The 111,482-nt window shown below is 36.7% G+C and overlaps 1 protein-coding gene across 1 annotated transcript; it reads left to right on the top strand.

Moving 5' to 3' along the window:
- The first annotated feature begins 1,361 nt into the window (after nucleotides 1-1,361).
- LOC149794468 (uncharacterized) lies at nucleotides 1,362-78,382 on the top strand. The gene is made up of 5 exons (XM_089969118.1): nucleotides 1,362-3,499; nucleotides 32,355-32,606; nucleotides 50,262-51,454; nucleotides 62,859-63,083; nucleotides 75,857-78,382. The coding sequence occupies exons 1-5, from the start codon at nucleotides 1,547-1,549 to the stop codon at nucleotides 77,820-77,822; spliced, it is 5,589 nt and encodes a 1,862-aa protein (XP_089825244.1). The 5' UTR covers nucleotides 1,362-1,546; the 3' UTR covers nucleotides 77,823-78,382.
- Nucleotides 78,383-111,482: the final 33,100 nt, after the last annotated feature.

Raw genomic sequence — 111,482 nt, 5'->3', positions numbered from 1 at the left:
TTCCTAACATTTCCTTCTGTTTTAGCAGATCCTAACTCAACAGTGTCAAGTTGAGGTTCAGATGAAAATACTTTAAGGAAGGGTTCACGTCATTGAAAATTTTAATATAATCGGTCATTTCTTTGTATCCAGTTTTATATATCTGGTACCAAGAACACTAGTATTTCTCTCTTTGAGGTAGATTAATTGTTTCGTCTCAATATATTATAGGGGTTGCCCTGAGGAGTGAGTGCCATGAACAGTGTTTAAATTTGTTGTATTTTTTAATAGACAATAAGTGGTAACCTATTCCTTATTGAATCGGGAATGAGGAATAAATAACCAACTCGGTGTCGGAATGTTTGAATCGGGATTCAGTAAGTGGTTACTTATTCCTTATTGAATTGGTAACTGGTTACTTATTCCTTATTGAATTGGTAACTGGTTACTTATCCCTTCTTGAATTGGTAACTGGTTACTTATTCCTTATTGAATCGGGAAAAGGAATAAGTAACCAACTTGATTTTTGTAATAATGAGAGTGTAAAATCGCCATTTAGTCAGTGTGTATATTAACATAAAATAAACTTTTAATTATTTTCTGATCTTTGATTGATTTAAATTTCTCAAACGCTTACACATGTAAACATAAAAGTTACTAGCTCGTAATGAAAAAAAATCAATTTACAGAAATATTTATAAAGTAATATCTATATATATATGTGTCGAAAATGTATTTACAGCCCAGCTTAGAAACAATTTCCTTTCTCAGTTTATATATAGTCCACACACGAATTGTCCACATACTCAGAATTCGGTCAATATTAGGCCGATAAATAAGCCCCTCACCCCTGATGATTTATCGGACTAGGTCAATATTAATTAGTGCTGTTCCAAACCTATCTTGTACCACATTGATTACAAATGTAATATTTCATCGCTTCTGACTGAAAATAAATACAAAATGATATATAAAGATATACCGTATCACGTTGTATGAAGTCAACACTGAAGAAGATCCAAATCAACCCGTTGTCATTACATGTAACATCTAACAATTTATTCCTTGTAGATTAGATTAAAATTTATGTCGTGTTTTATAAACACTATTATTTTGCTTAATTGTTTACAGATGAGATCACATGAACGCAGGATTAGGTCCACCTATAATTAGATGCAGTATTAGTATTCAAAAGCATAGTAACAAAGATGTGACATAACGAAAACTCCTCGGGATCATTGAAACTCCTGAAACACTCCATGACTGACGTTACAATGCATACAAAATAAATCAGAATGGAGGGTATTAGGGACACTGTGTACGTTGTACTCAGTACAGTATATTTCTATACACGACAATATGATTGGTGGATAGCAGAGGTTAGAGTGCGAAGGCTAAGATAGGTCAGTTCGGTTTCATACAAGGAAGTAAAAAGATAGTAAGTAAAGTTGGTAGCCATTACGCATTTATATATACCTCACGTTAGAGCGTAGAACTAAACTTGATTACTGGATTGCAGGAAGGAAATCATATCAGAATATCACCGTTCTAGTAAGTTACATGAAGCATGGCAGAAGAATTGTTAAGTACAACAAATGAAGAACCAACGTGTCCTATTTGTATCGGAAGGCTCAAGGTACCTCGGACTCTAACGTGTTTACACACGTTCTGTCAGCATTGTTTGTCTTCTTACATTGTAACCTCTGATTACACAGTGGGAGATAAGCCTTGTTTTAACTGTCCTGTGTGCCGTAGACCCACGTATCCTCCTGTTACTGAAGGTAAGGATCCGAAGGAATGGGCGAGTCTCTTTCCCCAAAATGCAGCATTACTTGCCTTACTTGGAGAGGAGAAAGTGCAAGTAGACTATCTGTGTGATCCTTGTTCGTCCGAAGAACATTCCATTATAGCGATGGGGTTTTGTGTTGAATGCAAGGAATACTTGTGTGAAAGTTGTATAAACTCCCACAAGAGAGTAAGGGCAGTAAAATCTCACAGGGTTTTGACCATTGATGACATTTCAAAAACTCCTGATGTCATCATGAGTTTGAATTTATCTTCCAGCTGTGCTATGCATAATGACAAAGAAATAGAATACTTTTGCAGGGATCATAAAACTGTTTGCTGTGTTAAATGCTCTGTCATTGATCACAGAAGCTGTAGTGAAATGGTGGATTTGAAAACCAACGCCAAATCAGCCCTTAACGAGGATCCACGAGACATTATTGAAATATTAACTCGAACTGAGGCATATTTAATAAACCATATACAAGCGAACAAAAGTAATATAAAGCTATTAGAGACCCAAACAAGTGAAATTCTTTGTACCATCAAAAATGCTCGCGAACAAGTTAACAAACTTTTTGATGTTATAGAAAAGGACGTTGAACAGAAGGTGAGACAAATATACAAGGAAGAGTCCATAAAGCGCAACGATCTCAATCACCAGTACCAGTCACTACTGGCCGCTGTCCAGGACTCTCGCCAGTTGCTGGACGGTATCCTCCGATTGGGGAATGAGACCCAGGTGTTCCTTACCGCACAGCAAATCAAAACGCATCTGATCAATTATAGGGAACAAATAGTGAAGAAATACATGGATATAGAGTCAATGGATATCACACTCACCCTCCATAACAATTTGAAGACACTGATGTCCCTTGCTGATGATCAGCTTGCTACTGTCCAAACCAAGGTCAATGTAGTCAGACTTTGTTTGGATGGGATCTTCAGAACACCGACATTAGATTCAGTCATAGAGATAAAGTGTCCCAACGGTGGATCTACACCATGGTACAGAGGTTCAGTGTGGTTGCCCAATGGTTCCATACTGTTCAGTGACTATATGAATAATAAGTGTTGTCTGTACAGCCCTGAGCACACACACATATCAGACTACACACTGAAAGGTCCATGTGATGTGTGTTTGATAGGAAATGTTGAAGTAGCTGTAACTATAGCTAGGGAGAAGAAGATCCAGTTCCTGACCTGCACTGCCCCACTCACACCAACCCGCAGCTTTACTACCAGGTATTACTGTGATGGGATTGCTGCTCTTAGCGGGGACAAGTTGGTAATCTCTGGATTTAACAATCCTGGTAATGGAAACTACTACTGGAGTATCCTGACCACACAGGGAAAGGAAGAGTACTATCACGAGATTGACCAGAAGGGAGGATCATATACCTATCTAGCTGTCAACGAGTCCAAGACACGTCTCTACATGTCATGTTATGACACCAATACCGTGTATTGCTTTGGACTGGATGGACAGTTACACTTCGTCTACAAGAGTGAGAATTTAATTAGACCCATGAGTATAGGCATCGACAGAGACGATAATGTATATGTGGCAGGGTATGAATCAAATAACATTCACCAGCTTCTGCCGGATGGTAATCTTATCCAGATCATTAAAACCGGAATATCTGAAAATCCTTGGAAATTGACCTTCAATAAAAGTGGTAATAGATTCCTCCTTAACATCAATAGTGACATGAAACACAAGTGTCATATTTTTGTCTTAAAATAATTCTGACTACATATATTTATTCTCGATGTATTATGTCCAGAATTTCCAGCAATTCCTATAACGGTTATAAATCGCTATAAAATGAATATATATTTTGGAATCAGATATTATGATAATCTGTAATTTAGTCACAAAACCCTATAATATCACTATATATTTTCCTGCAAATCGTAATGCAAATAAAGGAGAAAAAGGATATGATGATTCATTATGATACTGCACTCAATATAAAAGTGGTGGTAATGGATCATGAAGGTTTACATTATTTTATTGCATTATGTTATTAATATCGGTTAATTTGTGTGTAATTTTAGCACATCATTATCCATATATCTTATGATTTTTTCATAAAATCCCCATTTTTGCCAATGAATATTTAAGCCCGAACGCTCTTCAAAATGCCTATGAGTTTGGAAAATATGTCTAGGAGACCAGTATCCAAATTTTCATTACTTTATAATTTCGTATGAAATTGTCAATTAAATAATGACCACACTTACAGCTATGTCTTTTTACTATTGGATCAAATAAATAACATAAAATAAACTGGACAAGATCTCATTATATTGTTCATTAATAAAATATAAACCCTAAATTTATTCAGTTTTTTATTGAGGCACCAAAAGTGGATTGTAGAGTAACATGTAATTGACCCATCTCTCTCTCTCTCTCTCTCTCTCTCTCTCTCCACTAATCATCCAAATAGTATTTCACAGACATGAGTGTGTCTAATCTATGTATCAGTCTATCTATGTATCTCCTGACATACTTTCTGACCTACCTATCTTCCTATCTAACCTACCTACCTTTTTTACCAACTGTCTGTTTGTTTACGGTTACAATATCGTACTTGTGTAGAAGGCTGAACACGTGACAACAAAAGGGAAGGCAAATCAAGAGAAACAACGACAACGATACTGACAATATCAATTACTGATAGAGATATTTCTGGGGCAAAATCGGTGGAAAAATAAACCCCTTTCAGTAACCGACAAATGAATTGATAACTCTTGTCTCATGCAAGATCTGAAATTACTAAAATTCCAAAAGAAAGTTTGGAATTTTTAAAAATGAAATTGATATTAACACCAACCAACCAATCTACTGTTAGAGTTTTAAGAGTGTACCATACAAAAACGGCAAAATGAACAACAAGGATATACCTGTATCTAAAGTTTAGGTAGAAATTGTAGTTTTTGAGGTCCTGACCCAAAGATATTTAGAATAAATGTTTGAGAATTTGGGTAAATGCATAGAACCGGGCCCAAATTAAAATGCATCTACTCCGCGAAATTTCGCGATGATAATTATTTTAAATAATAATACATATTATATTGCCTGAACAGTGCATACGAAGACTTACTATTACCAGAAACGGTTAAAAAAAAAAGAACAACTACAACTCCATAGTAAAATCGGTTAGAGGACTAGTCTTATATTTAAATTACCAGTTGTTGTAAACGTCTTTTTCTAATCACCGTAATATGTTCTAAGGCAGCTTTTTGTAAAACACGCGAATTCCTGCCCTTGACCATTTTGACAACGTTGTTCAATGGGAGTGTTTGTGGGCGCATTGTTTTTTCTAGAAATATACGCATTTATGTTCTCTCGGTAGAAAAGCATCTTTTTTACGTTCTGAAAGGCAGAAAATGGGGTCTAACCTCGTAAATCCAAGCATAATTCGTTCCTGTATGCTGTTGATGCTTCACGCGTGTTTAGATCAATGAATCGTGTGTTTTTGAGCTTCTAACCAGAAAATGTATTCTTCAAAAAATAATGAATTAGATATTTTGGCGATCTTGATTCAGTTGAAATTTAAATACCAATTAAATCCATTTAATTGAAACCAGGATAACCAACACAACCAAACGCTACTGGAGAGGTGAATCAATCTTCCGATACAGTCCCACACAAACACACTTCAATCGATGTGTCTGTCCGTCGCGTCTTTGTGTGATTACGAATGAAAAAGGACATTTTAACTTTTATTTGTTCAAATAAAAACATAAAACGAGTTAAAAAAAATTTCCTTTAAGTTAGCTCATCTTGGTTAAGAGCGGGCGAGTTTATAGTTCCTAACCTGGGTCTGTGTTGGTCTGACTTCCATTCCGATGGGTGGGTGTCTTTAGCAGGTTTTGCATGAAATTTATTCACATAAATATTCTTTATTTGTAACACGGTTTTGCTTTACTTCGCCATCCATATAAATTAATATACAAACCTTCATTTAAATGCATAACCATGTTTTATGTTCTTACTCATACATTGAAATAAAACACATAAAATATTTTATTTTAAAAACTAAACATAATAAAAATATTTCAAAAGCTATTAGACTGGAACTGTGATACAACCAAAACTTTTCTTTAGCTCCCTGGAAGTGCTATCAAACTGACTGAATCCGACTATGTATATGTTGGACAGAGTACGACAAACTGACAATATGTGACCATGTATATGTTGGACAGAGTACGACAAACTGACTAAATTTGGCCATGTATATATTGGACAGAGTACGACAAACTGACTGAGTGTGACCATGTATATGTTGGACAGAGTACGACAAACTGACTAAATTTGGTCATTTATATGTTGGACAGAGTAGGACAATCTGACTGAATGTTCCCATGTATATGTTGGACAGAGTACGACAAACTAAATTGGACGAGTATCTTTCCCCAACATGCATCTCTACTCACCATCCTTGGAGAAGAGAAAATGAAAACAGACTATTTTTGTGACCCTTGTTCAGCTTATGAACGTTCAATCATAGCGATAGGGTTTCGTGTTGAATGGAGGGAACACTTGTACAAAAATTACATAAGTTCCCGTACGAGGGCATACGCAGGGAAATCGCAAGATTTTGGCTACTGATGAACTTTCAAAAACTAACGATAACGTATAAATTTGGATGTTTCTTCTTCCCAGTGTGCCATATATATTGCCATATTTATTCCCAAAACATATGCAAGCAAACAAAATCAGTATAAATAAATTAGATACCAACACAAGTGAGTTTGCTTCCGCGATCAATAATTAACTGGAACAAGTTAGCACACTTCTAGATCTTATAGAACAAGATGTTGAGCATAAGTGGAGACAAATTTACCAGCAAATCTGTCATCAAGTGGAACGATCAGCATTAACAGTGTCTGTTACTGCTGGTCGCTGTCCAGGGTACACGCCAGTTGGTGTATACTATTGCCAGATTGGGAAATGAGACCCAGTCGTTCCTTGCCGCACAACAAATCAAAACTAAGATGGTCAACTACAGGGAATAAGTATTGAAGACATACAAGATTGTTGAGTCAAATGAGATCACATTGACCCTCTATGACAGTCTGAACGCTTTCATTTCCCTTGATGGAGAAAGATAACATTATATCCCTGGAATGTGTTTGGTAAAAAAAAAAGCCGTGATCGTGCCCAAAGATGAAAATCCAGTTTCTGACGTGCGCTGCTCTAATCACACTAACACACAGCTTCGCTATCAGATATTGGTGTGATGCGATTGCTGGTCTTAACGGGAAAAAACGCTGTCAGACTTGGGGTACAACCATCCTAGTAACTGAAACTACTACTAGATTATCCAGCAGCAGGGAGGGCGAATCCTACAAAATTTAGAAGGTTCCAAATGTCGAAATAAGGTCTCCAAAAAAGGGTTTTCAACCGGAAATAACGTCAGCTACGTTTCAGGAGGAACCCTTGGAGATAAACCTCCTTGGGGGTCCTCCTGAGTTAGTTTAAATACGGTTTCTGGTTGAAAAACCCATTAATGGCGCTTCGATTTACCAAATGAAGCAATTCGTTGTCGTCGCCCTCCCTGCTGCTATGAATTAAATTTTTTATCTAACCCGATTCGATACCCTGTTCTAGGATCGTGTAAGTTTATTGTTATAAACCCATGCGGGGTTATTTTAGCACGACTAAAGAAATTTTTTAATTTATTTATCTCCATATCGCCGCTACACCAGGTCTGATGATTATTTCGTAACGTGTGAGTATCAACTCCGTTAAAGACAGTAAGAATATTACAGTTATCACTGATCACTTTAGGAATTTGTGTATATCGCTGGGTTACATAAATCACATCTGTGTTTTTGTGTCTGCCTCTGGAAAATATCCTGGCAGGATTTGATTGTTTATCCAACATTACATCGTCGTAAACAACTAAATTGTTAACTGACCCGTCAATATCATCAATACTTGGCACTTCATTAATGTCAGTTATAAATTCAACAACATCATCGCCGTTTTCATTTAACAATTTTGCGCTTTCATTAAAATCTTTTATTACATCATAGCATCGTTGATCGTCTACAGATGGAGCTACCAAATATAATTTATTCCACTTCATCCACTTCATTATTAAATTAAGTAACAACTGCGTCTTACCACTCCCAGATGGTCCTATAATAATCATACGAACATAATTTGGTAACGCTGCGTGATGCTTAACTGGTTCTCGTTTCCTTGTAGCAGAAAATCAGTGATCTCCATTAGAATAATGTCAAATAAATATGGATTTATATTGTGTGAAATGCAGGGCGCGCACACCACCAAGTGATCTAACAACCATTACAACAAAAATAATAGATCTGCGGTTACCGGCAAATGTGAACGATGCGGTACAAAGAAATTTAAATTTAGTTCCACTGGCAAGTCAGTGCAGTCAGATGAAAAACCAAAACCAAAGCCAAAGTCAAAGTCAAAACCAAAACCAAAGTCAAAATCAAAATCAAAACCAAAGCCAAAACCAAAGCCAAAGTGAAGTAAAAAAAAAAGTAACACGGGAGTGACATCGCAGCAAAATTAATAAAACTACAAGGGACTCCGTGGGCTAAATACCCAGGAGAAAAACATCTTCCAGGATATAATTACTGCGGCCCAGGAACCCGCCTTGATATCAGATTTGATGACCAAGATCAACCAAAACCAGGTGAGTATCCGATAAACGCTATTGATAAGGCGTGTCGTGCTCATGATGTAGCTTATAAAAGTAAAAATCTATAAGATAGACATCTCGCAGATGTGAAATTAATTCATGCGTTAAATTCCATCACTGATAAATCTCTCAAGGAAAAATTAGCTAGTTGGTTAATAAAATCCGCAATGAAAGGTAAATTAGCGTTACATGCTGGTAATTAATTATAATGGAGTCGATTTATTATTCCCCAAGAGGATACTGGAGGGATAGCGCAGCAATTCGTAAACTCGCTGAAGCAGCAAAAGTTACGCGCGATACTGCTAAAAAGTGGTTATCCAAACAGGCAGTATGGCAAATTTACCACCCACCGCCTAAACAAATTCATTTTGCTCATTTTGATGTTAGTGTTCCTAATGAAGTTCACCAAGCTGATATATTATTTCTACCACATACTATTATTAAAATCCGAAGACGTCAAATAACATATAAATGCGCGTTAACTGTAGTTGATGTTGCAAGTAGATACAAAGATGCAGAACCGTTAACGACTAAAACAGCATCTGAGGTTGCTTCTGCTTTTGAACGAATTTATCAACGAGGTGGTCTACGATGACCACAGGTGTTACAAGTTGATCCTGGCAAAGAATTTCAGGGTGCAGTATCATCGCTGATGAAGCAACATAATGTCACCGTCAGACGAGGGCATACTGCAATTCATCGTGATCAGGCAATTGTTGAGCGATTTAATCGAACTCTTGCTGAGCGGTTATTTGGATATCAATACGCCAAGGAATTCATTCAGGACAAGAGATCACGCAAATGGGTTGCGAGATTACCAGGTGTGATAGCTGCATTAAATAATGAAATTACTCGAACAACCAACATGAAACCTATTAACGCAATTACCAAAAAAAAATATACCCGTACAGCGACGTGATTCTTCAACACAGCCGATACTGGGTGATGTCACTGTGAGATATTTATATGAACCAGGTGAACTTGAAGGTAGTAACAAAAGGAGCGACTGATCCTATCTGGAGCATCACAATACACAAGATATCTAACATAACTAGATCTACTGGTAGACCAGCAATCTACAGGCTGGATTCAACACGTGAACAATTACAAGTAATTCCCGAAGACACACAATTACCGCCCAAATCACTTAACTAGCACCCCTACGTCGATTACACTCGAGACAGGTCAGCATCACATTTTCGCGTGTATGACCAAGACGATTGTTTTTTCTATCTACGGTGAATTGTCTTGAATTATTACTCAAATACTGCCACAACATTATACAATTACAGTTCACACAATGATTATTCTGCTGTTGTTTCAGTGTCAAGATAAATTCAACATCAAGGTCAAAATCAGGATTAATTTTTGTCACTCTGTTTGTAACCAGCTAATTTTTTTCTTATTATATCATTGTTGTTTTCATTATTAATTTCATCAGCCATTGACTCATCTGAAACAATCCTTCGCAGTTGAGATATTCTTCTGACTCTGGATACAGCCAAGTAAACTAAGTTTGACCACTCGATACGATCATCAATGATCCAAACAACTGTATTAGAGATAGTCAGTCCTTGAGAAGAATGTATCGTCATTGCGTATCCTAGCGTCCACGGGGATTTATCAGCGCGCAGTGCATCTTCGACAACATTGATATCACCTGCAACAACATCATTTAATACGAGATTTTGTTTTTCGGTCTGTCCTGGTATATCAACGTCAATATTCTGTAACCGCGTATCAGTTGGTCGATAACACAACGGCACTGGCAACGTTGGAAACTTTTCTCGTTGTAACTGAAACAACCGCTGTTGAAGTGTATCTCTATCTTTCTACTTGCCACTGTCAAATCATTTGGTCTCCACGTTTTCCAAAAGTCGCTCATTGAAGTCTCTGAAATTATTTCATGCATTATTTCACATTGAATTTTATTCGGTTGTAGTCTGATTAATTTCTTAAACTCGTTTAATTCTGCATCAAGCGCTCTATAATCATCAGTTATCTCCTCGTAATAATCAACAAAATCTTTTAACCACAAATGTGGAGATGGTCCAACAAAAGGTGGTGGCTGACCGTGATCACCACACATTATCACAGCTGTATTTTTTCTTAATAGCCAATCGAGAAATGTTTTTAATGTTTCTAACGGTACCGTACATATTTCGTCCCAAATCATAATCCTTGGAATATATTTCTCTCTCATTCGATCAGGAGTCCATGCGTCGCCCTTGTATCTGAAAAAGTGTGATTAGTGTATGAGTTAACCCCTCGTTGTTTCATCTCTCGCGCAAGTCTGTGTGTAGGTGTTAACACGATCATATCCGAATTCCGAAATAATTCAATCGCTCGAGTCGTCTTACCAGACCCTCCCGGCCCATTGAGATAAACAGTCTTGTGTCTGGATACTGAATCATACACAGATGGCGCGCTCGACATTTCCAATAATTCTGATTTATAATAACTATCGTTAATCTCAACATCTGCGGACTCACAATAATCATATATCATTTCTTCTTAGATTCTCCACGAACTCCATGATTCACCATCAGTTGTAAAACGAGTTACCGAATTCAGGTATTTCTTGTTGATGTAAAATGAGTCCGTTGCAACTCTAACTGCAGTGTCAGGGAATCTATTTATCATCGATAGCAAATTTATAGAAACATAAGAGAGCATTGAAGATCTTAAATGAGTATACTGAGGTGACTCGCCATCAGTATAACTTACAATCGTATCCAGTCGAGTTCCATCAGATAAATAAGCTTTTTCTCGACTTACAAATATACCTCTCGCAGCTGCATCAGCGACCACAAATTTATACTGGGCGGGATCCATAATCAGTCTTGCATAATGTCGTTTATGATCATATGCACCGCCTTGAGTAAATTTACCAATTATTCTTCTTCGAGGTTGGCGATTAATGTATCGTAATCATCACTTTCGCAATCAACCAGTTCAGGTGTTGGTAACCAAACTTCAGTCTGTGCCTGATATGATATAATTGCCTCACTGATCGTCAACGATACCAGTATTTTACAATCAAGCATATATCGTAACAACACTATTGGTTCCCAGCGCTTTTCACTAAAATGCCGACCAAACCAAACATAACAAATAACATGAAGACCCTTGGCGTATTCAAATGACACTACACGAGTGAATCCTGTTAGGTCAAAATCGGGTAATGGTCCATTAATGGCCACTCGCGTCATCGAGTTTGTGGGGTGTCCAAATCTTTTAAAGTATCCAGAACACTCTCCCATCCCGAGAAAACTTCCTGATAACACGCAACCATATCAACTGATATCATTTCCTTGCAATTATACTTGGCATTCGACAATCCGCCGTGCCCGTATTCGCAACAACTTAATTGTACATCTTCAAGAAACTCACTTCGGGGTGGCTTCCAGGAAATTTTTTTCTCTGGCAGCATGGGCTACAACTGATGGTACAGTGAAACAATTAGTTAATAATCGGTCAGTATCTTTTGAGTATCTCTGAGCAAGTTTTCTAATTGTTTCATGAAGAGATTCTTTACGGTATATTTCACCGTTAACTCGTACAAACTGATCATATATTTCATTATCTGAACTCGAAAATAACCACACTGATACAGGGTCGTTTTCACCTATCTGTTTAATAAAATCAAACATGTTTCTCTCAGAGTTCCTCCCCTCGAAATTTTCCGAGGACGGGTAAAATCTTACAGTTCGATCCCGTGGAAATATTGTGACTGCACTGGTCCAAGCGCTAGCGTTATGATCAATGATATTTATTGGAGCTCCGTTCCAACTATATTTTGATTTGTATAATACTTCCCCTGTTATCGTTGCTACGGTTATGGGGAATCTTAAAGCTTTTTCTACTCGACAACATCGTTTATTGTAGCTCCTGTATCCTTAACCGATTCAGCCCATTTGTTTATTTTTTCACGTCGTAACGCCGTTAGACCGTTTCCGCGCATCGCATTTGTGAAATGTTCTGTTACTCGTTCAGCTACACAATTCAGCTTTGAAAATTTTATTGGGCCAAGATCATTAATGTTGGGTTTTTTTATCGGATAGATTCCGTAAATGACCGCGGTCACAGGATACGCTCGAGCGTAATATGGTTTATCAATCCCAGTCAGCATTCCTGGTTTGGAATCTTTACTTAACAGAGCAGTTTTTCCATTAGCAAGGACAGGGTCACGTTTGTCACGAATAATCCACGTATCGGAATCTGCTTGCACAATAAACTTTATTCTGAAATGGTATTTCTGATTGAGGTAATCGATAATTGTTTTCGCTCGTGCGTCACTCATTGTAGCGTCCTTGACATCATCGTCGCGTATAATTTTGAATGTGGACCACACGTAAGATGCTCCATCATTACGAAATTCTATTTTGGCATCTCTGATAATATCAAACAGACTAGTCAGGGCTTGCCTCCGCGAATCAGGGGTTAGTCTGTCAAGATCAAGTCTAGAAGCTTTCCGGGGCTTGATTGCAGATAATCTCTCAAACTCCTCGATATTATATTTAAGACAAACATTTAAATAAGAAAGGAATTCTGCGGAGAACATTTACAAAGCATTCGGAATGGGGGTTTAGGACCAATACCGTGTCTGCGATGTGATATTGGAGTCAGGGGTAAAACACAGTTGTGTGCGAGTTGCGCGGGAAAAGATAACGTGAACTTAAGCGATATTATAACAAAGAAATTAATAATGATGCGCTGAAATGTGAGCGCGATTATATAACTAAGTTCTCAGACAAATATAAATTAGACAAATGACATTATTATATAAAATGAACCAGGAATTTGTCCCACACCCCATTATCAAGAATTTCGAAGCGTCACGTAATGGTGAAATTAGAAATTGCAGGTTGAAAAAATCAGTTGGTTTTGTTACTAATACTGGCTATCTCCAATTTAGTGCTGGGAAGAAAAAATATCTCTGTCATCGTTTTGTATTTGAAGTTTATAACGGAGAGATCGAAGATGGTCTTGTGATTGATCACATCAACAATATTAAAACCGATGATTCTTTATCCAATCTGAGAATTGTCACGCAGAGCGAGAATTGTGAACTTGGAGAAACTGGCTGTAGCAATAAGAGAGCCAAGGCAATTTTATCCATAAATCTAAAGACAAACGAAGAAAAAATATTTCATTCAACGTATGCAGCTAGCTAGTATTTTGATATTTGTGTACCTTCAATAGGAAAAGTCGTAGAAAATATAACCAAATCCCCTCTTTCTAAAAACTATAATCAAAAGATTGTTTTTCATTATTGTTAGATTGTGTACTTCAATCCAAGGGTTTTTATATAAATTTCAGCGTTATTTAAGGGAGATAACTCCGTTAAGCATATGTCATGCAATTAGTTCCCTCCCCTTGACTTTCAGAAGATTGCGTAACACATGTCATTATCCTCTGCGGGTATTGTCCTGAAAAGTAGAACTAATTTCAAGTATTATTTTGCAACAACCAAAAAAGTCAAATGATACGTTATACAGTTAATTGTAACGAATCGTCTATTGTATGCACACTAAAGCGGGAAAACGGTTCTCCGTGTTACCTGTACGATTACAATACGGAAGTAAACATCTCCAATTACTTACCTTGACAAAGTCAAGGTGACAAAGTCAAGGTAACAAAGTCAAGGATTTTATCAATAACGGCAGGCGTAATCGTTATTTACAATTTATTTCACAAACAATATACTTGTTTTACTGAATTCGTTTGGTTTCTTGGTTCATCTGCATTTTTTCTGCGATTATATTTAAGATAAGAAATACGAAAAACCACGCCCACCGTGTGAGCTATTCTTGAATTTCCAAGTATCAGTCGGTTTATATACTATAGGATCCGTATTAAAACCGGGGGTTTTCGTTATCACCACGCGCGGTGTCATTTTTCACCTCACGAGGTTGATTTTGGGGAGGGTGTGCAAGATCTGTTGAGCGTAGAATACAATAACCCCCGTATATGTCTGTGCTGTCCCTATATGTATTTTTCTGATCCTGCTAGGATGTCATAAGGCACCCTAGAGGGTTACATAGGTTGTGCTCTGTCCTTCGCAAACACACCGTCTTGGGCCTCTAGACCGTTGTTTGACGGGTAAGGGGTTCACGCAGGGGGTTGTGTTTGCGCACCTGGAGCTTGGTAGGATGTCAATGGCACCCTAGAGGCTCACGGGATGTATCATCGTTAGTGTAAACAAAAACACACCATTCTGGACTTGCTAGGATGTTATAAGACAACTTAGAAGTTCACATAAATGGTGTACAATTTTTTTTCCTTTAAAATATATAATTATATAAACAATGAATTAAGAAAATATCAATGGTGTAATTTCTGCTATTAAAAAATTAGAAGAAAACGGAATCAACATATCTTATGAATTAAATCCTGAAAAAATCATGTCTGATTTTGAAACATTGTATGAGGCTAAATTGGAAGGTCGGTATATTTTGCCTGCTCAGTACAGATTTATAAAGAAAATCCAAACTGCTATGTATAAATCACTGGCTGCAGCAGAAGAAGCACAAATAAATGAATTTGTTTCGTTGTCTCGTGCAATTGAAAAAATTAGATCAGCATTGTCTGAAGAATAAGAATCAAAAAAATTAATTAATACTCGTGTAAGACAATTGAGAAAAATTATGTCAGATTGTGAAGCGATCGAGAGTTAGATCCCTTGATTTCTTGGAAGTGAAGTCAAGTACGTGGAAATGAAATCGAAAGTAAAAAAAGTTACCTGCATTAATCTGATACAGATAATATTTTTTTTACTTGTATCAATCTGATAAGTTATTTTTTTTACTTGTATCAATCTGATGAGTTATTTTCACTTGTATCAATCTGACCTGCATCTGATGAGTTAAATAATATTTCCTTAAGCCGATCAAATTTAATGCAGGAATGCGCGTCTTTTAAAATCTGTTCACATGTGATCATACAAATACGTTTTTGCCGCAGTTCATCTAACTGTCCCTGCGTTAATAAAAAGTCTTCATTACCGAATACATCAATAACTAAATCAACTGTGCTGAGCGGGGACTGCATAAACACCTCTTTGATGTAGTTTTCAAGTGCTTGCTTGTCGTGTATGAAAACTTTCATATGGTGGTACATTATATAATACTCGTTTGATTAATTAGAAATCAGGGTCTGTCAGGAAAAAATAAATGTTGCAGATATATTTTTTTTTACTGAATTCGCATGATTTTGACTAGTAAACATCCCTTGAGAATTAGCAAATCGGACGATTTTTATGATTTTGACAAGCTAAGTACCCTGCAGAATTAGCAAATCGGATGATTTTCGTGATTTTTACTAGCTAAGTACCCTTCAAAATTAGCAAATCAGTCGATGTGCAGTAAAAAATAAATTTCGTATAATATTTTTATTCACTTGCAGATTTCAATAAAATATTATATTATCTTCTTTGCTTTATACTGAATTCGCATAATTTTGACTAGTAAACATCCCTTCAGAATTAGCAAATCGGTCGATATTTATGATTTTGACTAGCTAAGTACCCTGCAGAATTAGCAAATCGGACGATTTTCATGATTTTGACTAGTTAATTACCCTTCAGAATTAGCAAATAGGACGATTTTCATGATTTCGACTAGCTAAGTACCCTTCCGAATTAGCAAATCGGACGATTTTCATGATTTTGACTAGTTAATTACCCTTCAGAATTGAGAAATTTGACAGTTTTTCAGTAAAAAATAAATTTCTTATAATTCTGAGCGACAGTAAAAAAATATCCACCTTGACTGTGAGGAGAATTTCTTTTTTTTCTTGAATGAGATTTTTAGGATAGAAATCCTTGGGATAAAAGTTTTAAGACAAAATCCTTAGGATGAGATCCTTACGATCTTACAAGTAGATTAATATGTAGTGTTTCATGCCTTAAGTCCAGAAGGTGGCCAGATTGGTCTGTTAGTTTGAAATTTATTCTTGATAACAGTGGATTATAACACTGCAAATAAACCTGATTGATCGGCTCATGCACAATCAGATATCGAGGTGGTTCTTTCGGGGTGAATGAATAAAGAACAAATCCTTGCTGGGCTTGATTTGATACTGTAGAGTCTGTGCTGTAGCTGCCACCAATGACATCACACACAAGATTGACCGCGACCACAGGGGTTATATTTACAATTTTTGGGGATACATGCCTTCCTGTCCCGTCTGATTCATTGTTGTGCCAGAGAATAGTTGCTCGTGGCAGTGTTTTTCTCCACGCAGCGAGTATATCGTCAAAGAACTCATCAATGATTTTGGTGGTGGATTTTTTAATTCATCCGCGTTATACCAAGGAAATTTAAAATTTGGCAGATCTGGGTCTCGTATTCTAAAGAAGGTTAAAAATTGTTGTTTATATTTATATTTGTCATCATCATACTCAACTATCGCCCGAATTAATCGCTGGTGAATAAAGTCCATATCGGATACAAGCTGATTTAATATCTCAATGTGTTTAATGATTTCGCTGCGTGAACTTGTTATATCGAAAAGATGCTCCTGGAAACTTTGTCGTAGTTGCTGCAGTTGTGTTTCATGCTCTTGATCAATTTCTTTAAAACCTTCAAGTATCAGATCCATTTTAATGCCCATATTTGTACTTCCTCTCCCCGGAAATTCAAGAGGAAACTCCCACCAAATATCATTCGAGGAATAATATTTAAAATCACTACGCGACGTTGCATATTTTAGGTTATCTAAAAGTGGTTGTTTATATTTTGTTTTAATTTCGTGATATGATTGCCTGTCCGTGACATAATCAGACTTTTCGGTTCTGGTGGTATCGGTGGTGCCTCTGGTGGAATTTCAGGCCATCCTAACACTGTTCTGATCAAACTCTGATATATATCCACAGCGTAGTCAGGGGTGCTTATTTCGATTGCAGAAAACAGGGTTGGTTCATGAACGGTTATTTTTATCTTGGATTCTTTTCCTGTGATACTTTTTATTCGCCGTTGTAATTCCTCATCGATTTCTTCGATTTGATAAGACCCGGTGGGTAACCCAATGACGTTCCAGTCGGGTGTACCATCTGGTCGGTTTTTATTTACAAACACAAATGAATTATTTGCTGGTAATCCACCGAACGATTTTGATCTAATATTGGGCCAACTGTGATATGCTCGTAATTGCGCTAGTGCGATTTCTTTCACGGGAATCGCAGTTGGAAAATTAATACTAAATTCAGGGTTAGTCGAACTTACCGTTATCATTGAAGTTCTCTTGGGATTTGTGTTTTCGACAATCTGTTGAAGTAATTCTGTCATTATTTATCTTTGTTGTTTTTAAATGGCGGGTGCAGTCTTCGTATATCTTAACCATTAACGCGAATTCGGAATCTGATATTGTTTCGTCGTTGAGGCTTGATTATATCAACGACGATAATTTTGAGTATGCTGCTGTTGTTGTGTTTAGTTGTATGACATAATCATGCAATTTTGTACTCGTGCATGAGGATATTTTTTTCGCGATTATATTAAAAACACCTGCGATGGCAGTTGATGAAAAGACGCATATTGTTACTGCGATTGCAGTTGTTACTGGTGTTAGCGCTGATAATACTACTCCGGTGGATGCAACTGACGCGGATACTGAGTATACTAACGCATCCAGGATGACTACTCGTCGTTTATATTTTTTTTACTTTTAGGTTATATTTGTCGATGAGGGTTTTTAACTCTGATTGCCATTCGCGTACTTGATCATATCTATATTGTTGCGCATCTAATGTTGTCGTTGATGCTGTTGTCCTTAACTCTGTTAACGGGGACATTCATTATCTTACGCAGTAACCAATAGAGGTGTTACAGCTACAAATTCCAAACACCACCAATAAGATGTTGCGTTTATTGTCTTATCGGCTGCTTCCAGTATAAACTCTTCTTCGGTTCCGCTATTTATTATTACAGTCACAACCCCGGAAAACCTGTCGGTGGAATGTTGCAAGGGATATGTTGTGAAAATCTCAAATTTTGCAGCACTGAACACAGAAAACCTATACACATCAGTGACTGTTGCGGTGTATTTGATAGTATTATTTTGTTTAGACCATGTTGCAAATCCAGATAATACCGTGTATACTATGTTGGTAAAATGCCCGGGATTAACTCCAGGTGGGATTTTAATAAAACTGCTTTTGTTAACGATATCAGGAATCCCACTTACGATATCTTGCTGTGTTTGTTCGATCGTGTCAATGTTGGTTTTGACATCTTGCTGTGTTTGTTTGATCGTGTCAATGTTGGTTTTGATATCAGAAAGATTTATGTCAACGGTGAGTGGATCACCAAAAAATTCCTCTGCGGTTTCATTAATTTTTTGAAAGTTTCTACGAAGTCTTGAAAACGCGTTTACGTGAACGTCGTATTCGGCCTGCAACGTGGATAATTTATTATCTACGGTGTCAACGTATTGTTTGTTTGAGGTATCTTCGGTGGATGTTGGATCTCTTAACACTGTTATCTTGTTTGCGTTCATGCTGAGTTCACCTGTCATTATGTCACCGGTATTTTTTAAGCGATTACCAACGCTTTTTGCAATTTCATTCCTGATAGTTGCAACGTTTTTTGCAATTTCATCTTTGATGGTTGTAAACGATATACTTGAGAGTCTGATTTTTCCGCTGTCAGTAAACACAGGAATGTTGTCCGTGGCAGCTCCAAGAACCCTGAGAACTATGTCATTCAATTTGATATTACTAGCTTTTAGCTTGCCATGTCGGTCCTGAAAAATAACAACCTCATCTGGGTCTATCCCGGATAACGATAAAAGATTGTCAATTTCATCTTTGGTCGCATATTTTGATAAATCTACATCACCGCGTTTTTTTTTATCTTTGCTTCGATGAGAGATCTTCCGTAAATATCTACCATTATTCTTTAAGGATTGTTTAAAATGTTAAATCGGCCCGCGGTATACTCGTGCACGACTTTATGAGGCGGTTTGGTTGGTTTTGATATCGCGTCAAGTACATTTAATACTTCACGACCACGTATTGGTGGATCGGTTAGTGTTTGTGTTGGTAGCGTTGAATAATAGACTGGAATGGGAGTACTTCGTGCGTATTTGAGGAATTCAACTGGCGGTGCTAACCCATACGAATCGAAATAGATAATTCCACGTGGATCGATCGCGTAAACAACACAGTGAGTTCCTGGACCATCGCTGTTATCGAGATTAAATCAAGTTGAGTTCCAGTTTTTGCTTGCCTCGCTTTATTGAAATGTTTTAATTGGGTTTTAGTCAACGATAACTTGTTTGGACCACCATTAGCAATTTCATCTTTTTTTAGTGTTATCGTGGCTCCACATGTGCTTGCGTTTTTTGATTGTAATTTCTTTACCTGACCAGAAGTCAAAGTGACATTAAATTGACTATATAACATTTTATAATTAACGCGATTGATCTAATTGTCTACACATTGTTTTAACAATGTTACATGTTTTCTACTGGTGCATCAAAGACTCTCATTCGGCCACCAACACTTTCAAGTAACATTGTCTTATCACTGAGTATAACAGCAATTGCTCTGTACTCAGCTACTTCAGCCACATTTCTATTCACTTGAGCTCTGAAATGCACATCAGCGACAGACTGTCTAGTTAAATCAAAATGCTCTAGTGAGAAGTAATAGATTGGATAATGTGCCATAAAATCCAATTGTGATATTTGCAAACCAGTATCGATATTTATATCACGCGCTAGATATTTCATCAAGCGATGATATACACGTGCAACATGATAATTAGCAAAATTTAATTGTATATTTTCAGATGGTTCTTGATGTCCGTTTATTCTTAAAGAAACGTCAGTAACACCAAGTTGATCAAATATCATATGACTCCGTAACTGTGAGTTTCTTCGTGTAATATCTTGAAGAGCAATGAAAATATGTCGCGGTGCAGAAACCCCCTGCTGTGATGCTACATGCCATGTAAACAAACCATTAACGGTACTCTGAATGCTATCTGTGGTTACTGTAAGCCATGACAACAACCTTTTACCACCTTGATCCATAAAAAAAAGCAGTCGTTGTTCTTCAGCAATTGTCGGAGTCATTACCGGCATCCACAACAAAAGTTTTTTCAGCACTACTTTACCAGCGTCGCCCATTGGTCGCCATAAGGCATCATTGTCATCATTTTTTCTAAAAAGCGCACCCGTATGTTTTGCTCCAAAAATTACCTTTTTGATATCTCTACAAAATCCAAATATATGCGACAGCGGAATGGCACAAGAAAAGTTTCTACGACCTGCGCTCAACATTTGTCTACGCGTATGAAAACCTAAATTAAATTCTGTATTAGCACCGTGAACCACCGACCACACATCAGCGTCGGCGTTGTTGGCAAAGTTTCTTGGTCGTCTAATATTGTACTGATCACTGTTAGGAAAATCAGAAGTGTCCTTGGCAAACATCATCGATGGACCAGCTGATTTTGTATAATCATCAGAATATCTTGCTAAACCTATTATTGTTGTAGCCACATCAACATTGTTCTCAATTGACTCAATTTTTTTCCGTCAATGAGATACGCAGCGCTTTCAAACAATGCCATAATTCCATTATTGACAAAACCGATTTTAACCTCATTCCCGTATACTGTATCATCTGTTTTTATAATTTCACCTTCTACTTCGATAAACGCTTCAGCGGGCAAGAAATATCTACTTGTGTCTTGAACCTGCAATTCAATTCGTCCTCGTTGATCTGGATGTTGTATGCCATAAGAATAATACTGAAAATCACGCACTGATTCATCCTTAAGTACTGGGGCATCCATGTCAAATCCTGGGTTGGATTGACGCTTAAACATTTTATTATAATTTGTTATCTTCTAAAACGAAGACCACTTCCTGACACCAGACTTGCATTTATTTGTTCAGCCCCTTGATTTATCAGCGCTGCTAGTTTTTTATTTGCAGCTTGATTTATTACTTTACTAACATCTGCAGGCATCACTTCAGTGCTTGGTAATTTCACCGGTGGTTTTGGTCTGCGTATTAATCGTGCTAGTCTGTCTTTGATTGCCAAGAGCGCTTTACTGGCAACGTTACCAACAGCACCAGTAGCTTTATCATGAATAACGTCAATAGCTTTCATTGATAATTGTTTTACGATCGGTATTGCTTTAGGAGCCATTCCCGCAAATAAACCTTGAACAACATCACCAAATCCATCTCCGTAAGTTATTTTGCATACTGGCAATCGTGAATTTACCACCCTGACCATAACTGACCTACGATGAGAATCGTGTACGGTCATTTTATATAATTATTTATTTATCTAACAACTAGTCACTGTGGTAGTCATCAACTCTCGGTAGATATCGATATCCATGATACCACCTTGAAATATCAGCTGCTTCATTAAATATTTCTGGTGAGTTATTCCCAGCTCGCTTTCCTCCTATGAGAACTTCTAGCCGTTGCGCATCATTGATGATATTGTTAGGACAGTCAATAAAACCACTTCCTAAACCAATGCCAGTAGCGCCGGTGTCAGGTTCATCTTCTTCTTCTGGATAATACAACTCTTTCTTCGCTTGTTGCTGGGGGGTAGGTTGTGTTGTTGTTTTTTTCTGTTGCTCGGGGGTAGGTTTTTTTTGTTGTTTTCTTTTTGTTGGGGGGTAGGTTGTGGTTGTGGTGGTCGTGCAAGATACCTATCTAATGCGTTAGAAAATTTAACAAATCTATCATCATCGTTTCTAACCTGATCAGCAAGATAGTGTGTACGAAATATCCACTTGTACCAGGTTTCACTTAGAGCATCATTGGCATACTCCTGGTTTAAAACTCTGCCTCGTTGAGGATAACTTCGCACAGCATACTCAGCTAAACCATCTACGGTTGGAACGAGTCTTATGGATTTAATAGCCTTTTCGGTAAATTTATCGCTTACATCAACCTTAGCCTTGGCTTGTTCTGTTTCTGTTTCTGATGTGTGATCTTTTATATCACCGACTTCAGTACGAACTTTGTCGACCCCTTCAAGTATTTCTTCACCGGATCGAGGTTGAGCTGCAGCTATATCAGTTGGAAGATCTCCTAAAATCGTTTTTGTTTGTTTAGTTCTCCTCGCAATTTTTTCAGCTTGCTCAGCGGTCTGTTTTAATATTGGAAGAATACCCTTTCTTCGTTCCTCTTCCTCCTTAATATCGTCCTTAGGATCTCCCAGTAAAGCTCTTTCAGTGACCGCAACAGCTTTTTCAGTAGCTGTTGTAATGAGTCTAAATAATTGTTCCGTGCCTGTAGCGTATTCAACTTGTGCTTCTTGCCGCGTTTGTAATTTTTGTCTTACAGAATCCCTCACAGGAAGAAATTTTTTGATTGCTTCTAATCGCTCTCGAGCTAGTCTAGCGGAATGTGCTTCTCTGATGTTGGCCATTATTGATAACATAAGTTTTTAATTCATAGCAGCAGGGAAGGCGACAACAACGAATTAAAGGTTTTTTTTAATCGAAGCGCCATTAAAGTTATTTTTTTTATAACCAGAAACCATATTTAGACAACTCAGGAGGACCTCCCAAGGAGGTTTATCTCCAAGGGATCCTCTTGAAACGTAGTTGACATTATTTCCGGTTGAAAACCGTTTTCTTGAGACCTTATTTCGACATTTGGAACCATCTAAATTTTGTAGGATTCGCCCTCCCTTCTGCTTATCCTGACCACACAGCACGTTCAAGGGTATTATCAAATGATTGACCAGAAGGGAGGAATTTTCACCAATCTGGATGTTAAAGAGTCCATGACACATGGATGGACATTTATTTTTAGTCTACTCAGTTAGAATCTAAATAAACCGCTTGCTAAATACGCTCACAGAGACGACAACGTTTTATGTGGTGGGTCGGTATTCCTTCACCAGCTTCTACCGGATAGTTATCATATCCACATTATTAATACCGGATTTCCTGAATTGCAATGGAAGTTAAACCTTGATAAAACGGGTGATATAATCCTTTTTATAAATAGCAGTAACATCATAGAAACATGTAACATTTTTATGTTACAAAAACTTTGCTCAAATATATATAATCTTGATTTGTCCAATCAGCATGTTTGGTCACTGATGATGAAAGATAAATATGCACGTTTATCAATAGATTAAATGAAAATCTGATTCTATGATTTGAATTTAGCCTGACACCCAAGATTTTTTTTTAAACTATAAAAATTTCATTATAATATCTAAGACAATATCTGATGTATCGGCAAATATTGTATGCAATCCAAATACTTTATAAATTGCATCCCTTCAGGAACTCAATGTGGACCATAGACAAATTAGTAGTCTACCTTAATCTATTTAATCATACAGAAATATAACTTGCAAATAATTGATGCTGTTTTGATTCTATGGTCTTAAACAAAGTAAGAGAGAAAGTAAAAGCATTAAGTTTTGTGAAATTCAACAGATAATTTATTTCTCTAGAATACAAAGTGAAAATTTTAAAAGTTTACAGTTTTTTTTTAAATACTTAAATCCCGAATAGTCCTAAACTATAGAGTGTCCCAAATTAATTCCAGTGGTATTACGAATTATTTCAATGTGGTGATGGCCAGGACTTTGAATGTGCTGATCTACCAATGGTCGTGATCTATCACACTAATTTAATCAAGAATATCCTTGAATGAATTCACAATAATTTCAAGATAGTGAATTAGTCCAAAAGTCAACGATGACTTTATAATCTAATGAATAATTAAACAAAATAATCCCTCCCACAACCAAAATTAATTCCACAAAGACTGATGTTACGATATAGATAGAATAAACAACCTCAGTTAAAATCCTAAGCTTTTTATCTTCACTCTTTTCTTGTTGTTCTTTTAAACAGCCTAAAAAGTAAAACTATGTATGTATGTATGTGTGTATGTATGTATGTATGTATGTATGTATGTATGTATGCGTGTGTGTGTGTGTGTGTGTGTGTGCGCGCGCGCGCGCGCGTGCGTATGTGTGCGCGTGCGCGTGCGTTCGTGCGTGCGTGCGTATGTATGTATTTTTTTACAATTATGTATGTATGTATGTATGTATGTATGTATGTATGTCTCTTTTGTGTGCATGGGCTTAGAACATGGTTCCATAGTCAGTTTCGTTTATTGGAAATAGTCCGTTCAACCGTGTTCAACCCCTTTTCCTATGATCTCACAACCTAATTTTAATCGGATACAAACAAAAACAGAACAAAGAGAATTGATATCAAATATTATTATTAAAGTTTATTTTCCATTTATTTTATCTCCGCACTTTTCCTTGTTATGTTGTATGTTTCTGGGAGTGACATACGTCCATCTGAATATCAATATTTTCGTTGTAACCTTAACTTCATCTCACTGGATGAAGGGATAGGGTGCCATACCTTGGGAGTCCGAGTAAGTTATAAATGTCAGCAAAGGATTTTGATCCTGGATGCATCACTCAGGTCAGGAGGTGCGCGCTCTATATGTCACTTTTTCATAGATATTATAGAATCTTCTTGCAACCTGAACTCCATCTACACCGATGGAGTAACGTAACAACTTTTGATACGATGTTTTAAGGGAATGAGCAAATGACAAGGAACATTTCAAACTCTGAAGAAAGCCACGGGATTAGAATGTCTTGTGGTATTGACTGAAGGGCAAGATCACATAATATAAACACACGCAGAAACCAAGACAAGTGAATTTGCTTCCACGATCAAGAATGAACGGGAACAATGAGCAGTTTGGATGAAGAGCATATTGAACAGATGTGTATCTAAAACAAATTGGGCATGCGTTTCGGCATCGTGAATGTTCACCATCGGTTTTCGCCAAAATACTCTTATCTGCATATTTCTTCTGTCCCATCGCAGCACCGCTGTTATTTCATCCACGAGAATCATATGTCACTACCAAATCAATTGTTCTGAACGTCATATGAAGGATTTCTGATTTATTTCACGAGGGGACGTTCAACAGGGAAAGCCAGATTTTGCATATATTAAACGTAACACTATGTTCTTCAGTTCCATTGTTGACACTTGTCATGATAGCGATTTTTATCCATCACTAAGGACTATAACCTCAGTTACTTGATTTTTGTATTGATTGGTTAATTGTATAATGGTACATCAACAAATGAGACGCTATATTAGAGTAAGGACTTTACGAGGGACACACACGATGGCCGACCCGACTGTATATGTGCAGGAGTCTGACCCGCACACTTCTGGTCTAGAATCTAACATGCCAACCATCAAACCACTGCTATTGAAGATAAACTTTGACACGTGAATATGCTCAATGTTACGTATATTTAATTTAATTGTTTATTTTTTATTTTTTTTATATATAAAATATTATTTCATTACATGCTATGTTAATGTAACATTGTATATCTTACTTGACCTTGGCCAAAACTGAACTCATTTCTACTTGACCTGGTTGACTTTTAAAAAAAAATTATTTCATTTTATATCAACAACTAATGCATAGCTAAATTATTCTCTATGTGTATGAGCTTAATATTAGGGTTATTATTCAGACAAATAAGTGAATTTTACAGGTCATTGTGTTTTAAGTAAACAAGGCTCATTAGATCATTCTGGGAGGTTATTTTCCATTAGGTCATTTTTTAAAATAGAAAATGCTAATTGTGACCTGAGGTCAAGTAGAGAACTATATAATCTTGTAAGTGTGAGGACTTGTCATTTGTACTTTACCACCTAGCAGTTTTAAGCTGTATTATGTTGTGACCAGTTTGGGCTGATTTTTGTTCTTCTTCAAATTATTGAATTCAAGTGATTGTTTTCTCTGGAAATACAAAAGTGCTCTGATATAATTATTAGATAAAGATATTCACTGGAATTCATAGCAAATTCAAACCTGGAATTATATTACTTGATTCAACAAAAGACTGTTAACACATCAGTACGTCATAAACTATAACAGACACGTCATCGCCTTCAGTTTTTGAGATCTTCGGAACTTATACTGAGTTTTATTCCGGACTTTATAGTATTAGGACTTGTGTCTGTAACTCTTAGATTATTCTGGGATTTAATTCGCAATACCGCAAGTTGCCTTTTCTCATTTTCACTTTGTATTCTAGAGAGATAAAATTATTTGTTAAATTTAACAAAGCTTGTTGTCTTTCACTCTTTTCTGTTACCTATTTTAAGAGCATAGACTCATAACACCAGGCATACGTGATGTCTGCAAATTTATTTAGGTGACGTGTTGAAGTATTTAAATGCTACGAAAGCAAAAGGTAAAATATGTGTCCTCATTATGCATGTACTTTTGCAAGACTTGAGATGAAGGTTCAACAATGTATAGCCACCTGTTTCAAACTTTTTGTTGTCTTACTCATTACATTCAGGGATTAGTAGCACTTATAACTGAAGCGCCAGCCTTTTCAATCAATCTGATTAAAATCAGATCTCCACTGTTACACATGAAGATCTGTCATCAATCGCTTAGGGGTCATGTTCTGATAATCTATGTTATTACTATAATCACTGATTATATCAGCTAATCAGATGAAGTAATATATCTTCTCGTTTGGAGAATGAGCAGTTTGGATGAGGAGCATGAATGTGTACCTAATGATACGATTCATTTTCAGAATTTTGAAGCTGCATTTCCATTGGTTAATTCAAATTTCACAAGAACATGACCCCTAAGCGGTCGTCGTCAGATCTCACGTAGTACAGCGTAGATCTGATTTTAATCTAATGCCGTTTTAATTAAATAAAGTACATCTATCCTCAATTTTTTAAAATTATTACTTCGCTGTTTATGTGCAGAAAAAGCCAAGTATTAAAAAGAAAATAAATAATATCAAGATAACAACACCTGGTACGAAATCCTTAAGTCACGTCTGGTACATTCCAAGGTAGGTACACTATAAATCAACTGCACATCATATTAAACCCATTCTGGTGTACTCAGAATTTAACTATGTCAATACAAAACCCTTATTAAAGACAATTTACAATTGGCTACACCCCACTCTACCCACCCACCCACCTCTCTCTCTCTCTCTCTCTCATACACGCATGCTCATACAAGTCAAAATATGGATGACAAAGAGATGGATATAAAGGAATGTACTGGTGAACTTTGATTATTGAACAGGTACAGATTACCAATGGAATTGTTGTGAAAAATACGATGATTTGTGCTGTTAATTTTTTCTCTTTTGCCCATCAGGTGCTGTATATTGAAATGCACAGTAGAACCCCAACTGTATGTTGTGTTATGTATATTTAATTTAATTATTTGCCTGTTAGTTTTTAAAAATGTTTTATTTCATTACATGCCATTGTAACGTAACCTTTCTTACTGGACTTGACCTTTTCCAAAATCGAGTTCATTTCTGCTTAACCTGACTGACCTTTTTAATTATTTGTCTGTTAGTTTTAAAAAAGAAATTCATTACATGCTATTGTAAGGTAACATTGTTTACTGGAATTGACCGTGTTCAAAACTGAATTCATTTCTGCTTAACCTGACTGGCATTTTTAAAAAATTGTTTTATTTCATGTATGCAAACAGCAAAAAATAGCTTCATTAGATTATATGTGTATGAGCTGATTGGCTGAATTATTATTCAAGTAAACAACTTTTTTAAATCTATTTTTAATCTGTCTCAGAGTAAGAACCATTAAGTTGAGTTAAGGTTATACTTGGATTGCTTGATATTTATCACGTGCCAATTGGTAACAAACTTCTATTTTTTTCCAGAAGACTGAACTCTTGACCCCCATCCGTGAATCTGTTTTGCGTTTTAGTTGGTCGTATAACTGACGTTTCTATAAAGGATTGACAATTGGGCTTAAAACACTTTACACGTTAAGTTGTGTCATGTTGTGTCCAGTTTCGGCTGAATTTTCTTTCTTCTTCAAATTAATTAATTCAAGTGATTATTTTCCCTGGAAATACAAAAGTGCTCTGATATAATTCTTGGACAAGGACAGTCAATGGAATTTATACTGATATCAAAACTGGAATAATATTCTCTGTGATACAAGAGACTGTTGACACATCTGCGCTTTGAAGGTTATTATAGACGTCATCGCCTTCCATCTTGGAATTCATCAGGATATGAACTGAGATTCACTTAGAACTTTTCATTGATAGGACTTCTGTTTATAATTCTTAGATTCATTTTGGATTTAATTCGCAATATCGTAAGTTCTTTTTTCTTACTTTCACTTTATATTCTAGGGAAATAAATTACATGTTAAATTTTATAAAGCTTGTTGTCTTCACTCTTTTCTGTTACTTATTTTTAGAGCATAGACTCGTAATAGTTGGAATTGATGCTTTTGATCTGATTTGAACCAAGCTTTTAATATATGCACATATCATCTGGATCTCAGACAAGCTTGATAAGGTATTGAGTTGATTGGATTGGCTGAGTTTGTGACTACTCTGTAGGCCAATTTCGGATCAGATTTCGATAAATCATGGAATATAAGCTATAATGATCCCGCAGAGAATCGATGACTTGCGAGATTCACTCATAAAAATTAGATGATCTTGTATCTGATTGGCTCAAATTGTCAAAACTGTAATTTTGTATACAGTTTTGAGTAAACGTGGAAATAAACTTGCACAGTGAGATTTGTTGTGTTCAAGATCTGTACATATCAATGAAAGTCATAACAGTTAACATAGTTGTCCATTGGTATTCAGTGCTATACGTTCGTCTTTCCTTTAAAATACTTGTTCTCTGTCTGATGGAAGCAGAGGAGGTAATCCATGATATGGATTCTTGAAAATTACAGGTTCGGATTAGATAGCGTTCTTCGTCTGGACGAGCACCCACCCACCCCCATCACTTCACCCCAAATATTTAATTTTCTTTGCGTTATATTCCATAAATTTAACTTTATTCTATTAAACGACTTTCACAGAAAGAGAGGGAGGGGTCATTAGAGACACAATATCCTATCGGTAGGGTAATGATGAGCGCAAAATCGCTGGTAAGTCGGTGTGCAAAATAAACTTTTAATTATTTGTAATCTTCATTTATGCTTTTCTTTCGTCTGCACAAGCGTACATACACTTCACTATGTACTAAAAGAGAAATTGAAATATACTGGCTGTTTTTCACAAAATATCTTTACAAAATAATATACACAAGGAACTAATTCTCTTCTCAGTTTGACATTTCATAAATTTTAGAAGGTTTTATTGCCTCTAACAGGTTAGTAAAAGAAAATTCACTCACGCATACGAGTAATAATCTTTAGACGATATATTTTTGAAACAAGCATTGTACAGATAATTAAATGATGCATTATTTGTCTATGTGTATTTTGCAGAAAATTATGCTCATATCGGCAAGGAATTAGAGAAAAGTTACACCATATCTCCATCACTACGTCAAATCTCGATATTTACAATTTTTCTTCATGTATGACCCAAAAGGTGAACAACACAATATTTAGCAATCTTAAATATATAATTTCTTTTCAAAATAACACTAGAATAACGTAAAAACAATGATGATCCTAACCGTCTCCCCCTTTGGACATCTTTCACACAACATACCTATAACGTTGTAAAAACTTATTCAACACAAGCATAGTTGACACCATTTGCTGCGCAAGCTATTAGACTCTAATATTAAAAACCAATAAAATTATGTAAAGTATTCTAAGTTTCCACATGCTCTAAATTGGGTCAGTAACAGCAAGAGTGTAATACGTAGAATGGAAATGTCATATTACATCGCCAGTGACTAAAAATAAATAAATCAATAAAATAATATATCAAGATGTACTGCATCAAGTTGTATGAAATCAACACTTTGAAGTAAATGAAAATAGCACGTTTTTATTATATGTAACATGTAGCAATTTATTCCTTATAAAATTAGACGTAAATTTTGGTCGTGTTTTGAAAACATTGCTATTTTGCTTAACTGTTTACAGATGAGATCACATGAACACAAGATTACGTACACATTTGAGTTAAAGTAGTCAAAAGCCTAGTTACAAAGATCTTTGAAACTCCTGAATTACACCATGATTGATGCTACAATGCAAAATAAATCAAAACGGAGGGGAGAGGGAGAGCACGGTGTATGTTGTACTAAGTATGGCTGATTGTCATTTCTGTATACGTCAATATGATTGGTGGATAGCAGAAGTTAATGCGAAGGCCAAAATAGGTCAATTCAGTTTAAGACAAGGAAGTATCAAAAATTGATCGGTAGCCATTAATCCTTCACGTATAAGAGTGTAGAACTGAACTGAAATATCGGAGTAGTAGAAACAAAGCATATTACCGTAGAACTTCAGCTAAGTGTTACATGAAGTATGGCAGAAGCAATGTCAAGTACTACAAATGAAGAACCAACCTATCCTATTTGCATCGGACGGCTCAAGGTACCTAAGCTCTGACGTGTTTACACACGTTCTGTCAGCACTCATTGGCTCTTACAGTGGAACCTCTGACCACACGGAGGGAGATAAGACTTGTATTGACTGTCTTGTGTGCCGTTGACCCAAATATCCACATGCTGCTGAAACCAAGACTAAGAATGAATGGGTGATTCTCTTTCCTCAAAATACAGCTGTACTCGCCTTACTAAGAGAATAGATAATAAAAGTAGACTGTTTGTACGACCCTTGTACGTCTGAAGAAGATTCAGTTATAGCGATGGGATTTTGTGTTGACTGTAGAGAATATTTGTGCGAAAGTTGTATCAGCTACCACAATATAATAAAACTAGCAAAATCTCACCGGGTTTTGATCATTGATGAAATCTGAAAAGCTCCTAACGTAATCATGAATTTGAATATATCTTCTACTTGCACAATACATAAAGACAAAGAAATAGAATACTTTTACAAAGATCACAAAATAGTTTTCTGTGGCAAATGCTATATCACTGATCATAGATGTTGTAATGAACTCTTGTATTTCAAAAGCAGAGCCAAAACAGCCCTTGATGAGGATCCACGAGAGATTATTGAAATATTAACACGAATTGATGAATATTTAATGAACCATATTGAAAACAAACAAAAGCAATATAAAGCGATTAGAGACCCAAACAAATGAAATTGTTTCCACCATCAACAATGCTCGTGAACAAGTTAACAAACTGTTAGATGTCATAGAAGATGAAGTTAGGCAGAAGGAGAGACAACTCTACAAGGAAGAATTCATAAAGCTGAACTATCTGAGTTGGCAGTGCCAGTCACAAGTGACCGCTGTCCAGGGGTCTCGCCAGTTGCTGTACGCTATCCTGCAATTGGGGAACGAGACCCAGGTGTTTTTTTCCGCACTTTTAATCAAGACGCAACTGACCAACTATAAGGAACAAATAGGGAAGAAAAAATATCTGGCTGTGGAGTCAATCGATATCTCTCTCACCCTCCATAGCACTTTGAGGACATTAATGTCCCTTGCTACGGATCAGCTTGCTACTGTTGAAACCAAGTTCAGTGTAGTCAGACTTTCTTTGCATGGGATCTTCAGAAAACCGACATTAGATTCTTTTATAGAGACAAAGCGTCCCAACAGTGAATCTACACTAAGGTACAGAATTAGTTCAGTGTGGTTACCCAATGGTTCCATGCTGCTCAGTGACTATATGAATAGCAAGTGTTGTCTGTTTAGTCCTGAACACTAACACATCTCAGACTGAGAGCTGTTAGATCTATGGGATGTGTGTTTGGTAGAAGATGTTGAAGTAGATGTGACTATACCTCTAGAGAAGACGATCCAGGTCCTGACATGCACTGCCGCAATCACACCAACCCGCAGTTTCCCCACCAGGTATTACTGTGATGGGATTGCTGCTCTTAACGGAGGCCAGTTAGTAATCTCTGGACATAACAATCATAGAAATAAAAATACTTTTGGAGTATCCTGACCACACAGGGGAAGGAAAAGTACTCTCACGAGACTGACCAGAAGGAAGGAACATTTGCCTACTTAGCTGTTAACTGGTCCAAGGCACGTATCTACATGTCATGTTATGACACCAATAACGTGTGCTGCTTCGGATTGGATGGACAGTTACACTTCGTCTACAAGAGTAAGAATTTCATTAGACCCATGTTTATAGGCGTCGAAAGAGACGATAATGTATATGTAGCAGGACTTGAATCAGATGACATTCACCAGCTTTTGGTAATCTCATCCACATCAATAAAACCGGAATACCTGCATGTCTTTGGAAACTGACATTTAATAAAATCGGTGATAGGATCCTCCTTACCAATGATAGTGACATGAAACACAAGTGTCAGATTTTTGTCTTAAAATAGTTCTGACTGCAGATATTTATTTCTTGATGTATTGTGTCCAGACCTTCCAGCAATCCCTATAATTTATATAAGTCGCTATATAATCCTTGGAGTCAGATATTTTGTTTCTTTTTAATTTTGTTCATATCCCTATAGTATCACTATACAGTTGAACCTTATTAATTAGGACTCCGTTTATCCGGAAACTTTGCTATCCGGACAAAGTTCAACATGATCGGAATTCTTAAAGGTTAATTTGCTCCGTTAATCCAAAAATCCTCTCTCTGGATCCTGAAATCAAAATATGGGAGCAACGTATAAAACTACTATAAACCTTGACTCGATAATCAGGAAATAATCTATCTTTCTAAAAATAAGAAAATTCGAAGAATAGTATATGAAAAAATAGGGAGACGGATAGCACATATTCACCTTCGCAAATTTGGAGGTTTGTTAATTTATCAATTTCTAGTGGCACGTTAAAGTTATAAACTGAACACGTCATCATGAGTGTGGAAAAGCTTCAAGTAGTGTGACCGTTTTGTAAACAACGACTGTATAAAAAATGTATGTAGTTTGCTATTCGCCGACGGTGGCTTTTAATAATTAAGTAAACACAGTGGGATCAAATCCTCCACACGTTTGACATAACATATGGCGAATAAATTAAGTCTTTTGGTTGTTTACCAATTATATATAACATTATCTAACAATCACAGTTTGATGATGGCAGTACAAATAATATTGATTGATTTAAGGTTAGGACAGTATACGGTATGAAAATGAAAATGTGCAAGTTTCAGTTTTTTGGAAAACTCATTAATCTGGACATATTCAGTGGAAAGTAATGTGTCCGGATTAACGATGTTCCACTGTATATTCGTGGGAGAAACACATATTATTGCAAATCGTAGCCCAGATGAAGGAGAAAAAGACATATAATGATTCATGATGACGGTATACTCAATACAACAGAAGTAGTAATATGTACCACAATAACCTCAGATATGTCACTTGGGCCACAAGGGGAAATCCTATGTTAAAATAGTCCATAGGCTAATATGCGATGAGGGGGAGGGGCTCTATAGCCTCAAAAGGGTTTATAGCCACGGAAGGGTTTATGGGTTCAAAGGGAAGGATAATGATAAAGGGCTTTAAATTTTAATTGTAAACATAGATAACCACACACACACACCACATATAGAAACAGCTAGGGTAATATTGGAATATTATCTCTCTTTTCTATAGATCTGAATGGTCCCGATAAGGTCCGTTTGAGTTTCTTCTACTTCTTCTTTAGCCACCATTTCTTCCACCGTGTCTTCCATGAGGACTTCTTTCTGGTGCATATCCTATCTTTCTGAATGGATCCAATCTGGATGATCCACTTATCTAAATTTCTAATGGATCCTCATCCAGTTGCTATTTTTGATACTTACAAGGATAGTCATAACAGGAGAGATCAAGGAATTATTAGACTTAGGGAATTCGCAGACTACAAAATGTGTAGGAAAGAATTTCAAGCTTGCTATCACCAGTAAGGATATACCTTTGACTATTTTGAATCTTCTATGTATTGGCGCAGCCTTAGCATGGATCACCTCAACAACAAAATGGTGGACAACCAATAAGAAATTAGAACGAGGGACAGACTGCCAACTACAAGTTCAAAGAATACAAATTTCCTGTATTGCTGCCAGACTATTATGATTTTGCCAGTCGACTGAAAACGTTTTAACAATGGCTTAATATTGGAATGATTACATACTCCCAACGTTTAGCTAGGATTTGAGACCTTAGACCGGACTGGGATAGGAAGTATAGTGTTTCAGTTGTGGTCTGACGATCCGTATGGAGCTATGTGTCTATAGAGATTCAGCTATCCTGGAACATACAAGAGGCTGTCCACTGTCCTTACCTTTATATGGCCTTTTCACTGACCACAATACGTTACGTTTGATACGATACCTTATAGAAGATAGTACTGTTGTCCAGGAAGAAAAAAAGGAAGACTTCCAAAACCAGGTATTCGTCTTCTTGGATGCTTTGGAAGAAAACATTCGTGGTTTGCCTTGGAGCTGAGGGAACGCATTTACCGAGAGCTTGTCAAGATACAAGTGAATCGGAAAGAACAGTTACATCATTTACGACACAGACGTTTCAACCACTGGTATGTAAATACCATAAAAAGCTGTTTACTTTGAAAAGATTCATATGGTCAGACATTAATCAACACTCACCTGCCTCCTTGAAAAGTTTGGATACCAACAGTTTTACCTACAATGTGACATAATTCCATGGAAGGAAATGCAGACAAGGTGAAAACAACCAGAGAAATAAAAACAAATTACAAGATGTATTGCCTTAAGACGAAACTGCGATGCGCGGTGGGCTAGTGACTGAAATAAAATTCCATAAAAAACCTTGTGGAAATTTAAATTATAGAAGTATCAAAATAAAATTATAAAATAAATATTTGCATCTGAGAAAACAATATATAGATATCAATTTAGAGGAAGTACTTCTTTTGTCTAACTGATGTATATTTTTACAATGGGTGACAAAACAAACACCAGGAAGGGGATTACACGAAACACCCAAATTCACCCAAATCTACCACAAAAGTTACCCAAATCTGTACCTAATATACCCTTCATTCACGTAATACAAGAAATATATGTTGTTTAGGTATCATATATTACTCAACAACATCAGAAAATCAGATACATTGCAGTAGGTCGTTGCTTGTTACGATTTTCTTTGCATAGCATGACATAGTTCGGTTGCTTGGTTGAATTTGGGGAGGGGGTTGGTGATTGGGGGGTAAAACAATCGTGTGTACAGGTGACATGTATAATATGTATACAATGTACCTGTAGTTAAATATTCATTTTCTAAAAATGTTTGTATTGACATTATAATTTTCAATAATTAGAATTTTTTCTGTTTTTTTAACATTGTATGATACGCAAATAATATCTTGTTTATATTGTTTATCACGGGTAGTGTGTGCATACATATAATAAATGAACTCTAATACAGCCTAATCGCACTTTGGGTATCACGTATTCGATGAAAATATCAGAAAAGATAAATAAAAAACTGCTGTTCTTTTTACCTAGATTAACCAAACACACAAGCAAATTTCTGTCACATTAACCTATATTTATAGATGTTGTGTTCCTCTGGTACTACCTGGAGGTGTGACTAGAGAGTATTATTTTGTAAAAACAAATGAAACACCAAACGTTTCATCAGCTTTTTTTACATATTTATTGTTAAAGCCACAAAAAATAAAAGTTACAAGACTATTGTCTCTTTTCCCTACCTACTCCTTTTTCAACGATTTCTTATAATAAAATAAACCCAGACAAATAGATTTCGTTTTCAATTACCAGATTTATTATTTGAGTGAGTTGCTCATCGCCAAATGCTAAATAGATGAGAACCTCTTAAGGTACTAGAAGTATGTATAAGGAGATAAGGAATACATTTTTGATTTTAGAAAATCTAAATATGATACCTGATATCAATTTTTTCTGATTTCGGCTGGACATTTACGAAATACCGTATCTTACGTAATATCAAGAACTAATATTAATTTACCATTTACCGACTTTTCGGATACAGTGTATATTTTGATAATATATGATATCTTTGTGTATTAGGTGCATCAAAGATATATTTGGGGTAGATGGTAGGTTTTATTTACATTTGGTGTAGATTTGGGTGGAATTGGTGAAGACTTTGGTGGATTTGTGTGAATTGAGTTAGATTTAGGTGGAATTAGGTGAGATTTGGGTTGATATGGGTGTGTCGTGTAACCATCAGGAAGGTAAGAAGCCGTTGCCTAGTAATAGGCGAACAGTTTGATAATAATTATTAGTATCAACCTCGTTGATTTGACTTTTTCTACTTTGGAGTAAAACCCCTTTTACAGTTACTATCAGTCAATGAAAGAATTAACAAATACTTGAGATTTTACCCCACACCACTTATTTAAAACAACGCAGATTACTTACGTTATGGTTTCTCAAGTGATTAAAAATGTCAACAGAGTAAGAGTTAGCGCACAATAATTTTCACTTGTCTGAATGCAAGAACTATTATGTTTTTTTTTTTAATACTCTTATTAATACAGTTAATTAATTTTCAAGTTCTGACAAATTTGGTGCTTTCTCCTTTTCACAAATCGAGCCACATCAGTTCTTGCGAGATCCAAAAGAAACAATAATCTTGTTCTTCTATAAATACCATTACGTTTGGATCAAAAACTTTAACGGGTTGGTTGGTGGACAGTACAACAAGCATAAAGAAAAGAAATATTTCTGCGTCAGATATTTACATGGAGTCATTTCTACTTCCTGTGCAAGGAGCAGAAAAAGAAGTGAAGATTATTAATACCCATTCAATCTAGCTCGCAACCCACGTAGCTCCGTTTATCTCTTCTTCAGCCATGACGGATTCCCTTTAGCATAATTTTAGCATCATTTAGAGCTGTACAAATATAGCAAAAATTAAAAATATGAGAAATTCAATTTTGATGAAGTACCCTATGACCTAGTTATCAGTTTTGTTTTTTTATTCACCAAATACTTATCGGTGAAATGGATTGTTGACAATATGCAGCGTTTTAAAGAAAGACTATGAGGGGCTTGAAATGATAACAATATGTAGGGTAAGATATGCTGCCATGAAAGTACTATACTTACAAAAAAAGATTGAAAATACATTCACAAATTCCTCTCTGTTACACAAAACAAATCACAAATATGAGCTTTACTTATCACTCCCCTTCATTGGTCCCATTATCTTTTGTTACCAGGTACGGTAATGTGGTAACGTCATATAAGTCATTCATAAAAAGCCAAAAGCATAGGAATTAAATGTTTAAGAAAAGGTGATAGAATCTAGCTTTATTAATACTCAACATTTATGGTCTTTTACTTTATTCTCCTTCCATATTATAGTTTCATATTCAAGTTAGTCAACAAAAGTGAATTTCTAAGAAAGAACTTAAGAGAGAGGGGATTATGAGGTATGACATGAAATCTGAATGGTCCGAAACGTCCTGTAAACTGTGGATAATGGTGTAATGGTAATGAATTTCTACAAAAAGAACAAAGAGATGGGATTAAGAAGTATGAAATGAAATCTAAAGTGAGGACAGTGGTATAATGGTGAATTTTAATAAATGTCCGAAATATCCATTGAAGTGGGGCGAAATTTCCTTGGTCGAAACATCCATGGGGCAAAACGTCCAGGTACCAGGTTTGGCGAAACATCCACTACCATGCACCAAAATGATTATTGAAGTGGGGCGAAACGTCCTGGGTCGAAAGGTCCTCGTACCAATATACTGATTATTTTTAAGTATAATGAACTCCTCTTTATGATGGTTTTGACGAAATGTCACAGGAAACATTCTAACACATGTACGATACATTATTTTTAATATTTGTCCTTTCTTAGCTACCTCGTAGGATTTGATTGTGCGATTTCATTATCATTTTGTATAAATGGTCTTAAAAAATACCTTTTTAACGTTAAATTCAGTATAAGGAACAAACTGACTTTTTATTTTTCCATGTACAAGGTAAGACTTTATGTGCATCTTTACTAAGTACCCTTTAAGAATATTTGGCATGAAATAAATCCATGTCAGATCCATTGGATCCATTTCATAATACAGCTTAGCTGTCGCTGACCGTCCAGAAGTGTGAATGAGCTAAATATGTTAAAAAAAGCAGTATGGAATGAAATTAATGAGTGGCTAACAAAGATGTTGCAGGAACGGGTACATCATGGCACAGTTTGATGGCTGTCAAAATATTGATAGGTGATCTCATTGAATCTACCTGATAAGAATGTTAGAATCAAAGTCGGAAATGCCATTGCAACCCTCATTGTAAGAAAATGGGCGATGTGACAAGCTGCAGTGTGATTGCATCTAGTTACAACCTACTTGTGAGAAAGCTTACAAGTAGCTTCCAGTAGGCTGGTGGTTCTTCCCAGATTTTATTGGTTCCTCCTCCTCCAAATATACTGGCCACCATATATAGCCTGTCATGTGCTAAAAATGACATGAAACACAAAAAATCAAACAAACAAAACAAAGATCCCATTTTTATTTGTGTTATTACAGTTTAGAAACGTCCATAACATTACTTTTTAACAATGCTGTTGTGATGTTCTTAAACAGTATGGTAAGATTGCTCACATATGTCAATATAGTGAATCAACAAAACAGAAAAGAAAGTAGTTTTATGTGCGCCTTTTCCATTCACATGGATACGCAGTTCTATACAGTTGACTCCACCACCCCACCTACCCCACCCCACACACAACAGTCTAACACACGCATGCCCAATCACGTAACCTAGGTAATCTCCCAGTGATCTTTAATCCCAATATAGTTCTGTTGTTGGTCGGTGCTTATTGCTGTACCTAAGCCTATTCTGAACAAGGATGTAAATACTTGTCACACCTGATGTCCATGATTTGAGGAATGGAAGAAGATAGAGTGATGTATGTATGTATGAAATGAATCCTTTATATAAACTGTTTCTTCAAGAGGAGGTTTAGAATAAAAGATATAAATTTATTGTCCCACCTGTGAGCATGATAATACACGACCAATAGAACCCCAGTGACCTTGATAACTTGACTTTAATGTATCTTTGACTGGTGTTATTTCCTATCCTTTGCTAAATTTGGGCACCAAAATCTAATTAATTTGTAATGGAAAAAATTAAATCCACCTCATAAAAGGTTTTAAAAAATTAGCTTAAAATAAACAAGTTTCTCCGTTGCCTCTGCATTTGACTCTGACTTATCTTCAGTAATATAAATGGTGAATATCTTTCAAAGCTGATGTTATCCAAAGGCACATAATGATAGATTTGCATCATAACATTGAGAACAACATTTTAGTTAAACAACAAAATACTGCGACGGTGACCTTGACCGTTCTTCCTATGGAGATCTTTTATTATTCAGTGCTAAATATCCTTGGCTATGGTAGATACTAGATAATAAAAAAATAAAACAACTGACTGGACACCATAAATGCAAATGATAGTTCTCATGTGACCTTGACCTTGAGGGTGACCTTGATGACTTAATATCTAGTGATATTTCTTCTCATCTTGTTGGCAAAGTTTGATAATAATCTACTGATCAAATATATAAGAGACATACCAAAATTACACACTTTAATCACAATTTTACACAGAACAGAAACACATTTTGACCAATATTTATTTCGTTTTGTGCAATTGTTGTCATGAAGCAAAACTAGTGATGCCAGCCCTGGACTCAAGCAATCCAAAACTCTGGTTTAATGTGGACAGCATTCCAGAATCAAGTCTAATGATGAAGAAGAATCCCCGATTCTCATTGGCCTTCCAGGCCAGTTGAAATCCGAATGACCACACTACTTCAATGGTTGCTATACCTTGTTTATTTAAACACCATTTTAGGTTGTTGATATAATTCATGTCAGCAACCCATGAGACAATTTAAGCAGCTACCAGAATGTCTATGAAAATATATCTAATATCTGGTATTAACAATTTTTTAAAGTTCAGTATAGATAACAAGGCTATGACCAAAGACTTCAAGATTGAAATCTTAACTGTATTAAATGCTTAGTTATATTTTAGTTATAACTGCAGAGATATTGGTACTTCAAATGGTAAAACGTTTTCTTGGTAGAAGAGCATACCAGAATTATCCAACACATATGCATAGTTTTATTCTTAACTCTCCTATACAAAGAGCTGATCTATGAGCTTAAGGCTGATCCCTGTGCCATCAGGTTTTAGACTTAGGCACGATTTTCCTGCAACTTAGGATGCTTTGGGTCATTTTTAATCTCCCACGGGTAACTTAGAACACAATGACCTACCTTTTTGCATCGATGATTGTGTTGCTTATGGTTCACCTTTTAAACTTTCTGTCTTGATTGTAATTCACCAGCATTAGACACCATATGTTCATGGAGCGTTTCTTGCATCTTTCTTACCCACCTTGGGGAAAATTCCAGTAACACTTTCTTACATTACTGACTTTGTGGTTTACAGGTTAACTCCAGCGTTAAAGTTTTTGTTTCCTGCAAAACATAAATTGTTGCTTATCAGAATATTTCCATCTTTCATAGGGAGCCACCAGAAATTGGGGAAATAGTTGACAGTGGTCTACTTTTCATCCATGAATAAGTACATATTGTCTTCCTTGATTATCTTATTCTTTGGGGATTAGAGCTGGATACCAGGAACCTTTTGCATCGTGTCATTGCTGAACATACTGCAATATGTACCACATCATACAGAAATTGTGTCATTGACCAACAATTTAATGTTCTGGGTCAGGAGCCTGGCACTTGCAAAACTTAATGTCTGTAAATAGCTAGAATGAATATATTTTTCTAGTTTCTTACAAAGTAGTATCTTATATCCAATGTACTATTTAAAAGAAGAAAAAAAACACTTTTGAGATACAAGAAAAATAAAATATTGCAGCCTAAAAGAAAATTGCCTCCCCCAAAGTATAGGTTTGTAGATGAATTTTCTATGTGTAAATAATTGTTGTATGAGGTGAAAATATCAAATGCTTACTCAAGAATTGATAAAACGTAAAATTCTAACAGAAAACAACTGTTCCTCTAAACATATTATATTTATTTGCAGTCATCGACATTAGCATACACTAGTTAATAATTAAAAATGACATGTTTAAGTTTGTTTACTTAATCTGAATTTTTTTTCCAAAAGTAGGATTTGGTCCAAATATATTTCAGAACATCCCATTTGGCCACCACATGTCAAGCATAATAAAATTATCATTAAAAATATACCAGTTATATTTGTATTATTCAAAACTCATTTCTGACAAATATAACTAGGGTAAAACTAAATTTTTAAAAAATTATTTTTTCATGAAAAATGAAAGCATGCTGAATATATCATTAAATTCGCATTAAATTACTATACATTCCTTATTGATGCAATCTACCGAATTACTGGTACAGTGGAAAAGTTATATACATGCCAACAGAAAAATACTGTGGTAAACTGATATATTGGTGATACAGCACACCTCAAGTAGCACGTAAAGACACATCCAAGCTGAAGTAAGTCGGTGACCTACTCTTCTTAAACTTATGACTTTGATATATACAGGTCAACTCTGATGAAAAATTATGTCTTCCTGGTTAAATGTTGTAAATGCCATCAGTAGAGGGGTTTGTGATTTTCTTGTGAGGAAGTTTTCAATGGAGTAAGCTAGACAGTTTGCGTACATAAAATATTGATAACGTTTTTGAAAAAATCATAGCCAGGAACGGTTAGAGTTTTTGGAAAAAGAATTACTACTTTTAAAAAAAATGGAATTTCAGTTTTATATAGTTTCAGAAAGAAATGATCCAAAAACACAGAGATAAATACCAAGGCAGAGGAAAATAAAACAAGAGAAATACAAATGCAATGATAGAGAAGAGAGACAATTGCTAAGACAGAAATAAGTGCAACAATGATTAAAAGAATTAGAAATGGCAGGTGGAAAGCACTCTTCCCCTTTACAAAGTTGCTTACCTAAGACCAAGACAGGCAACCAATACTTGTTGTCCATAATGTGCGTGTCTAGAAGATTTCCTGAGGAAATTCCTTTGAGGAATATTAAAACTAAAACTATAGTAAAAGCTTTGATAAAGATTTTTAATAGACTTTATTGGTCTTCCCAAAATCTGTCCAGTCTGATCAAGAGTCAAATGTTATGTCCGCAATTTTCCAGAAGGTTATGCATGAATTAGGTAACCAACAGTTTAAGTTTCTTGCCTATCACGCTGAAAGTGAAGGGGGTGTAGAGAGAGGAATAAACTATTTCAATCATATTAGTTGGATACATGAAAAGATCGAGCCGGTGTTAATTTACTGTTGTTTGCTGTTACGGAATCAGTTCAAGAATTATTAGGGTTTAGTCCATTGGAACTAATTTTTGGACACAATGTCCGAGGAACGACCATATATTATTAAATGAGATACCTCTTTGAACCGAAAATTCAGAGATTAATCTTTTTGATTATATCTCTGATTTCAAATATAAGTTGTCAAGGGCTTGTTTTCAAGCTACACAATCAAAACTGAGGCTAACGTTAAACCGAAATACAAAGGAAAAGAGTTTTCAACCTGCTGATGGAGTTCTGACTCTCTTGCTGATGTAATAATTGTCTTTAATGTTCCGATGCACAAGTAGTCTCGATATATCACAATGATATAATCTGGATTATCTTTGAATGAATTCACAAATATCCCAAATTAATGTTTTAGTGCAAAATGTGAACGAGCACCTCGTAAGTCCAATGAATAATTTAAATAAATGATTCCTCTCAAATTATATCTGAACACAACAGTAAATGAATACATTACTTACAACACACACATATAATAACTATATGAATAACTAGAGATAATGAATAATGTATTATCTTTAAAGTATTATACCTTGATATAATTTTGAAAATATTTAATATTCCATCAGAACTCAAATTATCTAATAAAATTTATGATATGCATAAAACTTACAATAATATAGTACTATACAAAGTCTACATTGTTTTTGCAGTAGATAAGTACAATTAAATGCAAAATAAAGGTTGAACGATGTTGAGTGTTGTTACTTTTTAGTGGTTGCAAGGCAGGGATGGAAAACAACTGACTCCAATCGTCTGCTTTATTAGGTCATCAATGAAATGTTTGCGCGGTCTACATAATTTTCCATCCTGATATAATATTTCCATCCTGGATATACTGTTTTGATGAGGTAGCTGGCGATCCCAGCAGGATTACATCATTGATCGTATGCCTTGGAGAAGAGAAATTTTCCGCCACTGGGGTCCTTTTCACTGTACTGATTTGCTAGTCTGTTCTGTGGAGAGTCATTCTCATGTTTAACGTCTGCGTTTCTCCAACATATTGGGAGCTGTATACCTTGCATGTGATGCGGTAGATCACATGTTATGTGTTGCATATTATAGTATGGCAGTGAATATGAAGCTTTTCACTTGTGGCTGTGCTCCTGGAAAATGTGTTTCCTTCATGTGTTGGTACGTCTTGCATTGTTTGTTTCCAAAAGCTTTGATTTTTACATCTTTTATTTGACCTGAGAGTGATTTCAAATTTGCACCGACTAGCACGTATCTCAAATTTTCAAGTCTGCGAAATGTTACTACTGGTTTGTGTGGAAAGATCAATTTAAGTGGTTTACTCGATTCAATGATTTACATGTGCTTGCGAACGATGCGGCCTACTTGTGGGTTCTCTGTGTGGCACGTGAGGATGAAGAGTGTTCGTTCCACGATTTCTTTTCCATGAATGTTAGGAGGTCAACATGGTTTGTTTTTTGGCTTTATGCATCGTTTCCACAATGATATCTTTGTTATAGCCCCGCTTCGTCATATGTTGGGTCAGTTCTCCGCACCTCTTATCGAAAGTTGTTTCATCAGTAGAAATTCTCCTGATCGTACGTAATTGACTTAAAGGATATTTCGGGTGCAGTGCCTTGGGTGGCAGCTGAATGAGAGTATGTAATGATGTTTGTCAGTCGGTTTGTCAGACATGTCTGTTAGTTTTTGTATCCAAAAGTTATGATCAGTGCTCGGAATGACGGCAGAGAATTTAATCTAATGATGGAAAGTATTGATCTGCATGATGAATTCGTCAAGATTTTCCATCCTGTCATTCCATTTCATTTCCACGTCATCAATGAAGCCTACCCACTGGTATGTTTTACGGCATACAAAGTCGAGAAGTTGGCCTTCTAATTTGCCCCTAAAGATATTTGCTTATGAGGGGACAATCTTAGCCTACATGGCTGTTCCGTTGCCATACACAATAAAATACATACAGTTCAATTATATAAAGTGATTTACAATTTTCTTTCATGTCAGTGTTATACTTTTTAGACCTCAATATTCAATATAAAGGAGAATATGAACCTGAGATAAGATGAACATCACTTTAGTTACGTATTGCATATGGGGATCTGACAGAAAGGCATCTACATAGAAGACTATTTAATAATAGGTCGTTCATCAATTTTTTCATACTTGATTGCTTTCTTAAAGATTTATTTTTATTTACAGCTCTCTAAAATATCAATTTTACAATTTCCCAACAATGCCATCTGAAGTGGTGTGTTTTGGGTTATTATCTTAATTTCTTTTAAATGTCCTGACTTTAATTTACTTTTATGACATTTTCAAGTATAAATATTGTTACTTGCAACATGTCTCTCTAACCTGCAAGTCAAACATCTGCGCGAGGGTGGCTTAAAGTCTATTGTTTTCCCTATTTTCAATGACATTTAGACAATGGTTGTAGTTACCTGAATGTTTCTTAAACTTGCAAATAATGCATTAATTTTCTCTAATCACCTAATGACCACACATAAAGAAACCAATTTCACACATAAGTGGTTTTTTCTCATTTCACATTTGTATGACTTATTAAGCCTTTTAGCCCGGTATTGTTATTTCACGCCATGCAATACAAAACACGATCCAAAATTCTAATAAAAAGAATTATCCCTCTCTCAAATTACTAAACACATACCTAAAATATATAGATAATTTGTTATGTTAAGTCCAGTTTACGAAACTAATCCATGCTGTGAGAGTCTCGAGAATGTTGCATATTATGGCATCCGCCCCTAGAAATTGGATAATTACTCTAGTTGAATAATTTCTTCCCATCACCGATTCCCCATACTCTCCAAACAATCACTTAAATCTAACAAAGCTATCAAAGGAGACAAAAATGAAAATGGCACATACCTTGTTTTTTTTACAATATGTAATTGGCAACAAAGAAAAACATAGTACACACTTTCATTCACTTTGGATACTTTTGGAACATATCCCTAAATAGGAACTGTGAAACAGGAGTTGAAATAACATTTCTTTTAAGTAGAGGTTCATCCATGGCAAAGTTTGGCTTCTATCTCTACAAAGTCTGCTGTTGTTGTTGATCTAGGGTTTAACGCACAAGATAGGCTATACATGGCGGCCAGTATAACTGGTAGAGGAAGAACCTTGGAAAACCAAGGGAAAAACCACCGACCCACGAGAAGCTACTGGCAGGCTTTCCCACGTACCCACGCTAGCCAAGCCTTGGACTCGAAGACACGCAGAGGTGAGATGGCAGTGATCCGGAACGGTGAGCTCTTTAGACCACTCGGCCACTCTACAAAGATTGCAACGCTTTGCAACGATTTAATACTGTCGGTATCCATACAGACCCTCCTACTTCACTGACTGCTTCTTTTGAAAGTCAAATATATCACTATGTACAAACTATAAAAGAACAGTGTGTGTGTGTGTATGTGTGTGTGATTTGGATTTTTAATGTAGCTTTAACAATTTTTCGGTGATATCGCTACGATGTCTGCAGTGGGACAGTATATAGTGATGTCAGAACTGGGGCATCATGACGCAGACGCGTTGCATGATGTCCCACCCAGTCACATTATCCTGATAACAGGCCGACCATGTCCTAACACTAGCCTCCTAATGCTGAGCGCCAAGCGAGGCAGATGTTACTACCATTTATATATGTCTTTGGTATGACTCGGCCGGGGATCGAACCCACGACTTCCCGCATCCGAGGCAGACGCTCTAACCACTAGGCCACCAGAGCGGTTTATGAAAGAACAGTCCATGTCAAAATGATTTTAGGGGCGAGCTGTAGGGTCCACGTATATTTCATGCTCATTGGTTGCCCCTTATTTAACAGATTCGTTTCGACGAAATTAATCAAGACTTCCTTGTTGGTAAAAAATCCCCAGAGATAAAATCTCAAAGACGGTCGATGTCGAAACTCGTTAAAGAGGGGATGTTTGGGTCTGTGTGTATACACTAGATTTAATCCTCTTACTGCATGTATTTTAAACACCCACCCCTATATATTTTATCACGCAATTTCTCGAAGTTGGCGTTAAGATTATTTTAATTAACTGTGATTACTGTTTGAACATATCCCTAAATAGGAACTGTGAAAGAGGGGTTGAATCAAACGTCTGTAAGTAGGGGTTCGCGGTTGGCAAAGTTGGGCTAAAACCTTTAGGAAAACTGCAACACTTTAATAATCTCAGGAACCACAAAGAGCCTCCTATTTCTCTGACCGCTCTCCACAAACTTCGTCAATACTCATTTTGGGAGTCAAATAAAGCTCAACATACAAATGATCCGTGTAAAAATCATATTAGTAGTGAACTGTAGGATATACATGGAGACTGAATAGATAATCTCCTTGTGGGCTTTGTTATATCTACCAGATATTGAGGTCCCGACGTCTCGAAATCGATTGGACAATTATTTTCTTCAACTTTTCCTACAGTTGGATAAGATCCCTAACAAGAAACTATCGTAGGGTGGTTGAAATCGAAATCCTCAAGATAGGGGTTCAATTTGTTCTAATTCTTGATATCACTATGCACCTTCTTTGTATAACCAGCACCTCTTTGGACCCGCCTATTTCTTTGATTAGTGTCTATGAATTCGCTAATACATGTTTTTTTATGGTCAAAAATAACTCTGGAGATATAATCTGAAAGATGAGTCCATGTTAACATCATTTAAGGAGGGGACATTTCATAGGTGGAATTGAAATGTATATTTATATAGCTATATCTCGCAATCGGCTCGACGAATTTCTTTTATAACGGTTCCTTCTATTTTAGCAGATTATTAACTAGAAAGTGTCAAATAAGGGTTCAGATGAAAATACTTTAAGGAAGGATTCATGTCGTTGAAAAAATATAATCGGTCATCTGTCTGTATTCAGCATTATATAGCTGGTAACAATAAGAACATTCGTATTTCCCTGCTTGAGGTAAACTAATTGTTTCGTCTTATCATATTATAGGGGTTGACGTTGGACACTTACTATGAATGCCCTGAAAAGCATTCAAATTTGTTGCATTTTTGAATAGTCAATAAGTAAATGGTAACATTTTTTAAATCGGGAATACGGAATAAATTGAATTGGTAATTTGTTTTATATTCCCTATTGAATGGGAAAAAGGAATAAGTAACCATTTTGATTTCTGCAATGCTGAGTATAAAATCACTGATGAGTCAGTGTGTACATTAAGAAAAAATAAATTTTTAATTAGCTTAGCGATAATCAAGGAACAATTTCCTTTAACACAATTTGACATTTCCTAAACTATAGTAGGTTTCATTGCCCCCAACAGCTTAGAAAACGATCTTTCACACATACATACACACAGAGGCACGAACATACTCCCACACATGAGTAGTAATGATGAGAGGAAATGTTTTCAAAACCATGCATGGACAGATAATAAAATTGTGCATTTATATATTCTCTTTATATATATATATATATATATATATATATATATATATATATATATATATATATATATATATATATATATATATATATATATATATATATATATATATATATATATATATATATATATATATATATATATATATATGTGTGTGTGTGTGTGTGTGTGTGTGTGTGTGTGTGCGTGCGTGCGTGCGTGTGTATATATATATGTGTGTGTATATGTATGAGAGAGTGAGTCCACACGCAAAGTGTCCACATACTTTGAACTGGGCCAGTATCAGTTAGTGCTGATCCAAAACAATCTTGTACCACGTAGAATGCAAATGCAATAATCTATCGCTTCTGACTGAAAGTAAATATATATATATATTTATAAATATGTCTTGCACCAAGTTGTATAAGGTCAATACTCTGAAGCAGATCAAAATCAATTCGTTTTAATTATATGTAACATATAACAACTTATTCCTTGAAGATTAGATGTAAATTTCGATCGTGCTTTGAAAACACTGTTTATGTTGCTTAATTGTTTACAGATGAGATTACATCAACGCAAGATCTGTTATGTTGCTTTGGGACAGGATTTGGAAGACACCGAAAGCAACTGCGCTAATAAGATATTTATTTATGAACGCAAATTAAATACCATTATAAACAAAAAGATCAGGAAAATTATCAGCTCCTACTATGGAACTATCAACAACGAGTAACTCAACGAAAAAAACTCAAACATGAATTTAACAAATGGAATTTCAAACAAACGTGAATTAAGTCATATCACCGATCAACAAAATAAAGGTCTTGACTGTATCTTTCATATAACGATATTGAAATGCATGTGAATTTGCTCAGATAGCAATGGTGAAAATAACAACGTGGAACACATACTATTTATAACTATCGTGGCGCCCATTTTGACGTCCGAGATGCAACTCCGGTTCCACTCGCTCTAGTCAATGGTCAGGGAAGCGCCCACGCACGGTCCGCTCCTCTCAGTCTGTTGAAGGATCCCTTGAGAGCCCTCAGATCAATCACAGACCCGATGGTCGCGAAGCCCTGGTCCCTCGCATCGAGAAAACCAGTACACTCTTCCAGACCAACGTCAACAGACACAGCGTAAACGTCACAAGAAACCACACAGTTCTTTGACTCCACATCAAACCATGTACAAGGCAGCTAAAATTATAACAACTAAACGGTGTAGTACATATGACACGGTTAAGTACTTCTACATGATATATGTTGCGCATGCGCGCACATGAATTCGTTACCCATTACATTAATCGTTTAAAGCATGCAGCGTATAATTAAATTCAATTTGTCTGTTCAGTTACAACAAATAGCTAACTCGAGCCAGACTATAGTATTTCTAATATGGCGTTGTATAACCTAGGTATTGACTCTCTGTAGAATTTAGAATAAATTCTAAAACATCTAAAGTATGAAACAATTCTGTCACATAAAACGAATAGTAATAAAGAATACTTAAATTTCATTACCTCTACAGCTGAAGATTTGCTCCCGTAAAGGTGTAAGCTTTCTGACAAGACTCGTTGTAATGTAATTTGGTTATAGAGAATTTGCTCTATATGTATACTAGCTGCGACAGATATGCACAGCTAGTTACTTAGGTTTTTCCCGCTGCAGGCAATTCGCACGTGCAGAATGATTTGAGGTTTGCTCAGTATTTCGAAATAATTAGAGCCGCAAAAATATACCACCCTCGGGCGACGCTGTACGCGGCAACGAAACCCGAGTACATTTTTGACAACATATACATATTGATATAACTCATACACAATTCTGTGACACTGCGTACGTTGTACTCATTACGGTAGATTTCTATACATGACAATATGATTGGTAGAGAGCATAGGTTAGAGAGCAAAGTCCAGTTTAATACAAGGAAGTAAAAAGATAGTAAGTAAAGTTGGTAGCCATTACGCATTTATATATACCTCACGTTAGAGCGTAGAACCGAACTTTATTATTGGATTACAGGAAGGAAATCATATCAGAACATCACCGTTCTAGTAAGTGTTACATGAAGTATGGCAGAAGAAATGTTAAGTACAATAAATGAAGAACCAGCGTGTCCTATTTGTATCGGAAGGCTCAAGGTACCTGGGACTCTAACGTGTTTACATACGTTCTGTTAGCATTGTTTGTCTTCTTACATTGTAACCTCTGATTACACAGTGGGAGATAAGCCTTGTTTTAACTGTCCTGTGTGCCGTAGACCCACGTATCCTCCTGTTACTGAAGGTAAGGATCCGAAGGAATGGGCGAGTCTCTTTCCCCAAAATGCAGCTTTACTTGCCTTACTTGGAGAGGAGAAAGTGCAAGTAGACTATTCGTGTGACCCTTGTTCGTCCGAAGAACATTCCATTATAGCGATGGGGTTTTGTGTTGAATGTAAGGAATACTTGTGTGAAAGTTGCATACATTTCCATAAGAGAGTAAGGGCTGTAAAATCGCACAGGGTTTTGACCATAGATCAACTTTCAAAAACTCCTGATGTCATCATGAATTTGAATTTATCTTCCAACTGTGCTATGCATAATGACAAAGAAATAGAATACTTTTGCAGGAATCATAAAACTGTTTGCTGTGTTAAATGTTCTATCACTGATCACAGAAGTTTTAGTGAAATGGTGGATTTGAAAACCAGCGCCAGTTCAGCCCTTGACGAGGATCTACGACATATTATTGAAATACTAACACGAATTGAAGAATATTTAATGAACCAGATGCAAACAAACAAAAGCAATATAAACCGATTAAAGACCCAAACAAATGAAATTGTTTTCACGATCAAGAATGCTCGAGAACAAGTTAACAAACTTTTCGATGTTATAGAAAAGGACGTTGATCGGAAGGGGAAACAAATCTACAAGGAAGAGTTCATCAAGTGGAAAGATCAGAATCAACAGTGCCAGTCACTACTGACTGCTGTCCATAGCTCTCACCAGCTGCTGGACGCTATCCTCCGATTGGGTAACGAGACCCAAGTGTTCCTTACCGCACGGCAAATCATGATGCAACTGACCAACTATAGGGAAGAAATAGTGGAGAAGTACATGGCTGTGGAATCAATGGAGATCACTATCACACTACATGACAATCTGAAGACCTTGATGTTCCTTGCTACTGTTGAAACCAAGGTGAATTTTGTCAAGTTTTCTTTGGATGGGATCTTCAGGACACCGACACTAGATTCAGTCATAGAGACAAAGTGTCCCAACAGTATAGTAGTTCAGTGTGGTTACCCAGTGGTTCCATACTGCTTAGTGACTATTGGCGTGACATTTGTTGTCTGTACAGTCCTGAGCACACACACCTCTCAGACTACACACTGAAAGGTCCATGGGATGTATGTTTTATAGGAGAAGATGAAGTAGCTGTGACCATGGCTGATCAGAAGAGAATCCAGTTCCTGACCTGCACTGCCCTAATCACACCAACCCACAGCTATACTACCAAGTATTACTGTAGTGGGATTGCTCCTCTTAGCGGGGATAAGCTGGTTATCTCAGGATACAACAATCACGGAAATAAAAACTACTACTGGAGTATCCTGACTACACAGGGAAAGGAAGAGTACTATCACGAGATGGACCAGAAGGGAAGAACATATACCTTCCTAGCTGTCAACGAGTCCAAGACACGTCTCTACATGTCATGTTGTAACGTCAGTACCGTGTACTGCTTTGGATTGGATGGACAGTTACATTTTGTCTACAAGAGTGAGAATTTAATTAGATCCATTGGTATAGGCGTTGCCAGAGAAGATAACGTATGTGTGACTGGGTATGAATCAGATAGCATTCACCAGCTTCTGCCGGATGGAGATCTTATCCAGATCACTAAAACCGGAATACCTGCAAGGCCTTGGAAACTGAGCTTCAATAAAACTGGTGATAAATTCCTCCTTACCAATAGAAGTGACATAAGAAACAAGTGTCAGATTTTTGTCTTAAAATATTTCTGACTGCACATATTTATTCTCGATGTATTTTGTCCAGACTTATCAGCAATCCCTATACCTTATATAAATCGCTATAAAATGACTATATATTTTGGAATCAGATATTATGATAATCTATAATTTGGTCACAAAACCCTATAATATCACTATATGTTTGTAGGAGAATGACATGTTTTCTTGCAAATCATAATGCAGATAAAGGAGAAAAGGGACATATGATGATTCATTATGATGATGCACTCAATACAACGAAGTATAGAAGTAGTAGTATGGATATATATGTTTACATTATTTAAATTCAATATGCTATTATTATTGGTTAATTTGTTTGCTTTTTTGGAACATCATTTTCCATATATGTCCTATGATCTCTCATAAGTTTCCTATTTCCTCTCTGAATATGTCAGACCGAATGCACTATAAAAAGTATATGAATCTAAAAAATATGGGTGGAAGGCCAATATCCAAATGTTGTTTACCTTAAAATGACATTTGTAGTTTTCGATTAGAGTAGGAATGTTACTACTAAAGATAACTTAAAACAAACTTGTAAAAGATCGCATTATATTGTAAGTTAATAAAGCCTGTATTATTCAGTTTTTCAATATAAAAAAAATATCAATTTACTTCAAAATGTTCATCTATTGAGGCACAAAAAGTTGATCGTATAGTAGCATGAACTTCTCTCTCTCCTAGTCGCCCAAACTTTATTTCACAGCAGTCTGTCTATATCTATCGACATACTTTCCGACCAATCTATCTCTGTCTTACCTACCTATCTACCTACCTGTCTATCTATATGTCTGTCTATCTGTTGATACCACGGTAGCAATCTCCTACTTGTGAAGAAGACTAAACACTTAACAGCAAAATCGAAGGCAAATCAAGAGAAACAAGTATTTTACAGTATCAATTGCTATTATAAATATTCTTGAAGCAGAATCTTACTAAAAGTTAATCCCTTTCAGTAAGTGACAAATTAATCAGTAATTATTGATTCTTGCAAGAAATCTAATTAATAAAATTCCAAAATGAAAGTTAGGATTTTTAAGACTAAAATTTACAGACTTTGATGATATGAAAGGAGTGGAAATTAAGATGTATTTAGTACTATAAATAGTTTTACGACAATCTCCATTCTCACCAACTCCACACTATTTAATTAGGTACTTGAAAACTATTAGACAGACATTTCCCATATGAGGAAAATAACAACTGGTTTATACCACCGACGAAACTCAGTCTAAAATCGATTGGAATGGTTATAAGTGATCTTCACACAATTTTCAATTTTTAATGAACTTGACTATAACAGAAATCTTGGTCGAATTCTTACCCAATTTGTAGATACATTCAATTACAAATTTTCATAAAAATTAGCAATATTTATTTGCCTGTACTTTTACTCTGTTTTGATTTGGGTGATGGCACGACCGATATGAACCTATTATAATTCCTAGCAACCGTTTTCAGTTTTACTGAATACGATGTGTTTGCAAAAGAAAAAGTATCTGCAAAAATCACATACAGTATTTCAGGTTTGGTAAGGCAATAGGACCTGCATACAAAATTACATACAGTAGTTCTACCTTGATACAGCCAGATGACCTGCATACAAATCACGTACAGTATTTCTACGTTGATGAGGATATGGGACCTGCATTAAAAACATACTGTGTTTCTTTTTGACAAGTCAGAGGGCCAGCATACAAATCACATTTAGTTTTCTGCTTTGATGAGGCCAGAAGACTGGAATGAATTCGTTTTTTTTTTCTTCCGGAAAAGGGTGGAATTATTATCAGGCAAGATATCATTAGTCAATATTTGCTAAAGGGTTTTAATTAATAGTATGGGTGGCAATGGATCCATCAACCAGCAGGGATTTGTCATAGCATAAATGTGGATGTTTATATTAAAAAAATGTAACCCACAACATAGAAGGGAGGCAATCAACTGTGATACACTCTATACAAATCAGAAGTTAATGTTCGTTGCACACACTCACACACACACACGAGTACGTGACTTTTTTAATGGATATTGGGTGAGTACTTTCAGAATTGAGCCTGTGTAACTTAGTTGGTCGAGAGCTGGATACGTAATTCAAAGTTCGCGGGTTCCATGCACTTAGTATATAAGTTCTTGACATGATACAACCAAAAATATGTTCAAATTGCCGTTATATCCAACCAATCAATCTACACTTAAAGCTTTATGTCCGTACCATGCCAAAACGACAATAAGAACAAAAAGTACAAACATGTATCTAAATTTTACATATAAATTGTAGGGCTTTTTTTATGTCCTGGCCCAAAGATACTTAGAATAAATTTGTTGTTATTTTGAGTAAATGCACAGAACCGGTCCCAGTTAAAATAGATGTATTCGGTGAAATTTCGTAATGATGAAATCGTTATAATAATAATATATATTATATTGCGTTAACAATGCTTACAAAAACGTGCTATTACCAGAACCGATGAACTACAAATTCATAGCGAAATCGGTTTTGAGGATTAGTTTTATATTTACATTACCGGCCGTTGTAAACATCTTTTTTAAAATGCCATAATATAGTCTAAGGCAGGTATTCTGTTTTTGTTAAACACGGGTATTCCCACCCTAACCCGTTTTGACCTTCACCCAGAATTTTAAGCCTCTTTGGGTAGATTCCTGAGGGTAAGATCTGTCTCATCAGAAACTGTCCGTCGGTCACGTGCATTTACCTCTCCATGCACGCAACCCATATGGTTATAGTGTGTGGATCTCGATAGTTTAGAACCTATTACAAATAAGCTTTGTTGCGGTAGGGGTGGGAGCACTCGTGCACAGTAAGCGATATGTGACTATAGAGTGGGGATCTCAGTATATTGAAAGTTATGACCCATGGTATAAGACAGTGGATGTGATGATGGGCACTGGGGTCCACTGGTATGCACTAATTTGTCCTTCATACCCATTACGTGTATATATGGTTAGAGAGTTGGGATCTCGGTATTTTCAAAGTTATAACCCAGGGCTAAGTCACTGCATGAAGTGATGTGCATCCGGGTCAAAGTTAATGGTATGTACTAATTTGTCCTTCTATACCCAGCAAATGTCTATGTAATTCAAGGACGGAAATCTCAATAAGTTCATATTATAACACAGGTGTTTTGTTATTTGGAATAAAGACAAAAGCCTGGGGCATCGTCCATAATCCATCGTCTCTACGTCTGACACTTGAGTTGTTGAGAATACATATCACTTCTCAAGGACGTGAGACATAAATCTATGAGTTGCTTGAAATGATTGTAATCACTCTTAACCCTGATAAATAATCCGATCTCCAGGCAATGACCAGTGAAAATAATGCCAGATCTTTAACATAATAATGATTGTTATCGTAACCCAGCGATTTAAGAGGAGAGATGGTAACAGGCAGGCCGAACGACGTAAGTCATACAGACAGGAAGGAGGGTAGTACTTCGATATCTCTAGCTCAGAAATATTCCGGTATCGACAAGTGCTGTTCCGAGATAACAGTTAGCTTTTTAGTGGCGCTGTGTCACCCTCATCTTAGTGGTATTCGGTAACACTAGCTCTAGGCGTTACACTTGCAACCTCCTAAACAGCTAACATCATATATATAAAAGCTTAGACAACGTTGTTCAGTGGGAGTGTTTTTGGGACTCAATGGGCGCTTTGCTGTTGTTTTTCACGAAATATACACATTTATGTTTTCTCGACAAGAAAGGACCATATTTACTTTCTGTAAAGCAGGAGATGGGGTCTAAGTCATGAATCCAAACATAATCCACTCCTGTATGCTTTGGTGCCTCACGCATGTTTAGATCAATTAAATATGTGCTTTTTGTGCATGTAACCAGCTATTTTGTTCTTCAAAATAATTATTTATATATTTTGTCAATCTTGGTTAAGCTGAAATTTAAATGCGAATTAATTCCTTTTAAATCAAACCAGGATGACCAGCACAATCAAACAGTACAATAGAGGTGAACCATTCTTGTGTGTTTACGCATGGAAAGAGCATTTTAATTTTTATTTGTTCTCATAAAAAACAATAATTAAAATGAGTTAAATTTCTCCCTTTATATTAGCTCATCTTGGTTAAGGACGAGAGAGTTTATAGTACCTACCCCGGGTCGCTGTTGGTCTGACTTCCATTAGTACGGGTGGGCGTCTTTAGTCGGTTTTTAATGAATTTTATGCATTTGTATATTCTTTATTTGTAACACTGTTTTCTTACTTCGCCATTCATATAAGTGAATACATAAACCTCGTTTAAAAGCATGCATTGTTTACATTTTTGTTCATATATTGAAATAAAATAAAACAAAACCTATAAAATATTTATAAAAAATAAAAGGACTAAAAAAATTTAAACACTAGCAATCCCAGAACTGTGATAAAATAAAACCTTTCTTGAGCTTTCCTACTCCCTAAAAGTGCTATCAAACTGACTAAATGCGACCATGTATATCTTGAACATAGCACGACAAACGGACTAAGTGCGAGCATGCATATCTTGGACATAGTACGAGCGATGGCGCTATTTATATCACACAGGGGCCTCGTGTGGCTGAGTGGTTTCAGGCTGTCACCTTTACAGATCACCGACATCTCACCTCTGTCCACGTGGGTTCGAGTCTCAGGCTCGGCTAGCGTGAAAAGGCATGTTATTAGCTTCCATTAGCCTATCATGTGTTGAAGTATGGCAGAAGTAAAGGCTGATACAAAAAAAGAAGAATCGACATGCCCTATTTGCATTACAAGACCGAATCAACCTTGGACTCTGACGTGTTTTGTCAGCACTGCTTGACCTCCTACATTGTTGACTCCATCTTCATTGTTGGGGATAAACTTAATGATCTGTGTGTCGTAGACCCACGTATCCCCCTGCTGCTGAAGACATAGATTGGACAAGCTTCTTTCCAAAAGTGCAGCCTTACTCACCATCCTATGAGAGGAGAAAGCGAAAGTAGAATATTTTGTAACTATTGTTCAGCTTATGAACGTTCAATCGTAGCGATAGGGTTTCGTGTTGGCTGTAGGGAATACTTATTGCACAAGCTCCCAGCTCCCATACAAGAGTAAAGGCGGTGAAATCTCAAAATTGTGACCAATTATGAACTTTTAAAATCTCACGATGACGTATAAATTTGAATGTTTCTTCTTCCAAATGAGCCATACATTTATTGCCATATTTATTACCAAAACATATGCAAGCAAACAAAAACAATATAAACAAATAAGAGACCAAGACATTTGAGTTTGATTCGCGATCAAGAATGAACGGGAACAAGTCAACGCACTTCTAGATGTTATAGAACAAGATGTCGAGCACAAGTGGAGACAAAGTTACCAGCAAATCTACCATCAAGTGGAACGATTAGAATCAGCAGTGTCAGTCATTGCTGGCCGCTGGCCAGGACACTCGCCAGTTGGTGTACACCATTTTGGTAAACGTAACCCAGGTGTTCCTTGCTGCACAAAATCCCAAAATAGTTGGTCAGCTACAGGCGATACGTTTTGAAGAATGGAGTCAAAGGATGTAACGCTGACCGAATATGTCAGTTTGAAAAATTTCACATCCCTTGATGAGGATCAGCTTGCGTGTCCAAACAGTGGATCTGTACGATATTATACAAGTTCACTGTGGTAGTCAAGTGGTTCTACATGTGTTGCTTGCTTGTATAGTCCTGAACATAAGCACATCTCTGACTACAAGTTAACATCAAATCCGTGGGATATGTGTTTGGTAAAAAAAAGCCGCGATCATGCCTAAAGATGAAGATCCAGGATCTGACCTGCGCTGCTCTAATCACACCAACCATCAGCTTCATCATCAGATATTGGTGTAATGAGATTGTCGGTATTAATGGTAAAAAGCTTTGTCATTTCCGAACAAAAACTACCCTAGTCACTATTACAAGAGTATCTTCACCTTGGAGGATAATGACGTGAATTATCACGAGACTGACCAGAACGGGGGGTGGGGTGGATTTTCACTAAATACCCGGCGTAGAGAGGGCCGCGGATATCATAGTAGGTAATCAATGGCAGATAAGCGAAAATCTAATAATTAACCTTTAAGTTTGATGGATTTGATCACTGCTTATTCACAAGTGAGAGCTAGTGGCATTTTCGGAAGGCGGACTTGTGTCATCGATGCTGCCCGATATGGTTTATCCAGGACTGTAAGCAGACTCGGACTCGACACACGTTGATTGTGACAAAGCTCCTTCAAATAAATCATATTCAGATCCGGATGCGGAAGGTCTGGGGTTTGAACCCCAGTCGAATCATACCAAAGACTTGTAAAAAGTGGTACAAGCAGCTTCATCGGTTGGCGCTCAGCATTAAGAGGTTAGTGATAGGACTGGTCAGACTGCTGTCAGGATAATGTGACTGGGTGGGACATGACGCCACATGCCTAAGGCATGACGCCTCAGTGCTAGGCATTAATATAAACTGCCTCACTGCAGACATTGTAGCGATGTGACTGAAAAATTATTCAAGGTACGTTAAAAATCCAAATCACACACACACATAGTGAATTCCCAGTATCATCTGTTTTAAAAGGATAACCACAGCGAATTCCTAGTATTATCTGTTTTGAAGGGATAACCACAGTGAATTTCTTGTATTGTCTGTTTTAAAGATATAACCCTAGGAGATTTCCAGTATTTATGTTTACAAGGGATAACCAAAGTTGAATTTCCATTATTGTCTGGTTTCAAGAGATAACCAGAATGGTTTCCTGTCATTGTTTGTTTTATAGGTGTAATTAATGAATTCCAAGTGATATCTGTTTTGAAAAGGATAACAACAATGGATTAACTGTGATGCTTGTTTCAAAGAAATAACCACCATAAATTTACAGTATTAAACATGATACAAATCTAATTTCCGTAACTGATTTTGATTCATCAGGTTTTGAGAAAATAGTTATTTTTAATATGGCTATCAATTCTACAGCAATAAATCTTTTGACAATAGATTTCAATATGTCCCTACACAAACCAAGGGTTAGTCATATTACCAATTTTAAATAGGCTTTAGGATTTAAATACATTGTAAATGGATGTTGATTTTTTTAAATACATTTTCAATATTCTGGATGAAAAAGGAATTGTTGTTTGTTTGCACCATTTTGAATTTAGCACTTGAAGCATTTCAATTAGAAAACTCAAAGAGCTATGATATTTTTATTAATGTGAGATGTTCTCTGAAGTAAAGGAAATTAAAGAATCTGGAGAAAGCCACTGAATTGGGATGGGTGACTGCACACCCATACAGCATGCATCAAACGTTTGGGTAAAACCAGATGCAGAGGTGTTCAGCAAGCAAAATATTGTTGAACCTGCATGTTTCTTCTCCTAGCCTCAAGTATTCAAAGAATTTAGATCTCAGATACTTGCACTCGACTCAGAATTATGTCATTTGATAGGCTAATATTAATTCGTGGACCATTCAGACATCAAAGCAGGAATGTAATCGTGAGGATGATAATCTTGAGGCCTTTTGTTTTTAAAGTGATCCACTGAATCTTCTACTCTGACAAACGTTTGTTTAATCTATTGAACAATAATTGTTACTGCTGTATTCCCAGTACATATTTCCTACATGTGTGCTTATTTCAGGCTAACTATCCAGGACAGCAACCAGGGACACCAGGAAGACCAGGCTACACACAGCAACAACAGGGAAGATACTACTGATGCCAAGATGTGGGCAGCTTTTTAATAGATTTACATAAATTTAAAGTCACAAATTCACACATGAAGAAACAATTATTCACCATTAAATAAAATTTTCTGGACATTTTGTTGCAACATCTTTACCATTCGCATAACGTAGATTTGACTCGTTACTTTGCTGGCAGCCATGTTGGAGGCATCATTGTCAACAAGGTTAAGATTTTAATGAAAGTATCATGTATGTATGTTTATGATAGCCACAACATGGAAGTGATTCCTATTGTCCTGGAGCTGTAAAATTAGTCAATGCTGTCCGTGCCATTTCTCGGTCCTTTAGGCAAGATTTGCTTTAGTGTCAGTCTGTACACAGCTCTAGTGTCCCATAAATAGGAATTGCCAAACAGGTATTGAATCTATCCTCACTAAATAGGGTTCACACATGGCAAAGTTTGGCTACATACATACAAAAGCTATGACACTTTATATCTGTCAGTAACCATGAAGAGCTTCCTATTTCTCTGACTGCTTTCCGCGAACTTCGTCAATACTTCTTTTGGGAGTCAAATATATCCCTACATACAAAGTATTAAATAACGATCCATGTCAGAATCATATTAGAAGTGAACTGTAGGGTCTATATATGGGCTGAATAGATAATGTCCTTGCCGGCTCTGTTTATATCAGCGATATAATGCGGTCCCGATTTCTCGAACTATTTTGGACGAATTTTCATTCAAGTTTTACTACTGTTGGAACATATCCCTAACAGTGAACTTTCATAGGGTGGATGAAATCAGTCCTCTAAGCAGGGGTTCAATTAGTTCAAGTACTTGATAGAATCGGATCACTATGCACCTTCTTTGCAAAGACGGCACCTGTCAGGACCAACCTTTTTGTTCTGGTTACTCTATACGAATTTCATCACGACATGTTTATCTTTTGTGATTGAAAATAACCCTTGAGATATAATCTGAAAGATGGGTCCATGTCAAAATCATTTAAGGAGGGTATAAGTGGAACTGAAATGCATATTTATATAGCAATCGGCTCGGCTAATTTTTTCCTAACATTTCCTTCTGTTTTAGCAGATCCGTGACTGGACAGTGAGCAGCAGAGCGGGTGAACAGCCTCTAACTGACTCACTCTCGAATCGCAAAAATAAGCCTTCCTGAAAATCTCAAAATAAATCGACAAAAGGATCGTGCCGGTGACTGGGGGGGGGGGGGGGGAGGGGGGCAAGAACGCGCCCTCGTTGCTGCTATCAATTTAAAAAAGTTATGTCAAATAATGTCAAACATTGGAGAATCCTATACTGCGAGACTAGCACGAGAACGACGAGAAGAATAAAAAAGTATATATCACTGATAGATGCTGTTAAGGAAAAGCTTCAAGCGCGACAAGAATCTCAAGCTGAATTTGCAGAAGGTACAGAACAATTATTTAAACCCGTTACAAAAGTTACTGAAAGAGTTGTAACGGTTACTGAAGGTCTTCTTCCGGCATTAAAACAAACTGCTGAGCAAACTGGAAAAAATTGCAAAAAGAACTAAACAAACAAAGAAGATTTTTCAAGATCTTCCAACTGAGATAGCTGCTGATCAACCTCCACTCGTCGATGAAGAAATATTTGAAGGTATTGGCAAATTTGTGATGAAATAAGTGATATAAAAGATCGTATACCAGAACCAGAAACAGAAACAGAACAAGCAAGGGCTAAAGTTGATATAAACAATAAATGTACCGAAAAAAATATTTACATCATAAAAGAAACTAAAGACATAGATAAATTAGCTGAGTTTGCCGTGAGAAGTTATGATATGCAAGAAAGAGTTTTAAAATCCGAGTATGCCGATGATGCTATAAGTAGTGATAACTGGTACAAATGGATATTTCGTATACACCATGGAGTTGATCAGGCTAGAAACAGTGATATTAGATATTAGACATATTACATTTGTTAACGTAATAGACACATATATTTTACGGATACAACAACCACAATTACAACTTTCTCTACCGCAGCAACAGAAAAAACAGCAACCTTCTCGATGAGAATCTCCAGAACAATTTTATGATGCACTTACTGGAAGTGGTTTTTCTATCTTGACTACACGAGGAAGTGGTCTTGTTACTTGTTCCAGCAATATCCTCATTGACGTCGAACGACTAAAAGTTATCATAGGAGGAAAACGAGCCGGGAATAATTCTCCAGAAATCATTAATGAAGCAGCTGATATCTGTCGGCGATTGTTCACAGGCGGTGTTATGGATATTAACATTTACCGGGAACTTATCGATGAACTTGATGATGACTACAGTGACTAATTGTCACCATGATTAGATAAATAGTAAATAAATAAGATGATCATACACGATGGTGAACGCAAACCTGTAATGATCAGAGCAGTAAACTCACGATTACCTGAATATGAATCATATTACGGAGAAGGACTTGGTGATATTGTTCAGGGATTATTCAGAGGGATGACTCCAAAGGCAGGACCGATAGCAAAAGAATTATCAATGAAAGCTATCGACGTTATTCGTGAAAAGGCTCCTGGTGCAGATGTTAGTACTGCTGATAAAGCTTTCACGGCAGTCAAGGACAGAATAGTACGACTATTACGAAGAAGGCAGACGGCACAACCAGTAAAATTGACATCCACTGAGGTTATGCCTGCGGATGTCAGTAAAATAATAAATCAAGCCGCAAATCAAAAACTAGCAGCCTTGATAAATCAAGATGTGTCGCCACTAACAGAAAAAGAAAAGGAAAAAAATATAACCGCAAGTCTGATAGCTGGAAGTGGTCTTCGTGCCCGACGCAGACGGTAAATATTCCACGACCACCCCATTTGGAAAAACGTATTATGATAAAATGTTTAAGCGCATTTCTGACCCAGCATTTGACGTAGATGCACCAGTTAGAAAAGATGAGTCTGTACGTGATTATCAGTATTATTCTAATGATGCGCGCACACCCAACGCACGAGGAAGAATTGAATTACAAGTTCAGGTGATCGAGTTGGTTTTGTTAATAATGGCATTATGGCGTTATTCAACAGAGCCACATACTCCATTGATGGAAAGGATATTGAATCATGTCTTGAGAATGTCGATGTTGCCACGACAATACTTGGTCTTGCAAGATCCTCTGACGACTACACAAGATCGGCTGTTCCATCAATGATGTTTGCAAAAGACACATCTGATCGCTCAGAAAACAAAAACTCAAGAATGAATGCAGCTGCAACCGACTTTGCATTAATGAATGAAGATTACAACATGGGGTTTGCCGCACGCCGAGGAATGTTAAACGACAATGAAGAATTTTCATGCGCAATTCCACTGACCCATATTTTGGGATTTTGCAGAAGTGTTAGAAAGGTTATATTTGGCGCCAATCACACTGTAGTACTTGTTAGAAAACCTACTGACGATGATGCAATATCTCATTCTGCTGGAGCTGATGATGGTAAGGTAACACTAACAAAACTGTCCATGTGGATGCCAGTAATGACTCCATCGATTACTGAAGAACAGCGATTATTCTTTCATGAACACAGGTGGTAAATCGATGCTATCATGGCTTACAATGTCCACAGATAGTTCTCCCGTTAACGCTGCTAGTTTGTTCACGTGGCAAATAACATCACAACAGGGAGTGTCAGCACCACGACATATATTTGTTGCGCTTCAGACCAACCGCAGAATAAACAGACAAGAAGGAAAACCAATGGTATTTGACCCATTTATAGTTTCTGAAGTTGCTTTGAGGATAAACGGACATCAAGAACCATCTGAAGAAATACTGCTGGATTTTGAGTATAATCATGTTGCACGTGCATATCATCGATTAGTATCATACATGTGACACATACAAAACATCGATACTGGTTTACAGATATCTCAGCGCGATTTTACAACACTGTATCCGATTTATTACTTCTCGTTGGAACATCTTGATTTATTCAGGAAATCTGTCGTCGATATACACTTTCGAACTCGCATAGCTCTAGTACCACCAGGAACAGCTGGTTCACCGGTTATGTCTGCTGGTGCTAGAGCAATCGCGATCATGCTCAGCGACAAAGTAAAGTTCCTGGAAGGTGTTGGTGATAGAATGAAAGTCGTTGATGCATCAGTGGAAAATATGTAACAATTTAAAAACACGAGTATTATCATAAATGTCATCATATCATCATGTTAGTGTCAGTCTGACTCCTGGTCAGATTAAGAAACGTCAAACTGCATCAGTAAGAAAAACAGGAAATACAATAACTCTAAAAAAAAAGTCAGATTAAGGTGGTCAAAACAAGTTATCGTTGACAGAACGCCAACTTAAACATCTTAATAAAGTCAAATAATCCAAGACTGGAATACGACTTGAACTTTCCACCGGAGCCATCTAAGATGCTGTTAAGATATTTCCACTTCTCGCGTCAATATCAGCATTGATAGCCGCTGAAACTTCAGCCGTTGAAAAAGCGGCCGCGTTAGGTGCTGTTGGAATCGCTGCTGCAATGGCATTAAAAAAAGCAACGGGACTGGGTTTAAGACTTCCAGGAACTCATCTTGGAAAAGGTTTGAGACTTCCAGGAACACTTCGTTAAAAACCAGCGGTGTTACACCTATGTCAAATTTTTATTTACTTGATGCTGAGAAAAAAATAAAAATAAAAAACTTTAGAGGCGTTTTTATGCGCGATCAGTTACCTCAACGACGAAAGAACACCGAGCATTATAAATTATCTTCGTTGATCTCATCAATCCTTAACGATATGACGATATCAGATTCTGAATTTGATACAATACTTAAGATCTACAATGAAGTCATCGATTTAGAAAACCGCCATTCTGGAAAATGGAAATTTAAATAATGACAGAACTACTTCAGCAGATAGCCACAAATACAACCCCAATGAAAACCACGATGATATCAGTAAATTCCACTAACCCTGAGTTCAGTATTAATTTTCCAACCGCGATTCCAGTAGCGGAGACAGCTCTGGCACAGTTGCGAGTGTACTACAGTTGGCCCAATATTAGATCAAGGTCATTCGGTGGATCAAATAATTCGCTGGTGTTTGCAAATAGAAAGAAGATGATGGAACACCCAATTGGCAAATTGTTGGAATACCCATAGGCAGTTGTCAGATCAAACAGATCAATGATGAATTTCAACGTAGAACAAAAACTATCACGAAAAAGAATCCAAGATACCCATAACAGTACACGAACCAACGCTATCGTCCGCAAACGAAATAAATTCACCTGATTACGTCGTTGATATATATATCAGTAATCGATCAGATCTGTGCTAGGATGGCCTGAAGTTGCTCCTGAATACCAAGGACTGCCAGAACCAAAAAAGTCTGATTTTAACAACAAAGAAATGAAATATATAAAGGAACCAGAATACAAAAAAAGATTTTTGGAAAACGAAGATAGTGGATTTCTACTATCCTGGTAATTATCTCCCAAATCCTCAAGAAGCGGTTAAAATATTTATACAAACCCAGACGGCTTTGACGTAATTATAAACGAAGAATATATCAATGAAATGTCAGAAAAAATTAAACATGAACTTTCACGCGTTCTTGGTAATTTAAAAAAATTATTTGTTAGTATTACACAATATTATTATGATGAATTAAAGCAACAAATCATCGAAAAAATACGTTTAAATCACATCATGGACGATATTAAGTTTATTAATTGGCGAATTCGTGAAGAAGTGTTAAAAATTAAAAAGGGGGATTGGGACGTCCATGATTTGAAAAAAAATATTTCCTGATCGTTATAAAATAACCTAACAACATTTGCCGACATTTGTGATACCATCACTTGCAACCAACGAACTGAAAAATCAATTAACGATCTAATCAACGAAAACTTTCCAAAAATACTCGAGTCATAGAGAAAAATAACGCCGCCACCAAGTATTCTCCGATGCAACAATAATCAACACGGTGAAGGCCGTCATATTTCTCCGGGAATTGTAAATATAACCTCACCGATCGCGGTCAGTCTTATTTGTGATGCAGTTGATGGAAGTTATCAGACAAACACTGATGTATCAAATCAAGCGCAGCAGGGATATATATTATATACGTTTACACCGCAAGTACCACCCGGATATCTGATTGTACAAGAACCGATCTATCTACAATGTCATAATCTGCTATTATAAGGAATAAATTTCAAACTAACTGGCCAGAGCAATAATTTATTGACCTTCGTGGAGACGTTTTGAGTCTAAATCTATATGTAAAATCTTAAAAATCTACGATTTTCGAGGATTTTTAATCTTCGAATGTCATCCCCCTTTGATAAAATCAAGGGAGCAGAGCAAACCTGAAAAATGCCACTGAAGAGTTATAGAGATCAAGGCACATTAAAAGCAGTATAAAAAAATTAATCTCCTCCTTTGATTTTTATCCCTAACAGAGTCCTTGATAAAATCAAGGGGGTCGATATTTTTTAACTGACAAATCGACTAAAATCAGTGACAAAAGGACTAATATCTGACATACTTTCACTTTCATTTCCAAGAATGATTATAACTTTCATTTTCATTGACAGTTTCTGACATAACTTTTCTTAATTGTCTTATGCGAGTATAGATTGTCTTTTTCGCCTTCGCCTCATATTCATGAGATAGTTCTAGTCTAATTTTTTCTATTGTGAGAGAGGGAGAGAGAGAAGGATGAATTCCCTCACTTCACTTTCTTTTACTGTAGCCAACGATTGAAACATCCCCCTTGATGTCGTTTTACAAATCTGTATTCTGATAGTAGTGTATATCCACCTTCATATTTACGTTCTTTTAATGTTTCAAAATCAGAACCAATTTTTTTCAGGATTTCGTTCATCAGATATATTTATGCCGTCTTTTTCTAATTTTTTAATAGCATAAATAATATTATTGCTATTTTCGTAATTCATTATATACTAAATATACGTTTGAAAGAAAAATATTTTACACGTTTATGTGAACAGCTAGGTTGCCATATGACATTCTAGCAAGTCCAAAAGGGTGTTTTTTTACACTAAGGACGACACAAGCCCATGCGAGACCTTAGATTGCCATATGACAGTGCAGCAGGCTCAGGGGCATGAAACACAAATCAGATTGTGAGTCCCTAGATTGTCAAACAACAGTCCAGCAGGCTCAGGAGGGCGTGTTTAGTAGAGGACGACACAATACATAAATTTTATCTAAGGAAAAAACATGTGAAACTCTAGATTGCCTTATGACATTCTAGCAGGATCAGGATGATATATTTACAGTAAGGACGGCACAGGATAGCACAATCTTCATCTGAAACCCTAGATTGCCAAATGACATTCTAGCAGGATCAGGTAGTTACAGTAAACCTTAATTCCTTAGATCTAAGGAGGACGGTACAGTACATATAGTATTTACAGTCAGGACGGCACAGGACGGCACAGTACATATAGTATTTACAGTAGGACAGCAAAACCTACACGGGAGACATTCTCTACACTCAACAAATTTTTGCACGCACCCCCAAAATCAATCCTGGGAGAGTGCAAAAAACACAACCACCACGTGTGATATGGTGATATGTTTGTTTGTTGAGTTTCGAGCAATCGGTAGAGGACCCCCAATAATAAAACGGGTTCTATAGTATATAAGGTAACCGATACCTGGAACTCCAGAAATAGCTCACGCGATGGGCGTTGCTTATTTGTTGTTTGTAAATTTATTTTTTCTTAATTATAGTCGCAATATATATATATATATATATATATATATATATATATATATATATATATATATATATATATATATATATATATATATATATATATATATATATATATGAAACAGGAAATCGAACGGATTCAGTAAAATGAGAATATTGCTTCTGAAAACAAAACATCATTTATCCTTAATAAAAGATTACATTTACCTTTACTGACAGTCCTTGATAAAAACAACGGAGATAACTGTCAGCGCTTCAAGTAGATACTTCCTTGAAATACAATGCCAACCGCTCTCTTAAGACCGTAGTCATTTACTTCGGTGTTTGTCGAATCAAAATTACAGTAATAGGTGTTTGATCAAATTTTTCGCTTTTCCAGCCATTAGATTATATGACTTTAGGAACACCTGACCCAAGAAATTCCCGTAAAGACAATTAACCATAAAAAAGATTTATTTACAAATGTCCTGCAATCTATCTTCCTTGATAATGTCAAGGATAAAATCAGGGACAGTGTCAAATGAACAACGATAACTCTATCAACCACATTACATATTCGCGGCAGAGTTATCTCCTTTGATTTTATCAAAGATATTGTTCGTATCGAATACAAACGGGAGGTATTCAAATGAAATCCATTGTTCATACTTGTGTGAAAAGGCCAAATTGATTTTTCATCTGCTACATATTCAACCCCCGGTGGATTGATACCAAAATACTTACCAGCCGCGGTCACTCACTGAAATATTATTTCTTTACGGGTCTCAGTATTTATGGATTTAACTGCCCTCCTTGAAAAAGATTTACATCTCCCAGAATTGCCACGTGCAGACTTCTCACTCTGTGTAATAGCTTGAAGGTTGTGTAAAGAGTTATTGAGTTTTTGTCCGTCAATATGATCGATCACAATACCGTTTTTGATCACCCCGTGAAAAGTCTCGTACCCAAACCTATGATTGTAATACCTCTTCCCCCCAGCGTTGAATCTAAGATAACCAATATTATCAACAGTGCCAACTGGCTTTCTCAGCTGAGTTTCTGATTACACCACCACGAGATGCTTCATAATTCTTGATGATGGGATGTCTGACAAATTCTTTTTGCTCCATTTTATATATAATATTATTTGTCTAAATTATAATTTGTCTTTACAAATCTATCTATATAACCTTCAGGGGTTCTTATAACTTTATCAAGAGCTGAGTCTTTGACGTTGTCCTTGACAGAGTCAACGTTCTTATTTTTTTATCAAAATATCGTTTTAGTTCTCTATATCTTTTACCACCACATTGCACACACAACTGCTTTTTTTCCTCTGACTCCAACACTACACCGTAAGCACGGTTTTGGACCAAGACTCCCCCTCTTCACACTGTGTAAATGTCCGCAGAATTCATTTACGCAAGATTTGTTACAGTGAGTTGAAGACCCTATTATCAACCACTTGCATTGATTCTTTATTTGAGTCATTGTATATATAATATTTTTTATTTCAATACTTGTCTAAAATATAATATGGAGAAGTTTGAGAAATTATCCACAATCGAACCCTGGGAAACTTCGTTTCCTGAATATAGATTCGATCTTGACAGAAGAGCCCAAGAATTTCGTGATGATGGGGCAGCTCACGTATGGTCGACATTCAAAATTACACGCAATGACAAAGTCATCGACAAAGGTGTCGACAAAGTCATCGATGCTACAATGAACGATGAGAGGGCGAAAAAGATTATTGATTATCTCAACGATCAAAGATAATTTTTCAGAATGAAGTTTATTGCGCTAGCAGAAACAGATTCCGCTGAGTGGATTAGCCGTGACAAACATGATCCTTTTTGTTTCATAATGGAAAAACCGCTGTGCTAAGTAAAAATTCCAAGCCAGGAATGTTGATTGGTATTGATAACCCATATTACGAACGAGCGTAACCTATGACAGCAGTTATTTATGGAATTTATCAACTAAATGATAAACAAAGCTGAATTGTGTAGCTGAACAAGTAATCGAACATTTTAAAAACTCGATGCGTTGAAATGGGTTAAAGGATATACGATGTGAAAATATAAACAAATGGGCTCAATTAGTTAAGGATACCGGAGCTACAATAAATGATGTCGCCGAGTTAGGAAGTAAAGTAAAATTTCCAATACAAGTAAAAACGATAACCGTAGAGATTTTATACGAATCAAAGAGTAAGTCGAAGGGAGTTCCAATTTAAATTGTTGATAATAATGCGCATGCGTGGACTAAAGATGTAACAATATTTCCACGAGATCGAACCGCAAGATTTTTATCAAGGAGATATGTTTGATTTTATTCACGAAATAAGTAAAAACGATCCTGTATCAGTATGGCTATTTAAGAGTTCCGATGATGAAAAATATGATCAATTTGTACGACCTAACGGCGAAATATATCGTAAAGAATCTCTCCACGAAGAAATCATAAATCTTGCGCAGAAAGTTTCATCGCAGAATATTGAGCAATTACTAAATAATTATTTCACCGTTCCGTCAGTTGCTGATCACTTTGCAAGAGAGAAAAATTCGTGGAAGCCAACACGATTTGAATTTCAAGAAGACGTGCAGCTGAGCTGCGGTCAATACGTACAAAGACTACAAAGATGTTATCTCGGTTGATATGGTCGCGTGTTATCCTGGAAGTTTTCTTGGTTACGGAGAGCGTTCTAGATATTTTAAAACATTTGGAAACCCCACAAACGAAATGACTAGAGTATTGATAAATGGACCACTACCTGATTTTGATCTAACTGGATTCACTCCTATTGTATCAATCGAGTTTGCTAAAGGTCTTCATCCGATCTGTTATATTTGGTTTGGTAGGCATTTTTCAGAAAAACGTTGGGCACCAATAGTTTTATTTGCGATATATGCTCGATGCAGCGATATTGATATCGTTGATTGTAAGTGAAGCAATTATATCATACCGTCCTCAGACCGAAGTTTGGTTACCACCACCTGATGATGATACAACCGCAAAGGATCTCGGTAGAATAATAATCAGTAAATTTACTCAAGGCGGGGCATACGATCATAAACGACATTATACACGATTAATTCTAGACGATGCTGAATATGATTTTATAATCGCCGATGCAACAAAGAGAGATATATTTGTAAGTCGAGAAAACGCTTACTTGTCTAACGGAACACAGTTAGGTACAATTATTGGTCATATTGATGATGTGTCACCTCAGTTTACTCATTTAAGATCCTCAATGCTCGCTTATGTTTCTATAAATTTATTATCGATGATAAATAGATTCCCTATCACCGCGGTGATTCGGATTCGTTTTATATCGAAAAAATTTACAGAATTACTGACTCAATTTACTGCTTATGATGCATCGTGGGGTAAATGGAAAAAAACCCCAATAAATGTTATATAATTTTTTTCAAAATATTTATTAAAAAAATAATGAGATATCAGAATTATCATCTGCACCGTCCGTGTATGAACCAGTATCCAGTCACAAGACTTTATCTAAACGGACCGGGAGGTTCTGATAAAACATCTCAAGGGATCGAATTATTTCGACAGAATTCGGATGATATGGTTGTTTTAACACCTACACACAGACTCGTAGAAGAAATGAGAGAACGAGAAGTAAAATCATGTGCTTATCTTAGCTCTTCTCGATGGAAGGGAAACGCATGGACTCCTGATCGAATGGGAGAGAAATATATTCCAAGGATCATCATTTGGATTGAGATATGTACAGTATCTTTAGATACATTAAAAATGTTTCTCTATTGGCTGTTGTTGAAAAATACAGATGTGATAACAACAGAATAATTATTGTACAAGTTGTAATTGTATAATGTTGTGGCGATATTAAAATAATGATCCAAGACAATTTACCGTGGATAGAAAAGATAGTAGTCTTGGTTATACACGCGAAAATGTGATGTTGACCTGTCTTGAGTGTAATCGACGTAGGGGTTCTATTTAAGTGATCGCGGTGTTAATTGTGTGTCTTCAGGAATTACTTGTAATTGTTCACGTGTAAATCCACGTTGAGGAGCAGTTGAATCTAGTCTGTAGATTGCGGATCTACCCGTGGATCTTACCAGATTGGAAATTGTATGTGTCGTATTACTCCAGATAGGATCAGTTGCTCTTTTTTTACCACTTCAGGTTCACCGGGTTCATATAAATATCTTACAGTCACATTATCCAGCACTGGTTGTTTTGAAAAATCACGTCGTTGTACGGATATATTTTTTGGGGGTAATTACATTAATAGGTTTCATGGCAGTTGTTCGAGTAATTTCATTATTTAATGCAGCTATCACACTTGGTAATCTTGCAACCCATTCGCGAGATCTTTTGTCTTGAATTATTTCCTTCTCATACTGATATCCAAACAATCTCTCAGCAAGCATTCGATTAAATCGTTCAATAATTGCCTGATCACGATGAATTGCAGTATGTCCTCGTCGTATTTTGACGTTATGTTGTTTCATCAATGATTATACTACGCACTGAAATTATTTGCCAGGATTAACTTGTAGCAGCTGTCGCCATCATAGACTACCAAGTCGATAAATTCGTTCAAACGCAGAAGCTACTTCAGTTGTTGTTTTAGTTAGTATAGTTAGTAGCGGCTCTGCTTCTTTATATCTACTTGCAACATCAACGACAGTTAACGCGTATTTGTATGTTACACAACGTCTTCCAATTTTGATAATATCGTGTGGTAAAAATAAAATATCAGAGTGATGAACTTCAATAGGAACGCTAAATCAAAATGTGCCTACTGTATTGTTTTAAGCGGTGGTAGATAAAATTTGCCATATTGCCTGTCGTGCTAACCATTTTTCAGCAGTAGAACGTTCGACACCTGCTGCTTAAGCGAGTTTACTACTTGCTGCTCTACCTTTGCAATATCCTCTTGGGCTATAATAAATCGACTCCATTATAATAATAATCGGTTGATTAATTATCAGCTCCCAATACAAGCTTACTTTTCATCGCAGATTTCACCAACCAATTATCTAATGATTCTTTGAAAGATTTATTTTTTGTGGAATTTAGCGCATAAATTAATTTTACATCTGCAATATGTCTATCTTGTAGGTTTTTACTTTTATGAGCTACATCATGAGCGTAACACGCTTGATCAATAGCATCTACTGGATATTGACCTGGTTTTGGCTGATCTTGATTATCAAGCCTGATATCAAGTCGAGTACCAGGACCACAGTAATTATATCGTGGAAGATGTTTTTCTCCTGGATATTTCGCCCATGGAGTTCCTGGCAACTTTGTTAACTGGGCGGCAATATCACCTCCTTTTTTTAAACTCCGCCTTTTGAAAAAAAATTTAAATTTCTTTGTACCACATCGTTCACACTTACCTGTAACTGCTGATCTGTTATTTTGTGTTGTAATAGTTGTTAGTCCGCTTGTGTAGGTACGCGACCTGCATTTTACACAATGTAAATCCATATTATTTATTATATTTCTACAACATGGATGTAATTGATTTTCGGCGACACGAAAGCAAGAGCCCGTCAGGCATCATCCAGCGCTACCAAATTCTATCCGAATGATCATAATAGGTCCATCTGGAAGTGGTAAAACGCAACTGCTGCTTAATTTGATAATGAGATGGCTCAAATGGGACAAGTTGTATTTAGTAACTCCGTCTGTAGATGACCAGCGATGCTACGATGTACTTAAAGACTTTAATGAAAACGCAAAGTTGTTGGATGAAAACGGTGATGATGTTATTGAATTTATTACTGACATTAATGAAACGCCATCTGTAGATGATATTGATGGATTTTTTTAATAATTTAGTTGTATACGACGATGCAATGCTGGATAAGCAATCAAATCCTGCTAGAATATTTTCACGCGGTAGACATAAAAACACAGATGTAATTTATGTTACACAGCGATATACACAAACACCAAAAATGACCAGAGATAACTGCAATATTTTAGCTGTATTTAATAGTGTTGATACACATACTTTGCGAAATATTCATCAGACTTGGTGCAGCGGAGATATGGACATAATTAAGTTTGAATTTTTTGTTAGTCAGGCTCAGTTATCCCCGCATGGATTTATAACAATAAACTTGCATGGGCCACGATCGCGTTACCGTATAGGTCTTGAGAAAATTTTTGGATAGTAGCAGCAACGAGGGCGCTGTGTTGCCCCCCCCCCCCGTCACCGCTGCGATCTTTTTTGCGACTTTTTTGTGATTTTCAGGAAGGCTTATTTTTGCGATTCGAGAGTGAGTCAATTAGAGGCTGTTCACCCTCTCTGCTGCTCAGTGTCAAATAGGGGTTCAGATGAAAATATTTTAAGGAAGGGTTCACGTCATTGAAAATTTTAATATAATGGGTCATTTCTTTGTATCCAGTTTTATTTATCTGGTACTATGAACACTCGTATTTCTCTCTTTGAGGTAGACTAATTGCTTCATCAAAATATATTATAGGGGATGCCCTATGGAGTGAATGCCATGAACAGTGTTTAAATCTGTCGCATGTTTGAATAGACAATAAGTAATTGGTAACATATTCCTGATTAAATCGGGAATAAGGAATACATAACCAACTCGATGTCAGAATGTGTGAATCTGGATTCAGTAATAGGTTACTTATTCTTTATTGAATTGGTAACTGGTTACTTATCCCTTCTTGAATTAGTAACTGGTTACTTATTCCTTATTGAATCGGGAATATCGACTAAGTAACCAACTTGATTTTTGTAATGAGTGTAAAATCGCCGATTAGTCAGTGTGTAATAATTTTGTAATAATTTTATTATCTCTGATTCATTTATATTTCTCAATTGCTTACACATGCAAACATACACAATACTTGTTCGTAATGAAAAAAAATCAATTTACAGAAATCTTTACAAAATGATATATATAAATATAGCTGTCGAAAATGTATTTACAGCCTAACAATTTCCTTTCTCAGTTTGAGAAATTTTAGCCGGTTTCTTTGATTCATACAGATTAGAAAAATACCTTTCACACACTTACATACACAGAGGCACATAAGTAGTAATCTTGAGAGGAAGTGTTTTCAAAACAATGCATGGTACAGATTATTAAATTGTGCATTATTTCTCCATGTATATTTTGCATAGAACTTAAAGTGATGCTCATATTGGCAAGGGATTAGAAATGCATTACACCTTTCGTCCATCACTTGAGAAGGATGGTTTACCAATTCTATTAATGATAATAGTTAAGTCTTGTTATTGACAAAAATGTTTTGATATATGACCTATACGCTCAGCAATACAATATCTTGCAAACTTCAGTCTGTTATTATTTTGAAAATAACATAAAAAGAGAACCTTAGAAACAATTATGGTCATACCCGCCAACCCCCTTCCCCTCCGCACTCATCAAAACACACACACACACACACACACATATATATATATATATATATATATATATATATATATATATATATATATATATATATATATATATATATATATATATATATATAATTGTCCATCAGAATTATGTAAATATTAGGCCGATGAATAAGCCCCTCATCCGTGATGATATTGGTATCATCGATCAGTATCAATCAGATCGGGGGTGGGGGGTTGGGGTTGATTTATCGGACTAGGTCAATATCAGTTAGTGCTGTTCCAAACCTATCTTGTACCACGTTGATTACAAATGTAATATTTCATCGCTTCTAACTGAAAATAAATACAAAATGATATATAAAGAGATACCGTATCAAGTCGCATGAAGTTAACGCTGAAGAAGATCAAGATCAACCCGTTGTTGTAACATGTAACATCTAACAATTTATTCCTTGTAGATTAGATGGATATTTGTGTTGTGTTTAATAAACACTATTTTGCTTCATTGTTTACAGATGAGATCACATGAACGCAGGATTAGGTCCACGTATAATTAAATGCAGTATTGGTATTCAAAAGACTAGTAAAAAAGGATGTAACGTAATCAAAACTCCTCGAGATCATTGAAACTCCCGAAACACCCCGTGACTGACGTTACAATGCGTTACAAAACAAATCAAAATGGAGGGTATTAGGGGAGCACTGCGTACGTTGTACTCATTGCGGTAGATTTCAATATACGACAATATGATTGGTGGATAGCAGAGGTTAGGGTGCGAAGGCCAAGATAGGTCACTTCGGTTTAATACAAGGAAGTTAAATGAGTACAGTTAGCAGCCATTACGCATTCATACATACCTTATGTTAGAGTGTAGAACTGAACTTAATTATTGGATTACAGGAAGGAAATCATATCAGAATATCACCAGTCTAGTAAGTGTTACATGAAGTATGGCAGAAGAAATGTTAAGTACAACAAATGAAGAACCAACGTGTCCTATTTGTATCGGAAGGCTCAAGGTACCTCGGACTCTAACGTGTTTACACACGTTCTGTCAGCATTGTTTGTCTTCTTACATTGTAACCTCTGATTACACAGTGGGAGATAAGCCTTGTTTTAACTGTCCTGTGTGCCGTAGACCCACGTATCCTCCTGTTGCTGAAGGTAAGGGTCCGAAGGAATGGGCGAGTCTCTTTCCCCAAAATACAGCTCTACTTGCCTTACTTGGAGAGGAGAAAGTGCAAGTAAACTATCTGTGTGACCCTTGTTCGTCTGAAGAAAATTCCGTTATAGCGATGGGGTGTTGTGTTGAATGTAAGGAATACTTGTGTGAAAGTTGCATAAATTTCCATAAGAGAGTAAGGGCTGTAAAATCGCACAGGGTTTTGACCATGGATGAACTTTCAAAAACTCCTGATGTCATCATGAATTTGAATTTATCTTCCAACTGTGCTATGCATAATGACAAAGAAATAGAATACTTTTGCAGGGATCATAAAACTGTTTGCTGTGTTAAATGCTCTATCATTGATCACAGAAGCTGTAATGAAATGGTGGATTTGAAAACTAACGCCAAATCAGCCCTTGACGAGGATCCACGAGACATTATTGAAATATTAACTCGAACCGATGAATATTTAATGAACCATATACAAGCAAACAAAAGTAATATAAAGCGATTAGAGACCCAAACAAGTGAAATTCTTTCTACCATCAAAAATGCTCGCGAACAAGTTAACAAACTTTTCGATATTATAGAAAAGGACGTTGAGCAGAAGGTGAGACAAATCTACAAGGAAGAGGCCATAAAGTGCAACGATCTGAATCACCAGTGCCAGTCACTACTGGCCGCTGTCCAGGACTCTCGCCAGTTGCTGGACGCTATCCTCCGATTGGGGAACGAGACCCAGGTGTTCCTTACCGCACAGCAAATCAAAACGCATCTGACCAATTATAGGGAACAAATAATGAAGAAGTACGTGAATACAGAGTCAATGGATATCACACTCACCCTCCATAACAATTTGAAGACACTGATGTCCCTTGCTGATGATCAGCTTGCTACTGTCCAAACCAAGGTCAATGTAGTCAGACTTTGTTTGGATGGAATCTTCAGAACACCGACATTAGATTCAGTCATAGAGATAAAGAGTCCCAGCGGTGGATTTACACCATGTTACAGAGGTTCAGTCTGGTTGCCCAATGGTTCCATACTGCTTAGTGACTGGGTGAATAGCACGTGTTGTCTGTACAGCCCTGAGCACACACTCCTCTCAGACTACACACTGCAAGATCTATGGGATGTGTGTTTGATAGGAAATGTTGAAGTAGCTGTAACTATACCTAGGGAGAAGAAGATCCAGTTCCTGACCTGCACTGCCCCACTCACACCAACCCGTAGCTTTACTACCAGGTATTACTGTGATGGGATTGCTGCTCTTAGCGGGGACAAGTTGGTAATCTCTGGATTTAACAATCCTGGTAATGGACACTACTACTGGAGTATCCTGACCACACAGGGAAAGGAAGAGTACTATCACGAGATTGACCAGAAGGGAGAACCATATACCTATCTAGCTGTCAACGAGTCAAAGACACGACTCTGTATGTCATGTTATGACACCAATACCGTGTATTGCTTTGGACTGGATGGACTGTTATACTTCGTCTACAAGAGTGAGAATTTAATGAGACCCGTGGGTATAGGCGTTGACAGAGACGATACTGTATATGTGGCAGGATATGCATCAAATAACATTCACCAGCTTCTGCCGAATGGTAATCTTATTCAGATCATTAAAACCGGAATACCAGAATGTCCTTGGAAATTGACCTTCAATAAAAGTGGTAATAAATTCCTCCTTACCAATTATGGTGACAAGAAAAACAAGTGTCAGATTTTTGTCTTTAAATAGTTCTGACTGCCGATATTTATTCTCGATATATTATGTCCAGAATTTCCGGCAATCCCTATAATTTATATAAATCGCTATAAAATGACCATATCTTTTAAAATAAGATATTATTTTAATCTTTAATTTGGTCACAAAACCCTATAATATCACTGTATGTTTTCTTGCAAATCGTAATGCAAATAACGGAGAAAAAGAACTTATGATGATTCATTATAATATTGCACTCAATACAAAAGTTGCGGTAATGGATCATGAAGGTTTACATTATTTTATTGCATTATGTTATTAATATCGGTTAATTTGTATGTAATTTTAGCACATCATTATCCATATATCTTAAGATTTTTTCATAAAATCCCCATTTTTGCCCCCGAATATTTCAGACCGAACGCTCTTTAAAATGCCTATGAGTTTGGAAAACATGGCTAGGAGACCAGTATCCAAATTTTGTTTACTTTATAATCCCGTATGCAATTGTCAATTAAATCATGACTAAGTTTACTGCTATGTCTTTTTACTATTGGATGAAATAAATAACATAAAATAAACTGGAAAAAAGATCTCATATTGTTCATTAATAAAATATAAACCCTAAATTTATTCAGTTTTTCTCCATATAAATAATATAAATTTACTTCAGAATGTTTATCTAATGAGGCACCAAACGTGGATTGTAGAGTAGCATGCAACTGACCCATCTCTCTCTCTCTCTCTCTCTCTCTAATCATCCAAACCGTATTTCACAGCCACGATGGGAGTAATATATGTATCTATCTATGTATCTATTAACATACTTTCTGGCCTACCTATCTTCCAATCTAACCAATCTACCTTTTTTGCCATCTATCTGTCTGTATATTGTTACAATATCGTACTTGTGTAGAAGGCTGAAAACTTGACAGCAAAAGCGAAGGCAAATGAAAAGCAACAACGATAACGATACTGACAATATCAATTACTGATAGACATATTTCTGGGGAAAAGTCGGTGGTAAAATAAACCCGTTTCAGGAAGCGACAAATGAATCGATAATTCTTGACTCATGCAAGTTTTCAAATTACTAAAATTCCAAAACAAAGTTAGGAAATTTTAAAACTGAAATTGATGTAAAAACCAACCAAACAATATACTCTTAGAGTTGTATGTATGTACCGTACGAAAACGACAAGAAGAACAAAAAGGATATACATGTATCAAAAATTTAGATATAAATTGCAGTTTTTATGGTCCTGACCCAATGATATTTAAAATAAATGTTTGAGAGCTTGGGTAAATGCATAGAACCGGGCCCACTAAAAATGGATCTACTCCGCGAAATTTCGCAATGATAATTATGATTATTAATAATACATATTATATTGCATGAACAATACATACGAAATCTTGCTATTACCAGAATCGGTTTTAAAAAAAAGAAGAAAAAAAAATGGGAAAAAAAACCAAAACGAACGACTACAATTTCATAGTGGCTAGTTTCATATTTAAATTACCGGATGTTGTAAACATCTTTTTATTAATCAGCGTAATATGTTCTAAGGCAGATTTTTGTAAAACACGCGTATACCTGCCCTTGACCGTTTTGACCTTCACCCCGAAGATTCAGCCTCTTGGGTAGATTCCTTTGGGTAAGTTCTAGGGCGGGTATCTCAAAAGTTTGTATTCAATGATCCAGAAGCTATGTTGCGGTGGTGGGGGGGGGGGCGGCTGGGCGGCTGGGCTACTCATGCACATAAAGTTTATACGTGGCGATAGTGTGGAGATCTCAATATTGTTGTCAAAGTTATGACACAGGGTATAAGGCGGTGCATGTGTCAATGGATGCTGGGGTCAAAATCAATGGTATGCACTAAATTATCCTTCCATACCCAGTAAGTGTACATTTGGTTCAAGAGTGGGAATCTCGATAAGTTTATATTATAACACAAGGGTTATGTTATTCGGGATAGGCGAAATCCTGGGGCATCGTCCAGGGGTGATAGTTTTTGTGTTTGATTCTTGAGTCTGTGAGAATATATATATCACCTCTCAAAGAAGTGAGACATAACTCGGGAGCTGCTTGAAATTTATTTAAAATCACTCCTTCCCCCTAAACCGACTCTCAGGGCGTGATCAAGATTCCTTAAGTGTTGGTACGGTCTGCAGACATATGAATATCATCAGTCACATTTTCATACGTTTACCTTTAACGGTTTAGGAGCAGACCAAATTACAGTAAACACTTACAGGAGAACGTTTCACTATATTAAAGAAAACAAACATAGTGTATAACAATGACAGATCAAAAAATGCTACCACTAAACCATTTTCTTCCATTTGATGCTAACTGCCATTCGGTCTGGGAAAGCAAGGAAACGGTAAGGGTGGAGGGTAGAGGGGCTGTTGACTGAGATGTTAAACACGTTAAAACATATTGCTTTAATATCAACCTATTTCAATCTAGAAACTTCTCACCTGGATGGAGAGAAAGAGTCATGCGTCTAATACACGAAAGGTGCTCAGATTAACCCAAAAACTATTATTTAGTTTAAGTGAATCAACGATGTGCTAACAAAGGATCCGACGTCACCTTGTATTATACGCTCTTATAGTAATGCAAGAGAGGTGATCTATAAAACGCAATCTATCTTCTGAAAGGAGTACTGTCCGGTTGATAACGTATTTACATATAAAATATTAGCTCGGAAATACAAAAAGCGACCCGGGAGTCCTTTTGTCTTTTCTATTGATTTCTTAAAGGCGTTGGATTACACTGGACAACAAATTTTTACAAAAGTCATGTTACTGAAATAAAATTAGTCAATTCTTATCAATTTTTATGTGCTGAACACGAATATGACAGTCAAATTGCAAAATTGGCTCTAGTTTTTTTGTAATCTGCAAGAAATTAATGTTTACATAACGAAATGCATTCCAATAGTAAAAGGTCAACTGTAATAGCCTACCTATAAAAAATCAAGTCATTGACTACATCTTAGATTTCTTCGCCTGTCTCTTGTACAGCTGTTCGGGAGCATCTCTGAGGAGTGTCCAGCAGTAGTCAGCCAGCATTGTAGTGGACCATTTTCCCTGGTATCTTTGTTCCATTGTTGCGATATCTTGATGAAAACGTTCGCCGTGTTCATCACTAACAATACCACAGTTGCTAGGAAAGAAATCCAAATGGGAATGAAGGAAGTGAATCTTTAGAGACATATTGCAGCCAAGTTTCTTATACTTCATCAACATGTCTTCTACTAGTTCCTTATAGTTTTCTGCCCTAACATTTCCGAGGAAGTTTGTAGAAACTAGGCGAAAAGCATTCCATGCTTGTTTCGCGTCACCTTCCAGCAAGTTGTTGAACCGGTCATCTTTGAAAAGCTCTCGAATCTGAGGACCCACAAAAACTCCCTCTTTAATCTTTGCTTCGCTGAGTCGAGGGAATTTTTCATGCAGGTATCGGAATGCTGGCAAAGTCCGGTCAATGGCTTTCACGAAGTTCTTCATCAAACCTAGTTTGATGTGAAGGGGTGGTAGCAAGATTTTCTGAGCCTCAACCAGAGCTGGGTGTTGGATATTCTTCTCTCCAATGGCTACATTCTGCCTGTGAGTCCATTCCTTCCTCATGTAGTGCATTTCCCTTGCTCGGCTATCCCACTCGCATAAGAAACACATGTATTTTGTATATCCTTGCTGCAGTCCCATTAAAAGGGCAACTACCTTCAAATCACCACAGAGGTGCCAGCTGTACTTGTTATACTCAATGGAATTCAGTAGCTGCCTTAAGTTATCGTATGTCTCTTTCATGTGGACAGCATACGCTACTGGAATAGATGGAAGAATGTTTCCATTGTGCAAAAGCACAGCCTTGAGACTCAGTTTCGAAGAGTCCACAAATAGTCTCCATTCTTGTGGGTCATGAGTGATTTTTAAAGCATTCATGAGGCCCTCAATATCGGAACAGAATATCAGATTACTTTCCTTTCTGAAGAAAGGCTCCAATTGCTGGTGGCGCTTTCGATATGCAGTAATTGTGACATCTTCTTCTAGAAGATTCCATTGTTGGAGTCTTGATCCTAGCAATTCTGCCTTGTTCTTTGATAAGTCCAAATCACGAATCAGGTCATTTAGTTCTTCCTGTGTTATTCTGTGTGGGGTTGATGATGCACCACAGTGAAAATCTGGATCACTGCATGCTGATGGACCAGGAGAAGAACAGGTCGACTCACCTTTGTCTTCGTCAGATGAATCAAGAGAATATTCTGCTGGAGGTTCTGGAATAGGAAGTCCCTCACCATGTGGAACTGGTCTCAATGCAGACAGAATGTTTGGGTAGACTATTCTCGACTTCTTTCGCTTCGTTATTCCGCCGGAAAGAGGAGGAACCAAGCAGAAGTAACAGTCATTTAGGTGGTTGCTTGGCTCTCTCCACACCATTGGGACTGCAAACGGCATTGATGACCTTTTGCAATTCAACCACTGTGAAAGCTGTGTTGTACATGTAGCACAGCATATATGCGGAGCCCAAGACTTGTCTTGGTCACCAACCTTGCATCCGAAGTAAAGATGATATGCCTTCTTCACTTGAGAATTGATACTTTTCTTCTGGTTGGCAAATGTCACTTCCCCACAAATATAGCAAAAATTGTCCGCGGTATTAACACACTTTCGAGGCATTACTGTTCTTTATTGTACGTAAATGGATAAAATAATAAGTTTTATGTAACAGTAGCTTGAACTGTCTCGCACAACGTCTAAAATATTTTAAATGCTGAACCTATCTGATTGGGCTTTATATAGTACACTGCTTACGTCAGCTTCAGCATCCGCCTGGCATTAGTATAATAGGCCTACACATGTATAGTACACTGCTGACGTCAACTTACTTCAGCAGCCGCATGGCATTAGTATTGCATTGCATCAGAAAATGATGCAATCAACTGTGGATGATGTGAGCATGATGGTATTATGCAATGTTACATCATTATTCCGGATGTTGCTGCAGTCCTACTGGAGAAATTTACACAGTGAAACATAGAAAATGAGGTATATGAATATCTTCAAAACGAGAGCCAATACAAATTTTTCACGGTTATATTCGTGTTCGGCACATCAAAATACTACAGATTAGGGCCTTTTCAAGTCAGTAATGATTTCACTGTTGACCAGTGTTATATAACTCCCTGAAATGTTAAGAATGCTTATTAGTGAGGATGGAAAGTGGGTATATATTTTGACGTGTAAAAAAAATTTATGACAGTCTATGTATGTGGGTTTGGTAGGGTTGGGGTGGGGTGCTCCCAATATATTATTTAAATTACTATGGAAGTCCCACCCAGGCTTGATGTTGTAGGAAGTGAAATTAGTGATATAGAGAGGTAAAGCTCCGAGCCCCCAGTCAGCAATGCCGACAGTTAAATTATTGAGAATAGGTGAAATTCAAAAGAATAACAATTTAATACAATTCCTTATTTAAATGATAATAATTTCCCAATCACTTTTCTCCCTCTCGACCAAGTGATAGCCTATTGCATCGTGTGATTTATAGTGTGAGATCGCTTTTCCACCTGTCCTTGTTTTCTACTCATCTGTACGTCTCCTATCTTGCCAATTCCTTCTCTCCTTCCGACTTCCCTCCTAACTCCTTCACCTTGACTGAACTTCTCCAATTTTTCCTCCTCGACTCCATTTCCTCCTCCTCCTTGACTCTGCTTTCCGACAAGCCTTCGATTCACAATAGACTTCTCCATTAGTCTCTATTCCGTCTTTCTCTCCTAGAGACTCGGAACTAACCACACCGGAAGTCTGTCCCTTTAAAGCTTCCTGTGAAAGCACAAGGACGTTAACATATTTCCTTAGCTATCTCGTCTCACACTAAACCAGCAATCATTCATCAGATAAGGCTATTACAATTTTTGGTCATGCATTCGTGCACATCGAAATACCCATACGCTCTTGGATGGTAAACAACGTCGTAGGTAAACAACGTCATAATAAAAGCACGGTATCAACTACTTAATCATACAGCCATCAACAATTGCGTCAAATCCGTATATATATATATATATATATATATATATATATATATATATATATATATATATATATATATATATATATATATATATATATATATCACTATACTGAACAATAGCACAGTAATGAGAGGCATCTCTGTACATTACACTCCCACAAGTGTACGGAAATATTCAAATATCCATATTAAATTATTTTACACACTGCAACCATTTTCCAAAGTTACAATTCAATTCAACAGTTGCAAAATCTAGAATATCACATGAATAAATGCACTAGTTTACTACAAATTAACCAAATAGCAAATTACAATATTAATTCTTACTACGAGCTAGCAATCTACATAATTATTTACATAGTCATAGCTCATTTCTTAAATACGCATGTAAATTAAACACTACAAAGGAAATTCTACGTATTAACGATTGTAGTAATGAAGTATACATACTGCACATAATTACATTTACAATTTCGTAATATACTGCAACGATCGAGCAAATAACTCACTAACCTTTACGAAGCTTTGTCTTTCCTTATAATTTCCTAAGTTTTCCCGCCAATTCACGAATATCTTCCCGGAGTTATTGCTACAACGTCTCAGCACGATGTTTCACAATGACTAGGGGTTTCTAGTCTACGGTATTCAGTTAAATTCGGGTTGAAATGGTGACCACACCCTCTTTCAATTCAGATTGCATATCGATTCTACCCTGTTCTATTCAACTTAGTAGACAATGCTCCGGCCGGCCGTGAACGTGGTGAGATTTACGACGCCAATAAGGGTCCTCTGTTCTTGAACAAAGCTTTCAACGTCTATATGTGATTTTTTACAAGCTGGGCTTTCGTAACAATTCCGAACAGGACCACTATAGCCGCGGGGCCTAACATATATACATGGCTTCTAACCAATTCCTTTGTACTTGACTTACGTAATCGCGGCCAGGCAACGTTTCAATGTACTTATTTCTATGACGGACATTATACATAACATTTTCATTGTAACATAGGAAGCGTACAAGATTAAATTCTACGAAGTTTATAGTACATTTTGACTCCCGTGGTAAAAATATATCCAAGTTTTGACTAAGCCCGTGGAACGATGTAGCAGAATGAACGCACGGGAGAAGTTTTGTTATGTACTTATAATTATTTTAATGTAGATCGCCGCTCTTTTAAAGTATACTATTTTAGCGGATTCATTACGACTGTATGATTTAAAACAATCTCGTTTCATCTACTTGGGATCAAATCCTCGACTTTTGGATACAGACTGGAATGCCGTCCATCCACGCGGCTGTCATTGTGTGCTCGTTATATAGGAACGATTTATCATTGTTCAATTGGTAGCCAGTGCTACTAAAAGTATGCACTGTTGTTGCTGTTTTCGGTTTAAAACTATTTCTTTGCGAAAGATAGATTACACATGGCGGACAGTATAAGTGGTAGAGAAAGACCCTGTGAAAATCCCAGATAGAACAGCAGCAGTGATGTTGGAATTGGATCAAGTTCACATGACTTTGGTGCACTCTTCATCAGGATTGTACGTACGAAATCCATAGAGACAAGTTCAAATGCTGCTAATGGTTGCCGCTCAAATTCTGTATCCCAACTGTATGGTGACGACGAGTCAATTAAAATTGTGGCGTCAAGCTTATCTCTAATGGTTTGTACTTTGTCACGGAAGAAATTTGCAAACATGTCCGGAGGGTCGACTGGAGAGAAGGTAGTTGGAAGTGGTGTAGATTTGTTCCTTGACATTAGCTTGTTAGTAATCTCGAAGAGCCCTTTGTAGCTGGAACTTTCCATGATCTTAGTAGTGTAGTGAGCTGATTTCGCTGTATGGACTATATTTGTGACATTCTTCTTAGCGTCTTCATAGATTTGCTTATGATATCGTGAGTCTGGTGGAAAGCCAAAGCCTCTTAGCTTTACAGCGGTCTCTTTTAGTTGTGCGAAGCTGGTCCCTAATAGTGCTATACCATGGAGAACACTTTTGAATTGATACTCTGCACTTGGTAGCTGGTGCATGTTTGTCAAGCAATGAACGCAGGCACTTATCAAGTTGTTCAGCGGTAGGAGGTAAGCAAGTTGTTAAGTTAGCTTGGATGTCGTGCATTAGTTTGGTTATATTTATCATACGGAGGTTTCTCTTAGTAGCAGATAAAGGTGGAGGGTTAGGGACTGATATGTCAAGATGGCATATAATGCAGAGGTGATCTGATGCAGGGTCATGGGATACCACGGAGGACTGTAGAATGTTATCATCAGGTCTATGAAGAATCCAGTCTAAAATGTGACCATGTTTATGGGTGGGTTGGTTAACTGACTGTTTCATGATAAAAACATTAATGGAATCTATGCATTTTGATGTATTTGGGTTTCCGGGACAGTCAAAGTGAAAGTTGAAATCTCCAAGAATAACCAGGTTGCCACCTATCGAATTTCCATAGTCCAGGAGATTCGGAAACTGCTCCAAAAAAAGAGAGTCAGCCAGCTTGTTTTTCTACTAGGAGGAGGGCGGTATAGGCAGGAAAAAAATGGACTGACATTTGCTCCAGTGTGAGTGTGGTTTGGACTAGTTCAAACGATGTGTGGTCGAAATTGAATGTTTCGGTGTGGTTAAGACGTTTTATCATGGAGTTCTTTGTGATGACAGCAATTCCACCTCCGCGAGAATTACGGGGGAACGACTTGATGGAGTAACTAGTGGGTGTTAGATCCGCACACTTGGGCTCATCGCCTGATGTTTTTAGCCATGTTTCTGTCAGGAAAAATAAGTCAATATTTTGGTCGTAGATAAAATTAACTATTTCTGTGCGCTTTTCCGGTGGTCCTACTGACTTTGCATTGAATAATGCAATACGCAGAGGTATCGCCTGGATAACTGACACAAAGGTTGACGAATTAATAGGGATTTGAATTAGGTTATCTAAATTAACGGTCGATTTTTTTTTTAAAATTGTTGAGCCGAAATAAGGGAGATAACTGGAATTCTTCTAAGCCGGCCAGATACATAATGCTTTGACCTTTTCTCTGATTAGATGTGGGGGGTAAACCTGAGTGATTTCCCCGCCATTTCCCTATTTTTAGGATTTCAGTTTTGTTATGGTTGATTTGGAATCCTGACGCTTTTCCAAATTTTTCGAATTCCTTGATCAGGTGTTTAAAGGAATTTGGATCCCTTATAAAGTTGGTGCAATCATCAGCATGTTGCAGCATTTTTACCTCTTCTTTTATGTTTGGAACTTTCATATCTTCTATGTCTTTCTTAAGTTTTATGCTTATACTTAGAATTTCAATTGCTATTAGGTATAATAGCATAGATAGTGGGCAACCTTGCCTCACCGATCTTTTGATGTCAAATTTACCTGTCTTTGCTCCATTTACCTGTACTCTTGAGGTTATTTTATCATACAGGATTTTAGTCCATATCTGGAAATTGTTTCCAAAACCAAATTTCTCTAGCACTTTTTGTATATAGTTATGCTCCAATCTGTCAAAGGCTGTTTCCTGATCAAAAAGTATCATGGCACCTTTTTGGCCACTTTCATTTATGTATTCTATAATTGTTTTAATGCTCAATATATTGTTTTGTATGTCCCTACCTTTCGCTTCACATGTCTGGTTATTATTTATAATTTTTCCCATTCCCTTCTTGATTCTTTCAGCTAGTACCTTACTTAAAATTTTATAATCCTTGTTTAGGAGGGAGATCGGCCTCCAATTTTTCAAATCTTCCCTATCCCCTTTCCCTTTGTATATTAATATTATAATCCCTTCCCTCATACTTTCTGTCATTGTTTCATTTCTAAGCAAAATATTTTTGCATAACCATTCTAATATGGGCGACAACTCGCCACAGAATTTCATATAGAAGTCTGGGGTGAGTCCATCTCCACCTGGGGAATTCCCTTTAGTGAAAGATATGGATGCTTTTCATAATTTCTTCTTGCGAGATGAAATCATCACATAAGTCTTTATGTTCTGTTGATATCATCTCGCATTTAATCTCTTGTAGATATTCCTCTATTGTACCATCTACAATTTTCTGTGACGTATATATTTGGCTATAAAATTCTTTAATGTGGTGTAAAATTTCGTTTTTGTCCATAGTTCGCTTGTTTCCATATATTTTCAGGCTGTCAAAAGTCCCCCCTTCTCCTTATTTCCTCGCGTTTGTATAAACCCTCCGCTTTTTTATATATTTGGGTGTACTTTCCTGCTCTTATTTCCTTACCACTCCTTCCCTTGTCTATAATTTTATTTAGTCTATCTTTGAGTTGTCTGTCTTATTCTGCTGAGTTGTTTTTCTTAAGTTGTAGTTCAATTGCTTCCTTCTCCATTTTCAGTTTTTTACTTCATATTTGTGAAATTTTAATTGCTATGTTTTCAAATTTTTGTTTTAAACGATTCCATTCCCTAATTATATCCCCATGTCCATTATCCACAAAAGTTTTCATTTCCTTTATTTTATTTCCCTTACAAATTCTGGATCTTCTAGTATCTTGTTATTAAGCTTCCAGCTCCCTTTACCCCAGCTGCTTTTGTTTTTATGTTCTAATCTTATATATATAAGTTTATGGTCTGAAACTTTAAAATCTGTAATCCCTGCTTCTCTCTATAATTTTTTCATCATAATTAGTGCATAAAAATTTATCTAATCTACTGCCTTTGTTAGTTTTATATTCAAATGTAAATTCTTGCCTTGGCATATTTAAATATCTATATACATCTGTAAATCTGTGTTTTTTCATGAAGTTTTCTATTTCCGGTTTAAACCTAATGTCATTTGTTGTTAATTTCCCTGCCCTATCTGTATTATTCCCAACCCAGTTAAAATCCCCACCTAGTATTACATTTTCCATAGTGTATTTTTCTGAGTATTTTGTTAATTTTCCCAAAAATTCTTGTTTGTGATATTTATTTGCAGGTATGTATAAGTTTATAAAATGTGTGTTTTCAATTACTATGTGTAGCAATCTACCTATGAAATATTTACCTTCATCTATCCTTTCCCAGTTTCTCCCCCTTTTGTTTTTTATTAAAGTAGCCACTCCCCCTTTAATATCCTTCCCTTCGTAATCATTTGTTATTAAAATCCAGTTTAGTTGGTCCTCGCATAAGGTTTCTAAAACATTAGTAAAACCATTATGTGTCTCCTGTATGAATAATATGTCATAAATCAAATCCTTTCCAAATTTTGAGAGTTTATCCTTATTGATTCCAATAACATTTATTGAAAAAACATGGAAGTTTTTTCCCTCCATTTTTGTCTCCTCCTTTTTATATTATTGTTCTAGTGTCTATTTCCCAAAAGTGGGTTTAGAATTTATTTTAATTTGTTGTTATTTGGGGGCACTGGTCCTCTCCCCCCCCCCCTCGAAATGCTGTTGAGAGGTGTTTCTTCCCGCGTTATAATACTTTCTGTCTTATTTGGTTTTGAATTCTTACCAAGTCATTGATTTGGAGAGACTTAGATTTTCTTCTTGTAGTTACATTGTGAATTTCGTAACAACAAGCATATACATATACATATACAAATGTGTGAGACCTACTCACCGATAGTTTTGATAGAGCAGAGTGATAATAATTCACTATCATTACTGCAATGGCTACAAACGCCATAGAGCGTGAACAACTGGACTCGCGCCAATTGGGCACTCAACTGAAGACATACTTCAATACTATGATAGAGGGAAACGAAAGGAGCCAAAGGCTGGTAGCATTCCATCATGAAGGCTGCCAAACACTTGATTTTGGCAATATTGAAAACTGACAAAGACAGGCAGAAATTTTAACATCGCTGAAAGTGTAAGGTTTTCAAAAACTGGAAATAGAAGGCTTGCAAAATCGGGGTTGGAATAAATACATTTTTTACCCAAAAAATAACACCCCTCTAATCAAAACAAATGAGATAGAAGTTAAAGGAGTAAAGGTCAGGGTTTCCGAAACGGAACCAATCATACGGGAGGTGGAGGCCAAAATGATTGATGTTTCTTTATCTGGCTTCCCTCAAGAAATTAGTACAAGGGAAGTGATAGAAAACTTACAGGAGAAATTTAAAATACCTATTAAAAACGGCAGAATGACAACAGTGTATGGTTTTCAAACCGTTAAAACCAGTGTAAGGACCATTTCAGTACCAAGACAAGAAGCCAAAATAATCCCCACCTACTTCTATGTGATGGGATTCTTACTTTAAACCTGGTATAGGGGCTCAGACAAGGAGAGACCATGTACCAGGTGTAGACAAATTGGACATGGGTCAAAAGAGTGTAAAAGCCAACCTGCTGTCACTAGACCACAGACCTATACAGAGAAATTGGTATATAACACTCATAATCAACCATCAGAAACAGTGTTTCAAGAAGGCATTGTTAAGCTCATACAGTAGATTAGAAAAGAAAGTGAAATAAAGCACTTACAAACCTTCCTGACTTTAACTAGTCAGAAATAGGGGAGTAACCACACAAAAACAACCAGAGTGGGCGAATGCCAAACCCCTAATAAAGTAGGAAAACAAACTACCCCAGTAAAGGAGCAAACTACAACCCAAAACAGGTTTGAAGCATTAAGAGAGGAAGAGAGGGAATTGGAGATTGAGCAGGGGGAAACAGATCTGAGTGGGTTGCTGCCCCTTACGTCAACTCCAATACCAAAAAATAATAAACAAAAGGAAATTAAGGAAATCTCTGTCGATGTCGTCACCAAGTGACATAACATCGACAGAAGAAACATCTACAATCAAAGAAAGGGATGAAAATATCCCCCCAAAATGAGAGAAAATCAACAAAGTGACATGACAGGGAACGAAACTGACAATGGACAATCAAACGACGACAAAAATGACTCGGAAACTGACAATGAGGAAGACGACAGAAGCGGAAATAACTACGAAAATGAAGACGACGACGGCGATGATGACGAAGACGAAGAGGAAGACGACGGAAATGGACAGAACAAATATAGACAAAATATGACGGAATCTGACAAGGAAACGGAAATGGAAAAGGAAAACGAAACGAAATATACAGGAAACAAAACAAGTGATGAATCAGAAGTCGATGGGGGGGGGGGCCAGTGCCCCTACCAATTAACTAAATTATCATTAAATATTTAATAAAAATAAAAATAAATTGAATTTCTTATAGATTAGACAAAATAAATGAAATACGGCCACCTGGAGGAAACAAAAATGGAAGGAACAAACTTATGTATTGCTTCAATTAACACTAATGGATTTAATAAAGTTAAAATTTATAAATTAATTAATTTAACTGAGTATGATGTCATCCTTATACAGGAGACTCATAATAACTATTCTAAAGAACTTGTTGCAATGATAGAAGATAAAATGAATGCAATTGTGATTTTAAACAATTATAAACTGGATGATATACGAGCAGGAGTAGCTACCATTATTAAAAATAAAAAGGGTTTTAACTGGGAAAGAATAGAGGAAGGAGAAAATTTAAGGGAAAGAATAATATATATAGTATTAAACAAATTACTTATAATTAACGTATACTGTCCAGCAACTAGATACAAGAGACATGAGTTTGTTCAAAATCTAAGTAAACATATTAATGACTATACAATGGAACACTTAGTTCTGAGGGGAATTTAACTGGTTGGGGGAAAGTGTAAACAGAACAGGGGGTTTATCAACAAATGATTTCAGCTCAAAAGAATTAATAGAAAAACTTTTTAAAGAACACAATTTAGTGGATATATATGGAAGACTTAACCTTTTAAAAACTGAATATACACAAGAGTACAAAGACAAAGGAGCTAGTAGACTAGATAAATTCTACTTCACAAAATTTAAAGAAAAAATACATAAATAAGCAGAGATCATAGATTTTAAAATTTCGGACCATAGACTAATAAATTTGGAGATAGAATTAAATAGTAGGAAAAAATGGAGGAAAGGGATCTGGAAACTTAATAATAAAATACTAGAAGAAGAAGATTTTGTGGAAGAAATTAAAAACAAACTATTTAAAATAAAAAAAATGAAAAAGGGGACAGCGTAAGTAAGATCATAACAGACCGGGACAAACTTAAAAGTAAAATTAAAAGGATAGCAATATACCACTCTAAACAAAGGAAAAACATACAACAAATGGAAAAAGAAGAACTGAAAATAAGACTTAAAACAAAAACTATAACAGATGAAATTAGAAAACAATATACAGGAAGGCTAAACCAAATAATACAGGAAGAAAGAAAGGGTCAAGAAATAAGAGCAGGAAAGTACAATAACATATATAAAAGGGCAGAGGGGTTATATAAAAGGGAGGAAGTTGGAGAAAAATCGATAGATAAATTAAAGGAAAATGGGATATAAATCACTGACAAAGCAGAAATAATGAAAAAGATAAGAGAATTTTACGCTAACTTATATAAGACTCAAAAACTATATTCACAAGTAATTGCAGAATATTTAGAAGGAACCCCATGCGAGATGATATCGGCAGAACACAGAGATCTGTGTGACGATTTCATCTCAGTGAAGGAAATCCAATCACCCATTAAAGAATTTGCCAAAGGTAAATCCCCAGAGAGAGATGGACTCACTGCGGAATTCTACAAAAATTTCCACAGTGAGTTAGCGCCGATTCTTGAATGTCTGTACAATAATATACTTTTAAAAAACGATACAATGTCCAACTCCATGAGGGAAGGGCTAATAACAATTATGTATAAGGGGAAGGGAGACAGTGAAGATCTAAAAAAAACTGGAGGCCCATCTCCCTCCTGAATATAGATTACAAAATATTAAGTAAAATCTTGGCAAATAGAGTTAAAAATGAATGAATCAAATGATAAATATAAACCAAACTTGTGGTGGAAAAGGGAGGAAAATTTGTACCTGATTGGCTCAAATTGTCAAAACTGTACTTTAGTATGCAGTTTTGAGTAAACGTGGAAATAAACTTGCACAGTGAGATTTGTTATGGGCGAGATCTGTACATATCAATGAAACTCAGAACAGTTAAAATAGTTCTCCATTGGTATTCAGAGCTATACGTTCGTCTTTCCTTTAAAATACGGGTTCTCTGTCTGATGGAAGCAGAGGAGGTAATCCATGATATGGATTCTTGAAAATTACAGGTTTGGATTAGACAAAGTTCTTCGTCTGGACGAGCACCCACCCACCCCCATCACTTCACCCCAAATATTTAATTTTCTTTCCATAAATTTCACTTTATTCTATTAAACGACTTTCACAGAAGGAGAGGGAGGGGTCATTACAGACTCAATATCCTATCGGTAGGGTAATGATGAGTGCAAAATCGCTGGTAAGTCGGTGTGCAAAATAAACTTTTAATTATTTTGCAATCTTCATTTATACTTTCCTTTCGTCTGTACAAGCGTACATACACGTTACTAGGTACTAAAAGAGAAACAAAAATATGCTGGCTGTTTTTCACAAAATATCTTACAAAATAATATACACAAGGAACAAATTCTCTTCTCAGTTTGACATTTCATAAATTTTAGAAGGTTTTATTGCCTCTAGAAAAAAACTTTCACTCACGCATACGAGTAATAATCTTTAGAAGATATATTTTAGAAACAAGCATTGTACAGATAATCAAATTGTGCATTATTTGTCTATGTGTAACCAATCAGAAAGTTATTTGTCCTTGTGTAACCAATCAGAAAGTTATTTGTCTATGTGTAACCAATCAGAAAGTTATTTGTCTATGTGTAACCAATCAGAAAGTTACTTTCCATTTGTCATACAATAGAACAACCCAGCATGAACAGTAATCAGGGTAGCTTCATTGCTCAGTGAACAAAACTCTAACAGGTAATCCTGGTTCAAGGTTACCTAAATGGCTAAATATGTGTAAAATGAGAATAACACAATAATTGCAACTGATGACTGTATTTCATTCAATAATAAACATTAACTACATAAAATAATAAAATACCTACTTCTGCCTAATTAAAACATGAATATAAAATTATAAAACATATGCTCCTGCTATACACTTCCCTCCACACATTTAAATGATGTCCTCATCATTTAGGGGTATCCACTATGATGGAAATTATGACTTTGGAAATGGTATTAGGCATACTGTTTAAAACTCCGTTGGTGTGCAATGATTGGAGAATACGGACTTTTGTTAGCCAATATGGCTCATTAACGGCTTGGGACATCACATAGTCTCCAGACGTTATCCACGAAGGTGGTTTCGTCACTCGACTAGAACGTCGTGGTGCTGGAACAGGCAAGGAACTCTTCTCTGTTCATAACTGATCAGTAACTACTACGTTACTGGGACTCTCAACCCTGGTGTGACCTGGTACTGCAGAGTCATTATCAATGTTGATCACAGTGTCTTCTGGATTCATAGCTCCAGACTGTTCAGCAGTATGACCACTCATCATCAACATCCATGAAGGTGGTTTCGTCACTCGACTAGAACTTCGTGGTGCTGCAACAGGCAAGGAACTCTTCTCTGTTCATAACTGATCAGTAACTACTCTCAACCCTGGTGTGACCTGGTACTGCAGAGTCATTATCAATGTTGATCACAGTGTCTTCTGGATTCATAGCTCCAGACTGTTCAGCAGCGCTCTGCTCATCATCATCAACTACACTAGCTGAAACCAACTCTACTCCCACACTGGGGTTACCATCATCTTGGTTTGAAGAGGTTTCATCATCCACTGCAAGACTCTCACTGGAGGAGTCAGTAATTGAATTTTCGCCGGCTAAATCATCTTCAACACTGTTCCTGACAGATATATCTCCCGTATCTGCCATTTCGGAACCACCAGATTCACCAATCATTTCATTATCACTTGGAAGATAAAGCGATGAGTTCTTTTCATCCTGGTCGAAATCTGTTTCCCTGAAATTATTCTTGGGTGAATTTCTAGTCTTGGATGTCGCAGATTTGAAAGATTGTTTCTCTTACTCACGATTATTATTATGCTCTGACTGAAATGGCACGGCGCCAATAGGAAGCAGCAAATTTCTATGAAGAGTGCGTTTGGGTCCTTTGCCATCTTCTGATCGTACAACGTATACTGGGATATCCGAGTTTTGTTAGGATTCCACAATGTACACATTAGTTTCCCAGCGATCAGCAATTTTGTGTTTTGCATCAAATGCCACTATCTTCACAAGAACCCTATCCCCAGGCTGAAGAGTTGCAGCTCTTGCTTTCATGTCATATGCCCTCTTCTGTTTTTCTTGAGATTTTTCCGCAAGGCATGTGGCTAGTTTGTACTATTTTTCCAATCGGTTCCGAAGAGATTTAATATAAATGGACAAATTGCCCGATCCACTACCCTTATCTAATCCAAATGCGAGGTCAATAGGTAGATGTGGTTCTGTTACAAATATCAGAAAGAATGGAGTCTGGCCTGTAGACTCATGGCGGGTACAATTATATGCATACACCAATGGTCCTTAAAAGCTTTTCCAATCCCTTTTCTGATCTGGGTTGAGAGTTCCCAACATATCTAGCAGTATCCTATTCCATCGCTCACACATTACATTGCCCATTTGATGATAGCGTGTCGTACGAGACTTCTTTATTCCAGTAATTTGACATAATTCCTTGATGATCTTACTTTCAAAGTTTTCACCCTGGTCTGAATGTAAACGGTGGGGCATACCATAATGCACTATACAACTATTAAACAGAGCCTCAGCTGTAGACCTGGTTGTCTGGTTTCTTGTCGGAATGGCCTGTGCATACCTGATAAAGTGATCTGTAATAACCAGCATATTTTGGTAGCCTCCTTTGGACGTCTCAAGAGTCAGAAAATCGATGCAAACGAGTTCCAATGGATGTGTGTCACTATGTTGACATGTGGTGCTCGAACATCCGTTGACGATTTTCTAAGCATGCAACGACGGCATTTTTGGATCCATACTTCCACATCTTTTGCCATAAACGGCCAATAGAATCTATCCCTTAGGAGAGAAAGTGTCTTGTCTAGGCCTAAATGACCGCAATCATCAAGATAGTAGTGCATAGCCTCTTCACGGTGAGACTTGGGAAGCACCAGGCGTAGTAGATCATGATCATCAGCACTTGTCCTCCGGTATAGTACACCTCTTCGCAGGCATAAATTGTCAGAAGTCCGAAATAATCCTAAATGATCTCTTCCAGTAGGTAGGGACTCTCGATTAGCTTTTCCTTTGTCTCGTACATGCTTTACCCATTCCCTTATAACCGGATCCTTCGATTGAGCAACTCTCGAATCTATATCCGTCATTGCGGCAATTACAGAACCAGAGTCAATGTCATCAACAACATCTGCAGACAGACAAAGACTTTCAAAAAAAAAACAAATGGCTGGGCACTAGCTAAATTACAGAGAGCGTGCAAGGTCTCTTTGGTAATAGTATTCATATCTTTGGTGCTGTTCCTGCTCTCTACACATGGCAACCGAGATAGACCGTCAGCGTCCGAATTCCTCGATCCGGCTCTGTAAATGATGTCAAAGTTGTAAGTGGCTAGAGCAGCTAACCATCGATGCCCAGTGGCATCAAGTTTGGCTGATGTAAGAATATACGTGAGCGGATTGTTGTCAGTGTACACAGTAAAGTACTGTCCATAAAGGTAATCATTGTATTTCTCAGTGATTGCCCATTTTAATGCTAGGAATTCCAGTCTATGCGCTGAATAATTTCGCTCACTTTTTGTTAACCCTCTGCTGGCAAAGCTGATTACTCGCTTGATACCATCTTGAATCTGATACAGAACCGCACCAAGGCCGTGTTGACTGGCATCTGTGTGCAGCTCGAAAGGTTGCCCATTGTCAACGTAGCCTAGAATAGGTGGTGAAGAAAGAGCATCCTTCAGCTGTTGAAAGGCTTTCTCCTGTTCCGGTCCCCACTTCAATGGTATGTGTTGAATTTTCTTCTGACGCTTACCCGCTTTATTCCGAGTGCTTGGTATTAATTCTGATAATGGTCTAGCTATCTTCGAGAAGTTCTTCACAAACTTGCGGTAATAGCCAGCAAATCCAAGGAATTAACTCACTTCCTCAGGGCTGTGTGGAGCCGGCCAGTTTATGACCTTGTCAGTCTTGGCTGGATCTGCCTCAACACCTGCCTCTGATACAACATGGCCGACATATATGACCCTTTCCTTGAAGAATTGGCACTTCTTTGGGGACAACTTCAAACCAAATTCCCTAAGCCTTGTTAGGACCTTTTCCAGATTTGTTAAATGTTCCTCATAGGTTTCACTGAAAATGATGATATCATCTAGATAAATCAGGCAGATGGTCAAATGCATATTTCCGAGGCACTCTTCCATCAATCTCTGATACGTAGCTGGTGCATTGCAAAGCCCCATGGGTAGTCTCTCAAACTCGTAGAAACCTAGTGGACCCACTGTAAAGGCTGTCCTCTCCTTATGAGATTCATCTAATTCAATTTGATGATACCACGCCTTCATATCCAGCACTGTAAAATATTTAGATTCAGCCAAACAGTCCAAGATATCTTCTATCCTGCGCAAGGCATAGGAATCCTTGATTGTCATTTTATTCAACTGCCGAAAATCAACGCACAGGCGAAGTTTTCCATCCTTCTTACTCACTAAAACAACATTGCTAGCCCAAGGACTATGTGATTTACGAATCACACCGCTAGCAAGTAACTGGTGAAGGTGATCTTTCACCTCACTGTACATGGAAAGGGGTATCCGATGGTATCTCTGTTTAAAAGGTGTTTCGTCGATCAGAATGATGCGATGCTTTACAGCTGCCATAAATCCCAAATCTGTTTCACTTCTGGAAAAGATGTCTTAGAATTTCTTTATAAGATCTATTTATATTTTGTTGCTCATCTTTGGACAGGTTATCCGAAATAATGTCCATCTGTCTTAGGTCATCTAATCGTTCCCTACCAGTCACATCTGCTAGGGTATCAGCCACATACACTGGTCGCAACTGACCGCTATCCAGGGGTCTCGCCAGTTGCTAGACGATTTTCTGCGATTGGGGAACGAGACCCAGGTGTTTCCTACCGCACTTTAAATCAAGACGCAACTGACCAACTATAGGGAACAAATAGGGTAGAAATATCTGGCTTTGGAGTCAATCGATATCACTCTCACCCTCCATAACAATTTGAAGACATTGAAGTCACTTGCTGAAGATCAGCTTGCTACTGTTGAAACCATGATCAATGTAGTAAGACTTTCTTTGGATGGAATCTTAAGAACACTGACATTAGATTCTTGTATAGAGACAAAGCGTCCCAACAGTGAATCTACACCAAGATATAGAAGTAGTTCAGTTTGGTTACCCAATGGTTCCATGCTGCTCAGTGACTGTATGAATAACAAGTGTTGTCTGTTTAGTCCTGAACCTAACACCTCTCAGACTGCGAACTGGAAGATCTACGGAATGTGTGTTTGGTAGGAGATGTTGAAGTAGCTGTGACCATACCTCTGGAGAAGAAGATCCAGTTCTTGACATGCACTGCCCCATTCACACCAACCCGCAGTTTCACCACCTGGTATTACTGTGATGGGATTGCTGCTCTTAACGGAGGCCAGTTAGTAATCTCCGGACATAACAATCATGGAAATAAAAATACTTTTGGAGTGTCCTGACCACACAGGGGAAGGAAAAGTACTCTCACGAGACTGACCAGAAGGAAGGAACATTTGCCTACTTAGCTGTTAACTGGTCCAGTGCACTTCTCTACATGTCATGTTATGACACCAATAACGTATACTGCTTCGGATTGGATGGACAGTTACACTTCGTCTACAAGAGTGAGAATTTAATTTGACCCATGGGTATAGGCGTCGACAGAGACGATAATGTATATGTGGCAGGACTTGTATCAGATGACATTCACCAGCTTTTGGTAATCTCATCCACATCAATAAAACTGGAACATCTGCATGTCTTTGGAAACTGACATTTAATAAAATCGGTAATGTGATCCTCCTTACCAATGCTAGTGACATGAAACACAAGTGTCAGATTTTTGTCTTAAATTAGTTCTGACGCAGATATTTATTTCTTGATGTATTGTATCCAGACCTTCCAGCAATCCCTATAATTTATATAAGTCGTTATATAATCCTTGGAGTCAGGTATTTTGATTCTTTTTAATTTGTTCATATCCCTATAGTATCACTATACAGTCGAACCTTGTTAATCAGGACTCCGTTTATCCGGAAACATTGCTATCCGGACAAAGTTCGACATAATCGGAATTCTTAAAGATTAATTTGCTCCGTTAATCCAAAAATCCTCTTTCTGGATAATGAAATCAAAATATGGGACCAAAGTATAAAATTACTATAAACCTTGCCTCGATAATCAGGAAATAATCTTTCCAAAAATAAGAAAATTCGAAGAATCGTACATGAAAATATAAGGAGACGGATAGCACATATTCACCTTCGCAAATTTGGAGGTTTGTTAATTTATCAATTTCTAGTGGCACGTTAAAGTTATAAACGGAAGACGTCATCATGAGTGTGGAAAAGCTTCAAGTAGTGTGACCGTTTTGTAAACAGCGATTGTATAAACAATGTATGTATTTTGCTTTTAATAATTAAGTAAATACAATGGGATCAAATCCTCCACACGTTTGTCATAACATATGGCGAATAAATTAAGTCTCTTGGTTGTTTACCAATTGTATATAACAGTATCTAACAATCACAGTTTCATGATGGCTGTACAAATAATATTGAATGATTTAAGGTTTGGACAGTATACAGTATGAAAAATATGTGCAAGATTCCATTTTTCGGAAAACTCAGTAATCTGGACATATTCAGTGGAAAGGAATGCGTCCGGATTAACGATGTTCCACTGTATATTCGTGGGAGGAACACATTTTCTTGCAAATCGTAATCCAGATAAAGAAGAAGTAATATGTGCCACAATAGCCTCAGATATGCCACTTGGGCCACAAGGGGAAATCCTATTTTAAAATAGTCCATAGGTTAACATGCGAGGAGGGGAAGCGGCTCTATAGCCTCAAAAGGGTGTATAGCCACGGAAGGGTTTATAGGGTCAAAGGGAAGGATAATGGTAAAGGACTTTAAATTTTAATTGTCAACATAGATAAATACACGCACACACACACACACACACACCAACCACATATACAAACAGCTAGGGTAATATTGGAATATTATCTCTCTTTTCTATAGATCTAAAAGGTCCCGATACGGTCCTTTTGAGTTTCTTCTACTTCTTCTTTGGCCACCATTTCTTCCACCGTGTCTTCCACGAAGACTTCTTTCTGGGGCGTATCTTTTCTTCCTGAATGGGATCCAATCTGGGTGATCCACTTATCTTCATTTCTATTTTTGATACTTACAAGATAGTGATAACAGGAGAGATCAAGGAATTGTTAGATTTTGAGAATTCGCAGATTGCAAAGAGTGTGGTAAAGAATTCCATGCTTGCTATCACCAGTAAGGATCTACCTTTGAATATTTTGACTGTTCTATGTAATGGCGCAGCCTTAGCATGGAGCACCTCAGCAACAAAATAGTGGACAACCAGTAAGAAAATCGAGTGAGGGACAGACTACGAACTTCAAGTTCAAAGAATACAAATTTCCTGCATTCCTGTCTGACTATTGCGATTTTCCCAGTCGAATGAAAACGTTTTAACAATGGCTTAAGACTGGAAGGATTACGTACTCCCTACGTTTAGGTAGGACTTGAGATCTTGGATCGGACTGAGATGTGAAGTACAGTGTTTCAGTTGTGGTCTGACAGTCCGTGTGGATCTATGTATCTATAGAGATTCAGTTATCCTAGAACATACAAGAGGCTTTCCACTGTCTTTACCTTTCAATGGCCTTTTCACTGACCACACTACGTTACATTTGATACGACACATTATAGAAGATAGAACTGTTTTTCAGGAAGAAAAAAAAAGGAAAACTTTCAAAACCAGGTATTCGTCTTCTTGGATGCTTTGGAAGAAAACATTCGTGGTTTGCCTTGGAGTTGAGGTAACGCATTTACTGAGAGCTTGTCAAGATGCAAGTGAAACGGAAAGAACAATTATGTCCTTTAAGACATAGACGTTTCAACCACTGGTATGTAAATACCATAAAAGGCTGATTACTTTGAAAAGATTCAGTTGGTCAGACACTAATCAACATTCACCTGCCTTCTTAAAAAGTTTGGATACCAATAGTTTTACATACAATGTGACAGAATTCCATGGAAGGAAATGCAAAAGAGATGAAAAATTCAGAGAAATAATTTTGTTTTACAAGATGTATTGCCTTAAGACGAAACTGTGATGCGCGGTGTGCTGGTGACTGAAATAAAATTCCATGGATATCCTTTCCCACGAGATTCCATTTGGCAAACATGTGAACATTTTGTCAGAGAGAAAGACATGCCTGTGACTAATTTAGAAGAGCACATTCAGAAATTGTGAAAAGCAAAGAAGAACTGCATCCATTTCTTCATAGTTATTTTAATCACCGGTACCCAAGTGCTATAAAAGTCTTGATTCTTTCGAATTTATTTTTAAATGGACATGAGTAAGTGGAAGCCAAGACTTCTGTTTATAACGTTAAAGTAGTAAACTGAATTCCAGAGGACACACCAAACTTGGACTACAAACAACGTTTGGAAGAAGTATCATCTCGAGAAGAGATTGTGGCGTGTAAGTTAGTAACTAACCTGGTTTGGAATGATTTACCACCCGATTCTGAGTTGCAAAAGTATGAATATTCCCTCCATTAGAAAGACATTCCTGTGAAATGACTAGCTGAGAAGATCACAGTCGGACATATGTGAGGCTAGAAAGCAACCCGCATGTTAACCTATAGAGCCTTTTAACATGGGATTTCCCGTTTGGACTGTAGTGGCATATGCGAGACTAGAAAGCACCCCGCATGTTAACGTATGGGGCCTTTTTAAATAGGATTTCCCGTTTAGACTGTAATGGCATATTTGAGGCCACTGTGGCACATATTACTTCCAGCAGAGTACAGAATTAGCAGTAATGGATTATGTATGTTTTCATTGCTATTTAAATGCATTATGTTAATAATATCGGTTAATTTGTGTGGAATTTTAGCACACATCATTACCCATATATGTCATGATTTTGTCATAAAATCCCTTTCTCCCACTGAATATTTCAGACCAAATACTGTTTAAAATGCCTATGAGTTGGAAAATATGGCTTGTTGTTTGCTTTATAATGGAATATGGAAAAATTGTCAATTTTAAATCATGACTACGGGTACTATTATGTATTTATACTATTGGATCAACTAGATAACATAAAATAAACCAGAAAAGATCTCATTATATTGTTCATTAATAAAATATATACCCTGTATTTATTACATATTTTAGAATAAAAGAATATCAGTTTGCTTCGTTATGAGACCACAAAAGTGGATCTTAGAGCAGCATGCAATTCTCTCTCTCTCTCTCTCTCGATTTGTTGTCGAAAATGTAAGGTTAGTGTCACAGAATTAGGCAAAGAAATAACTTGGTTTTATCTTAAAAACAATTAGACTATTTCTCGTTGCACATACGTACAACGTTATATAGGGTGAATGCGTTTTTCCAGGTAAGCGACTGTATTACATGTACCTAGCCACAGATTACTTGTGTCAGGTATCATGACTAAAATGATATGCACGGGTATTCTACCCCGACTTGTACTCACTCTCCTATGGATTTTGTAAGACGAATCACGAAAAACCACACTGGTCATTTTTGGATCACGTTAAGGAGTATACACTCTCCTTTATTCTCCAGCCATAGGGGTAAGTGTTAAATTTACATTCTATTTAATTGATAGACGATTCTTATTCGGTTTGTACTGTGTTATCGCGTAATAATGTGTTTATTACAACGCAGAGTTTTTAAAAGTATTATCATATATCTAGAAATTATACAGAAACTATTATGTCCCATTTGGTTTTATTATAGCTGTTTCTGTGTTGGAAGCTGTTTCTGACTGTTTGAAGATGTTTCTGACTGTGTTTGAAGATGATTCTGACTGTGTTCGTAGCTGACTGTTTGTAGCTGACTTTTATAGTAGCTGACTGTTATGGTAGCTGACCGTGTTTGTAGCCGTGAATGTCTATGAAATGTTATTGTGAATATAACAGGAGCGGTCCGAAGCTGTACGAAGCCGTCTAAAGTTTCCTGGAATCATCTGGAGCTTCCAGAACAACGCTGTCTGTTGTGACAACATTATCGTGAATCTTAGTCGTGATAAGATTATTGTGAATCTTAGTCGTGATAAGATTATTGTGAATCTTAGTTGTGTCAAAGATTATTGTGAATCTTAGTTGTGTCAAAGACTATTGTGAATCTTTAGGTGTGTCAAAGATTATTTTGAATCTTTAGGTGTGTCAAAGATTATTTTGAATCATTAGGTGTGTCAAAGATTATTTTGAATCTTAAGTTGTATCAAGATTATTTTGAATCTTAAGTTGTATCAAGATTTTTTTGAATCTTAGGTTGTATCAAGATTATTTTGAATATTAGGTTGTATCAAGATTATTTTGAATCTTAGGTTGTATCAAGATTATTTTGAATCTTAGGTTGTATCAAGATTATTTTGAATCTTAGGTTGTATCAAGATTATTTTTGAATCTTAGGTTGTATCAAGATTATTTTTGAATCTTAGCTTGTATCAAGATTATTTTTGAATCTTAGCTTGTATCAAGATTATTTTTGAATCTTAGCTTGTATCAAGATTATTTTTGAATCTTAGCTTGTATCAAGATTATTTTTGAATCTTAGCTTGTATCAAGATTATTTTTTAATCTTAGGTTGTATCAAGATTGTTTTTGAATCTCAGGTTGTATCAAGATTATTTTTGGATCTTAGGTTGTATCAAGATTATTTTTGGATCTTAGGTTGTATCAAGATTATTTTTGGATCTTGTGTAATTTTGTTCTTGTTGAACAACATACTGTTTAAGGGGTATGTGCAGTCCATGAGGGTTCTTGGATCTGCACTTCGTTTTATTTAATATTTGTTTTGTTTATTTTCAATTGTATATTTTTACATCATATATTTATCATTATTAATTAATTCATAAATTTCCATCTTTCCCACATTGTGTTTGTCTTGTTCATTTAGTCCAAAAACCCACTCGGTTACAATTCTGTAACAGTTAGGGTCACTTCTGAACGAAGAAATTTCGCTCAATAACATCACAGACCTTAATGTATTCTTTATTCTTGAAACCTTGTGGAGATTGAAATTATAGAAGTATCAAAATAAAATTATAAAATAAATATTTGCTTCTGAAAGAACAAAATTTAGATGTCAGTTTAGAGGAAGTACTTCTTTAGTTCAACTGATTTATATTTTTACAATGGGTGACAAAAAAACCACCAGGAAGGGGATTACACGAAACACCCACATTCTCCCAAATCTACCCCAAACTTTACCCAAATCTGTACCTAAGATGCCCTTCATTCACCTAATACACGAAGTATATGTTGTTTAGGTACCATATAGTACTCAACAACATCAGAAAAGCAGATACATTGCTGTAGGTCGTTGCTTGTTACCATTTTCTTTGCATAGCATGACATAGTTCGGTTGCTTGGTTGATTTTTGGAGGGGTTGGGGGATGGGGGGTAACACAATCGTTTTAATTGTTTGTGTTGACATTAGAATTTCTTCTGGGATTTTTTTTTTACCGTTGTATGCTGCGCAAATAATATATTGTTGTATTGTGCATCACGGGAATTAAAGGTATATTTGTGTGCGCATAAATATAATAAATAAACTCCAATACAACCAATTCCCTCTTTGGGTATCACGTATTCGATGAAAATATCAGAAAAGATAAATACAAAAAACTGTTCTTTTTACCTATATTAACCAAACGCACAAACAAACGCTGTTTCACATTAACCAATACGTATAGATGTTTTCAACTGGTACTTCGTGGAGGTGTGACTAGAGATTATTATTTTATTTTTAAAAAATTTAACACCACAAGTTTCATCAGCTTTTTCTTGCATATTTATTGTTAAAGCCAAAATAATAAAAGTTACAAAACTATTTTTTTCTCTTTTCCCTACGTACTCCTTTTTTTCAACAATTATTTCTAAAAAAAGATAAATATGTCTTGTTTTCAACTGCCAGATTTATTATTTGAGTAAATTGCTCATCGCCAAATGCTAAATAGATGTGAACCTCTTAAGGTACTAGAAATTTTTATAAGTAGATAAGTAATACTATTTTGGTTTTAAAAGATCTAAAGATGATACCTGATATCAATTTTTTTTCTGATTTCGGCTGGACATTTACCAAAAATCGTATCTTACGTAATATAAAGAACTAATATTATTTTACCATTTATCGACTTTTCTGATATAAAGTATGTTTGTGTAATATATGATACCTTAGTAACATAGACTTTGTATATTAGGTACATCAAAGGTATATTTGGGGTAGGTTTTACTTACATTTGTTGTAGATTTGGGTGGAATTGGTGAAGATTTTGGTGGATTTGTGTGAACTGGGTTAGATGTAGGTGGGTCAGTAGTATAGTGGGGCGATTGGGGGACAATGGAAATCCCAGCCAAAAAGGTCGTGGGCCTGTTTAGGGACAAGATTTATAGGGACAATGGAAATCCCAGTCAAATAGGTCGTGGGCCTGTTTAGGGACAAGATTTATAGGGACAATGGAAATCCCAGTCAAAAGGGTCTTGGGCCTGTATAGGGACAATGGGACTTACCATTAATAAATGGACAATAGGAATGGAACAGGTGCGGTGATTTCATGGTACTGAAGATTGGTAACAATTTAGCAAGGGGCTGACCTCAATCGGGACCAAAGAGCGGGAAAAAACCCTAGAACGTTTGACAGGAGATAGACATATATAACATATACAACATACAGACACAGATTGATGAACAGCAGTCTATCACAACCGACTAAAACAAATTTTAAGCAAGTAAGCAAATCTTTTCGAGGCATATGAGTGGCCCCAAAAAGGGCTTTTGGTGTTTTGTTAACATCATACCGTTAACACAGAGGGCATTGCATGTCTTCTTCTCTTCGCATACTTCTTCTGATTTCTGGACCGTAGATGAAGACTCGCTTTAGACAGCCTTGTCTCTCCACATAAATTCTTCTTTTCCAAACGCTCGTATCGGTGATCCGGATAATTGTCCACGATGATTTGACATATATGGGAACAGCACTGACGATACGATGCAGTAGACTGCATTTATTTATTGTGGAAGAGTGGATCGAAACGGATTGAGTTTTTTTTTTTCACCAATCCTAACACGCGTTACAAAATTCAGTCACAATGTGGAGTCTGTCTTCCAATCCGAGAAGAGCTGGTCGTAACATCGAATTCCCTGTATAGAGGCGCTAGTGTCTGTGCGCAGTGAATCAATGTGATAGAGTTTTTAAACGACGGAAACTAAGAAGACGATGAATTGGGGTGCACTGGCAATGTAGACGAGAAGCGATGGCATACAGCGGCTACCAAAGTCAACACACTCCTAGTTCTAGAAGAGACAGATTTTAACTGGGATTTAGTGGATTTTCTCTCTTCTTCTCAAGAATTTATTCCGGTACCAGAACCTTCGCCAACTTCTCCGTCCTTACAACACGTCGGTGATTTTAAACAGAGACAGAAAGAAGAGTTGGAGAAATTTTTACAGCAGCAGAAGGAAGCAGAACAAGCTTTTCTCTTTCAACAGCAACAGCAAGAAGAAGCAAGAAGAAGGAAACGACAGGAAAAAAGAAGCAACAGAGAAGAATCAAGGTCTAGGAGGGAACGAGGACAGTGAAAGTGAAACGGCTACGGTACTCGTCGACATTTTGGCGTGGTTAAGGAGTCTTAAAGAAATGTATCAGACTTCTTTAATGCGACACAAGAGAAAAAGACCTTCCCGGGCAGAACAGCCCAACCCCGTCAACACACCTGCTACGCTTGAGATACCAAAAGTAGTGAATTCTACCAAATCGTCGAAAGGAGCAAGTCCAGAAGTAGGCCTTGGCCGTGGCAAAGGCTTATGGCAGTTAAAGCTGATTACGTCCCATTCCTGAGTTTGTTTTTAAAAAAAAACAAACACCCAACGGTCCTTTTCAGGGCCACTCATATGACTCGAAAATTGATAGTATTCATTTTGCCAAAATCAATTAAAACTCAAAATCCCTTTTCTGCCCCAATGATGTACGTGTGTGAATGAGTAAGTGTAGGTCCATATTCAAAAATATCAAAACCAAGAGACACTTATATTTTCTGTATGGTCTATTCTGGTATAAATTTTGCAATCCAATTCACAACACAACACTTTAAAATGTTTATAGACTTCTTCTGTGTGTTTGTTCACTCTCACTGTTTTTTAAATGTCTTCACTGTCACAGGTTTTTCCTCCTCTTCTTTTTCACTTTCGTCTCGTCTTCTTTTCTTCTCTTTTTTCTCTTTATGGACGTGTCGGGATTCTTCCTTTCGGGAGGGTAACTCTTCTTTTTCCTGCTTGGAACCCCTCTCTTCCTTTTGCTCCTGTTTTTTCTTAGGGCAGTCTGAAGACCAGTGTCCTTTCTCTTGACAATGATAACAGGTATCCTGACTTTTGTCTCTTCTGACACCTGTCTTGCTTTTTTGACGGTCTGGACATTCTGTAGTCCAATGCCCTTTCTTCTTAAAGATATAGCGAGTATCTTGACGTTTATCTCGAAAGGAGGGAGAGTAGTCCGTAGGCTTGCCTAAATAAAACTTTTTTATGATACTTCACAAAGCTCTGATCAGAAGCTCGCTCTGTGTGGGTTCTTCCATCGTTCTGTTCAGATTGAGAGTGAAATGAATACTGTGAGTAAAGAGACTGACCTTTTATATAGGAATACATCATGTCGTGGAGAAAGAAGAAGAAAGTAAGAGGCTGAAACGTGATTTATTGCCTAGCACAGTAGGTGAAGTCTTGACTCAAATTCATGCCAGCGATTTTAAAGGTGATATGAGTGAACCAGAATCCAGACCCAGAGAGACTACACCCAATCAAAGTTCACAACCGCTACCCTGAAAAGTACAACCAAATTCGAGAGACGGAAAAGCGTTCCTCTAGAAAATTTAGAACCACCGCCTACTCGTGCACAGTGAAGTTTAAAGATTTCAAGTCCGACGTACCGCTGCAGAAAGCAGAAGAGTTCATCACCGATGTATGGGATTCTTTATTAACCACACTGAAACGACAATGTGAAGCCAAAGAAGACGATCTCTTGAGACGTTCCATTCATCACAACAGTTTGATTTTCCCCGTTTGGATCGAGTTTAGCAGCCAAGCAGCATTGACACCTTCCAAAGTCATCAACAAGGTTCAATAAGTGCAACAATCCAACGACAAATTTCACATCACTGATGGAAAATCCACACTGATCATGACCCACGTGTCTCTTCCACAAAGGACCGGACAACGCAAAAAGGTGTTATTGGTTGATGACATTCGCAGCACCAAAATGAGCCTCGTCCTAATTAACAACCCTCAAGACAAGATGTGTTTAGTAGTTTCATCGTGGTGGGACGAACGTATGCCGACAAGAACGACACGGTAGAATGGAAAAGAGCCTGGGCGAACATTCGAAAATCAAACCGAGCCATAAAACGAAGTGAAGCGGGAGTCCTGTTACAGCAAGCGGGGCTATCCGAAGACACACCCTGTGGCATTCCTGAAATGCAAACTTTGCAAGATGTCTAAGCTCCACGTTACACCATGAAAGAACACCCTCAAGAAGTGAGCGGACCTCTTTTGTTTCGAGGCAAAAAGTTCATTCCTGAGATACAGTTATTACTGTGAGAATGTGACTATGGATATAACAATCGAGAGCAACACAAGCATTGTAGATGGAAATGCTCGGGATGTTTGGCTTCTCAACCCTGTCTTGACGAAGGACAAGAACGAGTGCATTGCCCTGTTTGTCAGCGTACTTTTGTCAGTCCAACCTGTTACCAACAACATCTGAAGACGAAAGGTTCACATCAGAAAAGTGCTTGTCAGCTGCTGAGATTGTGTACTACTTGTGGACAAGGCAATCGACCGTGAAAATAATTATCTAGTACTCAACATTTTTCACTTGGTGTTTTTCTTTATTCTCCTTCCATTGAAACATTTTCATATTCAGATTATTCAACAGAAAAACAAACACGGACGCAAGCAAGCAGACAAATATATTGAAGAAACAAAACTTTCAATAAGTTTTTTGTCATACTTTATAGTATAGTCAATGCGAATTATTTTTTAAGTGTGCTGGTTGCTATTTGAAGAGTTAAAGAGAGAGGCGGGATATAATAATTGACGATGACTACGACGATAATAATAAAAATAATAATACCTAATTATAGTCTTTGTTATATTTCTACTCTGGCAAGTGCATGTAGGGGTTGCTGTTTAGTTATTCCGCAGACTAGCCTGGTTCCCTACGTGGGATGCTTAGCATTCGGCAATACGCAGGGAGCATTAGAAACATGAAACCCAATTATCCGCAGACCTGGCGGCCGGATACTTAAAGGGGACAAACATGCAAAACTGAAATTCGCGCAAACTTCATATATAAGTTGCTATATGTATAAGGCTCATTTTCTCAAAATTTGTACCTATTATTCTTACTCGTTACGAAGAAATTTATGGAAAAACCGATCATCTCTCCCGATCCGTCTTGAATAGAACAACGCGCCTCCCTCCCCCTGTAAAAATAAATAGCGGGTGTGACGTCATTGGAGACACTGCGTACACACAGGCATTGTTGATAATGAATTATGGATAACTCGCCCTGGGAGAACTCATCCCAGGTGTTAGGAGAAGTCGTCCCATGGTGGTCGGAGAAGACGCCCCACTGCGCCTGGAGAAGTCGCCCCAAGGATCATATATACTAATTTTGAGATGTCGCCACGTGGCTGTTAAGGCTTTATTTATTGTTGTTTTTCTTCAACTTAATAACCTATTAAATCAATAAAATTTGCAACTTTTCAACTTTTCCATTTGATCAACTCAGCTTCTGTACTTAACGAAAAAGAAGTGGTATCTATCCCTTTTGCGCTGCTCTTCAAATCATTAAATGCATTTTAATTGGAAAAATAGAGCGGATGTAAGCATGATGTGACATCTGCAGTTTTATATATGAAAGGGCTCCAACCTAATAACTAAAGTCATCCTGAGACTACTTTATGGCATGGACCTCTATGACCCGAAATCGACTGAATTCTTGCTGACCGTCAATAATCCAAAGGGTTATAGTATCATCTCTTTAACTGAACAATTTAGTCTGATTTTTCATTGAGATTTGCTAACCATTGACGAATGATACTTGAACTCAATAAAAAGCATCAAATCCGGTCGCTATTGAGTTCAACATTATGGCTAATGCACATAATTCGGACGGTTTCTGAAAGCTCACATCAGAGGCGTAGCTATGATATTTTGCGCCCGGGGACGAACTATAAAATTGGCGCCCCAGCCCCCTCCCCGTTTAATCACATTTTTGAATATTACCCTCGTTTACTTATTATAATGTAACGTTGTAAGACTCATTTTGGCGCCCCTGTACCTTGGCGCCCGGGGACATATGTACCCCCCTGCCCACCCCCCCCCCCCCAGCTACGCCTCTGGCTCACATATACTACGCGCATCATTTAGTTTATATCTTCTTTTTTGTCAGTGTTCGTAATTTATTATTTTTCAATAAAACAAACTATTTAAAGTTGAACGAGAAGTTTACAAAATATTTCGCTACTAAATTGCCGATGCACAATAAACATGATCACGCGTACTAACGGGATTTTTTTTACTTTAAATGCATATTTGAACTGCTCAACGCACTTGGGACATAATGAGAAGATCATCTTTAAAAACAAATTTAAATGTGACATTTAAATCCTGGACTAAACTGAATAACATTTCACATGGTCCGAATCAGCTTGGAAGTTTGGAGAATCAGTCAGATATATGGGCCGAATCAGTCCGAGATTTGTACCGAATCAGCCTGGTCCGAGTTTGAGAGTAATTACCACATTAATGAATAATGTTAGTATAATAGATTTATCAATCAAGAAAGTTAACAGTAACATTTGTTTAAAAAATTGTATCGTAATGTTCCGGTGTGTGTAGTTATAAGAAATCTAACGAGTTTATATGAACACACAGACTTTCAATTATAAGTGATTTATTTTTATATTATCGACATTACACAAACAAGATGAATGCAGAATGGGAAGGAGGGGTTTATTATACAACGAGTGGAAAACAGTCTTGAACTTTAGTGTGGAAGAAAAGCGTAAACATTTCTTTAATGTTATTTCATTTGGTAGATAATTTCTTACTTTTCAAAGATGGAGAAAAAAGAGTAAAATAATTGAGGATTGTTCCAGAACTGCTATTATTCACACAATTTAGAGCTGCGCATTGAACCATCATGTTTCTACTGGACAGTTTATCTGGTGAATTTCCGTCCGACAATGACCCACTGCAGAAAAATTAGAATAATTTAACACTGAAGAAACAAATAAAAACTAACTAATGATTTTTGCAGAAAGCATGCGTGTGAGATTTTGACTGAGGCAATCAGGTTAATTCCTTACACAACTGGTGGCTTTCATACTGAATCAACCCTGCCACCAACCCCTCTTTTTTACATTCATTTTTGACAGCAAAG

The sequence above is a fragment of the Sinohyriopsis cumingii genome, chromosome 8 (genome assembly GCF_028554795.1).
Source record: "Sinohyriopsis cumingii isolate HCF-2022 chromosome 8, ASM2855479v2, whole genome shotgun sequence".
NCBI classification, from domain to species: Eukaryota; Metazoa; Mollusca; class Bivalvia; order Unionida; family Unionidae; genus Sinohyriopsis; species Sinohyriopsis cumingii.
The sequence above is the reverse complement of the archived record's forward strand: the minus strand, read 5'-3'. Positions and strand labels throughout refer to the sequence as shown.

Bases quoted from the DNA above. Each gene is read 5' to 3' on its own strand.
- LOC149794468 (XM_089969118.1), top strand. From the start codon at position 1,547: ATGGCAGAAGAATTGTTAAGTACAACAAATGAAGAACCAACGTGTCCT. The intron at 32,607-50,261 runs GTAATCTCATCC...ACGTTCTGTTAG, and splicing joins ATGACATTCACCAGCTTTTG to CATTGTTTGTCTTCTTACAT. The intron at 63,084-75,856 runs GTTTGCCGCACG...TGTTACATGAAG, and splicing joins AATGAAGATTACAACATGGG to TATGGCAGAAGAAATGTTAA.